Source organism: Carassius auratus, chromosome 14, assembly GCF_003368295.1.
Source record: "Carassius auratus strain Wakin chromosome 14, ASM336829v1, whole genome shotgun sequence".
Taxonomy (NCBI): Eukaryota; Metazoa; Chordata; class Actinopteri; order Cypriniformes; family Cyprinidae; genus Carassius; species Carassius auratus.
The window spans coordinates 16,155,813-16,282,835 of record NC_039256.1 but is presented as its reverse complement, the minus strand read 5'-3'; the positions used below and the strand labels follow the sequence as shown (position 1 = coordinate 16,282,835).

The 127,023-nt window shown below is 36.6% G+C and overlaps 6 protein-coding genes across 10 annotated transcripts in view; 3 read left to right on the top strand and 3 right to left on the bottom strand.

Moving 5' to 3' along the window:
- The window catches only part of kcnip1a (Kv channel interacting protein 1 a), a 41,368-nt gene extending 19,797 nt beyond the window's left edge, over positions 1 to 21,571 (bottom strand). Inside the window, exon 1 of one of the 2 annotated variants that reach the window (XM_026280301.1) lies at positions 20,686 to 21,571. In XM_026280301.1, the coding sequence (XP_026136086.1) occupies positions 20,686 to 20,773 (88 nt within the window). In that variant the 5' untranslated portion in view covers positions 20,774 to 21,571. Of the gene's footprint in view, positions 1 to 11,491; positions 11,918 to 20,685 lie in introns of those variants that run through there. The other variant, XM_026280303.1, reaches the window with a different exon arrangement.
- A 22,915-nt stretch (positions 21,572 to 44,486) lies between these two features.
- pmt (phosphoethanolamine methyltransferase) lies at positions 44,487 to 55,048 on the top strand. Of its 2 annotated transcripts, none has more exons than XM_026280300.1 (12): positions 44,487 to 44,725; positions 45,903 to 46,080; positions 46,719 to 46,874; positions 47,614 to 47,750; positions 48,589 to 48,746; positions 48,825 to 49,019; positions 50,109 to 50,198; positions 50,465 to 50,554; positions 50,852 to 50,974; positions 51,499 to 51,630; positions 53,959 to 54,075; positions 54,751 to 55,048. In XM_026280300.1, the coding sequence occupies exons 2-12, from the start codon at positions 45,917 to 45,919 to the stop codon at positions 54,859 to 54,861; spliced, it is 1,473 nt and encodes a 490-aa protein (XP_026136085.1). In that variant the 5' UTR covers positions 44,487 to 44,725; positions 45,903 to 45,916; the 3' UTR covers positions 54,862 to 55,048. The 2 variants fall into 2 exon arrangements, with proteins under 2 accessions (XP_026136085.1, XP_026136084.1); XM_026280299.1 differs by lacking the exon at positions 44,487 to 44,725 and adding an exon at positions 44,829 to 44,991.
- A 1,064-nt stretch (positions 55,049 to 56,112) lies between these two features.
- Positions 56,113 to 71,233, top strand: LOC113113812 (MORC family CW-type zinc finger protein 3). Of its 3 annotated transcripts, none has more exons than XM_026280297.1 (17): positions 56,114 to 56,262; positions 56,356 to 56,428; positions 57,747 to 57,879; positions 57,964 to 58,184; positions 58,973 to 59,120; positions 59,872 to 60,031; positions 61,082 to 61,210; positions 61,694 to 61,813; positions 62,050 to 62,153; positions 62,550 to 62,720; positions 65,156 to 65,275; positions 65,636 to 65,713; positions 65,933 to 65,972; positions 66,508 to 66,680; positions 67,232 to 67,835; positions 69,172 to 69,428; positions 70,207 to 71,233. In XM_026280297.1, exons 1-17 carry the CDS (start codon positions 56,221 to 56,223, stop codon positions 70,355 to 70,357), a joined length of 2,724 nt encoding a protein of 907 aa, XP_026136082.1. In that variant the 5' UTR covers positions 56,114 to 56,220; the 3' UTR covers positions 70,358 to 71,233. The 3 variants fall into 3 exon arrangements, with proteins under 3 accessions (XP_026136083.1, XP_026136082.1, XP_026136081.1); XM_026280296.1 differs by having other exon boundaries at positions 70,204 to 71,233; XM_026280298.1 differs by lacking the exon at positions 70,207 to 71,233 and having other exon boundaries at positions 56,113 to 56,262; positions 67,232 to 67,749; positions 69,172 to 69,383.
- A 408-nt stretch (positions 71,234 to 71,641) lies between these two features.
- On the bottom strand, positions 71,642 to 102,482 carry LOC113113811 (TBC1 domain family member 9B). Its single transcript, XM_074559949.1, is given in 24 exon segments — positions 71,642 to 74,794; positions 74,939 to 75,036; positions 75,109 to 75,168; positions 75,412 to 75,462; positions 76,069 to 76,140; positions 83,196 to 83,261; positions 85,330 to 85,570; positions 86,512 to 86,580; positions 86,663 to 86,761; positions 86,850 to 86,979; positions 87,681 to 87,763; positions 89,229 to 89,431; positions 89,526 to 89,643; positions 90,790 to 91,004; positions 91,891 to 92,041; positions 92,407 to 92,574; positions 93,159 to 93,338; positions 95,610 to 95,817; positions 95,929 to 96,187; positions 98,064 to 98,199; positions 98,201 to 98,293; positions 98,916 to 99,034; positions 100,941 to 101,051; positions 102,226 to 102,482. Coding segments are annotated over 24 exon segments (3,681 nt in total). The 5' UTR covers positions 102,344 to 102,482; the 3' UTR covers positions 71,642 to 74,161.
- Positions 102,483 to 114,359: 11,877 nt separating this feature from the next.
- LOC113113308 (Bardet-Biedl syndrome 12 protein homolog) lies at positions 114,360 to 115,700 on the bottom strand. The gene is given in 5 exon segments (XM_074559945.1): positions 114,360 to 114,445; positions 114,448 to 114,520; positions 114,598 to 114,938; positions 115,149 to 115,230; positions 115,326 to 115,700. Coding segments are annotated over 5 exon segments (957 nt in total).
- A 1,471-nt stretch (positions 115,701 to 117,171) lies between these two features.
- Positions 117,172 to 126,404, top strand: cetn4 (centrin 4). Its single transcript, XM_026280295.1, has 5 exons — positions 117,172 to 117,325; positions 121,989 to 122,144; positions 122,837 to 122,965; positions 125,778 to 125,915; positions 126,165 to 126,404. Exons 1-5 carry the CDS (start codon positions 117,323 to 117,325, stop codon positions 126,252 to 126,254), a joined length of 516 nt encoding a protein of 171 aa, XP_026136080.1. The 5' UTR covers positions 117,172 to 117,322; the 3' UTR covers positions 126,255 to 126,404.
- The last annotated feature ends 619 nt before the right edge of the window (positions 126,405 to 127,023 follow it).

Below are 127,023 nucleotides of genomic sequence, written 5' to 3'. Positions count from 1 at the left end.
CTGAGAAATTACATTTTCCTTGATGTTTGATGATGTTTGACAGCTTTTATTTAAATCAGAAAATGACTTGTTCCATAAACTGTGAACAATAATAATAATAATGGACAACATCTATACTTCCTTCCACTATTGAAAATTACAGCTGCGTATCAAATTGTCGCAGATACATTCGCAAACACACAATCATGACATCATATCCCGTTTTCATAGCATCAAATAAATAACTAAAAGCAAACTTGAAAAATTTAACATGTAAGTGTGACAAGAACCACCTAAAACAACAAAACCATCTTTGCAATAAATCTATTTGAAGTGTAATTTGTTTATTTAGTCTGGCTCATGTCCCTTTTGTTTACATGGAGAGGGCGGGGTTTATGACCTGTACTGCATCCAGACACTAGATGGTGATTCAAGTATTCTGGCTTCTCTTCTGAGGTCGTGTGAAGCATACTTGCTTGTTTCAGAGTTTGTCACATTATGATGTAATAGTGCAACGAAAGCCCGCCTCTGAAGAATCAGGTAGATACCTACTTCTACATCATCACATCTTTGGCCCCGCACACTGGAGTGTCAGTGAAATGGGAGGGGAGAAAACAGCTTTAGGATCACTGGACTATAAATAATATTACATTCCAAAGGATCTTACTCCTTTTATTTTTAACTATTCTGGATGTTTAAGCAGCACATCAATTGTTTGTTCAGTACATTTCACTGTGGATTCTTGGGTAAATTAATTGCCACTTTGGCGCATGCTTTGCAAACAGGCTTTTACTGTAAGATATTGACCAAACAGCAATGCCACAAGAAATCAGCTCTCTGACAAAAATTAAATGAATAAATAAATAAATAGAAATTCCAATATTACTTATAATATTTTTTTATTATTTTAAATTTATGCTTTTAACAGACCCTTTTATCCAAAGGGACTCACAGTGCATTTATGCTATCAATTTTTACTTATCATGTGTTCCCGGGGAATCGAACCCCCAACCTTGCACTTGCTTGCTTGCTAACGCAGTGCGTTACCAGTTGAGCTACAGGAACACTATTAGATTATTTTGTTATTATACGATATTATTAATTATCACAATATTAAAATACTAAAATATTAAAATCAAATATTAAATAATATATTGCATAAATTATATATATATATAAAATAAATTTCAATGGCAATTAAGCACATATCCCCTAAAATCACTTTTACCCTAAATAAATTATAAATAAACAATTAAATATGTAAACAACCAGTTTTGGATTTGCTTTTTTTTTTAAGACATGACAGATTCTATAGTTTCATGGAGAAAGCTATACTAATTAAAATGTTTAAAAATGTATTATTAAAATATCAATTAAAAATGGAAAATTAAAATAAAATGCAACAATTTAAAATTCAGAGAATAATTAAAAAAAATTTTTAGAAAAATTTTCACCTAAAAGAAATCTGAGACTAAATGTGGTTTTCTATTGTTTGATCTGTCTCGCAGCTTTTGGGACATGAGCGACGGGTCGGGACCTGAACACTCGCCAAACTGCCATCACCATGTTACCATGACAACAGCGCTTCCAAGGTAACAGGCGGGAACGGAGTGCATGTGTGAGTGGAGTGATAAATAACAGGAGCATGTTTTGAAAACATATGCATGGAGGACCTGACAACAAACACACACACACACACACACACATACACCAGACACAGTCTCTTTGCTTCTGCAACCTGTTAACTCACTTCACACTATAAATAATCCTCTCAAAGCCTCATGAGTCACATAATGCATGTGTTTGTGTGTGGGGACTTTATTACAGAGCAGAAACACGCAGCTGTGACGCTGTTGTCAGTCAAACGTCACTTGTTGCACAGTTTTGCGAGGGTGTGTGTGAGTCATCTAATTGCTGAAAACAGTCACACACATGCAACCATGCATGCAACTCAAGAATGCACGGGCAAACACACACATTTGTGCATGTTATTCAAGCATGCATTCAGTCTGAGTCTGATCTAGCTCAAGCTCTCAGTCCAGACTGACAGACAGAGCTGATGTCTTACCACTTGACGGTCGGCGCTGTCTCGTCTGCAAGGTCAATGTGCCAACAACCACCCCCATGCTGTCACCGTGGAAACAAGCGTGTGTGTGTGTGGTGTGTGTGTGTGTGTTTGTCTGTCTGTCACGTGTGTTTTCCTCTCACTTGCTCAATCTCTTTCTCTGTCCAACCTTCATTCTGTCTTCTGTGATTCTAACTCTTCTGCCTCCAACTGCTCTCTTTCTGCCTACTTTTACCCCTCCCTCTCTCTCTCTCTCAAACACACACACATACTTGTTCATCTTTACTCTTAATGTTTTTTTTTTTTTTTTACATTTTAATACAAATTACGAATATTTATCCTAAAATTCCCAATACAGTAAAATGAATGGATTTTTAACAATATTTTTTTAAATCAATGACAAAGTAGAATAAAAAAAATATGTTTGACGTTTTAATTACAAATTCATTCTTCTTAAAATTCCTATTAGAATAAAGAAATATAATTAAATTAATTCATTAGTAAAGATTGGACACAATGATCATTTAGATAATTTAGTAAAATAAATATTTGTGAATTTAAAAATATATATATTTAAATAATAAATAACCTAAAATTACTATTACAATAAATTGTATATATACAGTATGTATAATTGTATTAACTAAAAATTGTAATTTCAAAATATTCATACATCATTGAAGAAGTTTAAACTCAAATTCAAATGACAATAATGTGAGTAGCATTGTGATTTATAAAAGAAAAAAAGAAAAATGTTACAATGTAAAAGTAAATTCATAATCAAAAATATATTTCATTTTTTTTATGCAATTCTTTAAAAGTTATTTATTTATTTATTTATTTTACTTGATTTTGGAGTAAATGTGATTTGGCTATTTTTCTCACACTTTGAAGGCTTCTTCAACAGGTCCTCAGCATTAAACAAATAGTTCACCCAAAAGTGTAAATTTGCTGAAAATAAAGAAAAATTTGGGGACATTTACCATTACATCACTTTCTCACCAGTGGATCCTCTGCAGTGAATGGGTGCCATCAGAATGAGAGTCCAAATGGTAACATCATTCATCCGGCTCCCATTCACTGCAGAGGGTCTATTGGTGAGCAAGCAAATCTGTTCCCATGAAATAACAAACTCATCTATATCTTGGATTACCTAATAAACACTCAGAAAGTGTGCATTTTTGGGTGAACTGTTCCTTCAATCTTTAGGTCAAAAACTGAATGCAGCATAGCATAATCATTCATGAACCATTAAAACTCAACCTTACAGGAAAGATTCCACCAAGATGTTGGATGACCTGAGACAAATATTGATTACAAGTACACATTCGATACACATTCTGTTGCTGTTAATGTGTTCTAGATCAGTAGCCAGTTAAAGGGTAAGGAGATACCAGATGTGTTTTCTTATGACTGATCATTTGTTGAGGAAACGTCTGGCATGAACGTCAGTGTAAATGTTAGGAGCGGCACCTTCCTGCTGATACATTAGCATTCCATGGGCTTGAAATGACACCATCATTAGTTATTATATAATTACCCAAAGCTGCTCTTGTTTCATCATGAGGTCAAAGCACAGGACTAATAAAGATTATATACACATTACATACATCTGCTTCTATATAACAAGTCTGAACCCAAGCAGGATGTGTTCGAATACCACTTTCAATCAATGCATACCATTTAATACACTATTATTAAACAATATGCAGTATATAAAGACTTGCAAACTTCTGAGATTTCTGAGAGTCTTTAAAATAAACCCTGATAAAGTAATCCACTAAGCATCGTTCAGCGCTAACAACCTGCTCATTACACAGACCTGGATCACAAAACAGAGGCGAGCGGGACATTTCTGATCACACGAGCAGCAGGAATCTGGCAATTACCACATTTCCCACCAACAACTCACACCTTTTTTCTTCACTCCCATACACTCTCATAACGCAGTAACAGCAAAGACTGCTAATGTTGCTCAATATATTGTGTGACCCGATCAATTAGCTACGTTTCTAGATCATTGGCCTACTAGTGAAAAACCTGTATTTGTGCAAGCTTTACTGTTTACTTAAAAATAATTAAATTATTTAAATGAAATAATGACATAAAATGTATTAAAATTAACATAATAATTTGAAAAAAATTATATTAATTAACGTAATGATTAAATGAACACTTATTAAAGCTAATTCAAATTTAATGAAATTAAAATATATATATATTAAATAAAACAAAATATTAATAATACAACAAACTAAATATTGAGTTAAAAAAGCGATAAAAATCCCAAACTTAAATTCAATTACTATTTTTAACTTCAATAACCAACACTCAAATAAAAAAGAAAAAAAACTTTCTTAATTATACAATTTCTATTTGTTGTTGAACTAAAATAATTTAGTCATACTAAAAATATTTAGTCTTACTTAAAAAAAATAAAATAAATAAAATAATTACATAAAATGAATAACATTTAAAAAAACATAACATTCATTAAAAATGTTCACTTAAATTCAAACTAATTAAAAATAACAGTTAAAATGAACATTTAAATAATCTGAATTAATTTAAATAAATTACAGTAAATAAAATGTATGCATTTATTAAAATGTGAAATATTGAGTCTAAATTATTTTACGAGGAAAAAAATCTGGGATGATACATGACCCCACATGAAACTCGCACAGCTACAAAGAAAATCTGTTGCCTTGAAAAACAAATATTTAACCACAGAATCGACTAAGGAGAATCAAGCATTCCCAGAGAGGCATACTGTAAAATATGCTTTTTTAATAATTTAAGCTGTAGTTAAGAAACCAAATGGATTTTCAAGGGATGGAGGTTTTTTCACGAGGTTTTATGCAACATGATCCAACGACTGAGAGGTGAAGCTTCATGAAAAGATGATTCAAAACTTCAAACGAACAAATCTGAATGAAACACTTCCACTGCAGAAGGAAATCATGATTTAGATTTAATAAATCATGCATTGAAGTAATCAGGACATAGATATCTCCCCCGTCCCTGCAGTTTCTCTCCTTCTCTTACATTCAACAGAAAAAGAAAGAAATATGTTTGTCTCCAGACATGCTCTGAGTGTTTGATGTTTTACACCCAGCAGCGGTTTAATAAAGACTGAAACGGAGATGGAAATGCAAGATGAGGGATGAGAGAGAGAGGAATGACCCAAATAACGTCCCCCCGTCCCAGTGGAAGGGGAATTGGCTATAGAGTGATATTACAAGGTCGGTGACAGAAGGGAGGAGAAAAGGCAGGACGTGTTTTGATCGAAAGGTTGTTGATGTCAGTCAAACAGATTGAAGGAAACAATGTGTGTTGGAGAACATGAATAGAAACATTACTTGTGTATAGCAGGTGAGGCATGTGCTCTGACATGCCTTGAAGAAACAGTTAACTTAAAACTGAAAATGCAATCGCCCTCATGTTGTTCCATATTGTATGTTTCTTCTATGAAACAAAAGATACTGTATTTTGAAAAACACTGTGTTCAAACAATACTGGACTCCACTGACTGTCAATAGTCTGTCTTGGAAGAAAAAGATAATTCTGCAGAAAGTATACAGGTTTGGAACAAAATTAAATCACTTCATTTCGGTGGACTATCCCTAAATTGGGATTATTTTTCCCAATCACAGCAGAAACAATTATTATTTTAACCAAACATCGTCATTACATCGTAAAATGTAATTAAATACTCAAAATAAGAATAGATTTAGTAAATAAAATATATAGTTTGCCAGCTTTTTAAAGGCATTTAATGTAATCATAGGTTCTAATAATAAAATCAATAAAATGTAATTCAGAATTAAGTACATTTAAAAAAATTAATTGAATTATATTTAAAATGTAATAATAATAATATATATGTTACAAATATTTTGTATTAATTACATTTTAACAGCAGCAGCGATTACATTTAAAATGAAACTATTTAAACAATTACAAATTATTATTTTATAAATACTAAAAATGTATATATGATTATATTTAAATGTATTAATCTTGTCATTATTTTATTAACATCAATTATTGCATTCAAATAATAAGTAAATATTATTAATAATTTAAATGTCCATTGAATTTTTCTCATTAATGAACAACAATAGCATCGATTACCTATAATAATAAATAATTATATATAAGAATAAATATTGCATTTAAATGTATTAATTTTTTATTATTAACAGCCATTTTTATTCATTTAAACATAATATAATAATAATAATAGTAATATTTTTTTTATAATATTAGTACTACTATTAATATAACTATAAGAACAACTAATAACAGAATCCAACTCATCACAAAACAGAATTCAAGAAAAACTTTTCCCGTGAAAAAAAAGAATAAATTTTAGTTATTAAACTCAGGTGAATTGAGTTGTAATCTGGTTCGAGACATTAATCACTTCTCTCTCTCTCTGCTCCCATGGCTCATAAAAGTGCCAAATGGCTGACATTAAAATCTGATAAAAAGCAGAACGTCTGAATTTTTTCCACGACTCTTCTAATAAAGACCTCACTAAGGCCAGCCTAACTACTCTGATATGCTTGGCGTCTCGCTTTGCTCATACTGACATATTACAAATAACAATTAGCCCGTGATATTCATTTTCCACAGCTGAAGTCACACAGCGCTGGCGGCCGGCCACAGACTGATGCCAACATCTCACATCTCACATCTCCTCCTGCTTCACTGCTCCTCTGCTCTGGGCATTACCTCCAGCCGGAATAAAGCAGATCCCAAAATCTGCATTTGCATACAAGAGAAGTAACATATACCGTGGTATTAACATAAACATGCAGCTTGGAGATTCTGGGCATGTGCAAAAGTAGTATTATGGTGTTTTTTGCATGCAAATACTAGAATAAATGTACATGGTAATCATTCCATATAGTACACTGTATAAAAAAACGCAGTTTATTTGTAAATGTATGTGAAATTTACTAGCAATTACAATAATTATTTTTCAAGGAAATTAAATTGTAAACAAAAAAAATTATTTTAAAGCAGGTTTTTAGATACATAATAATATAAAATAATAATAATAACAACAATAATAGTGTAAAATATAAAAAAGAATACATTTTATTATTTAAATGCATTTTTGTTGTTTTTATTTTATTTGAAATAGTATTATGACTACTACTACTACTAAAAAAAAGAATTACACTTAAAAGGATCAGAATTATTATTATTTTCATTATTATTATTATTATTATTGATAATACAATATTATTGATCAACATTCCCTGTAAAATGATAAATAACAGTATGAAGTATAGTAGATATAAAACACCATTCCAGTCTTTCCACTTCAATGTGTTATTTGCCATTTCTTAGAAATTATTTGTGAACTCAGAAACAATTTTCATATAGAATTTGCTAGTAAAGTAAATCCACGTCTACTTTTTCAGTGTACATATCAAAATGACATTTTAGCACAGTGCTTTTATGTTATGAAGCTGATTTATAAGTTTAAAGCCCTTTAAGCGCTGATATTAATGTGGTACGAGGTGACATTTGTATTGTTGCGAGGCAGAGAAATGGAAACACAGAAAAGCATGAGAAAGAAAGAAAGCGGATGTGTAGTTCTGTCTCCTCATCACCCACTGGTTTCATTTTTTCTTGGTAACCTGACCTGATTTCCCTCTCTCTCTCTCTCTCTCTCTCTCTCTCTGTGGAGGTCTCAGTGAAGAGCCGCACGTCTTTATGTAATGAATGAATCATCTGTAATGTCTGCTGTTCCAGGGCCATTTCAACTCATACAGCTGGAAGACTGAGCGAGAGAGAGACATTGAGAGAATTCAGAGACATTTAATCTACCCACAACCTGTTTGTTCAACAGGCCGTGAAACAGCCGTGTAATATACACAGCTCCTGTGTGTTTTTCAGATGTTCACCGCTCGCTCTGGACAGAAGCATCTAGAACAGAAACACAGACTGTTTTCTACAACAACAGATTTTTTAAAACACTCAAACTGTATTAAAGATTTTAATAAAGAGCTTAATAGCCTTCTAGATTGGTTCTTAAAGCTGCTGTAGGGAACTTTTGTAAAAAAATATTTTGTACATATTTATTAAACCTGTCTTATGTTCTGACAGTAGAATATGAGACAGATAATCTGTGAAAAAATCAAGCTCCTCTGGCTCCTCCCAGTGTCCTATTGCCATTTGCAGAAACTCCATCGCTCCCGGTAAAAAATAACCAATCAGAGCTGCGGTCCGTAACTTTGTTTGTGTTCAAAATGTAGAAAAATGTATATAATAAGCGAGTACACCATGAATCCATTTTAAATTGCTTCGGGGGCACCGCGGCGGAGTAACCCAGTACCTTTGTGATTCTTCATAGACATAAACAGAGAGAAGTAGTTCCGGCTACGATGTTCTTCCGCCAGATGCAAGCAGTTCTGTTTATTAACCGCTAGAGCGTCAAAAGTTCCCTACAGCAGCTTTAAAGGAACTTTTACAAAGCTCTCTAAATCCAATCTAAAAGCAGATGTTCTGTGTAACAGGAAAAAAAACATGTCACTCATTTAAATAATCCCATTCTTAAGTCATTAATTCTAATTACTGAAGGTCAAACAATAGTTACTATAATTTAGTTGAAAACACATAATGTTGCATTTTGTAATAAAGTCCTCATCCAACTGTTGTTTTACCTGCCAAAATACATTTTGACTTTAATTTAGCATTTGGCAGGTGTTCATTTTGGCCTTCGGGCATCTATTTCAGACACCGATCTGCTGATACACTGAGATGAGATTGTCAGAGCTGGTGTTTAGCTCCAGTGGGAGTGAAAATACAGCAAAAATCTTATTAAAAATCATGTGTTACAGTGTTAATATCTGATGCTTCTCCACTACATTGATTTTTAACCATTCGCATTATGTTACATCCACACCACAGACAGAGCTTGCTAGAAACTGATTCAGTACTTGTAATTACAAAATACTTGTAACTAGAGCTATTTAAAAATTATTAGTTAGTTATATTTTATTCATACAATAGCAATAAATTATTCATCATTTCAATTTAACATATTTTTTCTCTTATAAGTTAACATTGCATCAGTTACTGATAAACACTTTTCATTTGAATTATTTTTTATTCGTGATAACAAACACTGAACCTGCCTATCCAGTCTCTGAAATGTTTCATGTTATTTTCTATTGTTGTGGACAGAGGTATAGCTCAAAATTCATCACGTTGCAATGTTGCCAAGTACAACATTCGCATTATTCAAGCAAAATGAAATATTAGGAAATATTATATTCCTTTGTTGGTTTAATTATAGACGCATCAGAGGGCTAAAGCAAACGCAGCGAAGTGCCTTTGTCTGTGTGGATTGAAGATAAGAAGTAGCCCACACACACACACACACACGCACGCACACTCACACACACACACACACACACACACTCACACACACACTGTAGCTCACTGAAATACTTCCACTCTATTTAAAGGAATGTGAACAAACGGATCCAATCTCCCATGAAGCCCTGGGCCAGAAGTGCTTCATTAGTATGATTTACACAGACAGATAGTAATCTAGAATTTACTTATTCATGAAAGCTAATTCAGCCATTAGTTATTAGTAGAGGAGACCTGTAACCCCACAGCACAGACCTTTTGAGTCTGGATACCGATACAAAAGCACAGCAGCTAGTGATCTGAATGCTAATGCGGTCCTGGACACAAGCTGCTAGTTAACACACTTAGTGACCAACAGATCACATTATACAAGCAAAGAGACCATACCTGAAACGTTCAGGACATATAGATATGATATGGTCAATGGGTGGGGGTGAGGACTGACTTTACCTGTTCATACAGACATTATTCAGCCAGATTCAGTCTGCGATTGTATGTAAAAGACCATTTAAAAGGTCACAACTGACAATTACGGTTTTCAATCCCAAACTCTGAAATAAGTGCAGCAGACTATGAACTATTATATCAGAACAAAACATTAAATCTGACCTTTCGATGTTTGTTTTACTGTGTGAAATGTGTATGGTCTTCCATCAGGAGGGGTCTTTTTTCATTCAACAGTGGATAGAAACGCAAGGATCTATTATGTTTAAAATTATGACTAATGACTTGTAATAACAGAATCTTTTTGGAAGTATTGCCATACTTATGATGTCTGCATTCAAAGCCATTACAATTTTAGGTAACATAATCCGACTACTCTTAGTCTACTTTTGACCTAACTTGTTAAACGCATTAATTTAAATAGGATAATTTTGTACCACATTGATATAAAAATACAAAGAGAAAGAAAATATAAACCATTCGTTGGAATTATCATCATAAAGCACATTACTCTTTATATTGTGTACCAAACTGGGGTTCATAAAATCCGAAACGTAATCCAGATTATATGTAATCAGACACTACCCAGATCTGTGTCCCGCTGTGAATGGCCTGCCCCTAAACCCAGCCGTCACACAAACCGAACATACTTCCTGATTGTCATAAAGCCACACACAGAGAAGCTGATTTAATGCTAGAGTGAATACCATAACCTTTTATAGACCGCCAGGCTCATTGTGTATTTACACAACGTCTCATCCGGGAACATCGAGAGAAAGCGCGAAGAGAGAGAGATCTGTGAGTGAACGCCGCTCAAACACATACGATAGGATCTGCCATTGTTTTACCTGAAGAGACACAAACACACTCCTACGAGCCAAACACATAAAAGCATTTCTGGCTCTTTCAGATTTGTTTATAAAGGTCAATGCACTTAGTGTACTAAGGGAACGTCATATTCTAGAGCATTTCATTAAACCAGCGACATTGCATACAGCATACGACAAATGCTTATTAGTGCAGTTTGACTTGTTGAGCATCACTCTCAACCTTAGTGATCTGATCAAATCTCTACAAAACTATAAAGAAAGGATTTTTCGGAGTTGTAAGTAAAACATTGTTGGAGTACATTATACAAGAAAATAGCATTTCATTCTTTCTTCTTCAAAATGTATTTCAGCCAGTACCTTACTGTTTCTTTATGATTAAATGTGAAATTTACTAGCCATTTCTGAGTGCCGATTGTTTAGACACCATATTTTTCTTTAATCCGAGTGATCAAGCGCACCATTTTCATCCGCTGGACCAAAAAACAGACAAAAAAAATAAAAATAAAATTACACATGGAAAGCAAAACCTAAGTCATATCTACAGTCCAGAAGATCACAGAGATGCTTTTCACTGCAGACAATAAACAACCACCTAGCAACCACAGAGAAACCCCTAGCAACTGCATAGGAACATGCTAAAAAACACTGAAAACATTTAGGAACCACTTAACAATGCAAGTTTTCCCTGTGCAAAATAAAACAAATTTTCTCCAGAAAAATAATAAATAAATAAATCTAGCTGTTTCATTCATAAAACGCAGAGACATGCTCTTACCTGGGTGATAGTCCACCTGTTTGCCCTGCATGGAGAACGCTCCCATGACGAGACCCATAACTGCTGTCCTCCGTTACGCACCTGTAGCATGAGACAGCTCCGCGGTCAGATGAGAGCGAAACGTGCGTTTGTTGAGTTCAGCGTGTGTGTGTCTGCACTTAAATTGTAGCTCCTTCCTCTCTCTATCCCCCTTCATCAATGCATATTAATCTTTCTCTCTTTCTGTCCAAATCTCTCTCTCTCTCTCTGTCTCTCGTCCTCCCACCCTGGAGACAAATATAAAGAGAGCGAGAGAGAGTTAATGCCAAAAAGGAAGAGGATGACAACCAGGGAATGAGAAAAACCTCAGGAGACAGAAACACTCTGGCAGAGGAATAAAGAACAGAGGAAGTGAGCGAGCGATCCTGGTGTGTGTGTGTGTGTGTGTGTGTGTGTGTGTGTGTCGTCATCTGAAAGCAGAAACGGCAGCCCAACCTTCTAGATAAAATTGAAAACACTTCAGAAAATCCATCTCTCATTATCCACTCATTTCACAGGGCTCAACACGAAGCTTTACCAGCTATTTGCTTTTTTAAGGCAAGACAGCAAAGGTGAAAAGGGTAAATATGACAACCGGTATTTGATTGATAAATCACGGTGCATTTAGATAATTGGATTGCATTACAGGTTTTATGAAATGGATGTTAAAATATGCAGATTTTCTAATTAAATATGCACACATTTGCATACATTTCCAAAACAGAAATTTGATATGATTGGTTTTGTTGACATATATTTACAAAGGGGATGTAGAATTTATTTTTTATCACTCCATAAATCAGAAAATACCATTTTTTGGAATAAAATTATATATGAACAAGCACTTCTGTAAAAACTAGCATATAGATAGAAAGGTTTTTTTTGTTGTTGTTGTTGTTGAGAAAATAGATATACATTGAAAGATGTATTATAATTTAAAAAGTAGAGATGCAAATACTGTAGATAGGGTAATAAAACAAAGATGTTTACTGTTGGATGTTACATTTTATGAAAAGCCAAATATCCCCAAATCTTAGAATTAACCAGAGTATGAATTTTTTTTTTGCCTGCAGTATATTGCCTTAGTTGTCCACAAAAAAACTGCACGAAAAATGCACAAATGTCTTTTTAATAAATGATTTTAAAAAATACCCATGATAATTTATTGATTTATCTTTATACTTCTTGAAACCATTTAAATTGTAGTTGCTTTTTTAAATAAAATAAAAACTTTCACCACCAGAGGACACTGTGTTTTTTGTGTGAGCACATGTGTGCAATGTGCTCTCTTTATTGTCCGACCCCGCCCATCTTGTTACCTCATTGGCCCTGTCCCAAATGGAACATTTGATGGGCTTTCGCAGTTTAGTGCAGAACGCGGCACGGTTCGCATGAAAAATCGCTAATGTAAACGCTGTCATCGGACCCGGGTGCGCACAGGGGTACCGAACCCGAGACTATCTTGAGAACGTGGTCTGAGTTTTGTTGCTCCCGAACTGTGGTGCGGTTCCCGTGAATGTGCAAGCAACACGCACTAGGGTGCGCACTTGTTCAGTCGATACATTGTTTCCTCAACACACGAGAGAGCCGAGGTTGATTCCACACACTTCTAAAAGTCAAAATTAAATTAATTAAAATAAAATAATTAAAATTATTTATTATGATGTGCATAATAGCACCAAAATAACAAAAAAAAATTACAACTCAAGTCGTGTTGTGTTCTCCATGCGTTTTCCGTGTGTTTGCAGCCGTTTTGCACCCTCAGAGCTCCCCAGCAGACTTCTACCCGACCGTAAAAGCAGCATTAAGTCACGAAAGTGCAGATTCAGAGGAAGATTGTGAGGGCTAAGGGTGCCATTTGGGAAAGGGCCATTATTAGGGGCTGTAAATCTTTGGTTAGAATTGATTCGATTCACGATTCATAGGTTTTTGATTCACCTCTAGAACGATTTTTGCAAATTCACAATGATCAGAAAGATCAAAAATTTAAAATGATTCAATTCAAATCGATTCACAATTAAATTCGATTCAATTGATGAATCGATTGAGCTTTCTTCAAGTGCATTAACAGGATTATATAAATGCTTCCTCTAAATTCCTCTATTCTGGGAAAGGGGGCGGGGAGCAGCAGCTCATTTGCATTTAAAGAGACATGCACGAAAACAGCGTCTTTCTGCTTCCACTCAAAATCGGCCATTTTAAAATAATTTATATTTTAAAATATGTGGGGTATTTTGAGCTGATACCTCACAGACACATTCTGGGGACATCTGAAACCTACATTTTGTAAAAAGGGGCATAATAGGCCTCCTTAAAAATGTGTAGATGTACTAATAAGTAATAAGACTTCTACGTGTCACAAACACATCCGATTTAAATGTTGTCAAATCTAGTGACTGGTTCTTGTTCCTCAAAAATGCTGTTTGCACAGTACACACAACATTGAGACTGACATCTCTGACACTGAGACTGAGGCCATTTTGTGCAATGTGCATCAAGCGATACATGAAGGATCTGTCTAAGGCTGAGACAGAACAATAGGAACAAAGCATGAAAAAGATTGATTGCTTGACTGACTGAAGAAAACGGAGCTCAACTTAAAAAGATGACAACAATCTCAGACACTAATGCTACTGTCTACAGATCATCAGCACAGACAGACTGTGGATAGAACAGTTTAAAATGAAAAACAAAATGATACACTTAAGAGCAGCTTGTCTGCTTTGCACAGCTCTATATATCCTTTAAATAGAGCATAATTAGTGGTGTTTAAGAGCATCAAACATCAACTATTGCTTCTACTCAAGGTTAGTGATTTAGACCAACCACAACTCAAACTGTATAACTCAATCTCATGTGCCTTGAAATGAGGTGTGTTATTACTTTCCTAAAGGATATAATTTTTTTCCCTTTGCATACAATGGTCTTTTGAAGAATCATATTCATGACAATATAATACTGTTTCTTATGAGTAGAGATGAGTAGAGATGAGGCTCTGTGACTCTACGATCATCTGTCGGACGTCTTATGGAATGAGGCAGATATGAGCTTTATTCTATGCCCTATAATATATATTTAATTCAAAATGAATCATTGATATTTTGGAAATGAATGTTTCAGAGGGACACAGTCTGTCCTGAGGGCTGCTGTGTGTGTGTGTGTGTGTGTGTGTCTTGTCAAGCTATGCTATGAAGGTACCACACAACTTCACAAAACACATTCTCACACAAAATGCACCTACAAATGACACTACAGAGAATTTGTGGAAACTCAAATACGCATACAGTCTCATAATTCATCTCATCATATTCAACAGTGGAGGTAAATTCAAACCCAGTTCTGTTCATGCACAGTTCAATTCTTTAGAAGTGTCACGATATATTAACAAACATATGATTCACTAACAAATGACTCTTATGAGAAGTTTCTTTTAGTTAATGAAACCCATGAAGAGGGTTGATCACTTGATGTGGAAAGTGTCTGCTGTGTACAAACATCTGACAGTTTAACATACATTCTCAATCATAAACATCTAATAGACGTCTATCTAACATCTGATAGAAAATGTTCTATAGATGTATTAAAGATGAGCAAAATATTTCTTGCAGATGTGAATGCAGACTCAAACAGACGTCTCTGTGATGTACGTCTGCTATCGACGCTTGCAAGGCCTAGGCTATACATTGTTGTGATCAGAGTAGTCTGACTTGCAAACAAATAGCTCCTAGTTGGTTATTTTTGGTGAATCAAAATCATTAGCACAAGCAGTGTAGTCTGATTCTAGAATAAAAGACACACACTGTACAGAGCTCCACATATGGCATACAGGGAAAAGAAAATTGTAGGGCTAAATCGTGTGCATGATTTACTATTTCGTTCTCTCGATTTCTAAATTGTGTGCATGATTTACTTCTCCGTTCCCTCGATTTGCTACATTATGCACACAATTTATGAATCGAGAGAACAAATTAGTAAATTGTGTGCATGTTTTAGTACATCGAGGGAACGAATTAGTAAATCGTGCTCACAATTGGTTTACTTTTTCTTGCATGTCATGTGCAGGGTTCCATACTTTATGAACTTGCTATTTTAACGAATACTTGAAAAAGAAAAAGAAAATAGCGGTTTGAATCAACCTGACGAATCACTTGCTGAATTGAATCATTTGGACATCAGACTCAATCAACATCTGAATCACTTACTGAGCAGCAAGTAAATCATTATTTTGGGAAACACTGAAAACTTCTGCGACCCTAGTGTAAATATATTGTAAAAAATATTGCCTCATCCAGATACCCACACTTGTAGTCTAGGCTACTTAAAGACTGTCCCAGTTCTTAAAAATGCCAAAGCGCAGTTACCTTAATGCACACTAAATCCACACTGTCTCTAATACCGCTCAGGAGCCCTATTCAAGGCTTCATGCATCGTGTTTTGGAATAAATCATTACTTTTTTTTTTTTACTTTTTGCCGAGATCTCGTGAGAAGTCACAAAAACCTTTCCAATGTAAGTGACATATTAATAATAATTAGATATTGCATATGATTCAGAAAAACAAAGTGTTGCACATTTTACTGGTGCAAAGATGAGAGTAGTGGTGATATTTATTTTGCACAAAATGTTATCCCTTAATTAGACGCACCACAAATTCAATTGTACCATGTTATAGGGACTACTGGACATATATTTAGAAGTCGATTTCAAAATGCAAAGTATTTATAATTTCAAAACAAAGCATGCATTTTTACAACCTTGTAAGTGTATCCCATCAGGTTATGAGCAGTTCTAGACACACTTGTGGTCTTCATCCACACTTTGGCCAAATACAGGAAATACGTCATATTTCAAGTGCAAAGACTGTAAGCGTGGGTATTTGGACAAGGCGTCTATCTAGATCCCATGAGAGGAAAATGTACACCCTCCCTGACAGCAAATTTTAATTAATCACATTAATGATTACAAATTAGAGTTTTAATTTCAAAGACAAGCACTCCCTGCAGGCCAGAGATAAAACGATGTACAACAGCATTCGATGAATACAAATAACCCCGTCTCATCAGAAAAAAAATGCTTTTGAACGATGATTTAAAAAGTCTTTTATGATTACTGAAAAAAAGCAGATGAAGCGTCAAGGGAAAAAAATAAGAGAGAAAAAAAAACATGTTGTGTCAGTAGGCCTACTATCCATCAATACTCTCATACAGGCCTACAGAACAAGAGGAACGTCTTATCAGACAGATGTCATGTTTAATTTGCATGTAATTGAAAATAAAGAGGTACTTTTTCGCCCTCTAGTGTTTAAAAGCGAGCATCACAGTCAGTCTCGCAGAGAGCTAAAGAAAAGCGCTCTGCTGCCACCCAGCGGTAGACTCACGAATTACAGTCTGCGATTTCAACGACAACAAAACACAAGACTATTATCAACACGCAAATAACATGTAGTTTACATGCACATCTCAGAAACAGACGCATTTTAAAACAATTAAACAAGACTTTTTCTTTACAAAAACTGCAGTCATATTTCTAAAACCGCAGAAATATTCATATTGTGCGTGCTTATGATCTGACAGTTCTGGCAGTTAATATAGGGATTTAATAAAATACAGCATGTACTTACAGAATTCATTATGGATTCAGCACACAATTCTGATTTCATATTGTAATCCAGTGTGAATTATTTTGGCCTTTGTCTTACAGATGTATACATTGAAACTATGTATAGAAGTATGTGGCTAATCTTACAGTATAAGATTGTTGTATGTATCCAGTAGATGGCGGTATAACCTAGAAATATTACTGCATTTGCGAGTAATCAGCCTCCTGCTGTATTTACAGGCAGCCAAAGTGAGTTCAAGCTGTGAGTTTAAAGGTAAGATAATAGAGTGTAAGTAATGTGTGATTACAGGCTTTCCCTCTGACTGCTCCAACACACACTTTAAAACCAGACCTGTGCTAGCAAACCCATTCAAGACAGAGCCCAGAGCACTTTATCAAGCATAAAACAAGCTACATGCAAAACCGGGGAGAATGAATTTCATGCATCAGAGAGACTGAAATTGGAAAGTGAAACTGTTCGAAGTGAACGAGAACCATTAAAACCAGCAGGAGAACTGAATTCAGCCACATAGATGGGAAAGATACAGGAACAGGTTCGAGAGTCTACATCTTTCAGTCATAATGAGTTCAGTAAAAAGCCTTTTCAAAGAATTCAAAATATCAACACAAATTATTTTTTCGTATTATTATTACTAACATGTACCATGGTATTTTTAAAGGACCCTACCATATAGGCTATTACATGTAGTAAGCCGATCATTATTGGAAAACAAACAACTAACAAACCAGCTGACTGTCCATTTTAACACTTACTACATCCATACTCACCCATTAGAAATGGACAGATAGATAGATAGATCAGTATGTTTGCTTTCTATAAATATAGGACACACACACACACAGCAAGAGAGAGAGAGAGAGCTGTCAGTTTTACTGATGGCTGGGTCTGGATGATATCTGCCATTGCCAGAATATCTCCTGAGGTTAGTGCACTTAAAAGGCAACAATGCAAATACAACTTGAGACACTTTCAGTGCCAGGAAGTGAAATCACACCACAAAAACACACAGACGCATATGCTGTTAAAGCCAGAGGCGTGATGTGTTGGCCTCCCTTTGGCATGGACATAAACTGCACACACACACACACACATACTGGACTGTGTCTGCTTCTGCTGAGGGCTACACAGGGAGATCTGTGTACCATCTGAATCTGAGGAAGTCACATTACTCCAGAGTCATCCCGTGTGTGTGTGTGTGTGTTGTCAATGCAGCACTAATGGCCTGAAGTCACGCAAACAAATACATTCTAAATAATATGCAATGACAAAGGTAGAGAATGGAAATTGCTTAGTGAATGAATGTACAGTATGTGTACAGTACATGGTCACATGTCTCTTTAGATGCCGAAGACTTTGCCTGCAGGTTTACAACAAAACACAGTGATTGTGTGTGTGTGTGTGTGTGTGTGTGTGTGTGTGTGTGTGTGTGTGTGTGTGTGTGTGCGCGTGTGCATGTGCATGTGCAAGGAAACAGCTTTAGGTTTAAAGAGAACATTTAGATTTTCAGATTTTCACATGCATATGCTTGCATGAATTTCCACAGGAAAGAAGAATCACAAGTGAGATCTCCTTCGTCTCTTCAGTGAAGAGCATCTGAAGTCTCCTCATGTTTCTGAGAAAAAGACCCCAGTAATCCTCCTGTAGGGTTTCAAAGGAGATATTAACCTCTCAAACTCGATCAGATTTGCCTTTTGCAGTCAAAGGTCAGAGATCACACTATATGAACTCAAACTTTTCTCGGCTCGGTGTTCATCTTCATTTCTCTCTTCACATCAGTTCAGTCAGTGTACTGTTTGAGTACATGAATTACTCCGGGATATTGGTTTGTTTGAACTCCGAGGGAGTGTCAGCCACATTAAAAAAGTTAACAGCTTAAGTCATTTGTGGATTAATGCGTATTAGAGAACCGTTTAAAATGATTCAGTTTGATTTGGTGAACTGAATGATTCGTTTGCGAACTGGATATCCAGACTGCTTTGATTTGAACTATCTCTCACAACAGACACGGAAGAGAAGACAATGCTGAGTAAAGTCGTCGTTTTTGCTATTTTTGGACCAAAATGTATTTTCGATGCTTCAAAAAATTCTAACTGACCCTCTGATGTCACATGGACTACTTTGATGATGTTTTTCTTACCTTTCTGGACATGGACAGTATACCGTACACACAGTTTCAATGGAGGGACTGAGAGCTCTCAGACTAAATCTAAAATATCTTAAACTGTGTTCTGAAGATGAATGGAGGTCTCACGGGTTTGAAACAACATGAGGGTAAGTTATTAATTACATTAATTTGCTATCTGGGTGAACTAACCCTTTAAGTTGTATTGCTGTCTATGGAGGGTCTTAGATCTCTGATTTCATCAGAAATATCTTAATTTGTGTTCCAAAGACGAAAAAGAAATTATGGGTTTGAAACGATATGAGGGTGAGTAAAAAAAAAAGAAAATTGGGTGACCTATCACTTTAAGAGCTGAGATCTGATTTTAATAAGGTATTAGTAGGTTTTAAAAATGACAGAACAATAAAGTCTTTAGAATTATATTTTTTCTATGTTAGTTCATGTTAACAAATTCACAAATTTTAATTGTACATTTTTACCACTTAATGTCTTTGGTGTTTGTGTGTGTGTGTGTGTGTGTACTTTATTCTGTGTTTTCTTTTAATTCTGTTTGGCAATTGGCAGTACAATCAGATGGTAAATCAAAGCAGTAAAGCTATTACATTATAACACTACAACACATGGCGCACACACACATACACAAGACCACTTTCAAGAACACACTGAATGTGTGATCGCTCCCCATAGGTCTTTGCTCACACATAAAACACACCGTCTGCTTTTGTAAACAACACCATTACCTCTATTTCTCCCTCATGGCACTCACTGTGAGTGTCATGGCTCAGAAACACATACATAAATAGTCACCGTTTTTTCACCAAAAAGCCAATCTACACTGTAAATCTAAATGTAAATCACACACATGGGTTCATCAGATGTCCTGCAGGATCTCTAGACACCTCCAATATTCATACTGAGAGAATCCAAGAACTTATAAAACAATAGTCTCAAAGCCTTTCTTTATGATGAGCTTCTTACTGAAGGAACCACGGATGGTCTTGGCGTTCTTGAAGAAAATAATAGTTCATCAGGTTGTCTGATCTTTATTAAATGTGCTTATAAAGGTTCTGCAGAAGGATCCATCTGTGCAGTGATCTGAGGAGCAAATAGTGCCTCTATAATCTTTTCATTTTAACACTGAAAATGTTTTGAATCGGATGTTTTTGTACTGTTATTGCCATACTCTTAATATAACTAAACTAATCTTTGATTTTAAAGAACATACTAAAGCATCCAGTGTGAGATTTAATTAGAAACTGTTTTAAAAACAAAACTGATAGTAAATTTCACTAATAATTACAAATAAGGCAAGCAAAGCATTGAATGAAACTGAATGAAACATGACATTTTTAGATAGAAAGACTTCTAGAATTTTTCCACTGTATTCAACCCATCATATTTGAGTTATGTGTGAATTATGTACACATTTTCATACCTTTAATGAGAGTTCCCGTCACCAGTTTGCTCACAGACAAAGCAAACTTCACTAACCCATGTTTGCAGCGCCTGGCACAGCCGGACATCCTCACAATTTCACTTTGTGTGAGCTGGTAAGTCCAAACCAGTTCAACCAATATTCAGCTCAGCAACAGATCGGACAGTCAAGGAACAGAGGAGTACAATGGGACCATCAGCAAGGAGAACCAAAATCCAGGACCTTAGAGAATCAGCTGCAAGTAAACAAAAGTTACATCCAAAAACTCTACTGAAAGGAAGCTGAGAAAAGTGTTTGATTGCTTTCTACAGGGTGAAATCCTGATCTGTCTCCAAAGAGCTCAGTTCCCGCCCAGACAGAAGATGCACAAAAATCAATGAAGGAGCCGGTCATTGAAACACCATGAAAAGACTTCATAAAAGTGCAACTTTGAAAAAAAAAAAAAACGTTGTGTCCTCGCTTCTGTAAAGAAAACGTACAAGAAGGACAGGAAAGAAGAGAATAATTAATTAAAGAATGTCAGAGTCCCTCTGATGAAGAGTGATGATCAGCTGCAAACTGACGCACAGCCTGATTTCATTGGCATTTATCCCCACCCCCTTTCTCTCTCTCTCTCTCTCTCTCTCTCTCTCTCTTTCTTTCTCTCTGTGCTGCAGAGCACAGTTTCAATTCCAGCGCTGCTGTGTGTGGATGGTTTCCTCTGAGGCAAATAGGCTCTGTATTACTGTATGCATTATCTTTACCGTATCTCCTCCCTCTCTCCTACATGCTCTGCCCCTCTGCTCTTCTCTATACACTCTGCTCTTCTAAACCAAGGTATTGCATGGATGAAGAATATTACTGCAGTCACACCACTAAAAAGATACGCTAAAAAGATTTTACTGCACTGTAAAAATAAATAAAAAAACAAAGTTAGTAGCCTATGGACATCGTATCAGATTTACAGCAAGAATGTCAAAGCATGAGTCTTATCTGTACCAAGATTTTATGAATTAATAAGTGAGAAAGTGAGTGATGATTAGAAATAAGAAATGCCTGTGACAGTGCAACATTTCTGTTGTTCAAATTACTAAATACAATTTTAAGCTGTCCCTTAAAATATGTAAAATGACAGTTACTAAAAAGGAATGTTTTGTTTGTTTTATAGATAGCTTGGTTAAACAGTCGAATAAAAAACTCTTCCTTTTTATTATAGAAATGTGTAATTTTATTACAAATATATAAAACGAAATCAGTTAAGAATCATCGCCATTTAGCGGCAAACCATTGTTTTTAAAAATGGTTAAGATGTAGCAAAGCCTCGTTTGCCAAAAGCAAATGATTTTTTTAATGGCAGTCAGTGGGTGTTGCAGTTCGTCAGTCCAAAAGAAGTGAAATAAAACACATCCATCCATAACAAAAAGTGCCTTACATGGCTCCGGCGGGTGAAAAAAGGCCTCTTGTTGCAAATCACCTCCCGGAGTCATGTGAGGCACTTTTTGTTATGGATGGATGTGTTTTATTTCACTTATTTTGGACCGATGAACTGCAACACTCACTGACTCCCATTAAACAGTTTAGAAAATCACAGACAATTTTTATTATAACCCCGACTGAATTTGTCTGAAAGAAAAAAGTCATATTTGCCTAGGATGCCTTGAGGGTGAGTAATTCATGGTCTAATTTTCATTTTTGGGTGAACTAACCTTTTAAGAATGAAAAAATGTAAAAAATAAAAAAAAATTAAAAAAAAATGCTTAAAACACTAAGTTGATAAGATTTACATTTGATTTCAAATAAATTGAAAATTAATATAAACATCGAAAATAGCAGGCTTATTTTATTGCTTATTTATTAACAGTCTTAAGTTGTCAGTTGTGTATTTACGTATTTATTTAACCTAAAAAGCATCAAGTTAAACTGGAACATACTGGATTCACAAAGGGTACATGTGAATTTAGGCAGTCATATTTCTAATTTATAAGTTGCTTTGGATAAAAGCATTTGCTAAACTAATAAATTGAAATGTAGTTCACTACACTCATGCCGAGTATCTGTTGATTTGGATTGGTCTAGTTTGTGTAATCTTTAGTGTTTTCAGTGGCACAGCAAGAACCGCTGAGATTCCCAGGACAACCAGAGACTTTCCAGCCCCTGGACTTTGTTAGTATGCAGATCAGAGCAGAATTACGGCAGGAATCTCGAAGGATGAGTCTTAAGCTCACAGCTTTACACCTGCAGTGTGACGCAGACCTGCAGCTCAGTGTCACATCACATCACACAGGGAAATCTTTCCCTGGCTGCATCCAAATTCACATTCATTCCATCCTAAATAATATACAAGGGTAAGATTAGTGTGTCCCAAGCCATAAGAAATATATGCCAAAGCCAAATATTTACAGTGGATTTTCGAAGTAGGCATCTGTGTACAGTATGCTTTTAGGCTCCAAAAATCCCCTCCTGTTCAAGAAGAAGAGTTTAAGATAGTTATCCAGCAACTTTTTACAAATAGCAAACAGTATGAGACTGAATCTGTCACAGCAGTTTTTATGTGTATGAAACTTAGAAGTATGGATGGATTATTATTATTATTATTTTTATTTTTGCAGAAAGAAGTGTTATTTTGTGACTATTTTTGCTCATTTCTTGGCCAGAAGTGATGACCTAAAGTTAAAACGTCTTAATGATGGATTTATTTTTCTTACAGAAACACAGCTTTTAACGTCACACAGTGTTGGGAAGGTTACTTTGGAAATGTAATAAATTACAGATTACAAATCAAAAACCGACTTTGGTTCAATCCTACATCTTGGTGCAGTTCCATGTCCAATTGTATCCTACCCAGTTTCCCACCAAATGTGGTTTTGTTTGTCTAGTCATCACTGCTGACAATGCAAATAATAACAATAACCCAAATTAAAAATAAATCCTAATAATTAATCCATGTTAGACAAATCTTGGTTAATTGATGCAATGTGTGGTAAAGCAACCCCTTTTCCCTATAGGTGTGGGATTTGATTCAAACATGCTACAATATTGTGTGTTTGAACAACACAAAATGAACAAAATCCCTTCTTCAAAATATCCCTGAAACTGATTCAAACATAGAATCTTATGAATAGATTACTGAGAAAAAAGTAATGTGCCTTAACTTGACATTTCAGTGCATTATAGCACTACGACAGGTACAGTACATGTTCAGTGCATATAGTTTTAATAGAGGGAAACGATGCATTGCTAGTTTCAACATTAGGCCTACTTATTCTTCAGACATTCTGCTTTAAGTATCAGCTGTATACAAAGTGACCAATATTTGCTTTTCAGCCACTGAAATAGATAATATTCAAGATGCAGCAATGTAGGGCCATGAAAATTAACTTCAATACTTCTTGAATTATAGGCATACAAACTTTGGAAAAAATATATATATTTATAGCACTCAGTGTAACAAACAGACTCGGGAACAGAAGGTTAGTAGACAGCAGATTTATTGAAACAGGTATTGATGGTGGTAGGGGAGAGATGCAGGTGAGTACAGACCATATAGGGCCTAAAAAAGATGCCAAAAGATCACTTTGTTAAGCCCAATCTCTAAAAGGGCAATGAGATATCTTTAATAATTCTTGAATTACGGGCATGCAAACTTGAAAAGTGCTGTTTTCCCGTTTTTTAGTGGTCACCATTTGCACATAATGCAACAAAAATGGCTAAAGTCAACATATTTTACAAACAGACTTCCTAACATCTGTGTAAAAATAACATTGTGAGGCTGCCATCTTTGTAAGCAGGGTTAACCTACTGTCAGACTTTCACAATCCTTCATCACTTGTATTAAGATTATAAGAAATGAATTTTAAAGCACAACCACTACACAATCAGACTTTAGCACCTCTTTTTACTTTGAGATCATTCTGAGCTTAAATACAAATTTAAAATCATAACAAGAAACAGTTTAATAGCTGCAGTATGATACTGTTTTTGAAAGCAGATCTTTAGCAAACACTGGCATCTAACAATGCCTTTGGAAGAAATAGGTAATGTTTCTTTTGTATGTATTTTTTTAATGTATCTTAAAAAAATTAAACATATACACAAAACAGTTATGCGAGTGAAAAAAATCATTAATATTTTAGAAGTAATTGTAATTTAATTAAGGTAACTGTAACTTATCACAAATGCATTTATTTTGTAATTAAATAACGTTATTCTGTTACATGTAAGCAGTTACTCCCCAACACTGACATCACAAGACATTAACTTCTGGACTGGACTGGACTGGACTGGAATGATGTGATTACCTGTAGATTATTGTAATGTACGTTTTTATCAGGTGTTTGGACTCACATTCTGACGGCACCCATTCACTGCAGAGGATTCATTGATGACCAAGTGACGTACTGCAATGCTACATTTCTCCAAATCTGTTCCTTTGAAGGAACAAATTCATGAACATCTTGGATGGCCTGAGGGTGAGTACATTTTGAGCTCCTTGAGAAACCTTTGAGCAGTTATAAATATAATGTAATAAAAATAACCAGATGCGACAGCTACGACAGTATGTAAAATGTCCAGATGCAGTTTTATTCTGATAAAATTACTCGTAATTCAACATAAATATTTCAACAGTTTTTGAGAATGGCCTTATTTACAGAAATGCACTCTAGAGAGATATTTTTGTGGACTTTCATACACACCGATAGTTTCTTTTCTAGTGTATTCTCAGTGGCGGAAAGCAGCATTAATGCATATAATGAGAAAAAATGTATTCTAAAAAACCCTGCGGTGTATTTTCTCTCTCGTGACCCAACACATAATCTCGCTGAGCCCACATATATTCAGCACTGTTTATCTATGAGTCCTGTAATGGAAAACTGAAGCCCTCTGTTCCCAAAAGCAAAGTGCCTCATCACTGAAAGAAGTGCAGAGACGGAGAGGATGTTATTAAACGTAGATGGAAGGCAGAAAGAAAGCGAGTGGATAGAGAAGAGCAATCTGTCAGTCTGTCTGACTGAAGGAAACCTGGCCCGTTCAGACACGCTGCTTTCTGCTTTCTGGTTGTTCAAATGTTTGGTGCTTGGAACAGTTTGTGTTATCAGTCATTCCTCTGAGCGACGCCACAGAAAGAAACCCAGGCCATCGCTATAGAAACAGCCCATCACGACAACCTAAAACTATCAGTTGTCACAATATATCTGAAAATGTGTTTTCTTTGGCGTGAACAGAGGAATGTATAAGGAAGAAAAAATAAAAAATAAACTTTAAATGTACAAACTTCCCTGCCATTATGTGAAATAAAGTGTTCTGATTGGATTTTAATTCATTGTTATGTAAAAAGCTATTAAAGTGATAATTTACACAAAATTGCCTAAATATTTTTTGGGTGAACTGTCCCTTTAAGACCTTTTCACAAGTAACCTGAATACTCTCTTATTGTAAGTCTCATAAGCATTTGGTTGATCACAAATACAGTAAAAACTGAAATAATGTGATACATTTTTACAATTAAAAAGATGTTTTCTATTAGAATATATTTAAAAAAATTACCATTTAAACTATTTTCAATATAGATAATAATCAAATGTTTGTTGGGCAGCAAATCAGCAGATTAGAGTGATTTCTGAAGGATCATGTGACACTGAAGACTGGAATAATGATGCTGAAAATCAGCTTTGCATCACAGGAATAAATTACATTTTAAAATATATTCAAATAGAAAACTGTTATTTTACAGTGTAATCATATTTCACAATAGGCTTGAATTTTTGATCAAAAAGATGTTGCCGTCTTTCAAAATTATACCAACCCCATACTTTTGAACAGTCTATATAATTATTATTTTACAGTAATTCTATTTCACAATACATTCTTTCCTGTATTTTTTGTCAAATAAATGCAGCTTTGGTAAGCTGAAGAGACTGGTATTAGTGAAACACTTTAGGTTAAGTGAGTGAGTGTGTGAGTGTGTGTGTGTGTGTGTGTGTAAGAAAGAGCCTGTAGGAAGAGTGCGACAGATTTGAACAAGTCTCTAAATTTACCAGTAGTCCCTAAGACAGACAGACAGAAGATGAAATGCCTGCAGGAGGAAGAGGAGAGAAACAGAGAACAAAAGAAAACAATCAGATCACTCACAGAAAGAAGAGGGCAGATGAAACGATACAAGAAAGAGAATGAGCGATCTAGTGGATCAGGTTTTATCAATGGCTCACAGATATCAGCGACAAACAATATTATACAAATAATAAAGTTTAACCATTAAATCAAATATATTTAGGCCAGCAAAATAAATGGGTAAAAAGGGAAGTGAAAACACTTCTAATACAGCATCTTATATGTCTGATGCATGTTTTATCCTGCTACATATCCTATGCATTTACAAAATGTCATATTTCATATTCAGATCATTTAGAAATTATGTTTTTATAAGGTAATGGAGCAATATACATTTTGTAGTGGACCTGAACCACAGTTTGAACTGCATTAATCCAACTAATGCATGCTTTTTGGTTTGACTTTTACCAGAGTATATGATAATAAAAAAAAGCTGTATTGAGATGCATAACTAATTTTCCTGTTGCACAAACTAGAAAATAGTAAGTCAACTAAAAGAAAACTGCAATAATCAAGTAAAACCCTGATGCATTAAATAAACACAAATGAGTCAATAAACTCAATAAAATGAATCTAGACAGCAGCTCAGATCATAAGAAATGTTTGAGTTCATGTCAAGATCTCATCGGAGCTTTTTTCAAGAAGTCTCCATTTACTGTTCATCTTATCTGACTGCTGTAGGATATTAGATTTATGTTTTTTCTTTGCTACAGGACATTATGACCGTCTGCTTTAGCTACATCACACACACACACACACACACACATAAACTCTCATATAAGGGTCTTAGAAACAGCTGCTACCCTTGGATACATCAGACAGTCTGGGACACACTACAAACACTCTCTCCTTTAGTGGATAACTGATTTGCTTTGATTTAACATATAAATTAACAGGCAGACAGCGAGAGAGTGTGAGAGACTGAATGTAAGGCCGTGTGTGTGTGTGTTGTGCGGACTCTACTAAATGCTAGGATAAAATACAACAAACTGTAATCACTTTATGGGCCAACAAATAAATAAAAACCCAATTGCTTGGGGAATAAAGGATCATTTTAACCTATTTTTTATACATCTGGGAACACAATATCGTCAAACTGATGGTAACAAAGTATTTTGAAGGGTGCCTTGATGTTGGCCTCATTTAACCCTATTTTTCTTTGTATACACACTCTATGCTCTCTAACTTTGTTCCTAACAATTTTTACTTGCTGTTGTTACCACCTTCTCCAATGTCTGAGCCTCGGAAGCATTACCATACCAACAGATCACGCAAAATGTCATAATGCTTTCAATAAAACTCCATTAAACATCAACAATATTCTTCTATGGACATCAAAAGAGTAAGTTCTTCAGGAAATACATTCTCTTTTGAAGCTTTCTTCTTACAAAGTCAGTCCATGCATCCCATCCCAGTTTAGTATCCAGTATTGGTATTTGTAATTTCTTAATAACTGTATTTTCTTCCCGCTAACTGATGTAGGATGGGTTACACTTTGCTCTTTTACTCTAAAACCGATAACCATCTCCTAAGTTTTAGAGATATTTTAGAGAAGATTTAAATTCCCCACCAATTTAAAAATAAATCCAAAACGGGCCCATGTTTTTCCTCCTCATCATTTAAGAGGCTCATTAAAGCAGGATTATCTACTTTACGATATGTCTGTATTTAAAAGAATTCACACAAGAATTTGTATATTAAATAAATAATGACGGGTATAGAACACACCCCTGGGGAGCTCCGATCTAAATTATCATTTTATCTGAGATAGACCCTCCTGTTTTAAGCTGCTGGATTCTAAAACTGAGGAAATTAGTCACCCAGACAAGCATCATCCTATCTGAAGAAAATTCTTTGGCCAAGGTAGCAGCTAATATGGGAGAAATACAGTTAAAAGCTGATAAGAAATCCACAAACAGAGTTTTTGCATGGTTTTTTGGTTTCTCTAGATGTGAATACAGCAGATGCAAAGCAGTTAAAATTGCTTCCTTGACGCCTCTGGAGGATTGATATGCAAATTGCAGAGATGCTGTCTTCAAGATACACTGTACCTTTTCACTAAATGTTCAAAGCACTTCATCACAAGTGATATAAGTGCTATTGGCGAAAATTATATAATCATCCTGAGGGCCTAGAAATTTTCACCACTGGAATTATTGTAGGTGTTTTCCTTAAGACAGGGACGATACTTGTGTGATAATAATATGCTCTAAAACTATCAGTAAAAACTGGTGCTAACTGAACAGCACAATGATTTATGACATTTCCACATATCTTATCTGGACCTGGACTTTTACGGGGATTACATTAAAAAAAAAAAAGACTTAATATCTGTCGAGTTTGATTTAGATTGGTGAATATTATGTGCATTACCCCATGTACTGTACATTTTACAAAACATGTTGCATAACCGCTTGATGCATGGATACTCATTTAACAAAATACATTAATAAAAGACAAGAAAACGCCACACAAACCTCAACACATATTGTACTGTGCATGAAACCCATCAAGGGAATAATAAAGTTAATTATTTGGAGAACAAACTCAAGATGAAGTCGAGTTACTATCTATAACAAAATCAACAACAAAACTGCAGGTAAAACTAGCAAATGGTGAAATGTAACCATAGCAAGCATTCAATAAGCCTGAACCACAATCCTAACCCAACTAATAATCCACTATGCTTTTTGGTTTAATTTTATTAGATTGTAATAGAAAAAAAAAACTGCATTGAGATGTGGAACTTGTTTTCCTGGAACTCCAGCCAACAGAATCAACAGCCAAATCAACGGAAAAGTACAATAATACAAGTCTTTGTTGTTGCATGAGTGGATTTGCTAGTTAATGTCAACGCTTAATACATAAATAAAATAGAATATTTTTAAGAGTTAAGCTGTGAATATGCATTAATACTCTCTTTAAAAATCTCTTGAATCGGTGGATCAGAGCAGTGGTTGGATGGTTAACATTTTGAGCGGTTCATTAATTGAAATCAATATATCATTGAAGGGATCAAAGAGATTTTGATTTAATTCTCCACTGCTTTAATAGGATGGAGGACTGTTGGTGTGAACGTCAATATAAATACGTTGTGGTCATTACAGAGCTTAATGCCCCTTCAACATTCTGATGATTGCTTTGCATAACTAAAGGAATAGTTACTTTAAATTGTTTCATTTTTAACCCTGGGTTAATGTAGCACACAAATCTTGTATGATACTTTTGTTTTATATCCATTTATATCTGGAGCTCAACTGCTCAGCTAAAAAAAAATATGTTCTAAGAATATTTTGCTAACATTACCATTAAGTTACCAGATAGTGACCGCACTGGTGTGGATACTGTACTTTGGAATCACAGATTCTAGCATACATCTTGGAAGTAAGACCTGAATAAGAATTTTCACCGGATATTGTCATATGAAGAAGTAGCCTAACTAGTCTGTCACTTTTGCTAAGCAGTCTTTAGAAATCAGCGCAGCGCAGAACAAGTCAAACTATGGTATTTTGACAATGTTGTGGCTCAACAATGATTTTATGAGAACAGGCGTACATATCGCGAAAGGGATCCGCAGCCATAAACGTGCAGGTTATAGTGGACCATAGGGCTGTGATCTCCGACCTGATGGCAAGGTCCAGCAAAATTTCAAGTTCCTATGACGAGAAGCTTGGTGCCCATTTTTTACGTTGCTTTCCCACCATATTCTGTATCTAACTCTCTCTGTTCATTGAAGATAGGTTGCTTTTTATTGAAAACATTAACCAATGATAATCAATACCGCATTAAACAGAAGTAACTGCAGCTGCTTGCCAATCAATTCTGATTGTAAAGTACCTTACCATTAATATAAAAATGTATTACATAATAAGTTGTTTAACCTCATGCACAAGTGGCACAACGGGATAAGGAGGGTGGATGATTAGCGAGGGATACCCAGTTTGTCTAACCGTCACAACATATCATGTGAACATATTACTGACCATTTTATACCAAAAGTTTCTTCACAAGAAGGCTGCCAGCCTGGAGGCTGTTCACAAAATGGTCACGGCTCCTGAGACTCATCCTGTCATGGCCGCCAGCCCAGAGCCACTGCACAAGATGGCAGCCACAGTTGATCTTCTAGAGTCAAGTCAGGTCCCCGTTGACCTTCCAGAGTCATGTCAGGCCCCCGTTGGCAGATCAGACAACTCCCACCTAATCCAGACTTGCTCTCCTATGCCATTGACTCCACTATGGTTGTCCTCTGCTCTGCCCTGGTATGCTTCTGTCACATATGCTCAGCTGTTGTGGTCCTCTGCGGCCCCTGTTCCCTAGTTAAGCCCATGGCGGGCCCCTGTCGCCGAGTTAAGCCCACGGCGGGCCCCTGTTCCCGAGTTAAGCCCACGGCGGGCCCCTGTTCAAGAGTTAAGGCCACGGCGGGCCCCTGTTCAAGAGTTAAGCCCTCCGTCCCTCACCCTGTTCCCCCTCCACTCCACCACCCTCCTAGATTGTTTAGAGCGTCTGGAAGCCACTCCTTGGTGGGGGGCTATGTCACGATCATCAGCTGGAGTGCCCATGAACTCCAAAAGAGGGCACTCCACTCAAGACTCTGGCATTCCTGTATTTCCATTCCCAACTCCATTTCCCATTATCCCATGCTTAGGGCTAACCACCAGGTGTTCCCCATTACCTCTCCCCTATATAAACTGTGTTTGGACTCTCAATAAGTGCAAAGCCTCGTTTAGTTCTGTCTGGCAAGCGGTTTCCCTGTGTTTGTTCCTTCCGTGTCTGATCTTGGATTGTTTATACCGACTGTGATTCTCTGCTGCCTGCCCCGACCTCTGCTTGTTACTGTTACTGATTCTGGATATCCCTGACATACTTGACGCTGTGCTCTGATAACTGCCTTTCTGACCAATCTCTTCATTAAACCACTGCATATGGATCCGAACGTCTCTGACTCCATGTTATAGCTCTTATTGCATCAAACCATGCATATTATTACTATTGTTACAGTTTGTTCTCAAATTGTTAATGTTAACAACATCAGCATTGTGTAACTACATGTAGTGTGTACTAGCGTGTAATTTCAATTAGTCTTAATCTACAATCTGTTTGTACAGTCTAATCTATAATTGTCATATTTAAATTTCATATAAAAAATATATTTTAACTAAACAATGCAAATTATTTTAAAAAAGGATTCCTTTTTAAAATACAAAACTTTTGTAATCCAATGTAAGATATCTGTAATCAGATGCACACTAAAACAGCTGAAATATAATCAAATTTCAATCACTTACTGTACATGTGTTTCATAAACATATTACAATCCGCCATCAAAATTATACATTTTTATTATTCCAGCTGCTGTGAGAAAAAGCTATAAATGATCCGCTATCTGCAGCAACCTCACAAGGAATATAGTCTACTAGCCAAGTCAGCCTCTTCATATTTGCAGATGTTACGTAATGATGCAGCGACATGCTTGAACTTCCCCAGCTAAAATTATTGCTTTTGCTAAGATTTTTTCTGAAGAAAGATAAGCATGTATAGTGATAAAAGCCAAAATATTAATATTAACAATCCATGATTTTGTACATTAGGTCTATTAGTACAAGCTATTGAATTTAGCCATCTTTGTTGCATTATGTGCCAATTGTGACCTAAGGCCTTTTTCTCCAAGTTTTTCCCCAGTGTTTGCAAGCCTATAATTCGAGAAATATTAAAGACATCTTAATGCCCTTTTAGATATTGGGTCTTGACAAACTTTCTTTTAGCATTTACATTTTTAAGGCCTTACATGGTTCAGTTACAGAAATATTGGAAATTCAATATGGCTCCAGGCCTAAACAGTACACATTTTCAGTGGTCAAAAACCAAATGTAGGTCACTTTGCATTAATGTGAAAGTTATTTTCTTTTAAAGAGGAAGGCCTGAAAAATAAATAACTGAGATGAATTTGTCTGTGTAATTTCATTGTATGGACATAAGAAATTAAATCAAAGTCAGTAAAAGATTACAGAATTTGTATTTTTGGCACTTTATTAGCACAATATGTTACTCCAACAACACATTTTCTCTGTTACGTTGTATGTGTGAACAGATTTCTATTCTGAGATACAAGGAGAGAAAACAGACTCATAATAGAGCATGTGTAAATAGACTGAGAATAGAGAGAGAAAAAGACACTCTACCCACTCATCTGTGATTCTCAAAGGATCAGTAAGCAACATTTGGCACTTTTGTTTAGAGATGTCTACCTAATGCTAATACAACCTCAAGCGCACACACACACACACACACACACAATGTGTTCATCAGCAGTGGTGTGCACAGAGCTCTGGTTTGCATAAACAGCCGATTAAAGAAGCTGAAGAACTGTCACAGACTCAGGAAGTGAATGAGTGATTCTTCTGAGAAACAGACTGCAGTAAAACCATCTGCTTTAAGAGTGGTCCCAGCAGACACCAGTTTGTGGCACTATAACAGCGTCTTTTACTCAACAGCTGTGGTGTAAACAAAATAAGACTAATTAAACACACAGTAGGAAGTTGGACTTTGTGGGTACCATGCCAAATTAAATGTACTGAAATACACCTGTGATAATCACACCAAACACAAGTGCGGTCACTTTAGCGGCATTTGGGCAAAAAAAATAACAGTTTACTATTCACCTCATTTTTCAATGTGGAAGTAAGCTATTTTCTGTCATTGTGCGAGACGTCCGCTTCATTAGCCACTGTAGGGAAATAATGAGAATAACAAAGTGCAAATAAACAGTAAAACTGTTTGCACTACAATCCAGTGTGTTCATAATTAATTTTACATCAAAATAATATGGTAAGACACAACAGTTTGAATGTATCAAGCCGCAGAACATCATGTTTTGTACAGCTAAAAATAGCTGGAAGCAGATGGAACCAGAAGCTTTGTCAATCGAACAAAAGGGTTTTACTGAAGGTTCCAAGTTCCCAAAGTACAACATAGAAGCCGGGCTTCCTCGGTGAAAATATAAAACAAAAGATGAACAGTAACAAAACCAGACGCTTTATAAACTTGACTTCATAGGCAAGGATTACACACGATAGGTTAGCTCAAGACTGAACACAAGTCTAAGGAAGAGGCACACTAAAATAGGCAGAACACCAACAAGATGAACAGCAGATGGTAGAAATCAATCCCTAATTAGTGGTGACCCAGAGAATTCTACAACGGCTGAGTTGTAGAATGGGAGAGTCATTACACCTTATGAGTGACAGCGCCAACTAATTGTTGGGAGAGTCATTACATGAGCAGCAACTAGAGGCTGGAACCGTACAGGAGCCCCTCCTCCACGAACGGCTCCTGACGTTCCCTTAGCGGTGTTGACCACGATGGTGGAACTCCCTGCTGAGATCTGAATTGAGTATATCTCGGGCTGGCACCCAGGACAGCTCCTCTGGGCCATACCCCTCCCAGTCCACAAGATACTGGGTTTTCCCACGGACCTGGCGAGAGTCCAACAGTCGGCTTACGGTATAGGCCGGCTGACCCCCAATGATGCGAGGAAGTGGGAGATGAGGCTGTTCGTGCTCTCCTCCACGCCCTTCGACACCTCGTTAGACACCTTGTTAGACACCAGGCATCTGAGAGTCTTCTCGATCTCCTGGTTGACCCTCTCAGTCTGTCCATTTGATTGGGGTAAACATCCAGAGGACAGGCTAATGGATGCCCCAATGAGGTTACCGAAAGACTTCCAGAATCGGGAGGTGAATTGTGATCCACCATATCTTGGGGAAAGCCATGGATTCTGAAAACATGTTGCATCAACAATTCCACAGTCTGGCCCGCTGTGGGAATCTTGGGTCATGGTATTAGGTGATAGGCTTTAGAAAATTGGTCTACCACCACCAGAATTACAGAGAGTTACCTTGAGACTTGGGTAGACCAGTTACAAAGTCCAAAGATATGTGGGACCAGGGGCGTCTAGGGATGGGTAGTGGGTGCAACAGGCCATGAGGTTGGCTTCTGGGTTCCTTGTTCTTGGCACACACAGCACATGCAGCAACAAAAGCCCGAGCATCTCGTTGCATGTTGTAGCACCAAAACCTTCTCTGGATGAGTTTCAATGTCCTTGTGCTCCCAGGATGGCCCAAAGACAGAAAAGCATGGACCCACTGTAACACATCAGAACACACAGTATCAGGTACAAAAAGGCAACCGGGTGGGATATTACCTGGGTCAGGATGTTGCTGTTGGGCCCTCTTAACTGCTGTCTCAATTCCCCACTGAATAGATGCCACCACTCTGGAGCTGGGTAGGATAGGCTCAGGTTCTCCCCCCACTTCTGTTGGATTGAATTGTCTTGAGAGGGCATCAGGCTTTGAGTTCTTAGAACCTGGGCGATATGAGAGGGTAAAATCAAAATGATTAAAGAAGAGGGCCCAACGAGCATGACGTGAAGTTAATCTCTTGGCCTCACGGATGTAGGTGAGGTTTCTGTGGTCTGTCCAGATAAGGAATGGGTGTTTAGCCCCCTCCAGCCACTGTTTCCACTCCTCAAGTGCCAACTTTACTGCCAGCAGTTCCCGGTAACCAATGTCATAATTCTTCTCAGCTGGGGAGAGTCGTCGTGAAAAGTAAGCAGAAGGTTGAAGTTTGTGGTCATTTCTAGCCCTCTTTGACAGAACAGCTCCTACCCCAACGTCAAAAGCATCCACCTCGGCAACAAATGGCAACTCGGGATCTGGGAGAGTCAGAATGGGTGCAGACGTGAAGAGCTGCTTGAGTCGGTTGAATGCATGATCCCCCTCTCAGTCCAATCAAAAGGGCTTGTTGTTTTCTTGGTAAGAGCGATATATAGCACTAAAGTTCCTAATAAACCTCTGGTAAAAATTGGCAAATCCCAAAAAGCGTTTGACCTCCTTGACGGAGCATGGTTGGGGCCACTTAAGAACTGCCTGGATCTTGACAGGATCCATCTGGACCTTGCCACTAGAGACTATAAAACCAAGTGGGGACATGAAATTCGCTCTTCTCCAATTTGACAAAGAGTCCATTCTTTAGCAGTCGGGACAGGACAGTATGGACATGTTGAACATGTTCTTGATAGGAACGAGAGAAGATGAGAATATCATCAAGATATACAAACACAAACTTGTCAAGTATATCCTGTAGCACATCATTAAAAAGTGCCTGAAAAACTGCTGGAGCATTGACTAGTCCAAAGGGCATTACCTGATACTCAGTGTCCTTTAGGTGTGTAAAAGCAGTCTTCCATTCATCTCCTTCTAATATCCTTACAAGGTGGTAGGCATTTCGAAGATCCAATTTAGTGAAAATAGTTGCCCCTTGAAGGAGCTTGAAGGCCGTGGTCATTAGTGGCAGTGGATAAGGGTTCCTTACTGTGTAGCGATTAAGGCCCCGGCAGTCAATGCACGGCCGAAGACCACCATCCTTCTTCCCCACAAAGAAAAATCCAGCCCCTGTCGGTGACGTAGATGGACAGATAAATCCATTGTTAAGAGCGTCACTGATATATTCCTCCATGGCAGCTCTTTCTGGGGCAGAGAGGGAATAAAGTCACCCTCGAGGAGGGCAGGTACCTGGTAGCAGATCTTTTGCACAGTCATACGGTCTGTGGGGTGGCAGAGAAGTGGCACGGGTCTTGCTGAAAACTTCACAGAGGTCTGCGTATTCTGAGGGGAATTCAGACAGCTCAGGAGGAAACACTGGGACACCGGAGGATACAGGTCTTAGCTTGGGGATAGTTAACACCTCTGTGGATTGGGCTGGTGGCTTGAGAGGGATGGGCAGCAGCTTGGAAGTGGTTGGCGAGTCAGACTTCGCCAGCAACTCGGAAGAATAACAGAGAGAGAGACCTGACATGTCTGATGAAGGGCTTGTGCCCGAAACGTTACACATGGTGAGCAATCATTAAAATTGCTAAGGAGCATTTTCTGGTGTGCGGACTCATTGTTTACCTTTGCAACTACTTGTCTGCCCAGCACCCAGTTTTAAGGTTTTGGATGTGCGTGCTGTACCTTTGAATTCTAGATTATGGAGGGATAACCATGGGAAACCAAGGATTAAGGGGAACTCTGGTGAATGAATCAAGAAAAACTGTATCCTCTCCTTATGACAATGGATTTGGAGATGGAGGGGTATAGTGCACTGACTCCCCTGACCAGAGCCCAGAGGTCTCCCGTCCAATGCAGTTATGGTCAGGGGTTCTTGAAGAGAGATGGGCTGAATTCTTAGGTGTCTGGCTAAAGTATAATCCATAAACTTTCCAGCAGCCCCTGAATCTAGGAAGGCCCGAAGCTTATGATGTTGGTTGCCCCAATTCAGTGACACATTAAGTGAAACCCCAGAAGCTGTTGGTTGGGGGAATGTGATTACTCTCGTACCAGCCCCCCTCTTCTCGGATGAGAGTTGTCTTTTCCCGTCAGCTCAGGGAAGTTGGGCCTGAAGTGCTCTGGCTTACCACAGTACAGACAGCACTTCTCCCCCATGCGTTGTTCCCTCTCGGCTTGTGACAGTCTGGTCCTTCCCAGCTGCATGGGTTCCTCGAAATTCCTGGGGAGTGGAGTTGGATCAAGGGTACTGCTAGAAGCTTGGGGCTTGGGTAGCCGGACCTCCTCACAGCGTTCCCGTTTGCGATCTCGAATGCAAGGTCAGGGTGTTGGGGGGAATGTCCACCCTGATAGAAAGTATTGCTATACTTGCTATCAGGGTAGAAAGTATTTGCTATCAGGGTGGACAACTGCATTCGAGATCGCAAACAGAAACCGTGGTAAACACTGTTTAACAGATCTGCTCATGTCTGCGAAATGGTGGAGGCTTGGCCAGACAGAGCAGCTAATATACGATCAACATTGGAGGCAGGTGGGGCTCCTTCTGCTGGGTCTGCTTCCATGGTTCAGTCTTGCTGTAATGGGTGTCTGAGGCTGGAATCGAACTCAGGTCTTCTAGTCAACTGAACTACCTCTTTACCACTGGGCTATGTTGGATGATAGATATCCGCTGGACCCAAGAGCAGAAGAATAACAAGAAGGCTTTGTCAACTGAACAAAAGGGTTTTACTGAAGGTTCCAAGTTCCCAAAGTACAACATAAAATAAGTCGGGCTTCCTCAGTGAAAATACAAAACAAAAGATGAACAGTAATGTAACAACATTAAAACTCATCATCGGGAAGAAGGAGGCGGGAACCGGCGCACAATCAAATAACACTTTAATATTCAAAATAAACACAAAACAGCACACCAGCCCCTCACGGAGGACTGGTGCGCATAAATCAAAACCAAAACATAAAATAATATCCAGGCCTGGTCCTCTCTCGTTCTTCACTATAGTCGCTCCAGTTTTATATCCTTCCATCTCCTGCGTGGGACTCAATACCAGTGGTGGGGCGCAGGTGCAGCTCATCTTCAATCACTACACCTGGCCTCACTCCTCGTTCCCACGCCTCTCGGCCCCGTCCCACTCGCCACATACCCCCATCACCCCTCGCAGGCCGGTGGGTAGTCCCGAGACTGCACTCTACTCCCCCCCCCCTTCCCTCCGGGGGGGACCGCTCACGGGGACCTGCGGGAACCTGGGGGTAGGACAGACGAGGCGAGAGAAAAGGAGATGGAAGGAGGAGCGACAGAGACACGAGAGAAAAAAAAATTCTGGTTCCCAGACCCACTGCTGCTCGGCCCTCCACCAGCTGGGTGATCTCCTCCGCGGTGCCTGGCGGTGGCACTGGACGGCCCTCGGCGGACAGCACGACACTCCTCCGCCGCCCGATGGACGGCGATGGCTCCTCCGATTTTGGGCAGCGGCAGGAGTCCCCCGTTCCTTGCGGCCCCCTGACGAACGGCGCTGACTCTTCTGCTCCCTCACGGACGGCAGCCGCCCCTCCATATCGTGGGCAGCCGGCAGCGAGCTCGCCCGTCCCCGGCAACTCGCTCCAGCCCACCGCCTCGAGCGTCCATGGCGGCACATACCTCGCCAGCTCGAGGGCACCGCGGATTCACCACAGCGGCGAGGGATCTTCAGCAGCGCATCCCTCCTTCTCCCGGGCTTCGTCACCAATGTAACAATATTAAAACTCCATATCATCGGGAAGAAGGAGGCGGGAACCGGCGCACAATCAAGTAACACTTTAATATTCAAAATAAATACAAAACAGCACACCAGCCCCTCGCGGACGACTTGTGCGCGCAAATAAAAACCAAAACATACAATAATGTCCAGGCCTGGTCCTCTCTCGTCCTTCACTATAGTCGCTCCAGTTTTATATCCTTCCATCTCCTACATGGGACTCGATACCAGCGGTGGAGAAAACGCCCCGCCCCACTCGCCACAAGTAACAAAACCAGAAGCTTTACAAACTTGACTTCCTAGGCAAGGATTACACACGATAGGTTAGCTCAAGACTGAGCACAAGTCTAAGGAAGAGGCACACTTAAATAGGCAGAACACCAACAAGATAATGACCAGCAGGTGATAGAAATCAATCCCTAATAAGTGGTGACCCAGAGAGTTCTACAATGGCTGGGCCACTTAGTGGATGGGAGAGTCATTACACCTTTTCGTTTGAGTTATTTCAGTACTAAGCTAAATAAAAATGAGAAATGTTACCATGGCAACTTTATATATTTCATTTTATTTCAGTTAATGTTCCTTTTGTTTAAAGTAATGAACAGATTTAGTTTTAGTTGAAGATAATAACCCTGAGAGATCAGATTTTTCATTTTGAGTGAACTATTCCTGAAGTTCAATCACACACAAACTTTGGTACTGAACAAAGTTCTCCTTATGGCATTAAAACCTCTAAGCTATATAACTAGACATGTTATTTTTCAGGTTAAGGTGATTGGATGTAAAGCTGGATGATAGAAACCGTTTGCATTCCCAATAAACAAAGCAACAGTTGCTTGAAAAGCATTCATATATTTCCAGTGCCATAAACACAAATAACATCTGAATGCTTGAGATTAATTTTTTTTAAGGGTTATACATGTTGTGTGTCAATATGTAATATCTATGTTAGTTTCTCTGTCAGCATTCATCTCAGCTGTCTGTTCTTGGACTGGTATATGCTATGATGCATCAACGCTGTCGTGCATCTATCCAGGAAATATGCCTTTCCTATTTTTCCTCGTTAGTTTAAATGTTAAATATGATGTTATATGGAAAGTCACGCTCTCTCCTTAAATAATGTCTCTTATGTGGAAATTTGAGGTGCTGCCTGAACTGAATCACAATGTAATGACATATGCAGCATATTTAAAGCTGTTTTCTAAGCCCAGCAGCACTGTTTCAACTGATAATACTGAAGGGTTATTGATATAAACAAACTTACCTGTAAAGACTCTTGCACACTGAGTCCGAATATTATTATTTTTTTTATTTTTTTTTCCGTCATCCTTTCCTATCAAAATGCTGCTACGGATGTGAAAACAGAAAATCAAACCTGGTCTGGTTCCTACTTATTTTTCAATCTGAGAACATTTAAGACAGGAATTTCATACTCAGTGTGCAAGAGTCTTTACAGGTAAGTTTGTTTATGTTTAACATCATTTGGATGTTCGTCTAACATTTTTTACGTTTACTTATAGTTCCAGAATGTCCAGAAAACATTCAAAAGTAAACAAACTAACTGGCATTGAGTTGGCACATTTTGCAAGATCATACACTAAAAATGTTAGATACTGCAGCTCCTGGGCCTTTTAGCGCTGTAGCATCTTTTATTTTCCACCCAATAATGTTCAGTCAATGGAAAATAAAGAGCTTCTGCTGTTCGGAACGACACATTTAGTGCCGCAAGATCATTAATTTGTTTTGCAATAATGTTCAGTCAACCGTTCTTCTTCACTCTGTGTGTGGGTGTGTGTGTGTGTTTCACATATTTTCTCTCTCTTGCACATTTAGCAGCACAGCCAAACAAACTGCAGTGTTTTTGCTGAGGTGTGTAGTTTATCCGGTAACATACCTTCCCCCCAAAACAGCAATAAATGACAGCAATAAACCAGCGTACACTGCTGGATCTGCCTGAAAACAGCCAATACTTCCTGTATGTGTGTGTGTGTGTGTGTGTGTGTGTGTGTGTGAGAGAGAGAGAGAGAGAGAGAGAGAGAGAGAGAGAGAAAAGCAGTTAACAACAAAATCAGATTTCCAAGCTATGTGTAGCACTAACACTGAATTTATTGTCATCATAGTGCCTATCTAAGTTTAATATGACTTGTAAGACACTAATCTTCAAATGAACTTCCAGTACAATGCACAGGGTGGAGGGGGGGCGTTAACTGCAATTAAAATCTGGTTAATTTCATGGAAGACCGTGATGGCCTCTTGAGAAAGTAACTGGAGATATGCTGCCATCTACTGCTGCTACACAGATCTAATAAAGAGCTGAGCTTGTCAATGAGAAAATAAACAAAGGCAATATTAATATTTACCTTGAGTACATATGCTTTTTTAACTGTCTAATTAAATGGTCTGACTTTATTATACACTGTTATTTGTTAAATTTGTTAATATTTTAAAATTTTTATTACATTTAGTTTTTTGTTTAAAAAAAGTTACTGTATATTCATCTTATTTTACTTTTTTTATCAAATGTAATTTTATTTCAGTTTTGTTTATTTTAATTTAAATAATACAATTTTTATGGTTTTACTTTAAGTTAATGACAATAACCCTGCAAATTGATTATTTCAATGAGCATACAACATCATGAGGTTTATTTTTTTTAAAGATATTTACTGTATACAGTCAAGAATATAATGAGGAGGGTTAAACCATTTGACAACCTCAACTATGTCACGATTCTGAGGAGCTGGGAACGAGGAGACGAAGGAGAGACCTCAGAAACGGTCTTTAATAATCCAATCACTGGGAACACAGAGCACACAGACTGATGATTAGACTCGACCGAGACAGACACCACAGACTCAAACTAAATACATGGGGTAGTTAACTAGACACACCTGGATGACATAAACACAATCAGACAAGGGAGAAACTGGGGCATGGAGCACATGGGGAGGGAAAACACACACAAAATAATCCATGGGCGTGAACTAACATTAACATGTCATAAAACATTAAAATGATTTGATATTTTGACAATGATGTCACTTCAATTGGCTTGCAATCATTCCGGGTTTACAATCAAATAATTTGCATCCAAATATTCCAGAAAATAAAATTGCACGGGTGTTAAAAAGCACTTTAGCAAAAGAAGGAACTTCAATTATTTCACATGTAAAAGCACAAATATCTGTCGGCCTGAAACTGGGTCTTGAATTCATTTTCCGTGTGAATCATTAGCTTGTGCAACTGTTTGTTTAACACGTGCAGTGGTTTAAATAGCACAGAGACGCGGCAATTGAAAAATCTGTTTTAAAAAAATGAGGAAAAAACTAAAGACTATGATCAACATCACAACATGGCAAGCATGATTTCACCAAGTACAACATGTTCCTGGATCAACATCCTTCTTGTTGATCCTGGAACAACATTCTAATCAACCAATCAGAATTGAGATATAACTTTTCAGGAAATATCTGTTTAAGGCTTACAATCAGAGTTACTGTAGGTGCTTCTACACCCTAGTTAATCAGCTATTTCCCACTGATTTTAGGAATAAATTATGGGTAGGGTAAGGTTTAGGGGTAGGGATTGGGTTTAGTCTATATTTTTGGACAATAATGTTGATCCAGGAACATGTCGTACTTGGCAAAATCACGGCGACCATCACACCATAGTCCAACGCTGAGAGTCCAGGTCAGGCCAACCTGATACTGAACTATGATCTCATGTGTACTCGGGTGCATGTTGGACCGATGACAAACGTGAACTAGACTACTAATATAATACTAGTAGTTTACTGCCATATGATATAGTACAGTGGATTTCTTACTATTTGAAACAGAACAACCCTGCAGCGTATAACAATAATAGCACAATAAAACATATGCAAAACCTCACAGCACAACACAGTGGTATAAAACAGAGAACAATTCAGTTAGGATGCATGAATGTCTATGTATGTGTCTGTATTTTTCTTATGCAATACATTACCAGTGTATTTTTGTATTTTAATTTTGGTTGGTTTAGTAATGTATTTTGGACTTTTGACTTTTGGAGTGATGATGATTATAATGAAAAAGTGGGGCATTCTGGGAGTTTGTGCCCTGTGGTGGGTTAATGAACAGCATGTCTTGCTCTTACATCATCTGTCCTTTTCTGAACTCTGTTTTATCTCCAGTATAAAAAGTGCTAGATGATATTTGTAGACTATTACATTATTTCAGTGGTTTCAAAATGACATATTATTTTAAGCCTGTGAGCAGAGTCACAACGTCAAGCTATTTTTTAAACCTTTTATAGCCACAGAATTTAAATGATTGTTAAAGGCCAAGTATTGTACTTACTGTAAAATCACAGACTTTTACTAAATGTTCAATATATTGGGATCAGTTTTGAAAGAAGTGGGTTCAGCTTAACAAGACTGCTTGTTGGTATTTATCAAAAATACAGAAAATAAACAGCAATATCAGGAAATTCTATTACAATTTAAAAATAGCTGTTTTTTATTGTGAATTTCTATTTATTCAGAAATCATTCTAATATGCTGATTTGCTGCATTTCGGATTATTATTACTGCTTCATATTATTTTTCTGGAAACCGGGATCTGTTTTTTTCAGGATCTGGCAGTCAATACAACGTTTAAAAGAACAGCATTTATTTAAAATAGAAATCTTTTGTAACACTTTTTTACTGCCACTTCTGATCAATTTAAAGCATTCTTGGCCAGAGCGTGGCTATCATAAGGGTATTTTTATAAAGATCAGCTCAGGGCAGGTGGACATATTTTTCATCTGTAAAGTATGTGTCATGCTAATAGACAAGATATTGTAGTTTTTTTTATCATTTTGAATTAATTTCTAACAATACATTTTATACTTTCCATTTTCATAGTTTTAGTATAGTTTAATATAGTTCTTATTTTTATTTTAGTTTAAGTTATTTAACTACATCAATTTAAACAAGGTTAGAAAATAAAATTATAAATATTTCCAATCTTGGCAACTAGCTGAAACAAAATAGAATTTCAGTTATTTTTCCCCAAGCTATGTATTTAATTACGTCAGTATTATAACATTATCATAACATCATAATAAACCAGAATGTTACCTTCTATTTAAAGGCAACTCCGATTATGACAAGGTATGTTAGTTAGTTAGTATTGTTTAAGTGTCATAACATTATAACAAAACAGCATGCTGCTTTATATTTAAAGCCAAGTTCCAATGTGTGTCACTCAGTAATGTTTTAGATTCAGTCCTTTATAATAACCCAGATTCAGTCCTTTTAAATACATTTAAAAGTATTTACGTACTTATTCATTCATTCGTTTAGTCTTTTTTAATACACCTTTAAAAACTAATATATTAACTAATTAACTAATAAATTAAACAAAACAAAAAAATATATATATATATATATATTCACTAGAGTTGAATGCCAAGATATAATACAATACGGCACAAATACAGCCCAACATGAGCACAATGCCACCAGCCCAGTGAAGGATTGAATTACACATTAATTATCATATTAACAGTTGGATGTGCATCTAAACATTTCTCTCCTCGGTTCAGCAGCTTTTGGCTCCAGAATGCATGAGGCAATATTGCGTAATGAGCGGAGGAGCGCGCATTCCTGTCTAGAGCGCGCACGAGGCGCGTCAGCACTTTTCCAGCAGAAGCCGGTGCGCGTGAAAAGAGCTTTAATGACACGTTACTTTTTCGCTTGTTTCATAATTCTGAATCACCATTAATAAGCACGAGGTGGGGCATACCGGCGTCTCTCTCTCTTCTCCGTTTCTCCAATCAGAAAGTGTAAGGATATGGTCTCATTCAGCTTTGACGCCTCCCTCTCCAAACCGGTGAACGAAGACTGACTGAACGCGCATCCAGTCCGGGTGTAAGGTAAGGGATTCCCGTTCCATCACAGCCCTTCGTACCCCCCCTGGATCTGAGTGATATTATTATTCATGTGTAAAGTGCAGGTCTCCTCCCCTCGCCCTATAGTGGTCAGCGGAGTAATATAGACCCGGACAGGAGTGTTCAAAGAGACTTACAAGCTGACTGAACAATCTGTTCCGGTGGAAAATATATACGGTGGACTTTGATATATTAGTTGTATATTCCGTTTTAATATTTTATTTTTTTCTATTTCACTGATATGGAAAAAGGTAAGACAAAAACATATAGCAATAGCAATATTTTTTTCCATATCGATATTGCTTGAATGAGATGATGAAAACTTAAATTATTTCATTAAATATAACTCACATGTAATTAATTTTACATGTACACCATCTCTGTATTCAGACATGTATCAGTTTAGTCATTATAGAGTATAACTTGTTGGATGTTTGGATCATTTTTTTTTTTTTTTTTTTTTTTTGCAATATACTATATAGGAGATTTACCTTTTTTTAATGGTCTAATGTCTGGAAAACATATTATTAAAATTCTTAAAATAATTCTGAAAACAATATAATAATATAATATAAGCAAATGAGATTTGTTAAATCTAAATTAAAACTTATTTTACATAATAATTATGCAATATAACCCCCCCCCCCCAAAAAAAAAAAGAGAAATACACTTAATCTACAGAACTTTTTAAAAATTTCATATTTTATTTTAATGTGTTGCTTAACTTTTTTTTTTTTTTTTTACAAACATTAACTGAAGATTAATTAATATACTCTTATTTTTTATATATATATATATATATATATATATATATATATATATATATATATATATATATATATATATATATATACTGTAAAATGTATTGGCATCTCAGGTTCCATAAAGAATCTTTAACATCCATGGAATTCCGTTCCACAAAATATTTTTTATAGTGGGATAATGTTCTCTTAAAATGTTCTTCAGTTACACTTCTTTAGAATGTTCTTTGAAGTTATTTGGGGAACCCAAAATGGATCTTATATGACCCTTTGGCAAAATCCCCTTTTAAAACCCTTTTTTTAAGAGTTTAGTCAATTTTTGTAAAGGTAACCAAGAATAGAAAATCTAGAGAAACAGAAATATCCTCACTGTCCTTACCTGATGGGGTTTGTCTCCATAGAAAGCGAGCGAAACATGATGACGGAGTTCTGGAAGGAACATTCCAAGTTTGCGACAGTAGAGGAGATGATGCTGGATACAAACGCTCAGGAACTGACCCAGCACGAGCTGCCAGAGATTCTCTCCCTGCTGCCTTCTCTGGCTGCTTCTGACGTGCTGGAACTAGGTGCTGGAATCGGGTCAGTGATCACATTGGCTTTGACTTTGGATTCTGAAGAGACCTGCAGATCTCTGATGTTTGGGTGAACCATACATACAAGACGAAGTCATATTTCACCCTGAAATCGAAAGACAAAATAGCATTTAATGTTTTGCATTAAACAAATAAGACTAATAAATAAGAAATTAATAAAAAAAGGGTTTCATGTTAGAAATAAAATGATCATAAACTGAAGGCATTACATCAAAAACTATCATGATGTATGAACACCTTACAACTTATACTTATTATTTACAAGATATATACAAATAACAATATAAAAAATTATGAGATCAATTCATGGCAACATATGTTTTTATGTTACTTGAACCCATTAAAATAATTGAACCAAATTCATTTTAAAATTATATGAGATTCAAGAAGAAGGAGTTTTAAAAATGAGTGGAAATAACAAACAAGGAACATTACTTCATTCAAATGGCCCAACCAATCAGAATCAAGGACTTGTTGAAGTGAATTTTCAAACGAGAATGATGAAAATCTGGTGGAAATCTAATCAAAAGGTCAAATGGTTAGGTAATCTGTTTCTTGGCCAGTACTAAGCTTTTAAGCATGGTTTATTTGCTGCATTGTTATCATGACCTTTGCTCTTTTCAGTCGGTTCACGCGTCACCTCATTGGCAAAGCCCGCCATGTGACCGCTGTGGACTTCATGGAGAAGTTTGTGGAAAAGAACAAAAAGGACAACAGCCACCTGGGAAATGCTGAGTTCATCCAAGCTGATGTCACAAAGCTGGATTTCCCTAAACACAGGTATATATATATATATATATTTACCTATAATCACAGCTACAGTGCATGTAATATTCTTATCATATTTTTTTTCCGAGCACGTTTTACCAATATCAAGCCACATCAGTCTCTATAACAACTATTATAATCATTTATATGAATATACATAAAGATAAAAAGCTATTAATGTCAAAAAACTAGAAGAATTAAGATGAATAATTAGGTGTCAGACCAAGAATGAAACCATCAGGAACACTTTATCCTCCAGTGCTATCATTTTTCAAAACTGCAAACTACCTGAAGTCTCCAGAAGTACAAGGTGTCAGGTTCTCAGAGACTCTCACAAGCTGAAGGGTCATGAAATAGATAAAGTCTGATTTTTTTAAAGGTTTTAAAAGGATTTTTAAGGAAATAGGCTAAGAGTGCCTTTGCTATGTTTCTTATTTTGAAAAGCACTGGTGGATACACCCCTAATGAGTCATCAGTATTTTGGTCCATTTTTCTAGAAAAGAAAGACAGTAAATAGTACATGTGTATACAGTGTGTCAGCTGTTAGTGTACTAGAGTTCACAGCTTCGCATTGATGGCTCCATGAAGAACATTTAACATCTGTGGTATCTTTCCATTCCACAAAAGTTTCTTTATAGCATAAAAAGGATTTGTATATCATTATTATTTGGTGTTAATTTCATTCATAGATCATAGAAGATGCATCCCATCTCATTTGATGTCTTTCTCCATCTTCCACTTCCTGTTTCAGTTTTGATGTGGTCTTCTCTAATTGGCTGTTGATGTATCTGAGTGATCAGGAGCTGAAGTCACTGGCTGAGAAGCTCCTCTTGTGGCTCCGCCCAGGAGGCTTCCTGTTCTTCAGAGAGTCCTGCTTTCACCAGTCAGGTTAGAGAAACGACACCCTGTATTTTGACACTTAATGGCAGTGATTTCGACACTGCAATCTTGTTTTCTAATTGATGTGACAAAAAATCCAAATAAATAATCATTTAGTGAGACAAACCTTCAGTGTGTGAAAGACCTTTAGTGTGTAAACATTTAACCCAGTTGCTGGGTTTGTCCATATTTAACCCAGCATATTTTTAGAGTGCATATTACAATTATTATTCTTGGAGCCTAAAGAATTATTAAACACAAAAATGTAGGGCTGGACATTATTTAGTTGATCATTCAAAAATAAACGGGATTTAATATGTAAATAAAAAACAGACACATTGAGTTACTGCATTTTGTTAACAATAACTAAAACAAATATATATTTTTCTTCCATAGTGTTTAGCATAACTGAGATGCTATTATATTTTTATTTAAAAAAAATTATTAGTTTTTATATTTGGCACGTTTAGATTTTTAGTTTTTGTTTAACTTTCAAAGTTATATATTTTTTTATTATTATTATTAATTTGGTTTAATTATTAATTGGTTTTATTATTTCAGTTTTAGTTTCAGTTATTTTAGTCCATCGAGTTAAACATCTTAAATTGCCTTGGCAATGAGCTGAAATACAATATGTTTAAAGTTGTTTTATTTGTATATTTTATTTGAGTTAAGTTATTAAGTTTATTTCATGCCAGGTAACAAAAGTTTGAGTTAACTATAATAACCCTCATATAGCTTGCACTGATCTTCATGCTTTATTACTTTTATTACAGCTGTAGAGTAGATTAATTTTATAAAAGTGTAAGTTTTTCTATAATTTGTATTGTCTTTTTTATGTCCACAGGTGACTGCAAGCGAGATTTTAACCCTACGCACTATAGAAGCCCTGCTTACTACAACCACCTGATGACGTCACTCCTGCTGGACGAATCGGATCAGACAGAGAAGAAATGCTACGGGTTTGACATGGTGCTCAATAAGACCGTTCAGACCTATGTGAAGGTAAACCAGTCAGTCAGCTAATTATTTTAAGGACATTAACTCTGTATAATGAGCTGAAATTGAAATGATTTGTCTTAGATGAAGAACAATCAGAACCAGTTGTGCTGGCTCATGCAGAAAGTTCGCCGTGATGTGGTTCAGCAGCATCAGGGTGGCTTTTCCACATTCCAGGAGTTTCTAGATAACCAGCAGTACACCAGAAGAGGAATCCTGCGTTACGAGAAGATGTTCGGATCAGGATATGTCAGCACAGGCGGACCCAGCACGACCAAGGTCAGGGATGCAGAATATGAGGGGTCATACATCTTTAAAAAAATGCCATGTGAAGTTCATTAAAAATTCAAAGATAGAAAGAAGAAGGATTTTTATATAGTCTACCTTTTGGAAAGGTACTTTTAACTTCAATAAACCTAAAAGATGCATATTAGTGCCATAAAGTTACATAATACTACCTAAAGAGTACAAATTAGTTATTTTTTAAAAGGTACTGCCTCAGTGATAGCTTTTGTTGGCTACCTTTTTTTCTGAGATTGTATGAATATAAGTTAGGCTACATAATAATAACAGTTCAGCAGTTCGGTGTACAACTTGTTGTAATTTTGAGTAAATTAGGCTATATTTAGATACAATATTACCATTTACCAAACCAAGGCACAAGCTGAAAGCTGTTTGGAATTGTTCAATGAGTTTTTGGATGAATCATTGAATGAATGATCCCACCCTGAAAGAACATGCGATAAGTCGAATGATTTATGCACAGAAAATCGTTCATATCAATCGTTTACACTTGTTTCGTTCCGGAGTGAGTATGTTTTTGCATGAATCTGATTCAGTCAATAAGCTTGTTTTGTTTCTAAATGATTCTAACTCGCTGTTTTAGAATGAATCGCTGTTGAATAAATGATTCAACGATTCATTCATAAAGACAGATGCTTGTTTCGTTCGTAAATAAATAGGCCTATGCGTTTTTTAATGAATCAGTTAAATAAATCATTTAATGACTCATTAATAAAGATTATTTATTTTGTTTTTTCCTGAATGAATGAATAGGGTTTCTGAACCTATCATTTAAATGAATCATGATTGACTCATGCTCACTTGTCTCCACCTATTGAAGTAACTATGTAACTTTCAGAAACAAAGTACCAAAAGTGTTTGTAATAAAATTATTAACAATTTAAGCAATTCATTTATTAATATTTCTGTCATATATTTATTTCTGGTTTTGAGGATTCCTCATTTCTGGCTCATGGCTCAGCAGTGGAGAACTACTGATCTCTTGTGTTATCTCATCATTTTAGTGAATAATTAATGGCCTGTTTTCTCTAAATCTCTTTGATATATTAATCTGTAACCTGTCAGGAGTTTGTTGATATGCTGAACTTGACCGCTGGACAGAAGGTTCTTGATGTTGGCTGTGGGATTGGAGGTGGAGATTTCTACATGGCCAAGGTGAGCCAAAAATGTAACAAAATAAAAAATTTAACTTGTGATGAGTTTTATGTGTTGCTTCAGAACCTTTTTCACTCTCCTTAAGCTTGTATTTCTCAAGGCCTTTAAACAAGCAAACGATAATATTATTAGAGAAATTCTGTTTTGTCTATATTTTAGTGTGGTGCACATTCTGAACACTTTTACATGATTATTCACAGCTGTAGTGTCTGATTACTGTGGCATGATTAATTACTAACTTTCTGAATGATCTTTTTTAATGACAGACCTTTGGGGTTGAGATTCTGGGCATGGACCTGTCATCAAACATGGTGGAGATTGCCATGGAGAGAGCCGTGCAGGAGAAACTGCCATTAGTAAACTGAGTTTTTCAGCTAATACCTTGCAACAATCTGGCAACCGCATAAAAAATGCAACAAACTATACAGAACAGCTAATGCAACTGCACTGTAATACACACTAGCAGCAACACCCTAACATCCTAGTAGTAATTTTTTTCCACAATACATTTATAAATATGTTTTAAAAAGTTAAATAGTTGTATATTAAATACAAAAGAGCACAGACACTTTCAAGAGCTGCATCCTGGGAAAGCTGTGAGAGTTGCTCGGCACGTCCTGATAGCAGAGTAACTGTTTGTCCTTCCCCTGCAGGTGCAGTTTGAGGTCTCAGATGCCACAAAAAGAAGGTTTCCTGATGCCACGTTTGATGTGGTTTACAGCAGAGACACCATTCTGCATATCAGGGACAAACTGGACCTCTTCAGAAAGTTTTATGTGAGTGTTCTCACAGGTAAAATCCTGTACATTAATTTAATGTCTGTAACTTAATATGTCACAGAAATAGTATATTGTATATTTTTACCTGTGCGCATAAGGGTTGTGTGTGTATGAGGATATACAAATGATTATCTGTGTGCCGTAGGTGTAAATCTACTGTCACTGGGTAGCAGGTGTTCCAGTGATTATATGTGTGTATGTGGGTTTAACAGTTATGTTCACCTTGAGCCTTCTTTATTTATTATTTTTTTTTTTACTTAGAGTCAAATGAGTGCCACATTATGCATGGGTAATAAAAACAAGCCTTTGTATTTGTATTGAACTACTGAGGATTCGATCCAAATAGACAAATGCAGTGATGTAGGGTAATAAAATGCTGACGTGGAAAATCATTATCAGGAAATAAGAGAAAAGAATGTGAGTTTTCTGCCCTCTACTGGACAAATGAAGTGTTGTCTTAGAAGTGATGAAAGAATATGCATTTTGATTTCAACTGTTCTTTTAATGTGTGTGTGTTTCAGTCATGGCTGAAGCCGGGAGGGAAACTTCTGATCAGTGACTACTGCTGTGGAGAGAAGCCTTGGTCTCCAGCGTTTCAGGATTACATTAACCAGCGGGGATATATCCTCTACACACCTCAGAGATACGGACAAGTACAGACCTCATAAAATCATAGTGTACTATTATAGCTTGTTTGGACTGAGATTTAGTATTGATCTGTTATGTAATGATGATATTGGTCACTACAGTGCTGATTGAATATGCCAAAAAAAAAGCTGGCACAGGAACAACAGGCTTTTTAAAGGTATAGTTCACCCAAAAATCTAAATTATGTAATTAATAACTCATCCTCATGTCGTTCCAAACCCGTGAGACCTCCGTTTATCTTCGGAACACTGTTTAAGATATTTTAGATTAAGTCAGAGAGCTTTCTGTCCCTCCATTGTACGGTCTACTGTCCATGTCCAGAAAGGTAAGAAAAACATCATCAAAGTAGTCCATGTGACATCAGAGGGTCCGTTAGAATTTTTTGAAGCATCGAAAATTCATTTTGGTCCAAAAATAGAAAAACTACGACTTTATTCAGCATTGTCTTCTCTTCAATGTGTGTAGTGAGAGAGTTCAAAATAAAGCAGTTTGTCATATCCGGTTCGTGAATGAATCATTCTGTTCACCAAATCGAACTGAATCGTTTTAAACGGTTCACGTCTCCAATACGCATTAATCCACGAATGACTTAAGCTGTTCACTTTTTTAATGTGGCTGACACTCCCTCGGAGTTCAAACAAACCAATATCCCTGAGTAAGAACGAGTCAGTCTTTTGTTCGTTATCTGGCTCGGCTCGGTGTTCATCTTCAGTTCTCTCTTCACAGCAGTTCAGTCAGTGTACTGTTTGAGTCAATGAATTACTCCGGGATATTGGTTTGTTTTAACTCAGAGGGAGTGTCAGCCACATTAAAAAAGTTAACAGCTTAAAGCTGCATGCAGTAGGTAACTTTTGTAAAAAAATATATTTTTTACATATTTGTTAAACCTGTCATTATGTCCTGACAGTAGAATATGAGACAGATAATCTGTGAAAAAATCAAGCTCCTCTGGCTCCTCCCAGTGTCCTATTGCCATTTGCAGACAATACATCGCTCCCGGTAAGAAATAACCAATCAGAGCTGCGGTCCGTAACTTTGTTTGTGTTCAAAATGTCGAAAAATTTATATAATAAGCGAGTACACCATGAATCCATTTTCCAAACCGTGTTTTTAGCTTGTCCTGAATCACTAGGGTGCACCTATAATAAGTGTTTATATTCGGACTATTTTAGATTGCTTCGGGGGCACCGCGGCGGAGTAACCCAGTACCTTTGTGATTCTTCATAGACATAAACAGAGAGAAGTAGATCCGGCTACGATGTTCTTCCGCAAGACGCAAGCAGTTCTGTTTATTAACCGCTAGAGTGTCAATACCAACTGCAGCTTTAAGTCATTTGTGGATTAAAGGGGGGGTGAAATGCTCGTTTTCACTCAATCTCCTGTTAATCTTGAGTACCTATAGAGTAGTAGTGCATCCTTCATAACTCCAAAAAGTCTTTAGTTTTATTATATTCATAAGAGAAAGATAGTCTGTACCGATTTTTCCCAGAAAAACATGACTGACTGTAGGCGTGACGTGTGGGCGGAGCTAAAGAATCACGAGCGCCAGTAAGCTTTTGCGTTGAGAGCATGTGGAAGCTGTGACATTACCTTGAGGACAAAACCATCCAAAACAAACCATGGCTAACAGTCAGATTCAGCTGTTTATTTATGATCCAGAATCAGATCCAGAGGCTGAAATTTAACAAGAGCAGCATCAGCAACGACGTCTCTATGTGGTATGTACTGAAACTGTATATATTTGCTTAGCGGTTTTGGAAAATGACTAAGTTCCACTTTATGTCGTCTTTTTTTTTTTATTTTATTTAAAAAAAATTTTTTAGCTGTACATGTGGAAAGTGCAGTTTGATGACAACATCGCATGTTGTTTACTTGATGTGCTTACGCGCCGATAGCTAAGTTAACAACACAGAGATATTAGAAGCAGTTTTACTCACCACCTGCGGTTTCAACACACGATCGTGACCCTTTTTCGTTGGGATTGCATTATCCTTAAAAAATAAACGATGTGCAAATCCGGCGTCAAACCGGGCCTTGTTTGTAAAACATGCTCTTTAAAAATAAACTCCATCCACTGGTCCCTTAATGCCTTAAAGAAGTGCCCTTAGCACCCATATAAGGAAATTCCGCTCCATCTAACATCACACAGACCCATACTCGAAAAAAACTTTCCGAAACTTGTGACAAACCGGAAGGAGTATTTTTGGAACAGAAATACTCCTTCAAACGTACAACTTAATTTTTGAAACTTTGTCCATGTTTAGCATGGGAATCCAACTCTTGTAAAAAACTCAGTATGCATGAAATAGCATTTCATTGTGTGTGTTTTTCAGTTCCTGAGCGAGGTGGGATTCAGTAATGTTCGCGCTGAGGACAGAACAGAGCAATTTATTCAGGTCATAAAGGCTGAACTGCAGAGAGCCGAGGAGATGAAGGAGGAGTTTGTACAGGTGAACAACACACATTCCTGCTCATGTAACGTCTGCATTACATTTACAACCACACATTTGCTACTGTTGGAGGAAATATTTTATTTAAGCCATATTTGCAGGCATTGAAGATATAATTTACTTTCATTTAAGAGGCTGTTCGTCCCAAAAATGCAAATCCACTCAACCTTCCAATGCAAGCCATTCAAGATGTAGATGAGTTTAGTTTGTTTGAACTAGAAATCACCTGCTCACTAATGGATCCTCTGCAGTGAATGGGTGCCGTCAGAATGAGAGTCCAAAACAGCTGATAGAAACATCACATTAATCCACAATTAATATTATGGAGAGAGGTCACATATTTTTATCCAGAAGTAACAGTTTACAGTTAAAAATGTCTTAAGGATTTGTTTCTTATGTAGCTTTCACTTCGCGAGACCTTGATTGAGGGACTAGAGTGGTGTGGATTACTTGTGGATTATTGTGATGTTTTTATCAACTGTTCAGACTCTAATTATGACGGCACCCATTCACTGCAGAGGATCCATTGGTGAGCAATTGATACATTTCTCCAAAGCTGTTCCCATGCAGAAACAAACTCATCTACATCATGAGTACATTTTTCATTTTTGGGTGAACTATTCCTTTAAAGTGTATATGAATATTGTTCTCTTGGAATCTCGGTCTCGTCCACAGGAGTTCTCTCAGGAAGACTATGATGCCGTTGTAAATGGATGGACAGAAAAACTGCAGCGCTGTGAGACTGGAGACCAACGCTGGGGGCTTTTCTATGCCACCAAAGAATAAGAGAGAGGAACAATCCAACTAATGATCAAATTCAAATCAATATATTTCAGATGCTAATTAAACTCACTGTTCTGTCTAATTCTGTGAATTGCACAACAGTGCGCAAGATTCGAGCATCAGAGCTGTAAGACCGACATACTGTTATGCAGCATAAATGAATAAAATTATACTTTTGTGTATTATTTTATTAGTTTGTTGTTTTGTTTGTGTATGATTGGGCTTTTAATGTGTTTGATAAAATCTTCAAAATCAATATCTATGATGTAAACAGCTGTTAATACACAGTGAACTTTAACCCTTATAATAGTAACTACAGATAAACACAGAAAAACTACAATAAATTAATAAAACAATAATATCTGCAATTATCTTCCATGACTTTTATATATATATATATCAGAGAAAATCATGTTTGGCATGATTTGGCCAGTGAAATCATATATGATGTTTTTATATTACCCAAGACATAAATTACACAGACACAACAAATACATAATCATATAATTACAAATAATAAAAACAGTCATATATGATATAGTACTGTATGTATGTGTGTGTGTGTGTGTGTGTGTACAATGCACAATACATTCACTTTAAAAATTACAATGTATTTGCTATCATTTAATATTTTAACATGCAATGCTAAAATATGAAATATCCCATCAAACTGCTCAAAACAGCTCAGTAGCCACATAACAACATAATAGCAACAACTTATACAACCTGATAACCACACACAACACCCTGGCACCCACCTATTACAACTAGGTTCTTACTAGCAGCATATTTGCTATCATTTAATATATATTGTGATACCAAAATATGAAATAAAGTATTCAAATAAATAAATAATTTAATTGTTTCATGTTTGTAGTAACCATTATTAAAGAAGATGATAGCCTATAAAACGAAATCTGATAACGTGTAAAAAATATACATTTTTTTTAATAGGCTGTATTTTATATGAAATGTTTTTATAAATGACCTTATTTTTATACTAATATCATCTTCTTTAATAGGGGTTACTACAAAAATGAAATGTATTTATTTAAATACATTATTTCATGTTTTGGCATTATATTATATAGCTATTAATTATATAGTATTAATATATATATATATTAATCGTGGCTATACTATATATAAAGTAAATTATGAAAAACAAAACAAACTTTAAAAAGAAGAAGAAAAAAAAGGTGTGCAGATGAGATGTGCTCTGTGGAGCTCTGGGTGGGAGTGTCACGTCACACACAGTCTCACACACACAAGCAGACGCAGACACACACACACACACAGACGCCGAAGGAGGAAGAATGAACCATCTGCATCTCTTTTCATCTGACGCGTGTTTTAACTCTCATGATGGCGAGACTGAGCGAGCACGGGATCCGGCTGAGCTCTGTGAGTAGACTCTGTCTTAACTTCTCTAAAGTCTCTTCTCACGCTCTGCGATGTTCTTTACGATGATTATATTGCGTGATGTTGTTTTTATAGATGAGCCCTTCGTACCTGGACAGCAACTCCACCAGTCACACATGGCCCTTCAGTGCGGTCGCGGAACTCATCGGTGAGCAGAACACAAATGAATCCATCAATTCAAGAGGAACAAACTCAGGTTTAGGCAGAAACTGGCGATACTTTCGGTTTAAACTTCCGCTAATCTCATAGACAATAAATACGCACATCACGTGCGCACCTGTTGCAGCTCTTTTAAGGCAAACTACAGTATATTACTCAATGCTTTAATGATAATTAGTGGCGTAATGTTAAAACTCAACATTGATAATTCATTTTGCGCTGTAAAGTTGCGTTTGGACTAAATGCATAGTGGATACGAGCACATACAGTGTCTCAATGCCATTGCATTTAACAGTAAAATACAGAATAGAGGGACATAAGGGACATTCTAAAAAATTTAACGTGAAAAATGCAAACGTGAAAAATGCTTAAAGTGGATTAATGTACTAAGACTGATATTAACAGACCAAACTCACTTAACATCATATTAATAAAGTATACTATCTACAAAAACTCAGATGAGCTCTGAATATGATCTCAACAAGTTTAATAACACGTTAAGTGTTAAGTGTAAAACTCACTAAACATCATACTAATAAAGTATACTATCTATAAAAAATCAGATGATGTTTAGTGAGTTTGGTCTGTTAATATCACTGTATTAGTAGCCTATATTAAACCACGTTAAGCATTTTTCACATCAAGCGTTTTAATGTCCCTAGAGGAACACTAAGATTGGTTTCGCATCCCAGTGAATGCAAAAACTGATTCCGTTCATCTGCAAATGCATAAAGGCAAATAAAAGAATGTATGTGAAGACAAACTAACACTTTACAAGGAAAGCATTTGTTAAAAATAGGTTTGTTGGGTTTACTAAAACTAGCGTTATAGATGTAGTGTTCAAATGAAGACTAATGAAAGTATTGCGTCGCTTGTGTTTGTGAAACCGTGATAAACTGCACACTGCGGTTTCTGTGCCAGGATTGATGGTTTATGGTAAAGGCTGATGGAAATATGTAAAGCTTTCAGGATCGGATCTCAGTACCGTTAGAGACAGGTGTCAGGAAACTGCGCTCCTGTCCTGCTCGCTTTTGATCACTTAATGATCAAGATTTGAGGTTTAACAAAATCCGTCTTAATATTTCTGCAGTTTCCTTTTGGCTTCCTGTTAAACGGTTTGTGTGTCTGTTTTTAGGGTTGTAGGTTATAGGTTATATTTAGAGATCTGCCTTTTGCAATGGCTCGCAGTTTAAGAGAAAACTGAAAGTGCTGCAAAAAAAGCACTCATGCATGTTGTGCATGTACAAGAACTAATGCAGCTGTACTACTCTAATTATTTAGGCTACTTTTCTCTGCGTGTGTTGTAGATAATGCATCTGACCCAGGAGTCACAGCCAAGAACATCTGGATTGATGTTGTGACGGTCAGAGAACAGCTGTGCCTCAGTTTTATGGACAACGGGAGCGGTATGACACCCAACAAACTGCACAAAATGCTCAGGTATGTGAAAACAGACACGGATGATGCCTCAAATCTTTTTGAGGAGAGACATTTTGTGAAAAGGTATTTCATTTTTTTTTACAGCTTTGGATTCACAGAGAAAGGCTCCAGTAAAAGCAGTCATCAGCCCATCGGCGTATACGGAAACGGTTTTAAGTCGGGTTCAATGCGTCTTGGCCGCGATGCTCTGATCTTCACAAAAAATGGCGGCTGTCAGAGCGTGGGCATGTTGTCTCAAAGCTTCTTACAGGCCATTAAAGCTCAGGCTGTGATCGTACCCATAGCCCCATTCAACCAACAGACCAATATCCTTCTGTTCAGTAAAAATATAGAATTTCTCTGTTTGATTAACCCTCCTGTTGTGTTCAAAAGCTTTTGTGTTTGGGGACAAACTAACTCACATTTGTTTGCATACAGTTGGCCAAAAATCACTTTGAAAAACACTAAATATTCATATAAAAACAGAAAGTGTCTATTCTAGCTCGTCGGACACTACAAAAAATAAAATAGGTGAGAAATAATATGTATTTCTTGGCTGATTCAAAGGACGATTCTTAATTTCGAGTAAACTTTGAGTCTTGAATTTAACTTCATATTTTAGTGTTGGCCAAGCTACACTTTTTTTAGTGTTCTTTAAAGTGTTAATTGCATGGAAAGCAAAATGGGGGTCGACAGGGGAGTCAATGAGACCCAAACACAAAAGTCCTAACAATAAAAAAAATGTTGTATAGCCTTTTCAAAACATATCCATGTGGCAGAACTTTGCATGCACATTCTTGACCATAAATGAGAAATTTTCACCAAAATCCGAGAAGAAATAAGTATTTTAACCAGTATTTTGAACAGTTTGAAAATTAATGGGAGTCAAATACACGACAGGAGGTTTAAAGAAAAAATTAAGATGCATGCATTTGTTTTGCATGCATGTGCATGTACTCTTTGCATACAAAAAGTAGACTATATGCATATATGTACATACAGAAAAAATGAGATGCATGTATTTGTTTTGCATGCATATTCATGCACTCTATGCATAAAGACTTTAAACGGATGTCTCAGTGGGACAAAGCATTGCCTTTAACTCCTGCCTCACAGGCGCTGGTGGTAACAGAGGATTCAGAGGCAAGTCTGAGAGCCATCCTGAAATATTCTCTCTTCCAGAGTGTCTCTGAGTTACAAGAGCAGCTAGACTCCATCCAGGGCAAAAAAGGAACCAAAATACTCATCTGGAACATTCGCAGGTCTGTCATCTGGTAGTTCACCAGAGCATGGATGTGGTCAGTCGTAGTGAAAGATGACGTTACAGAGCAAATGCAGACAGGAGAACCATTATGTTCAGTATCATAATTAATTTGCATGTAATTTACATGTTTCATGCAGGTGAGTGTACTGACTCTGTCGTGACAACACACTCCTGATTTGTGTTTGTTTTGAATATAACCTTGAACTGCTTAGGTTAACAAATCAAGTCATTTTAATCACCCTAAAGCATGTGATTCTCTCAAATCTAACAAATAGCATATATAAGGAGTCAGATATGCAACTGACTACTTTCTAATCACATTTCTGTGTTTACTTGCATTTTTGTTTCTATCTCACAATTCTTACTTGTTTAAAGTCCAAATTGCCAGATAAAATTGCAGCCTTGCTTCCATAGATATCAGGACTTTTACAGTTTCACTTTATTCGATGAACTTTTTTTGTTGTTTTGAATGGTAGATTTTGTGATATATGTTTATTAGCCACTTCCTAAATGCAGTAGAGTAAATGCAATATGCGAGTATGCTTTATCTGAAACTGATAAAGTGTTTTTCTCGCTTAGGATGAAAAAAAAAAGTTGGCCAAGTGCAAATGTAATCAGCATAACTCTTTTACATATGAACCATTTTATTTGCATCCAAATATATTTCTCTTTCTAACTTAAATGCAAAAATACGGAATGATTTTGAATCATTTTTGTCTTTAAAAATTTTTTACAACCTTCTATCACAGAAATAAAGATGGAAAGCCGGAGTTTGACTTTGACACGGATGCGGAGGACATCCGTCTGCCAGAGATCCGGTCGGAGGAGACACAAGGAAAATGGAGGAGAGATTATTACAAGCACCGCAGAGACAGTAACAGCGTCCCTGAGATGGAGTTTTCTCTCAGAGTGAGTGAGAGAGAAAGAAATGGCCAACAGAGCAAGAAACTTCCTGATATTTATGGGCTGTAGTTGTTTTACAGTGTGAATGCAAATATGTATGTGTGTGTGTGTGTGTGTGTGTGTGAACTTTAGGTGGAGCTGAGAGAATGATAATACAGTGCCACAGTGTGAACTTGTGAATTTGAGACTCTAAAGTAACTTTATGGTGCGGAGATAAAGATCAGAAACAGTCTTCAAATCTTAGACTTTTTTTATTATTTACTTTTTCCACTGAGGTACCAAATGTTATTTAAAACATTTTTTATAAAGAAAAAAAAAAAAAAAAAAAAAAAAAAAAAATATATATATATATATATATATATATATATATATATATATATGTATTAGCATCAGCCTGATTCCCTTGACAAAACCCCATTAGAATTTTTCCATTGGATTTTGGATTATTCCAGACAATAAGCTCTGAGGTCAACAAAAGTTTATGATACATCATGATAATCTTCACAAATGAACACAATTTAAATGAATTTTGAAGACTAAGTACAGATTGGCAGCATTAAAATGCTGAGTGTAATCTTTAAGCAATGTACGCCACGGTCACATGACTTCAATTTCACCATTGTTAACTCTTTTAAGACTTACTTAAAAAAAAAAAAATCGTTTTACATGAAAGTATGAGTTAGAATAGTTTGTGTAGAATAGTTAACTGAGTGTGACTATGAGGCTGTAAAACCGCTGTACCTGTTCGGTGACCAAAAACTTCAAAAAGCCATTGAATTCAGGATGATGGAACCGGCTCAAATGCTTGTTTGTTGTTTAAGACCTACAAAATACAGCATATGTATGCCAAATACTGATGTCTGAATGTTACTGGACATTTGTACAGCTTGTTTTCTATAAATGCTATATTTTGGTCCGGGGAGGAACTTTTGAATATATTTTATCTCACTCAAGGACAGTTTGATATGTGTCCTTGATTTAAATGGAAATACATTTGAGAATTAAGTGGAAAAATAAACACCAACACAAATGTAATTTCTCTGTCTGCCATTCCAGGCGTATCTCAGTATCCTTTACCTGAAGCCCAGGATTCAGATCATTCTGAGACAGAAGAAAGTTCAGACCAAGCTGATTGCCAAGAGTCTGTCCATGATCGAGAATGATGTCTATAAACCGCAGTTCATCGTATCCTTCTACTAGAGTTTTGAGTTTCATATTTTTCATAATTTTTATTAAAAAATTTAGTAATCTGTTTTGGTCTTTTAAATTTTTTTAAAATATGTATTTATTAATATTTTTAATAGATTTTTGTTTTATTTTTACCTTTAGTTAAAATTGTAGAAATTATATTTTTTACACTCAAATTTATTTAAGTTTTAGTTTTAGTTATTCAAGTACATAAGGTTAAACTGAATGGAAATGTGAAATGTTAAATTAGACAACTAATTTATTTTAATATGAGTTAACATTTATTTTAAGAAACAATGTTTAATTTTTGTAGGTAACTGTAATAACCCTGCCTGCTCTACCCGTTTCAGTTTTTTACTTGCACACCAGGATTTTGAAATTAAGTAAATTAACTGATTAATTATCACTGTGTTTTTTCCCCATAAACCCTAGTCAAACTATATTTGACTCAAAAGTGTTTTCTTTAAACATGACTCTCAGAATGAGAGAGTGAAGATAACTTTTGGATTCAACCTGAAAAATAAGGAGCACTATGGAATTATGATGTACCATAAAAACAGACTGATAAAGGCCCATGAGAAAGTTGGCTGCCAAATCAAGGTACTGGATCCATTCATGTCGGGATACGAGATATAAGCAGGTCCACACATAATCTGCACATGTATTTCATGTAATTGTTATCTATTCCACAGAAATCTCCACAAATTCCGCACAGAAAATGCAGAAAACTTTAATAGATTGTGTCTGGGCCTGGTTATAACTTACTCCAGATGACGTAAACAGTAATTGTTTGGTTCAAGTATCATCATGTTTCACTTCCCATCTCTCTCCTTCAGTCGTCAGGTCAAAGGTCAGGGGTCGGGGTCATCGGAGTGATCGAGTGTAACTTCCTCAAGCCTGCTCATAACAAGCAGGATTTTGAGTACACCAAAGAGTACAGGTGCATTTAAGAAACTCGCCAAAAACTTTAACCTCCAGCGCCGTCCGGCTCCAATACCATCTCATTTGAATGTCAGACTGACAATAAATTCAAATCTACAGCCACAGAGAAACAAGCTTTGGTGAAACTGAATATTTTGTTGTATAGCTGATCACATATAATAGGTTTAAGTATAGAGTTCACAATACAAATCAAAGAACTATTTTTTTTAATTAATTAAAAATGATTTTCTAATTTAAAATATAAACAATTATATAATATTAAAATTATATATATATATATATATATATATATATATATATATATATATATATATATATATATATATATATATATATATATAATTTTATGTGTTATTTTCATTTTAACTTCCTTTTATTTCTGCATTCCTCATAGACTGACACTAGCTGCTCTTGGTCTCAAACTGAACGATTACTGGCGTGAAAAGAAGGAAAAGAAAGCAAAAGAGAGAGCGTTTCAAGCCTTAGAGAGGAAAAGCCAGGAAGGAGATACTGAGGAAACAGACGAAGAGGATGGTGAAGAAGAAGAGGAGGAGGAAGAAGAAGTGTATGATTGTTTTCCTCCAAAACGTTTCACACAACAGTGTTGTGGTGGAGCCTGCTTTGCTCTGTTGGGGATCAGTTAGTCAGATGGTCAGAATAGTACCATGGGTTTGTGGGTAAAAAAATGAACTTAACTTGCTAAAAGCTATTGTCAGACTATTTGTCTGTTAGACCACAAACCTCGCACGTACATGCATAACAGAAACATACAGACAAAAAAAGCGTCTTGTGATGGCAAAGGTCGAGTTGAGCTCTTAAATGCAGGTGGGCGGTGCTGAGAAATGTGAAACTGTTAATCACAGAGCTAAAGTAGTAGCATGGTTCATATCTGTGATGTCTGCGAGGTTCCCATAAAACAAAACTGAGGCTTTGTTTTATAAGCTTTGCAAAAATGTAACAATACAAAATACATGGATAGTGTTCATTTGATTGTTTTGACAAAGTTTGATACTTACATATTTTTTCATTATAATAATCTTTTTTTATTAATAAACGGTAAAGCGTAATTAAATATAGATTTTTATTTGAAAGTGAAAATATATTTAGTTTCAATCTTAATAAACCAAAATATATTTCAAAATGTTTTTCAGAGACAAAAATATACAATTAGTCATTTTTGTTTTTATTAAAAATTTATGCACGTTACAGACAACAAAAGTTACGTATTTTCTTGGATTGAAATTATAGAGGGCAAAAAAATTGTAAATATTTTTTTTTAAATATATTCAGATTTTGAAAATGTATTTTTTAAAAGATAGGGAAAAAAATTCAGAAATATATAGAAAATAGTAAAATATAGAAAGTAAGTAATGCCATTAGCCATTTGTTTGCAACCACCTTTCAAGTAAAACCCTTAAAGGGGGGGGGGTGAAATGCTAGTTTTCACTCAATATCCTGTTAATCTTGAGTACCTATAGAGTAGTACTGCATCCTTCATAACTCCAAAAAGTCTTTAGTTTTATTATATTCATAAGAGAAAGATAGTCTGTACCGATTTTTCCCGGGAAAAACACGACCGACTGGAGGTGTGACGTGTGGGCGGAGCTAAAGAATCACGAGCGCCAGTAGGCTTTTGCGTAGAGAGCGTTTGGAAGCTGTGACATTACCGTGAGGAAAAAATCATCACCCAAAACAAACCATGGATAACAGTCAGATTCAGCCGTTTATTTATGATCCAGAATCAGATCCCGAGGCTGAAACTGAATGAGAGCAGCAGCAGCAACGACTCGCTCCGAGCGGGGCTCGAACCCTGGTCTCCGATGGAAGATGCATTAAATGCATCTAAAAGAAAAGTTTGTGATTAGTCAATATATGTATGTGCACTGTGTATAGCAGTTAATCAGTTTAACAGCTTAAGAACAAACTTTTAATTTAGATGCAATTGATCGCGATTAATTGGTTTAACAGCATAAGAACAAACTTTTAATTTGAATGTGATTGATCGCAATTAATCGGTTTAACAGCATAAGAACAAACTTTAAATTTGGATGCGATTGATCGCGATTAATCGGTTTAACAGTATAAGAACAAACTTTTAATTTGGATGCGATTGATCGCGATTAATCGGTTTAACAGCATAAGAACAAACTTTTAATTTGTATGTGATTGATCACGATTAATCGGTTTAACAGCATAAGAACTAATTTTTAATTTGGATGCGATAAATCGGTTTAACAGCATAAGAACAAACTTTTAATTTGTATGTGATTGATCACGATTAATCGGTTTAACAGCATAAGAACGAATTTTTAATTTGGATGCGATAAATCGGTTTAACAGCATAAGAACAAACTTTTAATTTGGATGCGATTGATCGCAATGAATCGGTTTAACAGCCTAAGAACAAATTTTTAATTTGGATGCAATTGAACGTGATTAATCGGTTTAACAGCATAAGAACAAATTTTTTATTTGGATGCGATTGATCGCAATTAATCGGTTTAACAGCATAAGAACAAACTTTTAATTTGAATGCGATTGATCGCAATTAATCGGTTTAACAGCATAACAACAAACTTTTAATTTGGATGCGATTGATCGCGATTAATCAGTTTAACAGCATAAGAACAAATTTTTTAAATGTATGCGATTGATCGCGATTAATCGGTTTAACAGCATAAGACATTTTTTTATTTGGATGCGATTAATCGGTTTAACAGCATAAGAACAAACTTTTAATTTGGATGCGATTGATCACAATGAATCGGTTTAACAGCATAAGAACAAACTTGGATGCGATTGATTGCGATTAATCGGTTTGACACCAAAAGAACACAAACATTTATTTTGGATGCAGTTAATCACGATTAATCAGTTTGACAGCATAAGAACACAAACTTTTATTTTGGATGACAGTTTTGACAGCACTACAAAATATATATAAAAACTCCACACACAACAAGTTGAGCTGGTGTATTAATGGCTTTCTTGTGTCTGAAGTGATGTGACGTGGATTCAGTGTGAAGAGTGTTTGAAGTGGAGAGGAATCAGCACTCACCTATTTGCTGGAAGCGTTCCTGATCCGTTCAAATGCTGCATGCACCCAATACCAAGTTTACGGTGAGTCTATGCCTGATTGATTACTTGAAATTAAACTGATATGTTCAGAATCCAGTACTACTAGTATGCTACACATATTATATATCCACTACAGTATGTATAGTGTTGATGTATTGTAATGTAATGTATAGCATTAAGCAAGTTTTCTGTCTGAATGACGTATCCAGATGACCCGATTTGCCAGAATGTGGCATTAAAAAATTTAAAGGATTAGAAAATGCTACTGTATTTGTTTGCTGTTTTAACATGCAGCTTGATTAGAAGCTGTAAATCTGTATATTGCATAGCATGCTGTAAACCACACACTACTTATTCAATTTCAAATTATGTCTTATATATTCTTGTGCTTTTCATGTGAAGGAGCTGTCTGTTACCGGAGGATACGGAGGAAAATGCTGAAGTCACAACACCCAGCTATGAAAAAACACTCAAAAAACAGTTAAGAATTGTCCCTGCACCTCCAAAACATTTTTTTAAATAAATTTTACATTTACAAAAAAAAAAAATTTAAGCAGAAAGACCTAAATCTTAAATCTTACTTAAATCTTTATTAAAACTTTAGCACAATCTTTACAATAATGCTGTGGCTCCATATTCAGATACCTGCAATTCGAGGATGAATGCATGCGGTGTTAATGTGTGTTTTGTTGTGCGCAGGGAACATGCCTCCATCAAGAGAAGAGGAAGATCTCTGGAGGTATTGACCTCTGTTTGTGTGTCAGATGAGGAAGTACTCGTTTCTCAGGACAGGAACTTGAGTTTCTGACTCTCACGAGTGTCACACTCGCTGTGGGCTTGTTGATTCAGTTGTCTGTGTTTGGTCTGTATAAAGGTTTTCTGTAGGTCTGCATGCGGCCGTCTTCTTTTGCATGTGGCAGACATGACAAACAATGCGTACAAATATGAATTTGAGGGCTTTGCCTATGCAAACATAAATTGTTGGTGCGCATGTCAGTTTTTGGGAAACTGCAGTATATTGATACTGTAGTTTGCCAAGAGAACCAATACAGTCAGGCTGTCCTTGGTAGATAATTAATATAATCTCTCTGATTTATGGAGAAAAAAGGTATTATTTTATATAAGAAACTATATGTTATTCATTGGTTCTAATGGCTGCAGTTATGTGGCCATTTATAGAAATTACGTACACTCATGTGAAATATCACTTCTCATTTTGGTTTTGACACATTGATCTCATATCAAACCATAATAAGTGTGTGTTTGTGTTGTAGATGAGTAAAAGCCCAGTGCGTCCTCTCTGTCGAGGACTATCTGAACCTGCATCAGATAGCAAGCAGGATGAGGTCACCGTTACCATGACGACAGATACACAGGATACAGATGAGGATGGAGTAAGCGTTGTTGTCACAGAAGAAGAAGAAGAAGAGGCTTCACCCTCCCCAAGGTCTGACAGATACACAACTCGGCCATTTACCCACATTAAAGAATCACTTTTGCAGTCGCTCATCATTAGGAAGGAAGCAAGTGCACAAATGCAGATGCATGGCAGTACATTTAACATGTTTAACAAACATCGTCGGGTTGCTGTGGTAGTGACAAACAACAAACTACAGTATTAAAGGGTGTTAGAGTGACCTTCAACTGTGACTTTAAACCAGATATCTTATTATTCAGGAAACTTTTAATATATATTTTATATATAAATTATACAGAAAATATAATATAGAGGTTATACCAAATTTTCACAAAAATTTTCACAAAACAACATTTTTTTAATCAAATTAATGAATTAACTTGAACGAATAACTTATTAAAAGTACATTTATGTAAAAAAATTGTGAAGATTATTATTTCTTTTTTACAATATAACTGGTCTTTAAACATGAACATTTAAAGCTGTGTTTACACTTTAGCGGGTCCTGCATAGGAAATTAGCAGATTTACTTTTAGCATAGCTTTTAGCATTTTGAATTAACTTTGCTCACTTTTTTTTAGAAAAAGAAGGAAAGAAATATATTCAGACACTGAAAAGGGCAATAAGTCCCCAGACCATGCTGAAGCTCCAGACGTCCCATCTGAGGAAGAGACAGAAACACCAGACAAAGCTCATGAAGGATCAGAGACAAACAGCAGCACATCACCAGCGGTGGATACAGTGGCTCAGGAGGACACGATTCAGCTGGAAGCCGCTGTACTTGAGGGCCCCGTTGAGCCCCAGACTTCTCAAGGTCCGCAGATGCCCAAAGACCAGCCCAGGATCCCCCCTCACCCGCTCTCACCACACGCCTCCACAACCATGGCTCAGACAGTGGTCGTCACTCCTCTCAGCCGGCCGGGATTTCAGCCCGTGTCGCCGTTACCCGTAGACGGCTCGGACCGTGCAGCGCTTGCTCATAGACTCGCTCAGCTGGAACGGGAAGCCAAGCGGCTGAAAAGAATCCTGGGCATCCGTGAGCCAGAGGTTGCCTTGGTGACGGAGGCGGAAGGGGGCGGGCCTTCTGATGTCACCACGGGTAATTCAGTGTTATGTGACCAAAATGCAGAAAGATTGAACCCAATGTCAAATGAGTCTAGGAGGGAGGAACTTTCTGTTTGTCAGGTAAGGAATCCAGCAGCCAATCAAATTTAATTGGCTAATGCTAGACCCAAGTGGCTGACTGATATAAAAGTTAATATATTTGTGCATCTTGTTAAAATTAGTATGTATGCCTATTTTTCTGAAGATCGCCCTAGTGATAGAATCAAAATTTGTTTCTTCTAAATCCTTGCGTTAAGCAAAAACAAAAGTTTATCTCATTATGTTTATTTATTAAATGTATTATATATTTAGAATACATATACAACATTATGTAATATATCGATCTATCTATATATATAGTTATATATATAAATAATATATATATAAATCATGATATCAATATTTTACAATGCAGATTAGAGCTGGGCGATAATATAGTTATATTTTGTCACAATAAAAAAAGTTCTGATTTGGTTAATGTCAAATCTGAATGGCCAACTGTTAAAAAAATGTATATATTTGTACATCTTGTGAAAATTATCATGTGTACCAATTTTTGTAAAGATCAGCCATAAGGTATAATAAGCAAACTTAAATTTTTGCTAATAACCCCTCCACATTAGAACCAGAATTAATATATATATAGTAGCAATTATATTTAGAATTAATATATATATATATATGAGTAGCAAATTCTTCAAATATGAAAACATACTTACAGACTGGGAGTCAGAACAGCCAGACTGTCCTTGCAAAGTTGGAACTGCCCCACTTTATAGAAACAACATTCCCAGGATCAGGAATGCGCTGCACACATCTGAATATCTGGGTTGAACTGTTCTGGAACGGTGTTGTGATTACAACTTAACCACTGATTTCTAGTCGTATCCTCTTTTGGAAGACCAAACTAAGTAGTTTCACTTTCACAAGAAGCACACAGCGGCGGATGTGGCAAAAGTGAGAATAAAAGTTAAGCCTTCTTTCTATGTGTGAACACAGTGATGTAGACATGTGGGGGTCGTGTTTAAACAAAGTGTTTCAGAAGGGCATGGAGGGATCTTATCTATGCACAAACAGCTTGTAACAATCCAAAGAGAAAGAAAAACTTGAAATTGCATCATATGACCCCTTTAATATACTGCTTTGGCAATAATATAGATTATATTTTTGACATCATAATCATGCACTTGAGATTTGATCTATATTGCATATCGTCGAGTTATATAGAATTTGTTATTCCCAATTAATTTGTTAATTAGTTTTGAGTTATCAGTTTGTCTTGTGAGAAAGCTGATTTGTTTGTTAAATCATGAAAGATGAGTAAAGCCCTATGTGTAGTTTTTAATCAGAGTGACACCATAATTAATCACTAGCACACAACAGTGAATAAACTCATCGTTCTTAATCAATTTTGTAGAAACCAGAGGAACAGGCCAACAGGCTTCCATCCAGTTCGTCCCCCATCCAGCAGGAGGCCGAAACCAGTCCGAGGGATGAGCTGTACTGGAGCAAGACATTAGCCAAACTCCAGAGTGAGAACCAGAGACTGCTAACTGATCTGACCGAGCTGAGAACAGAGAGAGACCAACTGCTGAACCGAGTGAGACAGACAGAGAGAGACACCGAGGACAGGAGAGACCAGAGCACCAACACACCCAACCACACGTACAATAGGTGTGTGTGACGATGAGTACAGCTGCACAAGAGATGAGATACAAGTCAGATCTTATCTTTACAGTACATTTATTATTATTATTTTCTATTGTCCAACAATATTTGTTTTTAATACATATATATATATATATATATATATATAAATAGATGTATGTAAATAATGTATGTTTGTGTAGTTTATATATCAATATATAAATTCATGTTTTTACATAAAATTAATACTTTTATTCAGCAAGTATGCATTAAATTGATCAAAAGTGATAGTTATGTCTTTTATTATAATTTTTCTTAAATGTTTCTTATTAAATATTTGGGTTTATATATATTTTTTTTTTTTTTTTTTTTTTTTTTTTGGAAGGACACAAATTTTTCCAGCGAGAAGACATTACGTTGATCAAAAGTGACAGTATTGACGTATAATATTGCAAGACATTTTAGTTTAAATTAATGCTTTTATTTTCATATGTATCACATTTAAAAAAAAAAAAACAGAGTTTGAAACATTGATAATAATCAGAAATCTTTCTTGAGTAGCAATGGATGATTTTTCAAGGATCATATACTGAAGACTGGATTGATTTTTGGAGTAAATTGATCACAGGAATGAACAAAAATGTTAAATATATTGAAATAGTAAACAGTTTTATTGTAATCATTTTTTACAAATTTTATAGTATTTTTAATCAAATAAATGCTATTGTGCATTATATATATATATATATATTACACACACATGTACTAATATGAACATGTCTCTGTCGTTGCTTCCTGACAGCAGTGTGACGCTGGAGAGGTTGCGGTCTGTCCGTCAGAATGTGGTTGCATTATTATCCTCCATCCTACCAAACCTGGATATGCAGGGAATCAGCTACGACACCAATGATGTAGACAGCATCCTACAGCAGATCATACAAGCCAACAACCTGTGATTTTTCAACCGGATTACAGAGCAATGGCTGTCTTATAACACATTTGGGATCAAAAAAAAAAAAACTATTTGTCTGAAACCGAACAGAAGGCAGAGGTTGGAAGGACAGAATTATGACAGATCACTCACTGCAAAATTGGTGCGTGGAAAAAACAGCATTAAAAGGTCTTCTTTTTCATAAGCAAATTATATTGCAAGTTAAAGCTACTATACATTATATTTCACACACAAGCACAACTGAATAAATACTCTCAAAGCCCACATTCTTCTAACTTGAATGTTGCATGCATGGCTCTGACCGAAACACTCGTTGTCTCTCCAGTGCTGCAAGTTAAACTACTTTCACAATCATGTCACAGACATTTGAGGTTTCACACAAACACTTCATCAGTTCTCTGTTCAGCTGCATTGCTCTTCTAGCGCTTACTGTAAATACACGCATCTGCAGGAAGCTTTTTGATATGTATATTTAAACTTGCTATTTTTAAAGGAACAGTTCACACCAAATAAAAAATAAAAACAAAAAAGATGGCCTGAAATGTACTCATCCTCCGGTCATCCGAGATGAAAATGAGTGTTTCTTGATGGTAAAAATTTTTGGAGACATCTGTCATTACATCAGTTGATACTCTCCAGTGGATCTTCTGCAGTGAATGGGTGCCGTCAGAATGAGAGTCAAAACAGCCGATTCAGACGAAACTTTCAAACTTTTTCACTCATGAAAGCAAAATTGTCTCGATGGTTACAAGTAAAAAATGTCTTGGTTAATTGATTTTTATTACAAACACATTGATAGACTGGAGTGGTGTGGATTATTGTGATGTTTTTATCAGATGTTTGTCTCTCATTCTGACGGCACCCATTCACCGCAGAAGATCCATTGCTGAGCAAGTGATGTAATGCTACATTTCTCCAAATCTGATGAAGAAACTAACTCATCTACATCTTGGATGGCCTGAAGATAAGTACATTTTCACTTTTGGGTGAACTGTTCAATGAAGTGTTTAATGCAAACAATTTTTTTGTATTATTATTTTTCTATAATTATAACAGTTTCTATTATCTTTTTTAAATGACTTTTTAATACAAAAATGTATCCGCTGATGAAAAGATACTAATGCAACATTTCACTTCGGGTCATTTTCCTCTTGTTCATTATATAATAAAAGTCATCAGTGCTTTATTTTGGAAGAGGTTTCTTGGCACATTTCTTTCAGTTATGACTGCGGTTACAAGGTTTGTCGCACTTTGGACAATGTGCATGAAAAGACTAAATACACTCAGATTTTCCTTAACTTGATTTTTATTACATAATATTTCACAATACTGGTTTCATGACAATAGGTTTTAAAACAACTTTTAAATGAGTGGACATCAGGTAAGAACTGCAGGGCACAGACAGAAGCCTACAGAAATAGAAACCCGACAGCAAGAGAACAAGATTCACTCATTTTGCAAAAATGCAGGATGAAAGTGAAAACAGTGATATTCTGTGCATTAATTAACACAGTTAATTAGAAACACAGTGAAGTGAAGCCGGTTATATTCACAGTTAGACAGAGGTCACGTGGCAGGAGCGGGAGATTCATTCACATTCAGATTCAAATGACAAAAGTGTTTTTCAGAGCGGAGATGAACTGATGTTTTAAATCAACGAGTCCAATTTTAAAACATATTTTAATGCTGCATCTCTGATTTAAAATGTCTAATTTCTACTGCTTTCTAAATTCTGCCCAAATTAAATCATGTTAAAGCTCTTTAAACATCGGAGAATTAATACTGAAGCCTTTCAGAATTTTTTTTTTTTTAACTGAACAAGCTTAATTTAAAGCTAGGTTACTTAGTACAAAAGCAACTGTTAAAAATCACAAATATAGAATAGAAACAAATGACAGGTGACAGGTCAAACAAAAGCAGAGCGATACATGAATATAAACAAACAAGAACGATCACTGCAAACGGTTTGATGTTAAAACTTCTGATATTGTAATGTGATGATGTGCAACTATTTACAGGTTAAGAAGCTCAACTACATCTGACTGAAAGCAGGCATCCACACTCAGGGCCTAAAATAAGATTTTTTTTTGAACATTCTAGAACATCATGTTATGGCTGAGTTTCTCCATCTTCATTTGATAAAAAGGAAACATAACGACCAAGAAATGGAAATGTTACCGCATGTTCTCAAAATACATGTAACAGGGCCTCATTTATAAAATACAAGCAAAAATGTTAGAAGAAAAAAAAAAAGATTTTTCTTTTTTATATATATATTTAATTTAAATGTTATGATTTAAGAATGCATAAACTAAATTCAAACATCAATTTTTCTAAATATAATTTCACATAGATGAGATTTTTTTTTTTCAATGCAACAATGTTGAAAGTTTTTTTAAATGCAAAACTGTAAATTCATGCACTGAATTAAATTCAGTAATTTACATAATGATTTATTTAATTACATGATGATAACTTGATTTTTAATTCAGTCCATAAATGTACATAAAATATGCAAACATTAAGATATTTTAAATTAATTTGATTCTATTATTTATAAGTATGGTTTTCCAAAATTCAAGTTCATCATTTTATGTAAATAGAATTTCCTATGCAGTTTTTATTCGATGCAACAACTGAATGCATACTGAATGTTTGCTTTTAATTTAACACACAATGCATAAAAAAATTCTTAAAACAGTTCAATAACTACATGATTAATTCAACAGTTTACATGATTTCTTGAATGATTATTTTCAGTTCAGTGCATCAATTTGCATACACTTACAAATGTTGTTTGCATTGTGCATTCAATACAATTTATGAATGTGTCATTTAATTATTTATTTAATTTTTAATTTTGTTAAGTAATTGAATTCTCTCTGCTTGATTTTTTTTATGAATGAAGCCCAGTGATTGTACTTGCTTACTCTGGCCTGACAGCAAAAACATTTTTTGGAGAATAAAAGTCAAACGATTCCTGCTTTAATTTGTAGAGGCTATTATAGCACTAAATTAATCTGGTACATTTTAGATGAAGAAGATAAGCTAGCACTGTACCGCTTGTGTAGTTACCAGCAACCAAATATCTGATAGAACATGATGGTGCTTTCCTCACAAAACACCACAACAAAAACAAGCAACGCCGTCCTCCATCAACTGTACACATATGATCGGTAAGGCAATGACCTACTTCGAAACAGTAAAGCTGATTTATAACACACAGAAACAGCTTTAAACCAAAGCTAATAATGAACAACTGTTTCCATCTGAGGGGTTAAAGTGAATCTGAGCAGAGCTAGAAGGTGAACTCTTCACCGAAAGGACACTTCTTACCGCCAAATACACAGAATATATCCAGCTATAGCACACATGCAAGAAAGCATTAGTGACGTACACTTTTAGTGCGGAATATTTCAACCTGGGACTTAAGACGAGTGTGCAAATCAAATAATTTTAGTGTGACGTTTCATTTGTTGATCTGTATGAGCTGAAGCACTTTAATATACAGATACATATAGATTTATGTTGGCCATATCCTATAATCCTCTATTTCAGACCTGCTAGCTGATGCCTTCAACCCACCAAAAACCAGCTACTAGGGTGAAGCCCAGTCTAATCGGATCTAAAACTCCAGAGGTTACTTGTATAGAAAGCTGCTGGGATGGATTTTAAACACTATTCTTTGACTATGACACAGAAGTATCAAACTCCTATAGAGAGTAACCGGACATATATACACACACATATACTTGTTTTGCATTAGTACGTGTATGTTTATGTGTTCATGCATGTTTTTATGAGCCGGTCAGTGTGTGTTCAGAGAGAAATCGTGATCGCTCGACGTACTTGTCTGTCTCTCCACGGCTCTCAGCGATTTGCATGCCGTTATTTTGCTCTGGACGTCGTGTTTTTTCTCGAAGTAGTCGACCAGCGATGTTTCTGTCAGGAACGATGCTAAAACCTGCTCGAACGTGATCGACCAGTCGGCATCCGGCGCGCCGCCCTGCCTCCGATCCACCGCGTCTCCGCTCATGCAGCCGATCAGGACCGTGTCGTCGGCGATGTCCTCGCACTGCAGCGAACCGGCGCTCACTACGGAGTAGGACGAAACGGACGTGTCGTCTTTGGCCTCTTCGTCGGAGCCGGCAGCTGTTGGAGGTGGCGTCTCTAGCTGCGCCTCTGCCAGGGCCTTGGAGACCAGGGACTGTCCTGATCCTCCCTCCCCGGACGAGTCCTCCCTCTCCGGCTGCAGAGCGTCGACTGCTGAGGGCAGCTGGGCTTCGGTTTTCTTGCTGCCGTTGTTGGTGAACTTCTTGCCCACTTCTCCGATGCACAGCAGGAGACTCGCCACTGTTGCGATGCCGTGATACAGCTCCTGCTCCATGGGATCTTCACTGAACATGTTGTAGAGAGTCTTACACATCTCAATGAACTGCTCCTGTGATTGCACGATTACAACAATGTGTTTTAGTCTTAATACTGGTGTTCAAAAGCACTGAAGTACTAGGTTGCTACTTAATAACTGAATCCTGATTTGATATGATTGTAAATACATTTTAAAAAACCAGTGAATACTGATCACCTGATTCATCCGAGGCAAATCTTTGATACTCTCTTTCTTTGGCTCTTTTTCTTTGGCCCACATTCTCAGATAATACTTATAGTCCTTCGGCTTCTCCTCTAAAAATACAAGACACTACCATTAGAAACAACAACCAGATTAAAACGGACTCTTTAATGGAGTCTTATCACCTTTTTTCTCATCCGTGTCTCCGGCCGCTGATGCGTCTCCTGCCTCCTTCAGCTCCTCACCTGTTATGATATTAATGCTGAATAAATAAACACTAACATCATAATGCCATTTAGCCATTAACCATTTAAAATTGTCCACCAGAAAGGTTTCATGACATCAAAACCCATGGTTAAATAAGCAAAGAGCACCACGAAGGTAAGATATTATCATGCAAAAGACAGATGGAGAACCGAAACTGACTGGGAAACACCAAAACCCTAAAACACCAGAGACAGAAAACACACGACATGACAGACACAAACCTGAGATCACTTCCTGTGCCAGGAAGTCCAGATGAGACAGGAAGGGAGGATCTGGAGTGATCAGATGAGAAACAAAGACAGAAACAACAAGAAAGAAAGAAAGAACAAGAAAGAAAGAAATAAATAGTTAAAAGAGAGAAGGGGGAGATAAGACAACAAATGAGGAAAATAAGAGTACAGAAGATTAATAATTAGTTTTCATCAGTCATTCAACCTGGACCGAACCATCCACTGGTACATGCAGGGAGATCAGAAAGGTCAAAACATGTTTATTAAAAATAAACTATTCATAAAACAAAACAAAAAAGTATTAATAATTAAACAAATAGAAAATTCTCTCATATACAGCTTTTCAACACAAGTGAAGCTCTATCAGCAGTACGACAGTAAATAAAATAAAAATGAAAAACTAGTAGTTTGGGCTTTTAAAGTCAGTTTAATTTTAAAGTTTAATTGTTATGAAACAAGAAACAACTTTATACCTTTTAGTGCATGAGCATCTTTACTCTCATTGTAAGTGTGTCATTGTAACCATGTTCTGCAGTTTTTTTGGGAAAAGGCTAAATAACCTTCTGTGGAGCTTAACTTGTCTTGAACCTGATATAGTTCCTAAATGTTGGCTTCAAATGTTGTTTAGGTGGTAAAAGTGTCTCGTACCCTGAAGTGTGTCATCGTCAGTGAAGAACTGTGTGGCCTCCAGCGCAGACTCTGCTTCCTCTGGACACAACGCTTCAGAAGGAGAGACGAGAACAATGAAATTAACAAACATCACATACACACTCCAGATTACTTGTGCTGTAACACACCCTTAAAAATACACATCTCATGCTTATCTTTTCTGCAAATCTTCATCACAAACACACAGTCCAAAAACAAGTGCTATTTTCTCATTTTAATAAACCTCAAACACACACATAGAGAAGAATGTTTGCTGAGAGTAACGATCTGGTTTCCTCGGTTATGGACATTTTATAATTTTGTTAATTTTGCATTGATTGCATTAATCTTATTTAAGTACATACTACACGGTTTACAACTGTTGAATGTATCTTTTTAAACATACAATGTTTAAGGTAGTATATATTCCATAGGGACATTATTTTACGTAACTTGTTCACGTAACTGCTTTAGGCTGAAAAACGACATTTAAGGGGAAACTGTACCAGGGACGGGCAGTTTTGAGAGTAACCAGACATCTACCATGTAATGTGGAGCAATGTACATGTGTTATGGGTTGAGGTGCACTGAACAAAGTGATTCTTCTCAAAGGTCCTAATCTGTCCTTCAATGCATCTTTTTACATTGTATAAGAAGTGGGCTGTGAGTCTGTGTTTTATCTCTTTGCACACAGACTCAAAGCTGTGCGTAAACAAGATCATTCTCTGCAGAGAATTAAAGCAAGACAAAGACAAAACTGTTTGGTTTTTCATTCTCAATCTTCATAATTATTTTATAAATTTTATTAAATTAGAATTTCCACAACAAACTTGGCAACGAGTGACTGTGATTCCACAGCTGATCGTCCGGGGCCTGAGGACGTTAGTTGGCTGATCACCCTAAACCCACAAAGGGTTAAGCCCTAAACCCCAAAAGGCTTCAGGGAAAGGGGGACTGACATCTGAGGGCTTGTGGACCTTCACTACTAACGGATCAGAAAATACGTGCTACAAACGGTGAGATCCGATTAAGAAATTCCAACATCCTTGAAAATGTAAAAAATTGGGGTTTCAATTTGACAAATTAAGATCTGGTATTCCCAGACTTAATTGGCACGAGCATCCATTGGTGCAAGTCCAAGCCACCCCGTAGTTTCACGATAAAGTGAAACAGATTCTTAAAGGGGCGGTTAATTGCTATCTCCCTTTTTTTACATTAGTTAGTATGTAATGTTGCTCTTTGAGCATAAACAATATCTGCAAATTTGCAGCACTGAAAGGTAAATGCAAACGGAGAAATCATCTTTTAAAATTCTGTCAGTTTAACCCTCTGGAGTCGACAAACGCGAATACATGTTTTGTGGCATCTTCTCCGGATCACACCAAAAATAACACTTAAATCACACTTTCAGTTTTGATCGTACAGATAAGGGGCCAGTTGCACCAGCTAGATGTAAAAAAGCTGGGTGTAAAGCCCTATGCTGGGCTTTGCAACGTCCAGCTTAACGATTTACATTTACATTTATTCATTTTAGCTGACGCTTTTATCCAAAGCAACTTACAATTGCTATAGATGTCAGAGGTTGCACGGGGTTAAGGGTCTTGCTCAGGGACACATTGGGGTCTCTCAGTGGATTTGAACCCGGGTCTCTCAGACCAAAGGCATGTGTCTTATCCACTGCGCCAACACCACCCCAACGATAAATATTTACACCTGTTGCAGGGTCAGGTGCAACTATGCCCGGCATAGACGATGCACATCCACGAAGCAGACTCTCGCAGGTACAGATATAGCAGTGACGACATTCACACAGCAATGGCTACAACTACTAATATAAACTGAATTGCTCAAGACATCATAACATGTGAAGCCACCGAGCCATGATTTCATTGAGCAAACGATATGAATCCTAAAAATGAATAATGCCCAAGCAAATAATGATTTTTCACTTTACACCAACCTCTGACTAAGCCTAAGATTTAGAGCCAGACATAGCACTACACCGAGGTGGTGCAACGGGTATAAATTATACACACTACTTAAATAGCATTGTATGTCCAGCCTAGTCTTACAACCGGGTGTATGTCCAGCTGCTGCAAACGACCCAAAAGCAATACATCAATCAAATCTGTAAAGTGTCTATTCTTATTTGTATACACCCATAATAAAACAGCAAAACTTTGTGCACTTGCAAAAAGAAAAACAGGGTGCGCCGTCTACCACCTTGCACCACATTTTTTCAACATGAATAATAATAATTAGCAAATCAGAATATTGGAATGATTTCTGAAGGAAAAAATTAAACATCTATAAAACAATAATTCTCTTCTCTTTAGAGAAATGCAGTGTGCTAAAGTGGACTTTGATCTAGACTCCTGGCCTCACCCCCATCTACGAATGCCACAGCAGCATCAGATACTACCACCTCCATCCTACAGCACAACTGCATCAGCACCACAGTCCTTGCAGCCCAACGAAAGACAAGCACAGATCTTCGAACTGCCAAAAGAAGAGCAAGTGCCCGCCACTGTAAAAATTTTGACAGTATCATCATCATCATACAGAATGTCTGCCACAAATGACGGTGTAAAAGCAATGAAATACTCCATGACTGGTCTAAAGCTCATGAGAGAGTGACACTGCAGCTGGACAGCCTGAACGAGGATGAACTAAAGGGAAGATGAGAGCACATCGGAGCTTACCCCATGATTCAATTGGCTGGGCACAATGGAACTGTAATGGTCTTCTGGCCATGATACTAGAAGGACATGTCAGAGGCTATGACACACTTGCCTCACCCCAAAGACTTTGGAGAAAAGTTTTCAAAGGACTTGGACATGTTTTGTCAAGAATTCACCCCCCCCCCCCAATGCAAGAACTGAAACGTTTGCTTATGTTAAAATTGGGGGCAACAGACTGGCACAAGATAAGATCACATTTCCCTATTGGCAATGCCCAAAGGAAGAATGCAGACTGGAATCATGCTGACAAAAAGGCATATCGTCAGGCAGTGAAACACTGTGTCAACGGATCAAGGCCGACTTTCCAGTTAAAGTGAACATCACAAAAATAACGCGGAAGAGGCAGACAAAGACTGTCCCAGATTGATCCAGAGGTTTGCTTTTACTGTGGAGAGAGGGGACATTTCACTGTCCAGGGGTGACATTTTTAGGTCATGTCATCACTAAAAAGGGTAAATCTCTATCTGAGAAATGAAAAGAGGCAATTCAAAAGATTCCAAAGCCTGTCACGAAGAAGTATCTAATGTCATTTTTGGGCATGTGTTTGTACTGTTGACATTCATTCCAAATTATGCCATCGAAGAATCACCTCGGAGCACTTGATGTCGGGAAGGCTTGCAACCACTTGACAAACTGACCTGGACCCCAGAAGCAGACAAATGTTACAAACATCACCAACACTGCAACTCCCAGACCCAGAGAGAAATGTTGAACAAACTGTTGATTAGAAAATGGGTTCATGACTTCTGTTGTTACAAGATCGTGGGGGAGACCTGCGGCCTATTTTTCTGAGTAAGCTCAATCTGGCAGCGTCAGGCTTGCCAAAATGCCTGAGAGCTGTTGCATCTGCAGAAAAAACAGCCATTTTATCTTCAAGGGATATTTTTGGGTACTCTGATGTGACTTTGCTCATGCCACACGCCGTTTCTATGATCCGGTTGGAACAGAAAACATACCATTTATCTACTGCCATAAGGCTCAGGTACATTGCAATTTTGTTGGAAACGCCAAACATTACGATTAAAAGATGCACAGTGTTAACGTCTACGAAGCAGGATGGGGAAAGAACATGATTGTGTTGCCACATTTGAACTGGTCTGTACACCAAGACCTGATTTAAAAGAAACCCCCTGAGAAAATGCAGACTTTATTCTGTTCATTGATGGTTCAGCATATAGAGACCCAAAAACTGGCCAAAACAGAGCAGGTTGAGCTGTATCCACTGCATATGGAACAATAACATCTGGATCTATCCCCGCACATTGCTCTGCGCAAGCAGCTGAATTAGTAGCATTGACGGAGGTTTACAAAATTGCTGAAGGGTATACAGTAACAATTCACAAAGATTCTCGTTACTGTTTTGGGGTTGTCATGATTTTGGGGCATTTCGGAAACACTGGAAGTTTCTTAAGTCTGATAGCATGCCTGTTCTAAACCATGATAAAATAGCAGCATTGTTAGGAGCAATTTTGCTACAAAAGTCAGTTGCTATCTGCAAATGTGTTGCACATTTCAAAGGTGATGATTTTGTGTCTTTATGTAACAACTGAGCTGATACCACAGCAAAGGACCCAGCTATGAGAACAGAGCTTTCTTTTACCTGTGAAACAGTGCTGTCAGAAGGGAGTGTGAATGAGTCAGAGGAGAAGAAACAATGGGTGAAGGCCAAGGGCAAACTGAAAAACTATGTCTGCCAAAACACTTTTTCTTGGGGGGGTGGGTTGATTTGCAAAATCAATATTGGTTCACAAAGGGATTCACTTACTTTGCGGACCAGTATAGTCAATCATGTATGATCTGTGCCACAAGCAATGTGGTCAGAGGGCAAATGCCTCAAGCGGCACACCATCTTCCAAATCAGCCATTTGATCATTTAATGTTTGAGTGACAATGGCACACCTGAAGCCATCACTCAAGTGGGACATTAAAGAATGAATGAATGAAGTGTTGTGAGAAGGGAGGTCTGTCTTGGGTAAAAGCACTCCCTATTGTGTTAATGTATATGTGAATGAGAAAAAGAGCAAAGTCTAACTTGAATCCGTTTGAAATTCTGTTTGGCAGGCCAACTTCCATTTGAGTAGGATCAGAACCACAACCACTGCCCTCTACAGCCTTGTGTGGAGATGACATGCTAAACTATTGTCGAAAGTTGTCTCTTGTTCTCTCTCAGAGGATGAAGGACGTTCTGCCCAAGCCAGCTGAAGGAGTCTTGCATGATATCAGGCCTGGCGATTTCGTGGTAATCAAGGACATGAGGAGGAAAGATTGGAAACCTAAGAGGTGAAACGGTCTGTTCCAAGTCCTTCTGATATCACACTGTGGTAAAAGTGGCAGAGAGAGCAACATCGGGGCATGCAAGTCACTCCAAGAAGGTTCCAGCGCCACCAGAGAGCATTAGATCAGTAAAGAGACTGACTAGCTGCCCCGTGCCAAGGGGGACGTCTGACTGAGGTGAACAAACATTCAGTGGTGTATGGGAGCTGAACAATGCAGCAACATCAGTGGGAGTGATCTGAGGTCACGATGACAGCGAGGGACTTAAGCTGTTAGAAAACATACAATCTGACCACTCCAACGAGATCTATACATCCAACTCTACAACTGATGCAACAAGAAACATGTTCATGAGCTGTCTGCTTAACATCCCTTTTACACAGAGAGGCCGACCAAAATAACTGCCCATGTGCCTGACAATGAAGGTAGCAGTGTGCTGGAAGACTGGTATTGGCTTTGTGGACATGTCTTCATTACCCTGGCATTGGATGGGTGCGTGTGCCATGGTGGAGCTTGTAAGGAGGAATGTTAGTAGTCAAAGTACCTGAACAACTTCACAACAACCAGAAATCATCTGACAAGTGCCAAGAGAGAGATCGAAAAGAAAGTGTCCCCACTGAAAGATTGAGCAGAACAAATTGGGCAATAGACAAGTATGTTCCAAGGGAACACAGGCTGTTGAATGGAGCAGAGAATTTCTTCCATGATGTAATCATGTCACTTGGTGTAAGCTTGCTGCAGATAGAGGTTGAGATTTCGAGATATTAATTGATAGGTTTTAGGAACACTACTAAGGTGATGGAAGGCAGCAAGGAGGAACTACGAAAGTTGAAGCTGACTGCGCTGCAAAACCGACTTGTACTGGATCAGCTCAACACATCTCCTGGGGGGGTATTGTGTTTTTGTGGGAACTGTATTCAAAACTTGACTAATGCAATTAACAGGTTGATGGCTAGAGAAATAAATGCAGATGATGACTGGGGTTGGAATTGGTTTAAGGGTTTATGGCAGAAAGCAGAATACATAATACATTGGGTCAATTGCCATCTCAGCACTGGCTAGGATTTTATTTTTGCTGTGTATGTGGTCTTGTGTAGGGGGAATGATTAGAAGAGCTGTAAATTCAACCATGAAATCTTCAGTAGTTCATCAGATCGTAATGTACAATGTCTTGTGTGAAAGATGAAAATGGTGAAGCCAAAGAGATGCTAAAATCTGACACCTGCAGCAGCTCTACAGAAGAAATAAAGACGGCCTAAAGCAGGTCATTGTCCATGTTATGAGATGATGCAACCTGAAGGAAAGATAAGAAAGTTTTTTCTGTTTGAATATCACAATAAGATTTTTCAAATATAAGAGAGTTATTGTTTTCTTTATAGCTTGCTTATATGTTAGGAATGACTAAGTTCCATAAAAAACAATGCAAATGCTTTTTTCACCCTTATGAGACTGATGTAAACTCTAAAGTAAGGTGTTTAAAAATGTACTTACATATAATCAATATGTTATCAATAATGATTATAGAAATTTTAATTTGGTTAATTTTGCATTGATTGTATTAATCTCATTTAAATACATACTACACGGCATATATCTTTTAAAACATACAATGATCAAGGTAGTATATAGTCCATAGGGACATTGAGTTATTTTATGCAACTTGTCCAAGTAACTGCTTTAGACTGAAAAACGACATTTTAGGGGAAACTGTACCAGACATCTACCATGTAATGTGAAGAGATGTACATGTGTTATGGGGTGATGTGCACTGAGACAAATGATTGGCTCAAAGGTCCTAATCTGTCCTTCAGTGTATCTTTTTACATTGTATAAAAAGTGGGCTATGTGTTATCTCTTTGCACACAGACTCAAAGCCTCAAACATTCTCAATCTTCACAACTCTTATTACTTTTATTAAATTAGAATTTCCTCGACACCTCACACTTTGCTTGTGTTTGTTGTTCACAAATGTCGTTCACATACAGTCCCTAAATACAAATAAAATCACTAATAAACGTTCTTCAAAAACCTACTTTGTTTTTCTCTTTCTGCCTACACTGTTACACTCTTCTCATGACCAGGTTAATAAAGTCTCTATGACTGTGCACATACCAGGAGGCAGGTGGAGTTTGTAGAGCAGCTTGAGTTTTTCTGTCATATCGCCATGATACATTCCACCTAAGAGACAACACAAACCAAAAATTGCTGTGATGAAGATGTCAAGAAGCTTAGAAGAGATACACAGGTTGTTTCTTTGATTTACTGTGAGTTGTTACCTAATAGATGCAGACTAACTTATATTATCCCTCAATAATTTGACTTTCTACTTTTATAAATATATTTCTTGAATAGTTTTACACCAAACACTTTTTGCAAAGTAGATTACATTTTTTTATATAAGAACTAAAACAGCAAAAATAAATTTTTCACAGTTTGTAGCTATGAACAGAATGGTATTTCATCATTTACATTCAAATGCACTGATATAATAATATATCCATTCGGTAGTTATACATAACAAAATTTACATTGACAAAAACATAATATAGACTATCGTTCATATTTTTTTTTTGTTGGACTTTAATGCTTTTCTGCAATAAATAGATGCATTACAGTGGCTGTAAAGACATTGTGATAATCTGTTGGTTGTTCTACCGTATTTTTCGGACAATAAGTCGCACCTGAGTATAAGTCGCATCAGTCCAAAAATACGCCATAATGAGGAAAAAAACATATATAAGTCGCACTGGACTATAAGTCGCATTCATTTAGAACCAAGAACCAAGAGAAAACATTACCGTCTACAGCTGCGAGGGGGCACTCTATGTTTTCAGTGTAGACCACAGGAGCACTGAGCAGCATAGAGCGCCCTCTCGTGGCTGTAGACGGTAATGTTTTCTCTTGGTTCATTTCTCTCGGTTCATGTCAAATAAATTGATAAATAAGTCGCACCTGACTATAACTCGCAGGACCAACCAAACTATGAAAAAAAGTGTGACTTATAGTCCGGCAAATACGGTAATTGAAATACATGTTATTGTTTTGAATCTTCTATTCATTAAATTCTGAAAAAAGCACAAAAATTATGAAGCAACGCAACAGTTTTCAACAATGATAATAAAAAATTAGGGGTGCTCCGGTCAGGATTTTTGAGGCCGTTCACAGAATTCAGTAAAGCCTTATTTTTACCATGTAGATTTATTTATAATGATGATCCAATAAAGATTTTTAGGGCTGTACGATGTGTCGTTAAAGCATCGATATCGCAATGTACAAAATCCACGATAGTCACATCGCAGGATGTGCGATGTAGGCTGTCGTAGTTGATCCGTTATTCATTAACTGTACGGGCCAGCTGCTCCCCGGCTCTTGACGAATGTGATTCGTGGATTAATTGCCCAGCTTAACCATCATAGAGTGAAAGTTTATCATTGACAGGACTGAAAACCACATGCAAGTTTAACGGCAGAGAGAGAGGGAGCGCAAGAGAGACAGAGAGAGCGCGCGCGTGAGAGAGACAGAGAGAGGCGTCTTCAAACAACACGAGCGCTGTCTTGCGCTCTCTCTCCCTCACGCATATTAATCAATTGACACGATGGTGTCGATGTTTAAATTATTTAAAATTAGAATGTAAGTGTGCTCACCCCATTTTTGTTCGTAAGAAAAAATATTGCAATATATATATTGCAGAAAAATTAAATATCGCAATGTCATTTTTTCCCAATATCGTGCAGCCCTAAAGACTTTTAGACATTTATTCAGGGCCTGAATTTCATTTGCGAAAATGAATTCTTGTCTTATGTGATTTTTGTCAAAGTATTTAATTTTTTTATTTTTTTGAGGGGTGGAGGGGGGCATTTTTTCAAAAATATATATTTATCTCCCATTGAGTGCTATAAAAATATTAATTAAAACCTTTATTTTTACAAGTTGCAAGACAATGGATTATGAAATAAGTCCAAGGACGCAATAAAATGTAGTTTTATATAATTTATTGTGAATATGTGAGCATAATATTAATGATTATTTACCATTCTACCAAATTTGTTTTTAATATCTCTGTGATAGGTGTTTGTTTTTAATTCCGTCATTTTTTTTTTTGTGTATGACATCATAACTTCAACACTTGGAGAGGCGTTTGAGGTCTAAGATTGTTGCGGTTTTATCTGAAGCAGTAACAGCTTTCACACGAATCAAACTCTGAGTCGATCAATCTACAAGCTGTGGTGTAAATGCATCCACTCACTGAGTCCGGTGACAAACTCTTTGAAGTTGATGAGAGTGTCTTTGTTTTGGTCGAGCAGGCGGAAGAGTCGGCTGGAGAGCGTGTTGGTGTGAAGGCCGCAGCTCCAGGGCGCCAGAGCGGAGAAGAGCTGAATGAACTGACCGCAGTCGATGCGGTACTGCTCCAGATATGGCAGACTCGGGTCGTGCCGCTCCGCCGCGGTGCTGCTCGCACCCCAGTAACAACTCATGATGTGCTTCGCCTGGGACACACACACATAACAATAACACATATAATAGAGCTGGAGGACATGAGAGTAAGTACTGCAGACATATACCACAAAAGCATGCAACTCCACAATTACCCAGTGAGACTGAACCAAATGAGAAGCACCTTTCTGTAAAATATTAAATCACTGGTTCATAAAAAAAATTTATTAATTAATAAAAAAAAAAAGCATTATTACATGTTGACTTAATATACAGACCATTTTAGTTAAATTTCTATCTTAAATATATTTGGAAGTACAGAGATCAGATAATAATAAAAAAATAAAATAAAATAAAAAATAAACAGATAAAATAAATAAATGATACCTTGTTTGAAAAAAAAACATTTTGTAATATTAATATTATTATTATTATTATTATATTAACATTCATCATTTAATAAAGAAGTAAATAAATAAAAATAGATATATAGTTGGTACTGACCAACTATAATGTAACACAAATATACCAACAGCTAATGGTTTCTTTTTTTTAACATTAGGTGTTTCAAAAGAACACAGATCAGAAAGAAAAATATAATAATCACGTCTACAAACAAAATAAATAAACAAATAAATAGACAAACAAACAAACAATAAATATTGTTATAATGACAATACATTATTTAAAAAAATATGACTACCGTTACTATTAAATATTAATAATTTATACAATAATAAATTAATAAATAAAACATACCATGACCGATTTTGGTGGTTCCTACTACTATAACGTACACAAACATACATTCCTTTAGTTTAAAATGAGCATTAAGGTTTAAAAAAAAAAAAAAAAAAAAAAAAAACACACACACACACAGATCGGATAAAACACATTTAAACATAATAAATAAAATCATAAATAAACATAAAAACAATCAATGTTCTTATTATTCCTATTTAATTAATATTACTAAATAAGCTAAGTATCTCACCTTAAAAAGAACAAACAGTTCTTCCAACTCCTCAATAGTGAAGGCAGACTCTGTCATGATCGCTCTCACCTGAATATCACACAAGACAGCATACTTGATTACATGTGGAGATTTGAAATTGTGAAATATGACTTTTTGCTTACACACTTACCACACTCCTCTTGGCTGTGTCTTCTAGTGACTGTATGACCTTTAACCTTTGTTTGAACCTCATCTGCTCGATGACATCAGCACGCAGGCTACCAAACTTCTACAATTAGATGAAAACAACGAACAAAGTTAATAAGGATCATACTGGCACTGGTGCCCGTCAGGTCCCTCTTGCTCCGCCCACTCACCTCATAGGACGCTTTAATGAGCTCAAAGACGTCAATCTCAGGCGGAGGGTTGTTGCCGCTGGTCAACAGGGCATGAAGGTGGGGAATGGGTGGAGAAACGGTCTGCTTATTTACTACATTATCCAAATATCTGCAGGATCCAGAAACAGAACAAACCTTATTAAGTGCATCTTCACAATCCTCAGACAGTAGAAAAGGGATAAAGAAACTTAACCCTCTAAATCCTTTTTTATAACATATCTGATCCATCAGGCTTTTATGGCTCATATAGTATGATGTAGAGAGAATATGGTTAAAAAGTTTTTTTTTTTTTTGGATTGCTCAATTTTAATCTCAGGCCCAAATTGAGCAATACATATTACAATTGGTTGAAATGCCACTCTATATAACCAATAATATGTCTTAGTAATATGATAGAAATGCTTGATGGTCAAAATACATAATGCCAGATATATGAAAAAATATATGTCTGGATCATTAAGTAAACTGAAGCTGCTTCAGTCCAGTAAGTGTTCATCTTGAAATATTACAAACAATATCAAAGTTATTCTTACGTTTACTTTATAAAAATCTGTACGGATTTCAAAGCAAAAAGATTTCTACATTTCTACAATCATACATGTAGACGACTGAGTGGAACAGCAAAGGTTTGATCATTCAGAGACTTCATTTGTGAATCAAATATCATACAGTAGGCTTTAGGGTTAAAACTGAATTAAAAAGAAAAAAACTTGCCAATGTGAATTCCTAAAACCTCCAAACTGTTAAATTAATATTGTCTGTATATTGCATTCACAGTCGTCTTGTAAATTATGTTTTATCCAGACTCACCTGCCCAGAATAGTCATGGCCTCTCCCTCGTCTGAACAGGACATAAGTTGATCCATGTTTGCATGTAGCACAGCTAATGCCACCTGGAGAAGAGTGACACACACCTGTTAGTCTCAATTACAGATCACAGACACTGACTGGGGTGCACATATTCTTTGGGAAATGTTGCTTAAACACACACACACACACATTTATAAATATACATAAGGGCTTCTGAGAAATTACGTTTTAATGTTCACATTAAAAAATGAAATGATGCTCTAAATATGAATCTAAACTGCCAGTAAAGGGAAGCAAGTCACTCTCTTAATGAGCGATTCATTCAAATTTATATTCATCTTTAAGAGTCAATGAATCAGTGCCTCACTTGATATGTTCAAAACTGTGGATTCATTGAGTAACAGACACAAAACAACTATTTTCATTGTCAAATTGAGCAAAAACAGACAATATTGTGCTTAAAATATAATGCATTATGTATCTATTGTTTACTGAACTTATATAAAGACAATATCACATTTGCATGTAGATATTTAGAAAAACAGCACTCGTGTAAGATTGATAAACTATGTCATATGATATAAATATAAGACAAAACCTCATACAGTGGAATTTTTGACCTCATATCTTGAATTTTAGGCTTAAACAACTGCCAGTGTTTCCCATATTGATTTATTTGTGGCGGCCCGCCACATTATTAACATTGACCGCCAAAAACAGATTTCCCATTAAAAAACTGTACTATCTGAAATTGGTATAGAGCTGAAACTGACATGTTGACTGGCTTAGCATGTCTCTCTCATCACAGTGCTTCACACTTTTTTCGTGGAATTATACACTGATAATAACAGCTGTTTTCTTGCTCTCTTCTCTCTTACGGTGAGTTCATGCACAACACAGTGTTATGAGAACATTTATAAATATGTTATCCAACAAACTACACATATAATAATGTATTTCTTTTCTAACTCAGTTCATAACATCAGTCGAGTGTTTGAAAAAGCTTCCTTTGTGCTCTGATGTGTTTCCTTATCAAAAGAAACATCATTTTACTCTATTCTATACTGTAATAAAGGCTATGTCAGTTAACATTACATTATAAATGGACTTTAATCTTACATTGCTGTGGTTGTGTGTTTATCGTCTTCACATTTGGTCAGTTACAGTGTTTCTATTTTCTCAGAGTTACGGCAATAGCTGCATGCCTTTGTCCATATTAGGGATTTCCTGAAACGTTTTTGGGGTAAAAATAGGAAAAATAATACTTCACCTCAAGAGGTTTTCATTAATGTAAAAATATCCCTAACAATACTATATTTATCTGTGGGAAACACTGACTGCATTCAATAGATTACATCATGCAGTCTGTCTTTCTAAATCATGTTCATCAGCAACTGCATTCAATGTAACGTGGCTTATAGGTCCGGGTCAGTATTTTTCCGTAGGTAATCTGTGATGCTGTGAATATTTTGTAGGCAAAATGGTCCATGACTTCAAACCCCTTCAGAAACTTCATCAGTATTTGATGCAGCATCTGATAATCCTCACCTGGAAAATGACTTTAATGCCCTCGTAGAAGAAGCAGTCGACCAGCAGCACCGCACTGTCGAAAGGCATGACGGACAGGAAGAGTGTGAGAAACCAGGACAGAGAGATGGTGGAGATGACGCCCAAATCCTGCATGTGCTCGTACAAGAGCGGCAAACACTCGCGGGTCAGCTCCTCAAACACGCCCTGGTCCACCAGCGCTCCTGACACAGATCAGAAAACACCAGTGAGACCAGACCAGAACAGTCATCTGACTGCTCACAACTTTCACTGTGTGTTTGTATTTGTGTGACTGACCTACAACTCTAGTGTTGTAATAGTCGGGCAGCATCCGTTCACACAGAGCCACAAGCAGCCAGAAGGCCTCCTCTTCAGTACAATACAACAACAGCACAGACGTGACAATGTTCATCGCCTGGAGAGAGAGAGAGAGAGAGAGAGAGAGAGAGAGAGAGAGAGATGAAGCAGAACCATGTAAAACAGCAGCTCTTGTATGACGTCTCCACAGCTGCGCCAGAGCAAAGCTGGTCTCAAACCAGGATAACGTGCTTTTATAACGTACTGAACATGCACAGACAGCAAAACATCAATACGCAAGACAATATATAACCAAATAAAAAATGCACACAAAAATAGATTTCTCCCATTACAAAAAAAACCTACATTTCAAGTGACCTGTGTGTCACACTGCAATGCAAGATTAGCTGACACCACCATGTTCCTGTTTTTAATGTGCTGAGTCTACTGGTATTGGTAAGAATCTATTATTGTTTATAGGGATGCACGATATATCGGCCACTATATCGATACATGATTGTTATCGGTTATCGCTATCAAACCGATATCTTAGAGCCGATAAATAATGCATTATTTCCTGCAGAGACACTTCAGATGTGCACTGTTCACCATGATGGTTTTTTTATTGCTTGAAATTATCATTGGAAACACTTCGAAAATGAAGATACAGTGAACTGCAAGATGTGCAGGGCAAGTATGTCATATGATGAGATTATTAGCTACTGTAAAATAATGTAACATGATCTCTGTCTTTTGTGCAATTGTACTTTGTAATATTGAGTTTATTATATGCATATGAATCAGATCTTTGTGTTTGGTTAAGCTATAGCCTATAGAGGGTTAATAGAGCGCTTCAGTTTGCTGATTGGTTTCTTCTGTCATCAAGACAAGCATATAGGTCTAAGCAATTCTCTTTGTGATTGTTTTGATGTTATGTTATGATCTAAAAACTCAATATCATCTAAAAAAAAAAAAAAAAAATGCACCCACTAGAATATTAAAACTTTGAAAATTTTGACATTGTGGAGACTAACCTGTGGGGTTGTCACAAGGGGAATTGATATTTTTTAAATACATTATGTTTATCTGAAAGTGTAACAATGCAAACAGGTTTTCTGTAAGGGGTAGGTTTAGGGTTAGAGTTTAAAAAATATAATTTGGTCAGTATAAAAGTAATAGAAGTCTATGTTAAATCCCCACAATTCACAGAAACAAACGTTTGTGTGTGTGTGTGTGTGTGTGTGTGTGTCTTGTGTGTGTGTACCTGGCAGTATCCGATGTTGGGGTTTCTGTAAGCGTAGGCGGTCAGGACGCGTCTCAGGGCGGCGATGCCCATCTCGTTCTGGAAGGCGTGATGTTCAGGCATGGAGCGGTGCAGGTCTCTCTCGATCTCCTCTGTCGCTAGAGTACATTTACCCATCGCCTGCTCAACCAAACTGGCGTAGTAATCCGGGTGTGTGGCCATCTCGTTCTGAGCACCTGAAAAATGAGACAGATAACAGGTTTTAAAAGTCATGTGATCGTAATGATGAGCAGAGCAGCTCTATGACAACAGCTGACAGTCTTGTTTTTCTCTGACAGCGTGTGAGATCTCACACTGATGTGTAAACATGACGGTCAGACACACGAGCAGCAGAAGTCCACACTCACACACACACACATAGATAAACATGATAATACTCACGTTAACTGTGCACAGTAAGCAAATGTTCATTAATTGTTCATTAATGCACTGCAAACCCAAATCAAGTACTGCGAAACCCAAAATGTGCAGGATGTAAACAGTGCACACAAAGCAGAATACTGCATCCCATAATGCAACTTGTTCTAAGTGACTGGACAGTTTTTTTAATGGTGAAATGCTAACCTGATAAGTGACTGCAAATGAAAATATTGCCTAACTCTGGTACAAAAGCATCAAAAGAAAATATTTGTTACATTTTTTTTTACTTGGTTCCTTCTAAATAAATAAATCCACTTTTACAATGTATCAAATGAACACTAATAAAATCGATCTTTTCCTTGGCAAAATAGATTAAAAGTGCAAAATTACAATATTCAATTTTTTATCAGAAAACTAAAATCAACTAAAATTACGTCTTGTAATTGATAGTAAAAAAAAAAAAAAAAAAATTTATAAAAAAAGTTGCATATAACTGGGGAAAAAAATGCACATAATAATAATTTAAAAAAAAAGTTTATTTTGACATACCTAAACCATAAAAAAAAAAAAAAAGAGGAAAGAGTTCACCAGGAAACCGTTGCTTACATGGCTAATAAAAATGACCTATCAAAATGACTCAAACTAAACCTAGTGGTGTGTTCTTGGTGGGCAGCGCCCCCTGGTGTTTGGAGAACTCATTACCGGAGAACAGCAGCCACAGTTCTCCTCTCAGACTCTCTGGTATCCCGTTTAGAACCAGCTCTCTGGTCTTAGACGTGCGGTACATACACACTCCACGGCCAAACTCAAAGAAGTGGATGTTCCATGATTCCTCTTTCATCTTCTCTCTCGTCTGGAGGAGAAAGAGGAAGGTCAAAACATTACCAAGGAAGCACAGAGCAACAAGCTTGTTTGTTTTTCAAGATTTCATTCTATTTCGATGAAAATGTATTTCAAATAATAATTGTATTCTTATAACTTTTTTTTATTAGTTAAAAATAAAATCTAAAACAAATCTAAAATAATATTTTATTTTTATTTTATTTAGCATGAATGGACTGAATTGATCCAAATGTACTTGTACTTTTTATTTATAAAAGAGTCTTCCAGAAACTTAAACTGTAGTGTATTTAGCTGGGTAATAAGCAGATACAATTATTTCTAAAATCCTTTTAGGCATATTTGAGGGTTGATGGATGTGAGAGGCGTGTGTCTCACCACTTTGGGCCCCAGCTCCTCCGGGACGTCCTGCTGGTAGATTTGCAGTAGGCCCTTCTTGGCCGTGGGCAGACTGGGGCTGTAGTGTTGGTTTTGGGGCATCTCTCCGAGCCCCAGGACAGGAGGGGATGAGGGCAGAGAGGGGGGTGTACATGGGCTGAGATTCTCCTGGAAGCAATGATAAATGCGGAAACGAGTTATGCTTAAAAGTAGCAAATGTCTTTTTATATTGTATAAGCAAATATTCTAGTACGATATTTGTTTTTGAACTGAATTTACACTTTTATTCCGTAAGGATATATTAAATTTATCAAACGTGACAGTAGCGATATTAATATTACAAAAGATTGCTATTTCAGATAAGTGTTGTTCTTTTGAAATTTCTATTCATTACAGAATGCTGAAAGAAAAACAAAACACAGTTCCCAGAAAAATATGAAGCAGGATAACTCTTTCCAACACTGATATTAATCAGAAATGTTTCTCGAGCAGCAAATCATTATATTAGAATGATTTCTGAAGAATCATGTGACACTGTAGACTGGAGGAATGATACTGAAAAAAATTCTGCTTTGATCACAGGAATTAATTACATTTTACAATGTATTCACATAGAAAACAATTATTTTCAATTGTTTTTACTGTATATTTTATTCATGGTGAGCAAAAGATACTTCTTTCAAAAAAATTTTAATAATCTTACCAACCCCAAACTTGAAAAAACGATACTAGTTTGATCAATTCTGACTCACGGATTGAGTGTTTAGGCCACATGGCCTGTCAGGCGTGCGCTGCAGGAAGTCAGAGATGCGCTGTACCAGGAAGTCACGGTCTTTGAGGTTGGCAAACAGGAAGGTCATCTTGTTTTTAGTGCTGATCGACAGTGGACTCGGCAAAACACTGCTGCTGTCCGCTTTCTCCACTATAGTCACCTACAGAGAAAGAATGAGAGAGGAAGTGTTCGTAAAGCTGTTGTAACTGTGTGTGTGTGTGTGTGTGTGTGTGTGTGTGTGTTAGTTCTGTCAAATGATTAACCGTGATTAATCGCATCCAGAATAAAAGTTTTGTTTACATTATGAGTGTACCATGTATATTTATTTTGAATATATAAATACAGGCACATACAGTACATATAGTTTACATTATATATAAATATATTTAATATAAACAGGCTTTTTACACCTTTTCCAAATTCAAATTTAAGCACTTGTCAAGCTTTCACTTTAAACTCTGGTAGAGTACGTTACATACGCCACACACTTGAGTTTTTCACTTAAATCAGATCTTATTGTGCTATTAAAAACCACCAGTCTAGATAGCATAAACATTTCCATAATATAAATAGCCAACATACAGTATATATGACAAACATTAAAAAAAAAAAAAAAAAAGATTTTACAGGGTCTCTGCCGATTTTTTTTAAATAATATTTAAGGCTTTTTACCCTGCAACAATAAAATAAATACTTTGAGTGTGGAAGGGCAATATATATTGCAACATATTAAACCATAAAATGAAATGATTTGCAGTTCAAATACAAGTTTTCACAAATAAAAAGATTTAAAAGTGACAAGCCTCAGTCTTAACATTTTTGAATGAAGGAACGAGTCAGAAGTATAAACAATTGTCATTTTCAATAAGCCTGTCTGATTTTTTTGTTTAGAACAAACAGCTAATGGGCCTATGTCCTTTAAAAAAAAATAATAATAATAAATAAATAAATTATATAGACAGTAAGATGTGTGTGTGCTTTAAGCTACGGGACGCCTACGTTGACTATACTATATTACAATCAAATCTAATCTAATCTTGACAAACTATATATTGTTGTAAAGGTCTAAGACTCCCAAATATATATTTTACCAATATTTTCTGTTAAAAATTATGCAGGAAAAGTAATAGATTAAGAGTTTCGACCTTTGTTTAAAAAAAAAGACTTCCTCGTTGCCTTTTTCTCTATCACATTTTAGAAATCATCAGAAGTTATATATCAATTGAAAACATAAAATTTCAAAGTTCATCCTTTAAAACCCATTTTAAAATCAGACATTGCATTACCATGTAAATGGCACAACAAAATCATGTCACAAAATGTTTTCAGTCATGAATTATAAAAATTTAGGATTGTATCATGCACATTCAAGTCTATCTTCAAAAACGTGAGTGACAGTTAAGGGGTTAAAGTAAAATAATTCTTTATACTTTTCACTCCTCCCATTTATATATTTCTTAAAGGGGACCTATTATGCTTTTTCACTTTTTAACTTTAGGTCTTTCATGTTGTTATTTGAGTATAAAAATGATCTTCAAAGTTACATAGATATATTTTAACAAATCGCTTTTCAAAAACTACAACAAATTACTCGTTTGGACTACAACACATATTTTCCAGGATTTGTGATATCACAAATATCGACGAATGGGACGAGACCTCGTTGAGCTGCACTAGAGAAGGCAACGAGTGTCATCACATTGTCGGAGATACGCTAGCTTTCCCAAAACAGATGAGCTTAGAGTGGTTACAATCATCTGGGATTAAACTGCGCTCAGATGGATTTGATTTTGACACAATATGTACACTGAATCTTACAGACAGCTATGGTAAGAGGCAGGAAATTTGTTAATGCATTTATTAAATAGAAATAATTTTTTATTTAGTGCGTGAATAAAATGATCAATTTGTCCATATTTTTTTTTATCTTATACAAATGTTGTAGTGGTATCATCATTTCCACAGAAATATTAAGCAGCAAAACTGTTTTTAACATTGATAATAATGAGAGATGTTTCTTGAGCAGCAAATCAAGGTATGGGTGAGAATGATTTCTGAAGGATTATGTGACACTGACAACTTCTTTTTAAATAACAACAGATTTCTAAACGTTTCTAATGATGAATGTTGCATTCCCAAATGCAAATTAAAGCGGCCCAAACCAAGCACAGCACAGCACTAAAAGTGAATCAAAACTAAAAAAAAAAAAAAAGTACTGTAACAGCAGACATGTAGCGTGTCAGACTACAGACTATTATATAATTACAGCACAGTACTTGTCATCTCAAATTCTCACTGCCATTCATTAAAACACACCAGGTCGAGTAACACATTTCAGCTAAATATACACAGTACACCCACACATATATTACATGAATAAAAGCTTTTATTTTGACTGTGATTAATCGTGGATGTGTGTGTGTGCGTTTACCTCTCTCAGGGGAATGATAAGTTGACACAGATCTTCCTCTCGACTGGCAAAGCAGATGTAGTTGTTAGAAACAAACATCTGACCGACGACATGCATCTTAGCGAATGGCGTCCAGAGTGTACAGTCGGTGTGTCCATCCAAACGCTCGTCCTGTGTGAGCCGGAACAGCGCTCTGTACCGCTCGTTCTTTGCTCGTGCATCCAAGTCCCTGAAACATGAGAAAACACCAAATCGCTAAATAAAACCAGACGATTCTGGCAAACGGGGCACTCTGTTTACATAATGAAATTCAAGACTCATTTGTGAACGTCCCGCTCACCTCTTGAGCGCAGAGACGTTTTTGAGGGTCTTGCAGGGTTTGGGGAGCGTGCGGTCGGCGGCGAAGCTCTCGTTGTCCAGCAGCTGTCTCATGGCGATGTTGGCCAGCTGCTCCATCAGTTTAAAGGTCTCGTTGATGTTGAGGAACATAGAGAAGAAGTGCTCTGTGTCGCGTGTGCTCACACGGATGCTCTCGGGGAAAACCAGCGTGGCGTTCTTGTCCAACTGTGTGACATCTGTCCACTGCACCACCAGCGAAACTACAGTCACAGGAATGAAAACAAAGATGGAAAAGATTTGAAAAACAAGAACAGATTTCATTAGGCATGGTGGAAGAAAAGCAGCATGCACTAACAACTAAAGAAGACTTAATTCGATATGAAACAGCCTTTTTCATAGAGCATTTAACATGACATCACTCAACAGCTATCTGATTGGTCAGACTACTATATCTAATATGATATTAAATATAGGATAACTGTTTAATCCTGTTAACTTTGGTATGCACACTATCTATCAAAAGTTTGGGGTTGGTAAGATTTTTATTTTTTGAAAAAAAGTCTTATTTGCTCACCATAACTGTATGTGTTTGATAAAAATAAAGTAAAAAAAAGTAAAAAAAAAAAAGTACTACAGTAAAGTGTTATTAAAATTAGGGCTACACAATTCTGGATAAATTGAAAATCATGATTTTTTTTGGTCTCATATAGAGATCACGATTCTCCTACGATGCTTTTTATTATTATTTATTACTACTATTATCATAAATTAATACTTTTATTTTGCAAGGATTCTTTAAATTTATCAAGTGTGACAAAGACATTTATAACGAAATATTTATATTTCACACAAATTTTGTTCTTCTGGACTTTCTATCAAAGAAACCTGAAAACAAATCTAGTCATCTGTATTCAACATAATAATAATAATGATAATAATAATAAATGTTTTTTTGAACTGCAAATCAGAATATCAGAATGATTTCTGAAGATCATGTGACACAGAAGACTGGAGTAATGATGCTGAAAATACAGCTGTGCATCACAGACATTACTAATTAAAAATACATTCAAGTAGAAAGCAGTTATTTTAAATTGTAAAAATATTTCAAAACTTTACTGTTTTTGCAGTACTTTGGATCAAATAGATGCAGGTTTGGTGAGCAGAAGAGACTTTAAAAAACATTACACATCTTATGGTTCAAAAACTTTTGACTGGTAGTGTGTATATATATATATATATATATATATATATATATATATATATAAATATTTTATATTTAAAACCCCAGTTTTTTTTATATTAGAATGATGAAAACGTTGTTTCATTCAACGAATCACTCATAAACCTACTACACTTGTTTCATTACTGGATGAATCAGCGTTTTTGAACAATTCTCTTGAATGAAAAATTAATTCATTGACAAATACATTTTTAAGATACTTGAAACAGTGCAATCGACACAAACGTTATTTGAAGCGCGGTACTTTCAAAAGGGGATTTGTTATATTTTGATCGCTGCCATATAGACATCAATGTTTATATCTAGCTATAAACTTTATTCCAGTATTTCTGTGATAATATAAATGACAGTAGGATAGAAATATCACTGTGTAGTTGAAAAGACTGTTTGTGAAGATGTTTCTTAACCAAACATGCTAACTGCCCTCTGTGTCAGCGGCAGTGCGATCACGGATTTGAATGATCCGGTAAGACTTTGTCAAAGGTTTAACAGACTCGGGGAATCGTTGTCATTTAGAAAGATCGAGAGGGTGTCTGAATCGAGATCGCAATCTTTTAACGATTAATCGTGCAGCTTTAATTAAAATAACTGTTTTCTATGTCAATGCTTCGTAAAATGTAATTTATTCCAGTGATGCAAAGCTGAATTTTCAGCATCATTACTCCAGTCTTCAGTGTCACAGCACCTTTCAGAAATTATTCTAACATGCTAATATCTATAATGGTTTGCTGGCCGTGTTTTCTTACATTTATTCTTAATCTTTTGTTACATTTATTTTAAAAAGTCATCAAAAATACGACGCTGTTCGTCTGGGTTCTAGGTGCATTGCATATTGTCCAAATTTAGTCCCACTGTCTATTTTACAGAATGCATCAAGTCAGCATGTATCTCACCCTCTTTTCCCAGCAGGAAGGAGTAGAAGCAGAGGTGATTTACGGACAGGTAGATCCAGCCCTGCCGCGGGACTCTGCCCTTCCAGTAGCTGCAGGGGTAATAGTTCACCAGCTTCTCTTCCTCTGGCATTCCGAAACAACTTCCGCATCTTCAGCTCGGCTTCGCGGAACTTCCCAGGATCCTCGTCTTCCTGAGCCTTGCCACTTTTATTCTCTTCAGCGATGATGCCCTGCAAAGAACAAGTTGAACTTCGGGGTCGGTAAGGATATTTCTGCTCACCAATCCTGCATTTACATGATTCAAAATATAGTATAAATAGTAATAATATGAAATAGTATCATCATTTATTTAAAATAATGGTTTTCTATTTGAATATATTTTAAAATGTAATTTATTCCTGTGATCAAAACTGAATTTTCAGCATCATTACTCCAGTCTTCAGTGTCACATGATCCTTCAGAAATCATTTTAATAAGCTGATTTGCTGCTCAAGAAATATTTCGTTTATCAGTGATGAAAACGTTTTGTAGTTTGTTTTGCCTCAAAACTCCAGCTTGAAACAGTCTCACATTCTTTACATCAAAAAACAAGTACAACCAGTATTCGATTCCTTTTTTAACAAAATAAAGTAAACCTAGCAAACAACAAAAAGTGTGAGAAAGTTGTGTTACTTATTTAGAAAAATATTCAGACCTAGATTAAGATTTGAGGAGCAACCATGATTCACCATCTCTGAAGAAATTACTTAATCCTAATTTATGGCTTCAATACATGTCTTTACTTTGACAAATAAAACGTTAAAAAAAAAAAAAGTAAAAAAAAAAAAGTAAAAAAAAAAAAAACCTTCTCACCTGTATTTTGCCCTTGACGAAGGTGGTGATGTCATCGTCATTGTCAAAGACGGACAGAGTCTGCAGTAGGTTTGTTTCGAGCCACTCCCAGTGTTCAGTGATCTCCTTACGAGACGAGCCTGACACACACACACACACACACACATCAGAATTAACTGTGTCACAGCCTTTAATATGTCACTCAAAATCAGAGCGGCTGTTTAAAGGTCAGATGAGGTTTACACAGGAGACCCAGCCAATGTGACTCAACACGGTCACTGCGATGAGCCCGGGTAAAAGAACCAGAGCTTAAGTCAAAGAGTATCCGTTAAAACATCAAGACAGTTTCCTTTGTTATCGGTCATCTGACTAAACAGATCCAGAATAATCAATTCGTCTGGAGAAAGACAAATCAACTGTTAGCTAGACTGAGAGCTCTAGATCACTTATAATACAATGTCAGTATTAGTTTACAGATGTTTGCCATTTTAAGTGAGTAATTGTTAGATTAATCATTTTAGCATGTGGATGGAGGGACTTGTGCTTATTAACTAAAACCACTGAAAAAAACACTAGACCAGAGGACACTTAAAGGTCAACGTATAACCAGAATCACCTTTCTTTACGATTAAACTGAACCATTACACTCCCCGCCTGCTCTAGATGCTTTTATACCACTATTTAATACTAATCAGTCTTTGTATCACTACTTTGGGGAAGCGAGAGAATAATTTGAGTCACTGGGCACAAGTAGACACAAGTAATCCCTTTCTTCACAACTTTAACTTCCACTTTTCTGATCCTCTTGACTTGGCTTGGGATGCTTTTTTAGTAATGAGTACAAGAGCACAGTATATGGCGCTAATAAAACTAATAAAATATGAATAAACATATATGAAAAAAAAAAAACTATAAGAAATGTCAGAAACTCAAAACAAAATGACTAAAAATATATAGACAAATTCTAATTGAAACAATTTTCCAAAACTATAATTGTATACTGATACTAAAATAAAAATTATATCAGTGTCTCATTTGTGCTGTGTTTTAAACTGCATTTTTATTGAAATGCAAATATGTGGAATAAATCTAGTGTATTTTGTGATACAATGTATATATACTGCTCAAAAAAATTAAGGGGAACACTTAAACACACAATGTAACCCACAAGTGTTCCCTTTATTTTTTTGCGCAGTATATTATAAAACCGATTGGCGATTTACTGAAATAACATGACTTTAGCAATTCGATAAGAAATCTGAACTTCTGGTTCGAAACTAAAGATTTGCGAAGGTTTCTAAGGTTCACGAAGCAGTGTTTTCAAAAGCATCCATTACGAATTTTAACCAACCCATATAACTCTATAAGTAAGAACACTAGGAAATTAACAGGCACAATATGCGATTTGTCACCACTAGAGGGCGCGTATTCAAAACAAACAAAGAAACAAAGGCGTAGTTAAATGACACTGTGACGGAGTGTGGATCATGAGAGCTGTGGTCTTCTTCCCAACAGCCAATACAATCCGATGGGACTCATGTTCATCAGAAATTATGTTCATGGATGCGCTAATTATTAATTAACCTAGAAGTAAAGGAGTAGAAGCAGGGTAAGGCTGAAAGCTGCTGAAGCGGAACATGGCCGCTGAACAAGTGTGACACACAGCTCGAAAGCAGCAGAGCTTTTATTATGTACAATTATTAGTACATAAATCAACAAAATATATAACTGCTCTGTTCAGTGATTTTTGGATATTTTTATAAAAATCTTACATATTATGCCTTCAATTATATATATATATATATATATATATATATATATATATATATATATATATATATATATATATATATATATATAAAATGATTATATTTTAGAACAATTACATTATATATTAAGTAAGCACCAACTAATAAATCAGTTTGAAACTAAAATTATGCAGTTATTGTTGTTTTTTTGCACACTAAGCATGTGAGCACATCCCTATTTTGTGGACATTTAGGAGCCGGATATCTGTGTGATTTTCTACAGACTTTAACAACTGACCACAAGCAATATTCCAGAAGATCTGTGACTCTCCCGTCTGGTGCAGGATCCTGTACGGAGCCACGCGAGCACTCGAGTCCAGCACCACATCCAGCGTACCCACCAGCAAACCTGAGACAAACATAAAGAGACAGAGGGTCACAGGTCACATCTCCACACAGAGAGAGGAAGAGAGAGAGGAAAACCTGTTTTAGTCAATAACAGGCGTCAGAGCGCAGTGGTTTCCATCAGTTCTCATTGCTGAGACACACATATTTACCCAGATAAACACTCGCGCGTGAGACAGGAATTTAAGACATGGCATGCCATTTGTCACACACCTCAACTTCCTCCTACAGTGGTCACATGATCCGTTAATGTGTGATTCTGATGGGAACATAAACACTAACAGGCTTCTTCAAAAGGGATAAATCTTTGATGCATTGCATAATGCACAGAATATTGCACAAGTGTGACATGAACACACACCACACCTAATAAGAGTCTCACTAAAGTATGACAAAACACCCGTATGATGTAACTTCCAGACAATGCTGAGGTCTTCGTAAGGTAATTGAGTTTATAGTCGGGTTCAGAGGTGAATGCAGTCATTCTGCTGTCATGTGTGACACTCCTCTTAAAAACTGCCTGTTTTAGGAGCCAAGGAAACGTATATGAATATCTTTCACAGGAGGGAAGCAGAAGTTAACATATTGTGACACAACACAAACCAAGCAAAGGCTTTTCTTCCATGAAACTCGAGATATATATATATATATATATATATATATATATATATATATATATATATATATATATATATATATATATAGATAGATAGATAGATAGATATATAGATATATACACATATATATAACAATGTTAAGCCATTTAACCACGAAACTGGAGAGTGTGTTTTATATATGGCAAATATCAGGCACCTAAGAAATGTTACATTTATAATTTCAACCATCTGTAATTTATTTATTACTGTATTTCTTAAAAAATTCTACATGAAACCATACATTTATGAATTACAAACATATAAATATACTTAAATATAACCCATAAAGCAAGTATAAACTTAAATTTCATAAACATGTCAGATATAAATAAAGAGATGACGCAAACACAGTCAGCATCTTTGATGAGATGCGACCAAAACAAATCCATCTACAGATTATTCCACATGTTATAATGAATCATCAGCTAGTATTACTGCGTTGATAAACTCTTTTTCAATATGCACTTGTGATCTGTCATGCACACGAGCCCCGACTGTGCATATTTGGGTAATATCTCGTACCCGTGAAGCCTCCTCCGCGCCCGTGTCCCTTCCTCCTCTGCAGGATGAAATAAGGGTTCGCCCGCTCGCTCACCCACAGCGCGTTGGCCAGTAACACCTCCTCCGGGATGATCCACATGGCTGCACGGGCGCTTTCACTCAGTATATGCGGCGAATGTGTGAGTTTTAATCATGCCAGAATGAACGGGACTCCAGCCGATGTTTGTCTGCATGAGAGCCGCCCAACTCACTGCGTGCGAAACCAGCCACCGTGGAGCCAAAATGGCCTCCTGAGCAAATGGAACTTCAAAATAAAAGTCTTTAGCACCGTCTTCTGCTTCTTCTTCTTCTTCTTCTTCTTCTTCTTCAATGAATTTTATTGGCAGCTTCCAATCTTTGTACATTACCGCCATCTGCTGGATTGAGGTGTGATCACATTGGAAGTCATAAATAAATGTGTATATATTAATAATTGAAAAAAAAAGGAGTTCAGAGCCCAAGCTTCAGGTAGCGCTGCGTGTCCAGCTCCTCCAGCTTTAACCTCAGCTCAACCTCCAGAGAAAAAAAAGGTATAATTAAATTGGGCTAAAGTCTGCTAGTTGTGTTTCTTTTAGAAACTCTATCGCTGCTTTGGTTGTAGACTGTGTTCCAGGTAACAGGTTGCTCAAAGTAACAGAGTTTTTTGTTACACTCCTAAATTTTTCTCTCTCTTCAGAGTATTGCCTACATGTCAGAAGTACATGCTTCACGGTTTCTGTTTCCGTACAATATGGGCACATTCCTGTCTCATGTTTCCCTATTGTGTGTAATCCTAACCTTAGCCTGGTGAGCCAGGTTTCCTACTGTCTTGAAAGTGAGCTGATCATTTAACTGTTACATGCTGTTGAATACTATATAAATGCCTACCTTTCCCCCCCTTATCCCATTTATCTTGCCAGAGTTTATGAATACCATCTTTAATTATTGTTTTCAATTCTGATTTGCTGAGTGGAACCTGTACTTTAACTTGTTCTGCTTTAAGTGCTTCTTTTGCCAACTCGTCTGTCATCTCATTACCCACAATACCTGTGTGCGCTGGACCCCAAGTGAACTTCATCTAAAAGATCCTGTCTACATGCAGATTTCCCAGTCTGGATGCTAATTAGGGAAGACATAGAGTACGAACAAATAACAGGTTTACTTGATTTCCCTTCTTCTACCTGCAGAGAAGATTGATAGATGGTTTGAGGTTCTTTTTTGTAGTATAACATTATATTTAGGAATTTATACAGCCAACCCCGTTTTACCTGCTGGTTCTTTGGATGCATCTGTAAATATTTGTACTGTGTCATTACATTAGATACTGCTGTACACTTTGAAACGTTCCTGTCTTGATAATATTTTGAGCTTCCAGATTCACTACAGGATAGCAGAAAAACCAAGGTGGAATTGTGCTCAAGTTAACATTTTTGCTGCAAGGTATAGTACTGATTCCCATGTCATCTGCCTCTTTATTGCTGTTCCATCCAAAACTGCTATTCACAGTGCGACCATATTCCCAGCATTCTTCTAACACCAGTTTTGTAGGATGTGTAAGTTTCAAGCCCTTGTAAATTTACCCAATATGCTAGAGAAAGTTTTAACCTCCTAAGATTTAAAGGCATCTCCCCTACTTCTTCTTGCAGTGCTGGTGATGTTCGGAGGACTCCACTAAACAGCCGGAGAGCTTTGGCCTGCACCCTGTCCAGTTCAGCTAATGTAGTTTTTGCTAGTGTTTTGTATACTGTACATCCATAGTCAAACACTGATCGGATTATTGCAATATAAATTATTTTCAAAGAAGATCCTGACGCCCCCCAACTGTACCCAGAAAGACACTTCAAAAGATTGATTGCTTTCTTACATTTGTCTACCATTTTCTGAACATGATTTTTAAAAGTAAGTTTACTATCAAACCACACACCAAGATATCTTAAGTCATTAACCTGTTTGAGAGATTGTCCTTTTATCTTGAGATCTATTGTGGGTATTACACTTTTCTTAGAAAAACAGATGAGTTGCGTTTTTTCCACTGAGAGGTGGAACCCCCAGTCAAATGACCATTTTCCAACCTGATTAAATTGCTGTTTGCATCCTTTGCTGTAAATTGTCAATATTACGGCCCCTTACCCACAACGCTCCATCATCTGCATATAATGCCCTGTTTATCCTTTGGTTCACTTCATCAAACACATCATTAATCATTATATTAAAAAGAATTGGACTGCATACACTACCTTGTGGGTTGCCATTTTCTATTATGTATGTGCTTGATGACTCCGACCCTATCCTGACTTCTATGGTTCTACCCTTTAAAAAATCTTTGATCCAATTGAACATTTTACCTCCTATTTCCATTTTATTCAACTTAAATAAAATTCCTTCTTTCCACAGCATGCCATAAGCCTTCTATAAATCAAAAAAGGTTGCCAAAACATTCTTTGTTAACTTGTGCTTTACGTATGTCATTCTCCAGGCAGATTACCGGATCCATAGTTGTTCTTCCATTACTGAATCCACTCTGATATGATGTAATCAGTCCTCTGCTTTCTAATTTGTACACTAACCTTTTAGTAATCATCCTCTCCATGAGTTTACATAGGTTAGACGTTAATGCTATTGGTCTGTAGTTTTTGACATTCATTTTATCCTTTCCTGGTTTCCCTATAGGGACTATTACTGAGTGTTTCCACCCAGTAGGCAGTTTTCCTTGCTCCCAAATTTTGGTATATAAAACCAGTATTACATTTTTTGCCACATCAGATAATTCTTCAATCATTTTATAGCATATCCCATCTCTCCCTGGTGAGGTATTTTTAACACCTATCAATGCTCTTTTTAGTTCAAACAGTGTGAATTTAGCACCATTGATAATAAAACTATTTGTTGTAGTGGTAGTAGTGGTATATCGTATTTTATAAATTTTATACAGTGTGCTCTGCAAATATATATGGTTTATCTGTAAATATATTTGAACTTGTGTTCCACAGCAGCATTAAAATAGGGAGAAATTTTAAGCAGATAATCCGTCGCTTGCTCTCAATGTTGTATTCAGAAGTTTACAAACTTGAATCTGGGGACCCTCAGTGCAGGTGCCCTTATAGGCTAGTGACAAATGGTCAAAAAGTGCTTTAGTTTTCGAGATACCCCTACCGGAGGTAGAACTAAACCCAACAATGTTTTTCTTCATCTCTAAGGTCTCCCATATATGAAATGGATTCTTGGCTAAAAATATTTTACTGCTAAGATTGTTAAATTAACAGATATTGTTATACACCACAAAACCAATAAAGGACTAAAATATAGCCTGTCCGTATGGGAGTTAAGGCATATAAACTAATGCAGATCAATCACACAAGCTCTGAGAGCTTTGAAACTTGACATGTTTGTAGTCAGGAAGTTGATTTAACTACTAGAAAAGACTGGATGTGAATATCTTGATGTATGGAATAAATAGAGACATGTAAACACATATCTAAAGTAAGCAGACATGCATAGATTTAATATCTATGCAGAATGTTTTCATTTACTTTGTGCTTGCTTTGCCTGGCATTATCATAGAAACACGTATGATGGCTCGTTGGAAAGGTGGGGTTGTGCTGAATCCAGCAATACCAAATATGTAAATATATGATAAAAGAGAAGTGTTCTGTCACTCAATGTATGAGGTGTCCAAAATGAATGAAAATGGAACACTGACATATTGAGTCCAAACCCATTCATTATCAGTGGTGAGAAGAATGTTGAGAAATTCAAATATAAGAGACATCAAAAAATATTTAATATGGCACCTTGTACTATATGGAAACAAAGATTGAAATCGAATGATAACACCTTACCATAGCACAAACAGGAGACCAGGAGTTTTAACTTAATGAACTTTTTAATAAAACTATAACTTAACTTCACACAATACAACTTAAATTATTAATATGTAAATATATAATAAAAGAGAAGTGTTCCGTCACTCAATGTATGAGGTTTCCAAAATGAAAGAACGCTTGACAAAATAGCCTCAAGTCCAAATCACATTATCAGTGGTGAGAAGAATGTTGACAAATTCATGGTTACTGCAAAGTAACTTACATTAGGTAAGTGCTGATCTATATTTATGATACATTTAATAATGATACATTTCATAAGGCACAGTATACTATACAATTCATATGAACCACAGATCCAATTGAATCAGGTTAACATTGGAATGGAACACCTTTATTAAAATATCGTCACTGACGGGCAGAATCCTCGCATGTCCAAATTTTGTCTATTTCATATTTTTTCACAATTCAATGCTATTGGTCAAACCCCATGTGGTAAACAATCTAAAGTGTTGAAAATAGATTGAGAGCAAATCTCTTAACTCCATTGGACACTTCAACTGTCTGAGAATCCTCGTAACTCCACCTCTTCTTCACTCCGCGGCAGGAGGTTCCACGGCATTTTGTGTCCTCAGGATTTAAAGTCGCAACGATTGAGAAATCCTCATCGAGCAACACATAAAGCAAGCCTTAACTCTGATTTTACCTATTTTAAACTATGATATCAGTTATTGATGTATTTTAAATGTCTACTTATTACTAGGCAAGGCAAGGCAAGTTTATTTATATAGCACATTTCATACACAATGGTAATTCAAAGTGCTTTACATAAAATAAAGTAAAATAATCATGAAGAAAAATAATAAAAATAAAGACAAGCAATTTTAAAACTTTTAAAATTATGAAAAAAAACTACTTAACTAAAATGAATTTAAAAACAGTTAGAAAATGATTTTACATAAAAAAAGTGAAAATATAGTGCAATCAGTTTGGACATTGCACAGTGCTCATTTAATAAATGCACAGCTAAACAGATGAGTTTTGAGTCTAGATTTAAATGTTACTAGTGTTTTAGCACATCTGATCTCTTCTGGAAGCTGATTCCAACTGCAGGCAGCATAGTAACTAAAGGCGGACTCCCCTTGTTTTGTGTGAACCCTTGGTATTTCTATCTGACTCGATCCTAGTGATCTGAGTGCTCTGTTAGGTTTATATTCAGTGAGCATATCTGCAATATATTTCGGTCCTAGGTCATTTAGTGACTTATATACGAGTAAAAGTGCTTTAAAATCAATCCTAAATGTAACTGGAAGCCAGTGTAAGGACCTGAGGACTGGTGTGATATGCTCAGATTTTCTGGTTCTAGTCAGAATCCTGGCAGCAGTGTTCTGGATGAGCTGCAGCTGTCTAATGGTCTTCTTGTGAAGGCCGGTGAGGAGCCCATTACAATAGTCCACCCTGCTGGTGATAAAGGCATGAACAAGTTTCTCCATGTCTTGGCTGTAAACAAAACATCTAATTCTTGCAATGTTTTTGAGATGATAGTATGCTGATTTAGCTACTGCTTTGACATGACTACTGAAACTCAGACCGGTCTCCAGAATCACACCAAGATTCCTGACTTGATTTTTAGTTGTTTGACCCCTAGAGTAAAGGTATGCATTCACCTTGAACACTTCATGTTTGTTTCCAAATGCAATGACTTCAGTTTTTTCCTTGTTTAGCTGAAGAAAGCTCTGGCACATCCAGCTATTAATTTTATCAATGCATTGGCAGAGGGAGTCAATAGGCGGATCTTTTGTGACGTCATTGTTTATGTTTGTCGCGTTGCATCATGGGAATCGTGTGGCAGGAAACACCGCTAGATACCTGTAATTTGATTGTTTTGCACGTTAGGAGGAGGATTTAGAGAAGAGGATGGTTCACTCTTGCTGTGTGGTCGATTGTACGGTTAGTTGGGGGCCTGATAAAATGTTTTTTCGAATTCCCTCCGAAAAGGATAGAGAAAAATGAAAGAAATGGTTGCGTGCAATTAGGCGATTGAACCTGGACGGTCCGAAGAAAGCCTGCAGCTTCTGAACGAGTTTGTGAGGCACATTTTGTTCATGGTAAGTCTTAGTGACTATGTATTTATAGAAGATTGAATAAAAATAAATAAAACTGAGTCAAATCAACCGAGTCATATGTTTTCGCTTTCTGATTCAGGTGTCCCAAACCGCAATCCACAGCACCCAGACTATGTTCCTCACATCATTCTGTAGCTGTGCTTTGCTGCAAGCCTCACTAGTACATGCAGCATTTGTAAGTCCTATCCTGACAGCTGCTTCTACTTTAAACATTAAAGCTGCTACACGACTGCATGTTTCTCCAAGACTGGATTTGAAAGAAGGAGAAATGTGTAAGCTGTGATATACAATTTTTCACCATTAGTACAGACGCCATTGAAAGTCTCACACTGAAAACAATTGAATTGGTACAACAGTCACTACATTTTCAGTAAATAAATAAGTAAATAAGAACACTGATCAATGAAGACTTACCCGGCTTTGCAGTCGCAGTGAGCAGTGATTATTTCGCCGTTCTCTCTGGCGATCACCCACGGGAGATGCGAATCATGCTGTGACTCTGCTTGGCCAGGTCTAACCTCTGCTTTTAGCACGATCACTGCTTTCTGTTTGGCAGAAAAGATTGGCCCAACTTTTCGAGAAACAAAATAATCATAGGCCTTCAGACTTTTGAAAGCCTTTAATCTTTCATGAGTGAAGGGTCCAGGGGTTTCTATTAAATAAGAATAAATGTCTCCCCAGCAGATTGGTGGCCAAGACACGGGCGAGTCGGACCAACGTTTTTTGTCATCCCAGATCTCATATGGGCTTTGAATAGCTTCGATTTTGTCACCAATACAAATTTTGAGCTTCTCTCCAAACCTCCTCCGGTCTTCAGATGTTAAAGTGCTTATATATTGAGGATTTTGCCCGCTAAAGGCCCGTTCACACCAAACACGATAACTATAAAGATAACGATAAAGATATAGTTCTAAAAATCGTTCTCAATATTAAAGAATAGCAGAGTCCACATCATAACTATAACGATAAAGAAACGATATCGTTGGAATCACTTTCAGAACGATTTTTCCCCCTGATGAACGATAAAACATTGCCAACCAATCAGAATCAATCCTGCTGTAATGAGCTCGAGAATTTAAAGCAGCAGAAGTGCCGTGTCCGCTTAAAATACACAGACAATATCGTTCGCTGGTGTGGACGCTAATATCGTTATCTTTATAGTTATTGTGCTTGGTGTGAACGGGCCTTAACTCACTTGAAAGTGCTCGTTGCGTCTTTACAGCCCGCCATACTGTTTGTTTTGTTGCCACACAACCACTCCCGTATGCGTACAAAGATGTCATCAAAGATCCTCCTATTGGGCTGTAGTAATTTGGAGATAAGGCTAGGTAAATCTGGGTATCATCAGCATAGCTGTGATAGGCAATTTGGTTCTTTCTCATTATTTGACTTAGTGGAAGCATATACAGGCTAAACAAGAGCGGTGCAAGAATTGACCCTTGTGGCACTCCACATGTCATGGACGTCCACTTAGACTTATGATCTCCTAGACTCACATAATAGCATCTCCCTTCTAAGTATGACCTGAACCATTTGAGTACAATCCCAAAAAGCCCAACCCAGTTTTCCAGTCTCTGTAGAAGTATGTTATGATCGATAGTACTAGGGTTATTATTACTAGGCTTATTATACATGTGCATTGAAGTTTTAAAATGTATCTAATTTCTAATTCTACTTGTATTGAATTAAATGTTTTGGATACCAGCATTAAATTATTGTTTTATTATTATTTTACTGACTCAAAGTTGGCACTGTGCATGTAAAATGCCCCAAGTAGGCTCACAGGTTTTATTTATGGGAAAAAAAAGGTCTGTCTACTGGCGCCAAGAAAGCCTATCTTTGCATAACTCTTTTTCATTTCTTACAATAACGAATGAAAATTGTTAGGTTAGATACATTTGAGTAGGCTTGTTTTGTTAAAAATCCATAGCTGTAATGCTTTGGTAATGCTCCACACAGCTGTAATGCTCCACACAGCTCACGCTGAAAAGCGACGCAGTGCCATACTCGGAGACTGGCCCCATTCTCTCTTGCACGGCTGCTTCGCTAGCATCATCGGATGCCTATCAGAATCCAGGAGTTAAGACCGCAGTTTGAGCCAGTGGCTTGAATTGATATGGCTCAGGCCCTGGCCCTGTGTCCTCAGACACCTCGACATCCTCCACTTCAGGTGAAGGTGAGGGAGAAAAGTCCTCTACTTCAAATGAACGCCCTGTTGCAAAACTACTTGCGTCACTAGAGTCACTCTCCATTTTAGCTACTCTAACAGCAGCTGTCAATTAATCTGTCACTGAGGGTCTCAGGTTCAAGCCCCACCCGCTCAGCCCTGCCCTTGGTTTGTCCCCTCTATCTCCGCTGTGCTCTGCCCACTTTTCAGCATTTTTCAAATATTGGCTCTGACCAGGGGTTTAGTTACCCCTTAAAGCCTTATCTCTTGTCAAAAGGCTCGACACGACCGCAGACTTTGATGAACACTGCTGGCAGCAGCGACGTCTGTGTCTGTATCATTCTTATCAATGAGTGCATAACCTCGTATCTCCCCGCTCCCAAGTCATAAAAATCTCGTATCTCAGATTAAACATGATTTTGTCCCACCCTCTTTGTTTTTTGATGATGGAAGCATAAAGAAGACAACAGCAGCTGCCAAGTGTAAAAGAACCATCAGCATATATCATTGATGGCATGGATCTTCTTCAAATGCTCAATGATTCAGCCTTTCAAACGTACAATGACCTGGGTGAGTGTGTCTGGAAAAAGATCGCAACTTTAATGGGAAAGGAAGGTAACAGCTGTGTCGTTATAGTTTTTGATAGATATGACCACCAACACTCAATCAAAGATCTTGAAAGACAAAGAAGAGGCACCAAGATGGGCATCCCAGCACCAACCTGGATGAGCTGAGGTGTCAGCAGCAAATCTACCCCCAACAGAACCCCGAAATGTTTCAAGAGGGTCTGGCTGTAGGCTTGTACTTGCACTCTCAGACTTGCACACTCAGACATTTGCACTTCCGCTAGTGACATCACTTGCAGTCTTTATTTTTTATTTTCTTTATTTTTTTTATTACTTTTCGTTTGAATTTCCCAACATTTTATAAAGCCAGGTGGTGAAGACAAGAAAAAAGAAACTAAATTACAATGTCACTTGCAATTGCTACTTGAACTCTCCGCTACCTGTGACTTCACTTGCAATCAACACAAATCGTGCATGTTGCCAATGGAGACAAGACACTGTGGTGGTGATTAAATTATTAAAACTAATTTAGTACTATAACGTACAGGGTCCTGCAAGAAAAAGACAAGATTGGCAAATCCATGGCCAGAACACCAGAATATGAACATTTGCACAAAGTCTCTAGCTAAGCGTAGAAAAAAAAACACTTAACATGGCTTAATATATTAAGATGCTATTAAAATATCAAATTAAATGTACAGTTCATTAATATAAGGAATATGTATATAGTATTTTCCCTAACATACCGCAAAATGTGGCATAATGGACATAGATGAGAAAGGCCAAACTCATGCTTCTCTACTTTATTAAAATACATAACTAATATGTACAGGCAAGCAGGTGAGCCCAGAATAAACGCAACACGCAAAGTTTCACATTAAGCATTTTTCCATATAGAATAAACTGTCTACAACTTGTTTATATCACCATACAACATATCACATTGAGCGTTATGTTGTATGGGAGGACAAAGTTTGCACATTGTGTTCATAGCCATCTGCTTGCCTTGCAGTACATTGAATAATAACTATATATCGAATTTGATCTTTTAATTGAACTTAATGTGTCTGAATACATTATGCCATATTAAGTGTTAGGTTTTTTCTACAGGAGGAAAACGCTTAACAAAAGACTTTGTGCATTGCGTTCATATTCTGCTGTTCTGTGGCCAAGGTCTGTGCTTGTCTTTTTCTTGCAGGACCCTGTACGTTATTGTACTAAATTAGTTTTAATAATTTAATCACCACCACAGCGTCTTGTCTCCAGTGGCAACATGTACGATTTGTGTTGATTGCAAGTGAAGTCACAGGTAGCGGAGAGTTCAAGTAGTGATTGCAATTGACATTGTAATTTAGTTTATTTTTTCTTGTCTTCGCCACATGGCAACTGTTATAAAATGTTGGGAAATTCAAATAAAAAGTTATCAACAAAAAGAACAAAATAAAAAATAAAGACTGCAAGTGACGTCGCTAGCAGAAGCAGTGTTTGAGAGTGCAAGTGCAAGTCTGCAGCCAGACCCTTCTCCAATGGTTACCAAAAGCAGTTGATGTTCCAAATGGTTGCTGCTAGAAAACAAACTAAACAGCCTGAGAAGACAGGGCTCATTTCCTCCAGGAGTGTTTGTTTCTTTAGTTAGATTGCCATTTGTTTTAAGACAGTAATTTAAGTTGTATTGTGTGAAGTTAAGTTATAGTTTTATTAAAAAGTTCATTAAGTTAAAACTCCTGGTCTCCTGTTTGTGCTATGGTAAGGTGTTATCATTCGATTTCAATCTTTGTTTCCATATAGTACAAGGTGCCATATTAAATATTTTTTGATGTCTCTTATATTTGAATTTCTCAACATTCTTCTCACCACTGATAATGAATGGGTTTGGACTCAATTATGTCAGTGTTCCATTTTCATTCATTTTGGACACCTCATACATTGAGTGACAGAACACTTCTCTTTTATCATATATTTACATATTTGGTATTGCTGGATTCAGCACAACCCCACCTTTCCAACAAGCCATCATACGTGTTTCTATGATAATGCCAGGCAAAGCAAGCACAAGGTAAATGAAAACATTCTGCATAGATATTAAATCTATGCATGTCTGCTTACTTTAGATATGTGTTTACATGTCTCTATTTATTCCATACATCAAGATATTCACATCCAGTCTTTTCTAGTAGTTAAATCAACTTCCTGACTACAAACATGTCAAGTTTCAAAGCTCTCAGAGCTTGTGTGATTGATCTGCATTAGTTTATATGCCTTAACTCCCATACGGACAGGCTATATTTCAGTCCTTTATTGGTTTTGTGGTGTATAACAATATCTGTTAATTTAACAATCTTAGCAGTAAAATATTTTTAGCCAAGAATCCATTTCATATATGGGAGACCTTAGAGATGAGGAAAAACATTGTTGGGTTTAGTTCTACCTCCGGTAGGGGTATCTCGAAAATTCAGGGGCATTGTCACTAGCCTATTAAAAATGTTAAAGTAAAAAAAAAACAATTCAGTTTCGGTTAATATGTTATTTTATCATATTAATTCTGACACAATTAATAAATAAATAACGACTTACATAATCAGTCTCATTCTGCTTTGTACAGTCTGTTGGGAGCTGTATCGACATACCTGGTTTTCACAATAAATACATCTCCATATAATTCTAATCTGTTTAGATTTTTTTTTAATTAATGTAGTGCTAAACAGATAAATATAATTTGAGTTTATTTTAATTATTTTAACAGCAGAATATTTAAATATTTTCACTAAGATTTAATCTGTTGATGAATTGAATATTTATGCATGCAATGCTCATTTTTGCCCACGTTGTGTTACTATAGTATGCTAAAAAGTGATGCAAATGAAAATAGTCTCAACTAGATTTAAATGGTATAAAGATATTAAATGGTATATGATATAAGGATGAATGAATTATATGAACTTAAAAGAACATCATTGCACTGCAATCTGTACTGGTTATCTTTCTATCAAACAATCAGGAGACTTCCTCAAAAGTGTGTGTGTGTGTGTGTGTGTGTGTGTACGTGTGTTTGTGTGTGTTTGTGTGTACATCTTTATAAAATTTCATTTACAAATCAAAATCTGTAGGTTATACTGAAAGAATGAATGGATCACCAAATCTCCCCTACATATTTTAGTCCTGAATTTATGTATTTATTCCTTTTTTAGGCATTTTCAATAATCATATATTAAACTTAATCATTAATTTCCAACGCATATGAATTGTTGCATAAAACTGACAAATAATAAATGAAACACAAATTAATTCAACAAAAACATTCATTTTTTCAGGCCTGGAACAACACTCATGATATCATGCATTGTAGCATATTGTTATTTATATAGAAAAGACCTGAAGTAACTTCAAAGTGAAGAATATATAAAAATAAAAAGTTAAAATTCTGTTTTAATTTAAAACAATTATTATGCCTGAGATATCAAACATTTTCTCCTTCACTGACAGCGGTAATGATCTCCGTGTCAGACTGAAGCACCAGAAGCACCAGATCAAGAGCTCTCCTTCAGACTTCACAGTCACGTTATCATACACCATCATACACCCCAACTCCATCTGCATCCTGTCATATGGCTTCTCCATCTTTATAAAGTCTCATCTGATGTGAAACCCTCTGCTTTAGACCCCACCGACCTGCTGTTCATCATCAAAGTGGAGACGTAATCCATCCGGGCTTTGGCCATCTGCTCCTGCTCCACACCTTCCTGTGGGTTTTCCATCTCTCTCTGTTTAGATTGATGAAGCTGCTGGATGCAAATGAGTCTGGTGGTTCCTGCACCATGCAGCAACTTCCCATCTGTGAGAGCTTGGTGCAACCGATGAGCGCAGCTCCAAAACTGATCCTCCAAGCTTTGTAGTTTAGCAGATACATAGCTGCTTGTGACCGCCGTGCTTGCAGTCATGATGCTGACCTCGCTGAAATCTCTCTGTTGACTGACTGTAACTCCCTGTCCCACACAGTTCTCGTCAATCTGTGTGATGTACGAAACCGGAACAACGCCTGTACAAAGTCCTTTAAAAAGCTGCTTTAAACACCTTCAATAACAAGGGCGTTTGCACCAAGAACTCTCTCTTTGAGTTTCACGCCAGCCATGCCACTCACAAGCACAAAATCTATGCTGAATCCTTTCAGTTTTCTTAAGGCATTCTCAATCTAACGCTCTTCCAGACTCACGCCAGACATGTTAGCACGATCCGTGATGTACATGACATTCCCAGGGCCTATTAAAACCCATATGGTGATACTTCTCGCACAAATCACCGCTCACCAAAGCGATATTTACCGCCTGACCCTGACATCCATGTGCAACATCTTTCTGTCCTAGATCGCTGATTTTAGAGCTGAAGAAGGTTTGCAGTCCTTTAGTTTCTGGCAAGAAACTTTTGCCGATTGTTTGCATACCACCAAAAACAGCTCTAGTCCTTTCCTCATGGCTGTTTTGATATCCATCACAGTTGTTCCTCTGCTTAGACACTCTTATGCAACTCTACTCCAGCCTCCAGCCAGAAACAACAGCGCGCCCGTCCGGGAGTGCAAGAGCTTCTGCTGGGCCTGCAGAAGTTGTCTGACTGAGCCGTCCAGCTCGATACACTTAAGCAGCCGTGAACAGGAGCTAACCAACATCACATCGCCAGCGTCTTCATCCTGGATAAACTTGGGCCGTTTGTTGGGACCCAGAAAGCCATGTGTGGTGCCAGCTATGGCCTCTAACAGCTGGAGTCCGATGTTGCGGCGCTGAGTGACACTGGCACTTCCACACATCGGTGAAAAAGAAATAATGAGATCCTGGTTTCTTAATATTTACAAAAGTTATTTAGCTGTGTGTTGTGATAGGATTGCTATCGATAGGATTTATAGGATTGAAACCATGTTAAGAAAAATTGATTTTGGAAGGTTTTAAGATACTGCACAGTGAAATACTGTACTACTGACAAACATTAAAACTTTACATCCGACACTGAGAAAACATATAGTTAAGTTGCATTTTTATTACACTTCATACAATAAAAAAAAAATTCTAATAAACGAAAATAATACATTTAAAAAGTTTTAAAGTTCCAAAAATATATCAACATTTTAGCTGTAAAATATTATTATTATATTTATTATTATTATATTATTATTATTGTTGTTGTTGTTATTGATATTATATTATTAATATTATTAGAACTGCTCGTGGTTCCAGCAAACCCATCGTTTCATCACAATTTCCCCATCCAGTTAGGCACATCAACCATAACTCCTTCAAAAACAGCCAGAAACCTTGAAGTTATGATTGATGATCAGCTAACTTTCTCAAACCACATTGCTAAAACTGTCCAGTCCTGCATATTTGCCTTATTCAACATCGAGAAGACCAGGCCCTTTCTTTCTGAACATGCTTCACAAGCTCTTGTTCTGTCCAGGCTGGACTATTGCAATGCTGTTTTGGCAGGTCTTTCAGCCAGTTCTATCAAACCTTTACAATTAATCCAGAACATGGCAGTAGTATATATTTTTAATGAGCCGAAAACAAAAGAATACACGTCACACCTCTGTTTATCAATTTGCACTGGCTACCAATAGCTGCTTGCATAAAATTTAAGGCATTGATGTTTGCTTCCATTGTCCTCATTTGTAAGTCTATTTGGATAAAAGTGTCTGCTAAATGACTAAATGTAATGTAAAAGTATTAAGCTCAATTCATTTTTTTCTCAAGTGTTTGTGTTTTCTTCTCTCAGTGTCAATATAGTAAGATCAACAGTCTAATATTTGATTTCTAAGCCCATATTTAATATGTCATCAAATGGGTGTATCCTGCACACACTTTTCACATAGATTAAAGCATCAAATGCTGCTATATTATATAAAATTAGTAAATCGAATTAATGGTCGACTCGAGGTTATGCAGTCTTATTGGCAAATTAGCTATTGTTGTATTTGAAACATTCACACCCATGTGTGGGTATCATTTTGGATCAAATTTCAACTCAACATCGAGTCGTAGCTCACTAACCCTAAGCAAACCGAAGCTACAAAGCTTCACAGCTGAGCTGCATTGTTTACGTGCTGTGGCCATATTCTGAAATGCGCATGCGCAGCGCACTACAACAACACAAGCGTAACCTGTTTCTAACGGCTCGTTGCTAAGAGACAGATGCCAAACGAAACAAACTGTCAATTACATCTAATAAACCCCGCCCATTGATGTTTGATTGGTAGAATACGTCCTACACAGACAGGCTGCAACTGCTATTGAATCAATCTGCTGTCAATCACTCAGAAGCCACTCCCATTCAAACGAGCTCCAGGAAACCAACGACATTGACAGCGTTTCCTACTCTTGTTTACCAACATTTCATGCAAGCTGCAAAGCTGTGGTTTGATTCTCTTAAACGTTCGACATGGTAAGTAAAGATTCAGTTAATTTTGAAACTTCATAAATGGATTCACGTTAGAAGAAACTAAATAAAAGTAGATGTTCGTTATGCTAAAACGGTTAGCTTCTTTGCGTTAAACCTGCAGAGAGACATTAGCTTCATTTGTTGAGATGAAAGGCATAAACAGTTTTCTATAAATTATAATATGAATAAAACACTTTTATTGAGGTAACATAGAAACTGTTATTCATTACAGTAAGGTTAAATGTGCTTGCTTTAAACTAATTCATCAAACCTACGTTTTGTATGTGTATGTGATCATGAAACTAATCCAGCTCCTAAAATCTCCCACCAAATAGAGATTAGCCTTTAAATAACTTCTGTAAATGCGATTTAATTAACATTTATTTATCCTTGCAGAAGAAGATTGCTGTTAATTAACACCACTGCAAAAAAGACGATATATATATATATATATATATATATATTATAACATATACACACAGTATATGTGTGTGTGTGTGTGTGTGTGTGTGTGTGTGTGTAAATTAGTTGACAAAGAAAGCTTTTTTTTTTCTTTTTTGAAAAAGAAATGCATATATTTATGTAGTGTGAAGTCTGATCTTTGAGAAAATATAAAGGGTCACTAGCCTCGTCAATTCTTTTACTACTTTTTGTTTGCTTCTTTGTCTGTTTGTTTTTTTTGTTTTTTTACTGAACTGTAACCTATGGTGTGACAGGAAAAAAAAACAAAAAAAAAAACAACTTCTTAGAATACATAAATCGCATGAGAGAGATTTATCTTCATTATTAGACACTTTCATATAGTGCTATTTATTTAATTTTAAATTATAATTAATATAATTTTTCCCCCATGACTTGGACAATTTCAAGACAAACTTTGCTGTCATCCATTCAAAACCGCTGAAAACTATACCATTTTAGATCGAGTGATATTTATATGTCCCCTATTGCAATACTCAACCGTTTGTTAGGTTTTTTTAGATGTTTTGAGATAAAAACAAATCTGTTCACCATAGGATGTTACGTCCCACTAAAGGACAGACATGGTAGCTATTAAATGATTTCTGTTTAATTTTGATGTCAAAGGAGAAAGTTTCAGTTTGATACAATAATATCAACAAAGTTTTTAATAAAAAAGAATAATAATGTAGGTGTTTCGCACCAAAGGACAACAAAACATAACACTGTTGTAGTGGTTCCAAAACAGTTAAATATTTGAACAGTTCTGACAAATTTTCCATGTGCTCGCCATAGGTTTCACGGGGGCTTCAGTAACATGATCATCATGAATGGAGTAGGGGTGGGTGTGTTATTATGTTGCTTCATGATATGGATTTTGCTATACTGTGGATACAAGTCAAGTCAAGTCAAGTCTGCTTTATTGTCAGTTCTTCCACGGCCTGATGGCAGCAGACTAGAGAGGCTGTGTGTCGGGTGTGTGGGATCACCTGCGATGCAGAGGGCTTTGCGAGTGAGACGGGTTCCATAAATACACTGCATAATTTTCCCGCTTATCATGCAGCCACTTACTTGTGTGATAAGTAAATAGTAGTTGTGGTTGTATCAATAACAGACCACTAGATGGCGGGATTGAAGAATTGAGTTGTATTGCAGGGAACCATGCACATTTACATTTATGCATTTAGCAGACTCTTTTATCGAAAGCAGCTTACAGTGCATTCAGGCTATACATTTTTCTTACCTAACATGTTTTCCCTGGGAATCAAACTAACAACCTTTTGTGCTGTTAACACAATATTCTAACACTGAGCCACAGTAACACTACATTTACATGTAGAAATTTAAGTGAATGATACATGGTTCTGCCTTAAGCATGATAGTTATAAGTTTGTGAAATGACTTTCAGTGCCAAGTAAATGTAAAGCAGATCATGAATATACTTAAGATTCACAAACACTAAAACAACAAATCAATGACAGTAAACCAATGCCCCTTCTATTTCTGCCGAAATCCACCGAGAATTTTGAAAAAATAGTTTCATCAAGAATATTGATAAGCACAAATGTTTACAACATTGACAACAATCAGAAATGGTGACTGAGAATCAAATCAACATATTTGAGTGATTTCTGAATGATCATATGACAGTGAAGACTGGGGTAATACTGCTGAAAATTCAGCTTTGATCACAGGAATACAGTAGCCTATTTGTTAAAACATTTAAATAGATAATTAACTAGAAAATATTTTTCTCTACAAAGGGGAACCACTACAGGCATACCATATGTTCCACATTTACACTTAATGAGTCAAACAAAGCACAGTAAAAAATACTTTTCAGGTCTTTGTCCAATCCCTCACCTTTTCTAGTTATATAAGATACAAATATTTTGCCTGTAATTTCTTTTTCATATTTCAATATAATAGCAATACCGCCTGGCTAGTGTAAAATATTGTGATATGAATTTTAGCTTATATTGTCCACCCCTAGAATGGAGTCCTTCAACTAATTCAAGTTTTCTTTGGAATTGGCTGATTTAAAACCAGGACATGCTGACACACCAGAGGACATGGCTCTTAGAGACTAAATGTATTAAGTTCCTACGCTTTCAGAAATATATGCATGAAGAAAATGATTGCCATTTACTTAAATATATACTTGTACAATTATGCCAGAGGTATTATTAACATCTTTATGCTTTTCCTTTTATTTTCTAAAAGTTGTAATTTATTGAACCATGCTTGAGGACAGTCGTTGGACAATTTTGAGATCTAGCTCTGCAGCTTTTATCACAACAGGTCCATGTAGGACAAATAAATTGTTAACCATTTACTGGATTTAATATTAATTATATTAATTTTTATCTTGTGAGACCAAGATAAAAAACCCATGTATGTGTGTGTGTGTGTGTGTGTTTGTGTGTGTGTGTATATATATATATATATATATTAGGGGTGTAACGATACGCGTATTCGTATTGAACCGTTCAGTACGACGCTTTCGGTTCGGTACGCGGTACGCATTATGTATACCGAACGGTTCGTTGGAGTATTTAATTATATTTGAAAAAAAAAAAAAAAAGAGAGAGAGAAATATAATGATATGCGTTCAACAAGGTAGCCCAATAACCCAAACAACGTAACAGGCAACGCCCCTGACACTCCCGAAGAAGAAAAAAACACCATCTTATATGTTTATGTTAGGCTACTCAGCAGGCGCTCGCTCACTCAGTACGCGCTGAAGGCTCGTTGCAAAATAGCCAATGCGTTTAACAGACTAGAAATGAGAAGATCCTCCAATAACCAACAGGTCTGGTGTTTGGGTGCACTTTGGATTCCCTTTAAGCTATAATGGTGATGGCAAGAGAGTGGTGGATAAAAAAACAACGGTATGTCGCATCTGCAACATGACAGGGTACACCAGCGGGAATACAAAAAAAAAAAAAAAAACACCAGCGGGAATATCTGGGATATATGCGTCAGTACTATCTGGGAAAAGACGAAAAAAAAGGAGAAACATGCACGCAGCAAACTATCCCTGCAGCATTTAGAAACTATAGCTTACAGGGAATCCAACCCAAACACCAGACCTGTTGGTTATTTTAGGATCTTATATTTCTGGTCTGTTAAATGCATTCGACATTTTGCAACGAGCCTTCAGCGCGTGCTGAGTGAGCGAGCGCCTTAGGGGCCGTTCACATATCGCTCCTAAAAACGCGTGGAAAACGCTAAGCGCGTCTTTCTCCTCCTTTCCAAAGCGCTCGGGCAGAAGCGCTCATGAGGCGTCTGTCTTTGCTAAGCAACAATGACGTGCTCTCTCCATGAGACGCGGAAATTTCAGCGAAGGATAAATGGATTTGCAGCTCTAAAAATCGCTTGCAGTAGCTCTGCTACTAAATTTATTTCAAAATTGCAATCCATATACAACTATGATCAGCTGATCCTTCATCTTGGCTGAGCTCTCAACCTTGTTACGGGAAAGGATGAAGCTGATTGGTTGGTTCTTGTCACATGACCCGCGGTGCGCTTGCGGCATTCTGAAAAGTTGAGATGTTTTTACATTTTGCTGTATCTAAAACGTATCGAACCGAACCAAACCGAACCGTGACATCAGTGTATCGTATCGAACCGAACCGTGAATTTCGTGAACCGTTACACCCCTAATATATATATATATTAGTGTGCAAATTATTGTAAAATGTGCTAAAATATAGTAAATACAAAAAGAAACACAGGATAGGCAACATTAAGAATGTGTTTTGACACTTTTATCTGTGTCTGCAACAGGACATTTTTTTTTTGTAGTTCAGTTCATATTCTGAATTTCAGATTTTGATGTGATTTATGTAATATTTCCAAAACAAAACTCCGTAAACAATAAGAATATGGAGGACCAAACCTGAAGAAAAAAATAAAAATAAAAAATAATTTAATAATAGGAAAATGTATTTTGTTGTTTAAAATAATCTACTTATTTTTGTATTTATTTATTCTCATGTGTATTTATTTACATATGTACTCATCTATACATTTCTTTATTTGTACCTTTCTGTGTGCAGCATGGAAATGAGGGAGGTGGTGCTTGCATCGCTCCAGTGCACTGAGAACTCCCTTATAGAAGCATTTATAAGACATGTAAGAAAACCATGAAAACACCCCCTGGTGGAAGCATGGCTGAATCTCTCTTTCTGCTTTTATTTTCAAGGCTTCAAGCTTGAGGAAACCCAGCGCCACCACGAACCAGCGGAAGAGAGCAGGTCCCAAACCAGACCTGACAGAGGAACAGAGGCAGGAGATCAAAGAAGCTTTCGATCTGTTTGACACAGACGGGTCTGGAAACATAGATGTAAAGGAACTGAAGGTAAAAAGGGTTTGAGACCTGTAGCCATAATGTTATATTGGTTAAAGGCCCGGAGACAGCATCAAAACTAAATCTAGGAATGACTTGATTGTAAAATCCCATCTGAGTGACTAATCTTATTCCTTACATAATGCCAGCAATGAATTTGCTAAACATATAATGAGTAATTGTCATCAACAGGAATTTAAATAGACTTTTATTATTTTTATTTTTATTAGTCTTATTAATTCTAACACTAGTGAGAATGATTTATTAACCACAAAAGGTATCTACATATATTCTTCATATATGCATTTAAAGGAAAAGTTCACTTAAAAGTGAACATTTGCTAGCCATCCGTATAGATGAGTTTGTTTCTTCATGGGAACAGATTTGCTCATCAGTGGATCCTCTGAAGTGAATGGGTGCCATGAGATTGAGAGTCCAAACTGCTGATAAACACATCACAATAATCCACAAGTCATTGGAAGGACTCAGAAAATACTGTGCACAGCTAAAATTATTTATCTATCATAATTTAAAAAGAAAATGTATAAAATCTGGCAAATGATATATGAGCACCACTTGTTTATTTGCCTGTATTGTTTCACCTCAACAGTAAATGGTTTAAAAATGTTAATAATGTGAATTCATTCAAATATGTGTCCAATATGTGTATATATACTAACAGAGTAAGTGACTTGTTGCCATAGGTTGCAATGCGTGCTCTGGGGTTTGAGCCGAAGAAAGAAGAGATAAAAAAGATGATTGCTGATATTGATAAAGAAGGATCAGGTGTAATCAGCTTTAATGATTTCCTTTCTATGATGACACAGAAAATGGTAAGTCTGCGAGCTGAATTATAATATAACCAATCAGACAACTATCTGGCCACAGTTGCAAACCTCAGGTGTCTACGTGGAAAATGACATCAGTAAAACACCCCGAAAAGAAACACATCAAGGTGATAGGATCTTCCTTTTAAGTGGTGTTATTAGACAGTGAAGCCTTGAGAGAGTTGTTTGCGGTTGCCAAGCAAAGTCTGTTTTTACAAAAGCTCAAAAGTGGCTCATCCAATCAGAATTTAAACTAACCATTTCATTAAGTCTTTTGTTTTAACTTATGCATTCCATAAAATAGTTTTTGCACTGATGCTTTTTAATTTGTATGAATAATCAGAATGTTGATTTGATTCATTTCCCAGCAAAAATAAAATCTTGACCATTGTATACATTACAATAGTGTCTTATTTTTAATAAATGTAAACACAATCAAGTGAGTGATTGTAACCTACCTTTTATTTGTAAACATTTCAATAAATTATCCAACAATAAGCTTAACCACATGGTGATGTAGTTCATAGTCTGTCCACAGTGCACATCCAGCTTTAGCCAGTCGGATTAAATACAGCACTGAATAACACATTTCTATGGACAAAATGCATCTAAAAATAGTAGAGGAAAAAGAAAGAGCAGCTTTAGGAAAAGTATGTGATCCAAGCTGCCCATGTGTTCCTGCAGGACATTACTATGATTTTATTTGTCTTAATTATCTTAATTATTAAAATTTTGATCTAGAGATTTAAACTATATAGCCTACAGTGATTAACAAATTTATTAATAAATCTGCACTGTTAATCTTTATTAATTCTTTTTTTTACAAAAACCTATGCTTTTATTGAAAGCAATTGAAAGCAATTTTTATTTACAATTGAAAATGTGGGGAAAATCTCATTATGAAATAAATGCTTTTCTCAACAAACAAGTTGCCCACAATTATTGGCACCCCTAGAATTCCTAGAGTAAAATATCCTCTAAAGTATATTCCTATTCATATTTACACATTTCAAGCACACTAAAGCCCTATTCGGACGGGACTAGTTTTACAGGGGGTCGTTAGAGAAATATGTGTTTCACAGCGTAATTGGTGTTTTTTGACATCCACATCCATCCTCCCTATTTTCACATTTTTTTACTTCAATGAAATTGTGACTTCGGTTAGATTTTTTTATGAAAGATCAAAACGATTAAGAATACAGATTTATTTCCACAGGCTTCTTTAATCATATTTACAATGTCAGTGATTCTTGCCACAACTGTATATACAGTATAAATATAAAATAGATTTTATTAATTTTATTTCAGTTTTACTATTAGTAATTTTAGTATATCAGGATCAACTGAATTAAGATTAGAAATGTTGTCTTGGCAAGCTAGCTGAATTTTATATTTTATATATATATATATATATATATACACACAGTGGGTACGGAAAGTATTCAGACCCCCTTTCATTTTTCACTCTTTGTTATATTGCAGCCATTTGCTAAAAGCATTTAAGTTCATTTTTTTCCCCATTAATGTACACACAAAACAAACACAGAATTTTTGACATTTTTGCAGATTTATTAAAAAAGAAAAACTTAAATATCACATGGTCCTAAGTATTCAGACCCTTCGCTGTGACACTCATATATTTAACTCAGGTTCTGTTCATTTCTTCTGATCATTCTTGAGATGGTTCTACACCTTCATTTGAGTCCAGCTGTGTTTGATTATACTGATTGGACTTGATTAGGAAAGCCACACACCTGTCTATATAAGACCTTACAGCTCTCAGGGCATGTCAGAGCAAATGAGACTTATAAGGTCAAAGGAGCTGCCTGAAGAGATCAGAGACACAATTGTGGCAAGGCACAGATCTGGTCAAGGTTACAGAAACATTTCTGCTGCACTTAAGGTTCCTAAGAGCACAGTGGCCTCCATAATCCTTAAATGGAAGACTTTTGGGATGACCAGAACCCTTCCTAGAGCTGGCCATCCAACCAAACTGAGCTATTGGAGAAGAGCCTTGGTGAGAGAAACCAAAGATCACTGTGGCTGAGCTCCAGAGATGCAGTCGGGAGGTGGGAGAAAGTTGTAGACCATCACTGCAGTCCTCCACCAGCTGGGGCTTTATGGCAGAGTGGCCCGACAGAACCCTCTCCTCAGTGCAAGACACATGAAAGCCCCCATGGAGTCTGCTAAAAAAACACCTGAAAGTTTCTCTGGTCTGATGAGACCAAGATAGAACTTTTTGGCATTAATTATAAGCAGTATGTGTGGAGAAAACCAGGCACTGCTCATCACCTGTCCAGTACAGTCCCAACAGTGAAGCATCATGCTGTGGGGGTGGGGGGGGGGGGGGGTGGTTCAGATGCAGGGACAGAACGACTGGTTTGCAATCGAGGGAAAGATGAATATGGCCAAGTACAGGGATATCCCATCTTTCCCCAAAAGACTCATGGCTGTATTAGATCAAAAGGGTGCTTCTACTAAATACTGAGCAAAGGGGCAGAATACTTAGAACCATGTGATATTCAGTTTTTCTTTTTCAATAAATGCAAATCAACAATTGGTTTTTTTTTTCAATGGGGTGCTGTGTTTTTTATTATTATTATTATTATTAGTGTTTTAATTTAATTGATAAAAAAAATGAAAATAGTTTTTTTTTTTTTTGGGGGGTTTTTTTTTTTTTAATTTTAGTTTAGTTTTAATAAACAAATGTATTAGTTTAAATTCCATAGCAAAAATAAAAGTCTTGGCGTGGCATACTGTTACTGTGATAAGTGATTTTGGTCATGATGCCCAGTGTGTCATTTATCTTTCACAACAGAGTGAGAAAGACTCAAAAGAAGAAATCCTGAAGGCTTTCAGGCTATTCGACGATGACTGCACCGGTAAAATCTCTTTCAAAAATCTCAAGCGAGTGGCCAAAGAACTTGGGGAGAACCTCACGGATGAGGAATTACAGGTGCGTCTTTCTCCAGATGTGGGGTAAAACACCGAAAGAGGATGTTCCTGTGTGTAAAACCGCACAGACGATTTATCTCTCCCGAGACACTGGCTGGTTAGTCAGTGGGTAGTGAATGACATAAGATCAGATAAGATCCCTCATCACGGAGCAACAGCTGACACCATTAGGAAACACTGCACTTTAACAACATGTTTTTGACTATTGATTTGTGACCTGATTGTGTCTCTGGTTTTTTATTTGGAAAAGGAAATGATCGACGAGGCCGACAGAGATGGTGACGGAGAGATTAATGAGCAGGAGTTTCTACGGATAATGAAAAAGACCAGTCTGTACTGAATCCCTCCATCACTAAAGCCATTATATCTAGAAGCCTCTTTAAGGACTTGAAGTGTTTTGTGTTGCTTTCATTTTTTCTTTTCTACAAGGTTGTAAAAACATTTTAAACTATGCATATTTTGTACAGTATTAAATAAAAATGTATTTGCATCTTTGTGGTCTGTCTCCACATTATGATCGAGCCCAGAAGTGCACAATGGAGAATAATAAACATACCCATGTGTATATATACAAATGTATACAAAATAATTAAAGATGTCCTTGTAGTATATACTTATAAGGGGTAATCATAGAGATTCCGCTCATAGTGCTATTTTTTTATTATTATTATTTTATTTATTGCATTCAGACTTTTAACAGAACATATGTGAAAACATAAAGATCACTTAAATAGAACCTGTCTATCAAAGAGAAGTATGCTTGAAGAACAACACATGGCAAGATCTAATGAAATTCAAGAACGGATGAGGAACAAAATAGTTGACGTATCAGTCCGGAAATGGTTATAAAGACATTTTTAAGGGTTTGGGACTCCAGCGAGCCACGGTCAGAGCCATTATCCAAAAAATAGAGGACACTTGGAACAGCAGTGAACCTTCACAGGAGCGGCCGGCCTACCAAAATTACTCCAAGAGCACAACGATGACTCATCCAGGAGGTCATACAAGAACCCAGAACAACATCGAAAGAACTGCAGGCCTCACTTTCGTCATTTAAAGTCAGTGTTCATGATTCAACAATAGAAAGAGACTGGGCAAAAACAACATCC

Excerpts from the sequence above, each read along its gene's own strand:
- pmt (XM_026280299.1), top strand. Across the intron at positions 46,081-46,718 it reads GAACTAGGTGCTGGAATCGG|TCGGTTCACGCGTCACCTCA; the intron begins GTCAGTGATCAC and ends TGCTCTTTTCAG. Across the intron at positions 50,975-51,498 it reads ACCTCTTCAGAAAGTTTTAT|TCATGGCTGAAGCCGGGAGG; the intron begins GTGAGTGTTCTC and ends TGTGTGTTTCAG.
- LOC113113812 (XM_026280296.1), top strand. The coding sequence starts at position 56,221 with ATGATGGCGAGACTGAGCGAGCACGGGATCCGGCTGAGCTCT. Across the intron at positions 57,880-57,963 it reads AAACTGCACAAAATGCTCAG|CTTTGGATTCACAGAGAAAG; the intron begins GTATGTGAAAAC and ends TTTTTTTTACAG. Across the intron at positions 59,121-59,871 it reads CTCATCTGGAACATTCGCAG|AAATAAAGATGGAAAGCCGG; the intron begins GTCTGTCATCTG and ends CTTCTATCACAG.
- cetn4 (XM_026280295.1), top strand. Across the intron at positions 122,966-125,777 it reads CTATGATGACACAGAAAATG|AGTGAGAAAGACTCAAAAGA; the intron begins GTAAGTCTGCGA and ends CTTTCACAACAG. Across the intron at positions 125,916-126,164 it reads TCACGGATGAGGAATTACAG|GAAATGATCGACGAGGCCGA; the intron begins GTGCGTCTTTCT and ends TATTTGGAAAAG.